The sequence below is a fragment of the Furipterus horrens genome, unplaced genomic scaffold (assembly GCF_987537825.1).
Source record: "Furipterus horrens unplaced genomic scaffold, mFurHor1.1.pri manual_scaffold_8, whole genome shotgun sequence".
Lineage (NCBI taxonomy): Eukaryota > Metazoa > Chordata > Mammalia > Chiroptera > Furipteridae > Furipterus > Furipterus horrens.
In genome coordinates, this window is record NW_028327178.1 from 101,370,185 (window position 1) to 101,514,363 (window position 144,179).

The window sequence follows — 144,179 nt, forward strand, 5'->3', positions numbered from 1 at the left end:
CAGAATCGCTGCCCTGGATGTCACGGCTCAGTCCCCACTCTCTTCAGGTTTTTGCTCACAGCGCCGCTTCCCGGAGAGGCCCTCTGTTATCATGCCACCTCCCTCCCTCCTTTCCCTGCTTAGTTACCTTCAGTGCGTCTGTCCCACCTAGATTGTACTATATGCACATCTGACTGCTTCCCAGTGAGAATGTCCGATGGGGAAGGACAGAGCTGCACCTGTTTTGTTCAGGCAGTGCTGTGTCCCCAGGGCTTGGCTCACACAGTGCTCGGTGGCTTAGTCCCCTGAATGAACCAAAGACTTTGGCCCACCTTCTCCCCGGTGCAGCTCCGTCTCTGGGGCTGCAGTTCTGCACAGGGGCCACCAGGTGGCGATAGTGCCTGATTGCATTCAAGGTCACCCCCAGACCATCCTGCAGGGCCATTGCTAAGAGAAAGGAGCCAGGACCACGGGCAGACCCCGTCGTGCCCTCCCTCTTTTCCTCAGCCGTAGACGCAGAGACATTGGGCATCGGGAAACATTCGACCCAGGCTACGCAGGAAGAGGGCCTCGCAGCCCTGCCCAGATTGTCCGAGTCTTTCCCCTCTGACCCTCCTGTGCAGCCACTTGGGATGAGTCCCCCGAGCCCCCTCTCACAGCTCATGACTCGCACTGGAGCACAGATCTGTCTGTCCTGCCTGTGTGACAATCTGCATGCCCACCAGCTGGGGGCTGTGACAGGCATTGTCCCCTTCCACATTGCGGGGTCACGCTGGACAAGTACCAACATGCATCTACAGCCCCGGCTTTTGGTGACATGAAACAGGACAGAAGTGTGTATCAAACGCTGCCATTTATGAAGAGGAAGGGGGAGAACACGTCCTCTGTGCTGGTGTGTAAATGCAGAGACTCTGCAGGGTGCCCATGAGGGGGACCAGGGTGGCCAGGAGGGACTGAACACGGGGCCCTCCACAGCGGAGGCATATGACTGCACTGCCTAGTGAAACAAAGAGTAAAAGTGAAATGCGACATTTTGAAAGTAACCATTTCTCTTCCACTGATAAGCCACTTCTTCCTCGGATGTCGTTTCTTCTATGGGAAGCTGCAGCAGCGGCCGGAAGGGCCAGAGTACGGTGAGGGGGACACAGCAGTGAACAGTCAATTTGGCTCGGGGCTAAGAGGCTGAGACAGGATGAAAGACACCTGGAGAGTAAGGTGCCAGGCCCAGGGAACAAAGGCCGGCCCGAGATGAGAAAGGGCCTGGCTTGTTGGGGGCTGCAAGATGCCAGTGAGGTAACTGGGCCTCTCCTCCAATGGGGATGGGTCACCTACTCCGTGATCTTGTGGATAAAATGAAGGAATACGGGGAAGGTGCGTGTCTACGCCCCATAAAAGGAAACTACACATTTAACTTTAAAAAATGGCAAACACCCTATCTATCACAAAGAGCAATTAAAAAGGAGTCCAGTGAGACTCTTTCACTAGCTCTGTTGTCTGTTTCTAGAAGGGCCAGCGGGAAGGTCACATGAGGGTGGCAAACAGCCCTTTTTGGTTTGGCTCATGACCAAGAACGAAGGGGAAAGTCACAGCCCATCGTGGGAGCACCTAGGGCCACTGACACAACCAGTACCCTCCCTGCCTTACTTGCTCCTCTAAGCCACACCGGCCTCCTTGCTGTTCATCAAGCCTGTCAAGTTCACATGTGCCCCAGGCCCTTTGCACTTGCCACTCACTGTGTCTCGATGCTCACCCACTTTATCTTTCCAGCCTTCATCCAGGTCCCAGATCAAATGTCCCCTCCCAAGAGAGGCTCCTGCATGCATGGTCCCAGTGAATGACGCCACGTTCCCCCCATGGTCCTGCTCTAAAACATCCCCATCTTGTACTAGACTTTTCAGGGTGAGCACCTCCTAAGTGTCTAATCATCACTTTACACTGGAAACTTAATAGTATGTATCAACTGTAATTGAAAAAATTTATTTTCAAATCAGCACTCGCTGGTCAGCAAACAGCCTGAGGGCCAAAGACAGCCCATTCCCTGCTTTTGTACCGCCTGTGAGCTGTGAATACTGTTTATATAAATGGTTGAAAAAGCAGAATAATAGGGCCCATGAAAATTAAGTGACCAAGGTGTGCCTGGGCAGTGCTGAAGTCACGTGCTGCCCACTGAATGATGAGCTCAGGCCCTCATCTTCCCCAGGGAAAGACAGTTCCCTCCCTTCCTGCTGTTTTCCTGGGACTGACCCAGGGGTTCATATCTGTCAAAAAAAAGTCAAGGGCACGGGACCAGGGCTTCACGTGTAACAGGCCCACCACCTGTGCAGGCGTCCTTGACCTCTCACGGCTCAGCCTCCTGCGTCCGGCCCTGCGAACCTGGCGTGGCCATCCCGACTAAATGGAAAACTGCAAATTCGAGGACGAGCAAGCCATTTTTCCAAAACAGTTTAATTTATAAAAGGTGAAGAATCTGAAAAAACTGAGGGGAGGGAAGGAACCCAAAAGAGCATACCGTGAGAGTCCACTGGCTCAGTCACAAAGAAACACCATCATCAAAAAAGATATTTAAGTTTAATACAAATTTTATACAAAGAAAATGTGAAAAAATACTTCCATATGCTAAAAGCAATTATGCTTCACAAATAAGGCCAGCTAGGCTATTTTTTTTTTTTTTTTGACAACTGCAATTCACAAATGTTCTTTCTCTCCTGTTTTCTTCTAATACTCTTTTTATTTCTTCTCTAATGTGGGTCACTAGCTGGGCACTGTACAGTTCGCATCCTCTTATCAACAACGAAGAGAAAGTAAACCAGACTAAAATGTACAACAAAATGTACTGGAATGATATCGTACAATTAATTTTCGCATATACATACATCACCTTCTGCTTTGTTCAATGATTTTGTTTTACACAACATACAACATGGAACTACAGCTTACGTAGTGTAACAGACAGCATGGCGGGCGTGTCCTCTCACACTGCCTGGGGTTCATGCTTACATAAAAACGTAAAACTCCATCGTATAAATACTACAGACATGCTTCATCCCAGACTCGAATGTCCTCCGCGTGCGGCCTGCCTCCGCGCGCTCGCTTCCGCCAAGCGCAGTCCCTCTTTCCGAGCGCGTGGGAGTGTGTGTAAAGGAACCACAATGTGAAGAAAAGGCTTCTCTGTTTCAGGCCTTGTGGCGCGAAGCGTTCTAGGTTCTTCTCTCCTGCCATTGAGCTGAGAGGGGCTCGTTTCTGTTTCTCTTCTGTAAACAAGGACACTGGGTTTTCCCTTTGAGGAGGAGAGTCACCATTTAAATCCCATAAAATACACTCGCTTCTCCACGTGTCCTTCTGGTCCACAGAGCTTGCACTTGATAACCTAGCAACGCAGGATCTGAAAGGGGCCAACGGCTTGACCTGATGTGCCCACGACAGCACAGAATCTGCCGAAACTCATGATCCCACTGTGCCTCGACCAAACATTTGAAGGGAACCGGCTCCCGTTCCCCTGGGCAAGAGACAGCCCCGGGCCCAGTCCCCAGACCATTGTGTGATAAATGGGCTGACGGCCAATCCCTTCTCCCAACACCAAAACATTTCTTTTGTTGTTGGTTGTTTTTTTTTAATTGCTTTTTTTTTTTTTTTTTATAAGTTAAAGTCAATACAAATATAAAAAGGGGAAGGTACTCTAGGTGCAGTGACATCCACAAATTGTACATTATTTACATCTAAAGCGTAGGTTTCGTGCGGGTCAGACAGTCCTCGGGCAGAGCTAATGCCGCACGTGGTGTAGTGTGGGCGCCCTCCATGGGGAGGTCGAGTCTGAACGGTGAGTCCTCAGGTCCAAAAGCGGCTGTTCTGCCTCACGTTTCTTTGCTGTTTCCTGTCTTCCTGGGGTCTGTTTTCTTTTTCCTCCGAGGGGCGGATGGCTTGTGTCGCAACTTGTCCCTAGTCCCAGAAGGCGTCCAGCCGAGACTCTTTCGGGATGAGGCTCTTCGAACTGGTACTGGTGTTGTGCTCAGAACGCGACGACCCTCGCTTCTCATCGCTGCTGCCCCAGCAGCTGGACTTGCTGCTCCGGGAATGGTCTGGGGAGGAAAAGCAACAGAAGGGGCGCTCAGCACTCCTGCCAGAGTCTCCCACAACCCGACCTGCACCCTGTCCAGCCAGGCAGCCGCTTTCCCTACCCCCGCACGACTCTGATGGGTAGGTGCGGCCCCCCGAGTTCCTGAAATCTGTGGGTCTGAAGAGTCCAGAGGCAGAACAACGTGTTTTCCTTGGGACCTAACGCTCTGTGAGCACTATGCTGACAGAGAATAAAAATGGGAGCGGAAGCCATTTCTGGGCCGGTGCCCAAAACTGAGCATCCTGAAGACATGAATGGCACTGGCAACCCAGGCACTTGTATCCGACCTTGGGCACAAGAAAAAGGCACCAAAATTTGGCATTTGATCTACTTACTCTATTAACAAAATTTCTTTAATCAATGTATAGGCAACTTGGAAAACAGACTTACATCAAACCACACGAAGGAGCAGATTATAAAGGAAGAATATGGACCGGATCGGTCAAGCCCAGCTGGGAACACAGACACACTGGCCCCCAGTAGGGACAATGAGGGTCACCGAAGGATGCAGAAGCAGAATGAGACCTAAGAGAGCTTCAAGGACCACAAGAAGTTCCCAATGGCTGAGTAAGACATGCTGTGAAACTGTCACCACCCAGGGCTGCAACTCACTGGACAAATCACTGCAAGAGACCTAGTAGCAAACCACTCAGATGCCATCATTTCTGAGATCATTTGCCAAGTTCAGACAGACTGGGACAAAAGTTTTTAAAATTTCTTGAGGTGGGGTGACAGTAACTGATTAAAAGAAGTCAACCGTCAAGTTTAGAGACACAATCAAAATGAGTGAGAAAGGGACCATATGTTCGTCTTGCGGGTGACATTGCTTATCACCTGTTTCGTCATGAGCGCTGTTGCTGGCAGATGTAACAGCGAAGAGAATAAGGGTCTCTGAGGGAATGCAGTCCCTCAGGGGGAACTTCTGTCACTCCCATCAGTGGCCAACAGGGGGCAATATGCAGCAGCAGTGGGGTCAAGATATGGCTCTTTCTCTTTTTATTTCCAGTTAGTTTACATTCAATATTAATTGTATTTGTTTCAGATGTATAGCTTAATGGTTAGATAAGCATATACTTTACACAGGATTCCCCCCGGCACCACACACAGTTATTACAACATTACTGACTGTGTATTCCCCGTGACAATCTTGGAACCGCCAATCTGTACTTCTCGAGGGCCGGCTGTACCTTAACAATCCCGAATCTACCCCTTCTTAGCGCTCTGCCCGATCTGTGATACCTGCCCCTTCAGTTCTTCTGGAAGGTCTCTGATGAGTACTGCAGGTGGCCATCACATCAGCACACAAGGGAAAACCCTATGAACGTGCAGTCCAGCCACATCAACCCCACCCCCACCCGCTCTGGTGACAGCAGAGAAGAAAGGGAGCAGGGCTGAGTCCAGCACAGCACCCGTGGGCCCCACCGCCTCACACGACAGCACACAGGACACCGGCTGGTGCAGCCGGTCACCGCAGGGGGAGGACCGGGGTTCGTCTATGAGCCTTTATGAAAAGAGTGAGGACGTCCCCTCGAGAAGCCAAACCACACACTGGTAGTTTCGACGGCCACCAGGGGCCCAGCGAAGAAGAACCGCGAGCCAAAGCGAGACCCGTCACTCAGGAGAACACCCCCGAGGAAGCACACGCACACACAACGGGCCTTCCACGTACTCCCTGGCAGCTTCTGCGAGGCCGCGTCATACTTACACTTCTGGGCAGGGTGGGTGGGGTGCGGCCGGCGGTCTGTGGCAGCTGGGACGCGGGCAGGTTGTTGCTAACTGAGGAGATAGCACAGGCACCCTCAGAGTCCATCAGAGCGCAAACCCGCACACCCCAAGTGCTCACTGTTTCCGGGCGTCAGTGGGCTACTGCTCTTAGAGAGCTGCTTCGTTCACGTCCCCAGGCTCTAACTTGAGGCATTCACGGGGCTCTAAGGCTTTTCAAACACGCATCTGAAACCACAGACAGGATCGCTGGACACCGCATGGCCTCACAGGCGGAAACCAGGGATGGAAGATACAAAAACAGCCCCGTAAGCCACAGATTCTCAAAGTTTTGAAAGCAAAGTCCTCAGAACCGCTGACTGCCAACAGCCTAGCTCGGCCAGGGAAACAGGAAGGTGGGGGCAGCACCCAAGGCGTTCAGATGACTTAGGGTGAGCGGGAACGAATCCACGGCCACGGGCAGACACGGAACGGGGAGGGGGGAGAGGGAGGTGCCTGTGGGAGCCGGGCTGAGGGAGGGGCTCCAGGTGGGCTACTGAGCGAGCCACGTTCTCAGCTACTGCGGGGGGCAGGACTGCAACAAATGCCATCTGAAGCTGGAGATGCAAAACTTAGTGTATGCAAGAGGGGTCGCCATAAAATAACCAGTGACAGTGAAGAGAGCCTTAGAAAATAACTGAAGATACGATCAAGGGGGGAAAAACAGGAAGTCCAGGCAAAAGGAAGACCGCACGAGAACGGAAATGGAATCCCAGCACACAAACGGCCACACATGAGATGGGGTCAGTTTTTCAGACTCAGTCAACAGCCTCCAGCAAGAAGACTCAACTCCGGTTACAGGACAGAATGCGTGTTCTTGACCTTGATGAAGGGAAGTCCTAGGGGAGAAGATGGGACAGGGGCAGGAGCAGTGACGTCATATATGACCCTAACTCTCGTCTCTCAAAGCTAGAAATCAGTGAGCAATTTCCAAAGATCAAGTCCAGAAACAGAGGTACAGGGAAGAACACTATTTACAAACACGGAGGTAAGTACCAGGCGCACTGCACGCAGCGGTGAGACTGGGACCAGGCAATGATTTTCCCCATTTGGTTTTATTTCCTCTAACTATGTGCATGTAATGCTTTATTTGAACCTTTAAATTAAGACACAAGCCACAGGCCCATGCCCACCCCAAGGATGCTCACCCCCCTCCTAACGCTTTCTCCTTTCCAACTACTCTTCCTTTTACCGTCCCAGAGCCAGAAGCCTAGGAAGAGCTCAGAAACCCCAATGTGTCATACAGCCCACTTTCCTCCATGAGATCTCGTCTGCTTGTCACCAATAGCAAGAGCTAGCAGACATTTAAGTTAGGTGTATGAGGAATTCGAAGGGGAATTGTCTACCTTGTTCACCACTAAAGCCCAGGAGTGCTGGTCCCACTCAACAAACTCTGGTGTACCTCAACCCTCTGCAAAAAGCCAGTGCCATGCACCCTCCAGGAATCTATAGTAGAATTGGGGGTCTTTCCCTCTCCTCTCCCTCCCTCCCCTTTCTTGCTACCCCAATCCAGTCAACAGACTCTTGGGGATCGTGTTCTCCCCCCCATCCCAGCTGACACCAAGTCACCAGCCTCTACCAGGGCTTCTTGCCTCCTCTCTCCTACACGTTGCTTCGTTCATGCTTTTATTTTAAACTGCGATAAAAGAGAACCTTCCTTTCCACCCCCCTGGACACCTGTGTGTTTCAGGTGAGAGTTAGCCAACTGTGGCCCAAATCCAGTCCAAGGCCTGTTTTTCCAAACGGCATTCCCCTGGAGCACAGCCTCGCTCACGTGTTTACATACCATCCATGTCTGCTTTCATCCCACAGTGGCAGAGGTGAGCAGTGGCGACACAGCCCGAGTGGCCCCCGAAACTTTACATAGTTACCACGTGGCCCTTCAAAGTCTGCCGACCCCTGGGCTAGGTGGTACCTCCTCCACCTCTGAAATGGAACATGACACAGCTCCCAACCACGCCCCTGTCTACAATCCTGCTTATTAGAGCAAGACGCCATTCACAGGGGCACTGTCACCTTCCCAGGGCCATGCTGATCCCACACCCTCAACAGCGCCCCCTGTCTGCAACTGGGGCCCTTCTCATACCACCTGTGCAATTTTGACACATCCACGCTCTTCCTGCCTATTACTTAGTTCATGGATTTTAAACACATTTTAAACTTGAATAAAACAGAAGCTTTTATATCACCATCCAAAGCGGAAAATCATGAGTACCTGCCCATGCACAGAGGCAACCCTACTAATAAACATAATGAAAAGCAAGTTACAGTCTTAATCTCTTCAGTGGGTATCATGCTGCTCGGGTCTAAAGTCTGCTCTTTGTTAAAAAGAGAAAACTAGAAAATGTCAAAGAAATGCAAAAGATGTCTTAGCACCAAACTGAACCTATTCTCAGATTAAATCAGGAATTGCAGAGGAGGTGGGAAGGCAGTTACATTTTCAATACGTGGCTCAATGGTAGCAATGCCAAGTTCATGTTCTCCCTAAAATCAGCCCGTGCCGTTCCCTCTTCCGAATCCCACTCTCCAGCCCCTTCGGGAGACCTCTAGCCCCACTAACAATGAACATCACTGCTTCCTTTGGGCATTTGATATGCAAAGGTGAAATAAAAATGTTTGAATTATCCAAAGGAAAGAAAGATCTGAAAGCTGAAAAACCTTGCAGCAAGCAGAATTGCCCTCGATGAAGACACCTTCTCTGAACCCTTCTGGAACGGCCCAGACCAGGTGTAGGAGGCACAGGAAAAAGACCCTCTGGGCTAAAGGGAGAACAGCTCAAACCTCCCAGAAGAGAAAAGCCAGCAGTCAGTCTCAAGACGATCTCCCGATACAGCCTCGCAGGTTATTTATGGCCTACGAGGAAAGGTCTTCACAGACAGGTCATCTGCCTAAACTTTTCCTTCCTTTCCCACCATGGGAAGGGGTCGGAGCGTCCAGCACCAAGTTTCCCACGGTTCCATTCACCCCGTCATCCCCCGAGCGAGGGGAGCAGCCCGACCCAGAAGCACACCTTCTACTCCAGCCCAGGTCAGCCACGAACCCCGTCCAGATGACGTTTTATGTGGATCCCCAATAAATAACTACAGCAAGCCCCCCGACAACGTCATTTCCTTCAGCGCCGTGTCATTGAAACGCTGATGAGACGCCACAGGACCTTAACTCTTGTCTGCTATCAGTTAGCCTGGAGTGAAACCGGTTTGGTTAGGTGTCACGTCGCTCACGTTGCAGAACCTACGTTAAGTGAGGGCTTGGTGTGCAGGTCAACCCTGACCAGTTGAGAGAGGTGTCTGAGAGCTGCCTGGCCCAGCCACTCCCTCACCCCCACTGACCCGCCCCGGCACCCCCAAGGATCCCTAAGGATCCACGGTAGTTTGAAAATCCATTAACCCTTCCAGTTCTCTCTGAGAAAATGGCTTCCCCTCTGCCCATGTGGAATGAGAGCACCATTCACCCACCAGGGGGCAACGTACCAGAGCCTTGGTTGGAGCCTAAGAGAATGGAGGAGGGCGTCTCCCTGGAGCCAGAAAGGTCGAGGGTCTAGAAATACAAAGAGAGAGAGATGGACTCAAGGCACTGGGGCCAATGTAGCCCCCAGGGAGCCCAGAGATCCTTGGGGGTGCTCATTTCTGCCCCCAAGGCACCTTCGTGCCCTCTGCCTGGCGTGCGCAGGCGGGGAGGCCCGGTGGGCCGGGTGGCCCTCTACCTATGCTCTCTGTTTCCAGACGGCGGGAGCACAGCACTCAGGCGGCCCCTTCCTCAACCCTGTAGCCTCAGCTTCCAGAACATTCACCATTTCCTCAACTTCCCTCCCTGACCTAGGACTCCTTCAGTTTTGCCATATCCAAAAAGGAAGTGTATCCCTCCAAAATTAAATTAATTCACTTTTATTTCACATTCACCTCTAACTAGACAATAAAATCAAAGGAACTGGACTGATGGGATGATTTATCTTTTTCCCAATACACACTGAAATAAATACAGGAGGATTAAAGATGTAAAAATTATCCATATGCCACCAAAAATCATGCTTATAGAACAACATAGACCACACGCTGGGAAACTAGGAGATGCAACTTTCCCTGTCCAGCACGGAAGCCACTGGTCACCTGAGACGGTGACTATTAAAATCAAGATAAAAATTCAGGTCTCTGGTCACACTAGCCACAGCGCAAGTGCTCCAGCAGACCCATATGCCCAGTGGCTACCATGCTGGACAGAGCAGATACAGAACACACCCAGCGTCACAGAAGGTTCTCCTAGGCAATGCTGGGCTAAAGCTCAAGAGTCGCCAGGGAGCGGCAGTCACATCACACGAATGTCAACGGGGCCTCCATGTTCCTCTGCCCCTGCCCGTGCGCCCACCAGTGAAAAGGCGACCTGCTAAGATTCGTCCCCACCTGCAGTCTGACTGACCCACCTTGAAGACAGATAAATCTAGGTGACTTTCAGGGATGGCAGGCACGGGGACAGGCCCTGAGATTCTGCCTGGCCCAACGGCTCAGTGTCACCGGCCACCGGAGTGCGGATACTCACCGAGCCGCCGTCCTTGCTTTTCTCCGCGGCCGTCTCCTTGTCTTTCGAGGTGCCGGCTGCTTCTGAGGGGGCCGCCTGTGTGCTGGAGGAGGTCCCCTGGGAGGATGACTTGTTTAGTGTTTCTGTGTTCACCTCGGTGTCTGCTTCCTGCTGGGGGGCGGTGGCTGGGGGGGAAGAGGAGAGAAGCCACGTGTTAAGCGAGCGCGGTGGCTTCGGGACCTGCAGGGACCAGAGCTGGGCCGAGGCGGTGCCACGGCGCAGCCAGCGCAGACCCAACCACAGCAGCTGTAAAAGAGGCAGGGAGGGAGCTGAAGGCACTAGTGAGAAGACACCTCCCTGAGGAAGGTGAAAGGACTCAGCTTAAAGATGCCTTTTTCAAAATAACAAAGGGGAAGGTCAGTTTAGAGCGGGAGTCAGCAGACGAATGCCACCTGCTTTTGCAAATAAGAGTTTACGGAAACACAGCCACACCTGCCATTTACTCAGTGTCTGGGGCTGCGCTGGCCCCACAATAGCAGAGCTGAGCGACTGTGACGGACCGCACGCACGGCCCACAAAGCCTCAAGCATTTCCTTCTGCTGCTCCGCACGGCCTTTTATACCTCCGCTTCGAAAAGCTTGCCAATCTGCAGACATACTACCCTGTCCTATTATTTACGTTATTTTTCTTCAAATATATTCTTTTTAAATGGAGAATTTTAATTGTAAGCACATAAAGCTAATGTTATTGGCTACAAATAAAAGCTAGCTATAAAAAATTATTTTTAAAATACTATTCATAAGTTCTAACCGGACAGTGTCTCCTGCTGGCGCCCCCTGGCCTGAGACCTGCTCGTTCTGTGTGAGAAGAGATGACCGGAAGGGATCCGTTCCACATCAGGAAGTTTTTCTTCACATCAGAACTGGGAACCCTTATTATTCAAAACCCTGAGCCCAGGATGACCTAAAAAGCAGGTTTTCTCCACTTCAGGACCATGGACGCACTGGGCCAGAGCGTCCCCCACTGCGGGCCACGGCCCTGAGCCCTGCAGAGCCTTCAGCAGCACCCCTGGCCCCTACCTCCCCGGTGCCAGGAGCACCCCCTCCGTTATAACCGCCACGCACGTCTGCAGCCAGTGCCAATTCCTTGGGGGTCGGGACACAGAAATTGCCCCCAGCTGAGAACCATCGCAACTCACGTGAAACTAAAATCACCAGAATGTCACAATAAGCCCCAAACTGGGAAACAACACAGATTCCAAACACTTGCCCCTCGAGTCTCTGCAACACATGTGGTGTGTGTGTGTGTGTGTGTGTGTGTGTGTGTGTGTGTGTGCTGGTGTGTGTGTGTGTGTGCTGGTGTGTATGTGTGTCAGGCCCCTGGTGGTCCCGTGGTCCCCGCGGCGGCTGGGGCCAGAGATGCCCGCGTGGCACTACCTGACTGGGTGCAGGACTTCATGTGCTCGGGCCAGTGGGCCTGCTGGCAGGGGTAGTCGCAGTAGCTGGTGTTCCAACAGCAGTAGAAAATGGCCTCCTTCTTGCAGTTGGCACACCACTGCTTCTTCTTGGTCTCGTCCACAGCCTGCTGCTTCTCCAGCTCCAGCTGCTTCTTCACCTCGGCAATGAGCCGGTCCCGCTCCTGCTCCAGGCTCTGCCGCATCTCTGCCATGGTCAGCTCTGCCGGGAGGGGGGAGGGGACACTGGCCTCATCACCTGTCCCCAGGCCTGGGCGTGGGGTTGTTCAGACTCCAGCAGATGCGAATCTCAGCTCGGAGATGCCCCGGCTGTGTAACCCCACTCCCACCCCGAGCCCCAACGTCTTCATCTGTAAAATGGGCAGGACAGCAATAGGATCTGTATCTCAATAATGCTAGAGCGGCAATTCTGTGGGAGGCTTTCCAATAACCCCCCCAAAACAGGGCACTAAGCTCACTTTGAATTTTATCAGAGTACAAGCATTTTCTTCTATCGAAGATTTATACAGTACCTACTACATGCACTGTTTGAAGCACTTTATATTAACTCGCTGAATCAATATACTGATCGTATGAGGTACTGTAATACCTTTTCCACAGACAGGAAACTGGGACACCCAGCTAATAATTAGGGCAGAGCTGGGACTGGGACCCAGGCATGCTTTCTCTTTAGTGCAGTTAGTGGTGAGTAAGAAATCTACCAGACAGGGCGCTGCGGCTGAACATTATATTAACAGGACATCGAACTGCTCAGCCGACTGAGACTTCTGATTTTACTTCAGACGACTTAAGTCCATTTGCAATTCATCGGGAAGCAAACTACAAGGCTTCCTCAATTCCTTAAAATGTTCTTTTGAAGTCAAGAAAGGACCTTTCCAAGACAGACCAGTAAGGAAAATTAACCCCTTGGAGAGAAGACAACACTTCTAGCCAGACACCTTTCCTTCGCTCACAACTGCCTTTAACCAGGAGCCTAGACACCGGGGCCGGCTCCGGCCACCCCCCACACACGTGGCTTTCTTCCAAATGTGCAGTCACTGTTTAAAACTGGAGAGACTTTGCATAAAAATGTTAGTTAGCCCCGGCTGCTGTGGCTCAGGGGATTGAGTGCCGGCCTGTGAACCAAAGGGTCCCCAGTTTGATCCCGAGTCAGGGCCCATGCCTGAGCTGTGAGCCAGGTCCCCAGTTAGGGGCGTGGGAGAGGCAACCACACACTGATGTTTCTCTCCCTCTCTCTCTCTCTCTCTGCCCCCCTCCCTCCCCCTTACTCTAAAAATAAATAATTAAAATCTTTAAAAATACATATTGTTTAACTTGACTAGAAAAAAAGCAGCGACATCCAAATAGAACTTCCTGAACAGCAACAAGGCACAGAGTAGAGGGCTCCTCCTTTGGGTGGCTTCCTAAGGATCGGAGTCTGCACGGCGTGATTTCAACATACATCGGGGTGAGCAGCTGGGCACAGCTGGGCGTCCCTCCCCAAGAAACACAGCCTCTGGTGTCCAGCTTTCTGGCTCTGAGGCTGACACTACCCGAGGGTCTGGCACCGGCTCTACCTTTGGGGAAAAAGGCCTTCGACAGCATTTACACAGAATGGAAGGTGAGGCAGCGGTCAATCTAATCCCGGGACCAACAGAGCAGCTTTGTCTACAGTGTGGGGTGCACAGGTGGGGTGCACAGGCAGTGTGCCAGACTTAGTTAAAATACTCAACATTCAACGGTGAAGGGGAAAAGTCCGGACTTGAATCACGGCTCTATGATTTTATACAAGTTCTGTAACATGTCCGTGCCTCTCATTTTTGCCTGAAAACTGGGCTAGGAAAGCCCTTTATTGTCAGAGTTTCGGTAAGAATTAAATTGGTTAATTCATGAAAAGCTACTTAGCACAATTCCTGGCACAAAGTAAAGAGTTTAATCAGCAGGAGCTATTAGTACTGCTGTTACTATTATTTTGCTGCTGATGCCGGTAATTTGCAGAGAAGAAAGGAGGTACAGGGGTACCTCAGTCCTCGTCCTCGATTCAGGCCAGCACTCGTGATGGTGCCAAAACTGACGAGGACCGAGCAAGTGACGTGCGATGAAGCACCTTCTCTGCGGGCGGCAGCGTGACTCCTACAAGTTCTGGCAAATGCGACGAGTCCTGAGCCAGCACCAGGTGCAGACACAGTGTTTTCTCATCAAAATGCCACGAGCACAGGGTCTGACGAGTTCTAAAGCCAACGGGGACCGAGGCAGGGCTGTACTCTAACGCCTGCTTTTATACCTGGTGTCTCCAGGTGGGCTCCCCAGGAGGCTGTGGGCTCCCCGGGAGTGGTACTACCCCTGGCCCACATCCGACTGAATCCACACCTGGGTCTGACTCCAGAGGGGCAGAGAAGGTCACACCCCAAAGCTGGCTCAGGCCAGACCAGGTCACCAGGCCTCACCTAGGTTGTGCTTCATCTCGGAGAGCTCTTGCTGGTGCAGCCACTGAAGCTTCTCTATCTCAATCCTCAGCCTGCGGATCTGTAACGGAAGGGTCGGGGTCAGACTTAAAAGGCAGGGCTGGGCGCCAGTCCCCAAGAAATCCTAGAAGCTCAACTTGTCACTGGCTGCAACAAACTGAAAACCTATGTAAAAAAGTAAATAATGACAGAAAGCGTCCCTAACTTGGTGAAGGAAACAGACAAACAAGTCCAGGAAGCTCAGAGTCCCAAACAAGATGAATCCAAAGAAGCTCACGCTAAGACACATCATAATTAAAATGCAAAAGCTTATAGACAAAGTCAGAATCTTAAAAGCAGCAAGAGGAAAGCAGAGAGTTACCTACAAAGGAGTTCCCATAAGACTATCAGCTGATTTCTCAAAAGAAACTTTGCAGACAAGAAGGGACTGGCAAGAAGTATCCAAAGTGATAAAAAGCAAGGACCTACATCCAAGATTACTCTATCCAGCAAAGCTATCATTTAGAATAGAAGGGCAAAAAAAGAGCTTCCCAGAAAAGAAAAAGGTAAAGGCATTATATGAAATGTTAAAGGGTGTTATTTAAGACAAAGGGAAAAAAAGATAAAAAATATGAACAAGAAAATGGAAATACATATCTGTCAACAACTAAATCTAAAAAACAAAATAAATAAACAAGCAGAACAGAAACAGACTCACAGATACAGAGAACATTTTGTCAGTTACCAGATGGGAGGGGTTTGGGAAAATGGGTGAAAAGGGTGAAAGGGTTAAGAATTACAAGTCGGTTGTTACAGAGCAGTCACGGGATATAAAGCAGAGCATAGGGAATATAATCGATAACATTGTAATAACTATGGATAGGGGCAGATGGGTGCAAGGTTTACTGGGATGAACACTTAGTAAGTTATATAATGTCCGGTGGTCCCTGAAACTAATATAATAATGGGGGTCAATGGTGATTGAAAAATTGAAAACGATTAAATGTTTAAAAAAAGAACGAATAAGAATGAAGTTTCAGGGGGTTTGACGGTGGGGAGGTTTTTCTAAAGCAACATTTTCCCCTTTTGTTGAATGTTCCAGCATAATCAGAAAGAGCGTCGTATTAGCAAAAATATCAAGGCCATTCGCTGATTGCTCGTGGGGCCTCTCATGAGCCCTTGCACTCAATGGGGAGGCCCCCCCCTTCCCAGGACCCCTTCCTGAAGACTCTGCCTCGCCTGAGGGGAGGGCCGGCCCCACCCTGCCAGGCCCTCATTGGCCAGTGGCTTTGCAGGGGACTCCTGCATGTCTCCATCACAGCAGCTGTGGAGGCTCAGTACACAGATTCTTAGACAACAAAGATCGTTTATATTAAAAAGGTCCCATCTACCAGAGAAGATCAAGGAGCCAGTTTTACATGGAGCAGGAAGACCTGGTTTCCAGTTTCACCAGTGGGTTCACTCAGGCTCTGATTTGGGCTGTCTTATGAAAAAGGAACTGATCACACACAGCAGGGTGTATCCCCATAACACACCAGCCTTCTGACTCAGTGAAGAAGCACCCTCCCCAATCAACTGGGTGAGCCTGGCGCCTGAAGCCAGGGCCCTGGAGGGTTACCCAGAGACGCCTCTCTTCCTCATGCAATTCCCACAGCACCCATGAAACACCAGTAGCAAATACTGAGTTAACGTGTCATCTCTGACCTCAGCTATTGTGCTTCCGGTAGTGTTTTTAGAAAGGTCGTTATATATTTCCGTCATCGTTCCTTTTATCGCATCCATCATCTGAAAGATAAAGAGAGGAACAATTCAGGCGGTCACTTCCCCAAGGCTTTTCTAGAGGACCCACCTCTGAACTGTACCTGTATAAAGCAGTGGGTCTCGATTGGGGGCGCATGAGTGGTGGCGGAGGGGTGGGAGGTGGGGCTGCTGCTGGCATCTAGTGGGGAGAACGCAGAGATCCCACACGACCAAGAATTATCCAGTCCAAAACGTCACTGGTGCTGAGGCTGAGAAACCCTGACAGGAACCAGAACAGGGAGCACCCACAGGTTCCCTGCCTCATATCCCCAGAGAAGTTCACAGCCATAAAGCTAGTTTCTACATCCACAGGCTGGACTGAAGGGTCTAAACATGGCCCCAGGTGTGTCTGGGGTGGTCAGCACAGTGGGTTCAAGGGAGAAACTGTTTTGTTGCTATTGCTTTTCAGTTCTTTCCCCTTAAAAAAAAGGGGGGGGGGCAGGGGTTTCACTGCCATTATCATTGGTGTCCCCTACAAGTCACCCATTTACAGTGTACAACCCAATGGCTCTTAGCGTATTCAGAGTCTACTTTCATCACCGCTACCTCATGCTACTCACACCCCCTCTGAGCCTCAGCGTTCCCACACAGAAAACAAGGATAGTAACAGGGCCCCCCTGCAGGGTGTGCACAGGATTAAATGAGAAAACCACGTGCAGACCATGGTTCAGGACCTGCCACAGTGTAGGTGTTCACAAAGAAACACCTGCTCATCTGATTTTTACAGGAAAATAAACCCACAAGAGGAGCATGTCATTATGAAAATGCTGCCAATGCCCAAAACAGGAACCCCAACTTCACCCAAAAATGGGAGGGGGGGGGGGGAGGATTACAATATCTTGCTGAGATCTCCGCTCCCGCTTCTTGGGGAGCCACTCTGGGACGCTGCCAGGGAAAAACTGAGCTTTACGCAACTTTACAATCAGGCGTTCTGCGTGGGCCCCGCTCACCCCACTGCACCATCCACATCAACTTAAAATATGAAAATGAAACCGCTTTCCAGGAGAACTTTAGAAAACGGATGAAATTCAAGACACTCCTAACACCACGGCTGCATTCCAATCTCAAGAAATCATGAATTCGTGGCCCGACTTCCACTCTTACTTCCAAATATAGCCAAGAACTCAACGTTAGTCAAGAGCACCCTTCTGCCCACACACACAGATCTCTGGGTCTCCAGCTCGGGGTCACCTCGGAGACAGGAAAGTTCGTCAGCTCCCAAAATACATCACCGTGCTCATTTTCTTAACTGCGAGGGAGACAGCTATCCAACCGTTCTGCTGTAACAGAAGGTAACAGTAAAAATGGCTGCAGGAGCGGTGAGAGCTGGCTCCGTGGGAACCACAGGCTAGATCCAGACCTGTTTTCTCATCTGTAAGTCGATGGCTTGGGCCAAATCGACAGAAGGTGACACAGGGGTCAACTACAAGCAGAACAAGAGACCTTTCAGGCAATTCCAGGCATCTTCTTAAGTTAGTCATGAAAAAATTACTCCCCTTCCAATTCTCCGGAAATTCTACAGATCGTAAGTCTCAGCTTGGTGCCATCAGGTCTTTAGCACTTTGATAACAATCTCTCCTTTTAAACTAAAGGAGTGGACAAGGAGCAGTTATCTGGTGAGGTTAAATTTAAGTCAATTTAAATAAAATTTAATTTAAATAAAAACATTAAGTCAAAACGAGTTCAGGTGATGAAGGGTTGTAAGACCATTTTGAGGTTGGCCAAAAATAAATGACATTTGAATCTTACTGTCGTGAAGTGTGGGGACGCTGTAACGGTGCGTGCGCTTTATTCAGAAGGGAGACAGACGTACTAACGAGGAGACAATTTTTCCCAAGACTAGGTTCTGATGATCTCTTTAGCCACATCACATCTTACACAGGATGGCTTTAAAAAACCATGTGCCAAGAACCATCAGTTTGGGGACACCGGCACCTGCGGTCAGCAGGCTGCATGAGACTTCGCAAACCCTCTCAAAGCCACTGTCTAGATCCTGGCTGATACCATTCAAATTCCAGCTCCATCATTCCCTGAACTGTGTGACCCTAGATGAGTCGCATGGCCTCGCTGGGCCTCAGTTTTCTCATCTATAAAATGGGGGTGGTACAGTACCTACCTCATCGACTTGTCATTAAGACAGAGCAAGCAACGTGCAAAAAGCGCTTAGAACATCACGTGGCCAGAGTGCAAGCCGAGCAAACCTGAGCTATTGCTAGCATCATCGCAGCAACAGACAGACTCTGAGATGGCTGGCCTGGTGACCTGCCGCTACTGACGGAATACGGTGACGGTGATCACACCACATTACATGGCAGCTTCCATCTTGCTAGCAGGCTTTCCCGCTCACTGGCTTTGACGAGAAGCACGCTGCCATGTTGAGGAGGCCCACAGAGCCCTGAACGAGGGTGGTCTCCAGGCCACAGCCAGCTGGGAACTGGGGCTGAGGAAGTGGATCCCTTCCCTGTCAAATCTTCAGGTGAAGCCCCAACCCTAGGAGACCCCAGGACGGCAGTCAGCCAGAGGCTCTGAAGCCGAGGACCCCGCTGAGCCTGCCCCACAGAAGCTGGGAGGTAAGCGGCCCGTGTCGTTTGAAGCTGCTGTGTTTGGTCATAGTTTGTTATGCAGCAGCGGGTGCCTAACACACCTCGACAGACAGAACATTTTTAAATGACCAACAAAAGCTCACTGGTAAAAAATTATGTGTGTGTATACTCTCTCACCATCCAGAACTAAAAAAGACTATACCTTTCACATAACTCTTGCCCTGGCTGGTGTGGTTCAGTGTATTGAGCTCAGGTCTACAAACCAAAAGGTTGCTGGTTCAATTCTGGGTCAGGGCACATGCCTGGGTTGCAGGCCAGGTCCCCAGTCGGGGGCGTGTGAGAGGCAACTTGATCAGTGCTTCTCTTGCACACTGACATTTCTCTCCTTTTCTTTCTCCATCCCTTCCCCTCTCTCTGAAAATAAATAAATAAAATCTAAAAGGAAGAGGGAGGGATGGAGGGAAGAAGGGAAGAAGGAAAGAAAAAGAAAAAGAAAGAAAGAAAAGAGAAAAAAAAGAAGGAAAAAAATGGGCTCAGGAAACAAGTTACAGAGGAAAAAAAAAGGTTAAAATAAACAAAAAATATATAATAGCAACTTTTTATCACAAATAAGAAACAACTATTCTTAAGTATCTTCACCCATTATAAACTTCAGGTTTACTTATTAGTAACTAACTAGTCATTTACTCACGCTTAAAGAGTAAATTACTATTACCTACTTAGTAACTTACTAGACACTTAGATCATTACTCACTGGCTACTATTAATAGTTACCGAGAACAAGACACCCGAGACGAGAAGTCAGGGAGCAGCCTGTGTCCACTCAGCACCTCTGCATCACCCACCACCTCCTGCGTGCCAGGCCCGTTCAGGCCCGGGCAGCCAAGAGAGCAGACAGAACCCTGTCCTTGGGGAGCTGGCCTTCTGACAGTTACTCTTACTACCGAGTGGTCTACTGAAATGCGTCTGCACACCACTCCATGGCACACTCATGTCACTGAGACCTCCGACTCTCCTGTGCCTGAGTTCAATGAGAGCATCAGAGCACATGGCCAATTGAGAGAAAAAGAATGAACCACAAGTGAACACACAATGGAAAGCCTGCCCACCACGGCTCAACCAAGGACTGTGCCCCAGCGGGTGGGCCAATCGGGGGCGGTGGGCAGGGCGTCCATTCCTCCCCAGTCCATCTTGCTTCCTGGGAACATCTAGGCGCGGACATCAGACCTTGTTAAGTCGCACGTGTAAGCCTCTGTCACTTTGGTTCCACGTGGCTTCTAAAGGCAAAACCAGCCAGCCCCTCAGTCTGTTGTGAACTTGAAGGAACAGAAATGTGTTCCAGCGCTGACAGAGAATCTGTCCTTAATGAGTGACTTGAACTCTGAAGGGTCACTGTGACTCTATGGCCTCCGTCCTCCTGTTAGGTGCCGACTTTAGAATCCAAGCCCTCTCTGAGCGAGCCTCCGTCTAATCCATGTTTCTCTGCTTAGATCCAACTTCAGACCCAAACGGAAGCACTTAGTCTTGGAGCGCCTCCGTAAAAACGCGGTCTTCCCTCCTAACCAGCCCCTAAGACCCATGAGGCCGCTACCGGAATGTTCGTCCTCAGGATGTGGCCCCGGACACCCCGGCAGACACCCGCAGGCACTCACTTTGCTAGTGTACTTGGCAATGTCCGCAGCGACATCGGCCGAGGCGGTGGCGATGGGAAGGTCTGCGTTGACCGAAGACGCGAGGGTGCTCGTGGCCCCCGAGCTGGTGACCAGGGGGGACGACTGAGTGGTGGTCACCAGGGTGATGGTGGAGGTGGACGGGCTCTGTGTGATCTCCTTCTGCTGGACAGCTAGGGAAAAAAAGGGTCCCGGTCACCCCACGGCCACAGGAACGGCCCGTTCCCAACATGAAGCAGTGGGGAGGGAGTGAAACCCAACGGATACCCGTGAGCTTTTCCGCTTTCAAGTGACAGGGACTCTCCTTAACCAAACACTAGCCAGGCGCCTCTGAGCCCTTTCTCGATTAATCCTCAAACTTGGCCTATAAAGGCCTGAACAAATGCTAACATAGCTTCTAACAGCTCAAGGCCACATCCCTAGGATGACCCCAGCCCCCCTTAAAATGCCTGAGAAAACTCAAGGCCCCCAAATCATTGACTGCTCCAGCCGATACCTAAAGATAGGGCACCTGCTCCCAACCTCTGTGGGACAGTAGGAGCCTAACTTCAAAAGTTATCAGTTAGCAAACCCAGACAGGTTTCACGTGGACCGACCGGCCTACCTCCCACTTTTTGTAAATTTTCACTTCCCTGACTACTGAGTTCCCACTGGCCCCCTCCCTACCCCTCTTTCTCCCTTTAAATGCCCAGGCACCTCTGTACAAACCAAAGTGACTTCCGTCCACAATGGACTTTTTACCCTATTGCAATGGCAAATTACTGATTAAAATCTGGCCTTCTCACTTTAACCAGTATCCAGCTGTGTTGATCTGTGACAGACAATGTGGAAACTGAGAACCAACCATACCATCGATGAACCTCGTCTTGCCTAAATTCCCCTGAGGAGGCTGATGGGGCATGAATAAGAAACCTGGGACTATTCGTCCCAATCTCAAAACCCCTTGGTTAGGTTCTGCCCCACCAGCTCTTTAAACAGGGAGATCCATCCAGCTGAGCCCAGCTCTGCCTGTCCAGCCTTCCAGTCTTCCTGCTCCCCGGTCTCTGATGGCTTTTGCTGGGAGGCCCAATGCAAGCTCTGGCTGCCTTTCAACCTCCTGTCCTGATGTTGCTCTTAAGAGTCCTGCTCACGAAGAGCCCACCTTTCAAGGGTCTAGCTGCAGGCTCCCCATGGGATAATATCTATGTCAGTGCTCACAAAGCTGGGCAAACAGGTGCCCATCCAATGAGCATTCAGTTTGTCCCTTTCATCAGCTCCAGATGGAGCCCCCTGCATGGCTGGAGGATATTTTAATCTTGCAACTTCAGCCACTGGTTCCCAAGGCTGGCTCATCTTGTCGACGTGGCTGATCCCTAGTCATTAAGATTGTCTCTGCAATCAATTCCTCACTGTACTCTTTCCAAAATAATGCCAAGAGGTTTGCAGGTGTGCACGGGAAACTTACACAAAGGTATGCACTGCAGCACTGCTTACAACAGGGAAGAACTGGAAGCAACCTAAATGCCCATCGGTAAGGGAACGCCTTCAATAAACTATGGAATACTACGCAGCAGTCAAAAAGGATAAGGAGCTATATGTACTGGTATGGACGGACCTCCAAAACATGCTGATGGGTGAAAAAAAAATGGTACCATTTTTATGTTTTAAAAAAGAAAAAAAGGAAAAAAAAGTAGTATTTTCATGAAGTCATATATATATAAATATATATGCATACATGCATAAAAAAAGTTTTACAGTTAACAGCAAATGCTGAGAAAAGGAAAGGCATAAAATGAAAGATTAGTCCATCAGGACAATAGACTTTTGTGTAAATATCTTGCCCCTTTTCTAAGGAGACGCCGCTCCACGTATTGCTTGTAAAATTTAAAAATATATATATATATATATACAAATAAAAGTAAGAAATCGAGTTGCAAAACAATTTTTAAAAATAATGCCAAGTGGAATGTGTACGGCCTTCAGGATACGGTGGCCAGGAAACGAACGGGAACTGAAAAAAAATAAAACAATGGTTTGGTTTTTTCTTCTGTCGATGTGGCAAAAAGGGCGCGGGTGCCACGGAGAAGAGGGGGCGCGGTACCTTTCACAGCCTGTCTGGTCTGATATCTCGTCCCCTGGGAAGACTGAGGCTGCTGCTGCTGGCTTTGCGGCGGCTGCTGCTGGCGCTGCATCTTCTGCATGTGCCACTTTTGGGAGGACGTTTGAAACTTACTTGATGAGTTCCACACGACCCGCTGCACGGCCGGGGCAGTCTCCTTCGGTAAAAGCGGCCTCTGCTTTTTCACTGGGCTTCCCGTGGCGGCGGCAGCCGGGGCCGTGACCGTGGACGTGGTGCTGGTGGTGGCAGTGACCCCAGCGGTGGGAGTTTGGGAGGACGAGCGCGTGAGGACCGGCGTTTCGGGGGGAGACTGGCTGCCTGCCGTAGTGGACAGTGGTGGAGCTTTAGCTACGACTGAAGCCAACGCATGGGAAAAACAAACAGAAGGTCATTTGACGCGGGTCTGCCTGCAGGGTCTCTATGCCAGCAAGTTCTGCGGGAACCAAGTGGAAGGCCAGGAAGGCCCAAGAAATTCAGTTCCCGAGTGTGCCCCGAGGAGCACATGCTCGCCTCACGCAGCACCTTCTGTTTCAAGAGTGTAGGCCCCCTTTCATGAGGCTGGCTCACGTCTGAGGCCCAAGTCAAGGCCAAGAACCTTGGGGGAAACAGGTGAACCAGACCCAGCCCCTGCCCTCAAGTTGTCCCTCGACTCCTAGATGAGGCGGTGGATGAACAGAATCACACCAAGTGTCTTGTTTTCCCAAGTTAGAGTTGGGTAAGCACTTTGAGAAAGACCCAGCTGAAATTAATCCAGAGATTCAGAGAAACCCTGGGGCTAGATAAAGCAGGTCCATGGAAGACCCAGGTGGCTTCACAGTGGCCAAAGCAGAGAACAACATTCAGTCATTCAGAAACATTAGTATCCTTTTCACCGTTTCTGAGTCCCTCCAGGACAAAGTCTCAGCAAGGGGGAGCCCTGACACCTAACAGTAAAGGCAATTCCGCCCCAAGACCAGGACCTTCCCAACACAACGGTATTTATCTAGAATTGGGGACCATTTTTCTTGGATTGTATTATATTTATTCCTGCCTCATAGATTAGGCGTAGCACACAATACTGCTTTACCTACTGTGCGATGGTCAAGTTTAAGTCCAAAATGGATTTACTGTTTTTTTTTAAAGAGTAGGTTGCTTCAAATAAAAATATTAAGTTAGTAATTATACAAGCAGGACTTGGGAATGGCAAAAATAAATAAGTAGATACCTCGAATGTGAAAAAAGCTGCTTTATGAAGTATGTCTTCTGGGAGGAGCTGGGCTATGAGGGTAAAGGACAGGATCTCAACAGGCAGGGTGAGAACTTGAAGGGGAACAGCGTTAGCCAAGGCATATTGAGGACCAGGGAGCACTGCATGTCGGTACGTGAAGGGAGGCAGTGAGGAGCGGCCGGAAGGCAGGTCAGAGCCAGAAGTACTGAGCACTGAGGGAGGGCTCCGCTGGAAAGGGGTGTCAGTTATCACTGCAGAGGCCCTGGCCGCCGGTGAGGTGAACCTCCTCCCAGAGAGGAGTCCCCGAGGATCACACACAAAACAGGTGCAAGTCAGCGCTCGCCCATTCACGAGGATTCCGCCAGTCTTTGCAGATTTATTTCACCTGGAAAAGCCATGCGCTTGATTCCTCTGGGGAAGATTTTTCAGAGTTTTAGATCACCGAGGAAAGTGAGAAAAGGTAAGCTGACATTTCTAAACTGGGGGGCTTCCTTGGTGGTTATCACATCTGGGCGGCGCTCCAGCTCCTCTGGAGGGGAGAATTCAGCCAAGTTCAAGGGCAAGAGCCCAGGGTGGGGCTGGAAGGGGAGCTCTTCTTGCAGTGAGGAGCCCTAATCCCTTCCCAGGACAATCTGCCAGACACTGGATAGAGCCCCTGCCCCTTCCAGGGACACAGGTTGCCTCCTAAGAGCCCCCACAGGGCAGTTGACCAGTAGGATTTCCAACTTGCAGAAGTACCTTCAATGCCTCCCCGTCTTCTGCCATGTTACCAAAAAATGTATTATTCGTGTTGATTAGCTGATCCCCACCCCCACCCCGCGCAAAGGGCAACCACAAAAAGGTCTTTTTCTCTCTCCGGATTTGTAAAAGCAAACAGCAGGCTTTGCAGATGGACCACAGCTCTGCAAGGATCATGCCTATCCTCAAAGTACTCTTTGGGGATCATCATGTAGACACTAAAATATTTTTAATTTCTAGGGATGCTGATGGTTTATGGAGAGGAAAAAAAATGCTATGGAAAGTTCCATTTGTCCTAGAAATTCAAGAGTGTCTGATCAACCACCTACAGTCCAAGAAAGGGTGAGTTTCTTAAAGGCCAGCACACCACAAGCTGCCCCATTCAATTAATCTGCTTATTCCAGAGTTCGGTCACTGTCTTATACGTAAAAGGGAACGTTTTAAGAGGATAGAAGTTGGTGGTGGTATGGGCATAGCAAAGGTCGCTAAGCGAGCTCCCTTTGCCTCTGTTCTGTGAGCACTAGCTATAAAAGCGGGTTCACTACCTGAAGATTCATATTCTACACATAAGCTGCATTCCTAGCTGCAGGGAAGCTGGAGGTCACCACAGCACATTCCAAAATGCCCCTCACTTAATAAATGTATAAGTAGCAGCACATCGTTGAAAAGATGCTCTCTCCACTGCAGAGTTCAGTGTGAAGTCAATTCTTCAAGACCCAAACCACCATGAGGGGTGATGGATTTAAGGCTGGTTTGGCCCCAACCCCTAGGAATCTGCTCTAACTGAATTATGTTTTAGAATCATCTTCAGCTTAATCCACCACACACTCAGGGTCTCCTGGAGAAATTCCCCTCAGACAGCAAGCAGTGCCAAGGAAGAACTCGACTATTTCATTTAAGTAACTGAATGTTTTTTATTTTTTGGAAAATAAAACATCTTTTGAGGGACTATGTTTCCCTTTTTGCTTTGACTGCTGGGAAGCTCACAGCCAAAAATGGAAGGCCAATTTTGCTGACTCTGAAGACTGAAACAGTATGTGTTTCTGTATATAAACTTTCCCCAAACCTCTCACTATTCGGATTTCGTTTGCCTTTTGTCTCATGATTACATATTCTTGTCAATCTGTTGTAAATCCTTTCTGGAAGAGGAAGGGCCATAAAACCAATCAATCAAAAGATTTGTTCCAGGAAGAGAGAACCAGTATAGAGATATCGTTCATAGGAGCACTGCCATCTGCACCCAAATGGTCCCCCGCAAATGGACCAAATGCTACTCCTTTTATTCTCTGAAATATCCCACAACAGGATCTCATTGTTCAGAGACCATCCATAAATCTAGGAGATGACCCCAGGGCAGCGTTGTGGTCTATCTATTCTTCTGTCACTCCACTGCGCTCTCCCTCCATCACACCATCCAGAAACATTTCACCCTGTTTGGCCAACCTGCAGGATGGAGGTTCTAGAGCAGCTCAGGTTGGCATAACCACAGAGGGAAAGACTCTCAAGGCCCACCCCTGACTTTGCCTTTCAAGCAGCCAGACTAAGAACTCCCCAGGGGCGTAGAATCCCATCTCACTCAAGGGTAGGGTTTGGAAGTTAGCTCCTATCAGAAAGTAGGCATAGTCCAATGTAATCCTGGCGATCGCTTAAGGTGCTCACCAAATGCACAGGATTTACGGCTACTTCTCATTTGTCCTTAGGCAACATTTCTCCTGGACCCTCAATTAATTCTTCATGACCCTCCTGGGCCTGTTAGAATCCCTGCACCACCCACTGGCCAAACCAACTGAAAAATGTGTTGACTGCTTTGTCAACGGGAAGGAGACCCTTCAAATCATTCACACGTCCCTACTGGGGCTTCGGCCACCATGCCGGGCGACGGCAGCCGCTGCTGGGTCAGTCTAGAAGAAAAGCTGAGACCCAGACAGTGGTTCTCACCTGGGGGAGCTTTTGCCTCCCAGGGCACAGCTGGAAATGTCAACACACTTTTGGTGGCCACAACTGCGCAAGTGCTACTGGCACCCGGTGGGGAGAGGCCAGGGATGCTGCCAAACATCCTCCAAGGCACAGGACAACGAATTATCCAGCACGAAATGTCAGTAGTGGCGGTGCTGAAAAACCCTGGAATCAGGTGGCTTCAAGGCAGAAATGGTGAAATATCAATTCGAGTGGGCAGTATGTAATGCACCTTGGATTTCTAGGGCCCCGTAGTAGCACCAACCTAAATGGTCTCGTGTTCTGTGAAGAAAATGCACTTTGAGATGCCTGGGCAGCAATGAGGGGAAGAAAAGGAAGCTAAACTTATCAAGACCTTCGAAGGGAACCCTCGCAACAATTTCAGTCTTGAACGCCTACAGGTTGACAAACATTTTAGAAAAAGAAGTAGACATATGGGGAAGAAGTTGCTTAGGCTAAAAACAAGTTGACTACCAGGAGCAGCTACTAATTTCTAAGAGACTTGATTTTTCTGTGCTCAGAATCAGCCACACTGGGGACTGAGCAGGTAAGAGGTAGGCAGGCCCCGCTGAAGTCCTGGTCCTATCAGATAACCAGCTAAGCGGCCTTCAGCCCATCAAAGCTCCAGGTCACATGGCTTTCGATCATACAAATGCAAGGTGACATGCAAAACCAAAGCAACCAAGCGGAAACCGGGGCGGTCACTTACCCTCCTGCTTGGGAGATGGTTCTTTGGGTTCCTTCTTATTTTTCCGGCCCTCCCGCCCAGAATGGTCTTCTCCTAAATCTATGACAAGTTCGCTCTCTGAGTCGGAGTCCAAGCCCAGATGGACTGTTGGGGAATCCATCTCATCCTTCCCCTTCAGTTTATCCTTGGTGGAAAGAGGCGAGTGTTTGGCTTTCTCCGCAAAGTCCTTCTCGGGCTGAGGACTCGCCTTTTCTTTGCCTGAGCCTGAGTCTGCTTTCTCGCTGGGTGGCGACGGGCTTTTGAGTTCCTCCTTAATCTCCACGGGGTTTGCCAGCTTGGGCTTTTTTTTGGCGGCAGACAGCTCCTTGTCCATCCGACTACCCTCTTTGTCTTCGGCGCCCTCTGGCTCGTTCTTGGGCTTCTGCTCGTCATCACTGATATACTCGCTGTCGCTACTGTCCGACTTCTCGGAATCTTCCGAGTCACTGTGCTCCACGGCCGTGTAAACATCTTCTGAGATTTCATTGATGCCTAAATTCAAAGAGAAAACCCAGCATGTGGCGTAGTCACAAAACAAAGACCAGGACCAAAAACGCAAACATTTGCCATGCCCAATGCTGGAAATGAAAAAAAAAAAAAAACATTTCAAATCGCATCACACTGGCCTGGGGGCGTGAGTGGTGAACTCAAGTTGCCACTGAAGAGAGCTGACAAATGGAACTTGTTTGGGGGGAGGGTCTCAAAGACAACATGGAACCAAACAACATAAAATTTGAATTTATCCAGAGCTAAATCCTTACAATATTGGTAACTGGGATATGGAAAATGGGAGGGATGGAAGGGAACACCAGAGATAAACTATTAAAATGGATCCATTTTACAGAGTAGAAAACAGAGGCCCAAAGCAATCACTTGTCCTAGGACACAAAGAAAACCGAGACAGAGGCAAGGCCAACACCCTGGGCTCCTAACTGACCCCAGTGCTGTTCTCATGCTGCTCTTTGTTCCCAGGGCGCAAAGAAATAAGACCAGGTCTTAAAGCTGAGGTTGCAAACTCACACGCACAAGCCACACGTGACCAGCTGACATATTTCACTTGGGAGGCAATGGCTTGGTCCACAGGGTAGCTTATTGTTTGCTCTTGTTTTTGAATTTGGAACTTGTTGCCCGATTCACAAATCAGGGAATTTCGCATCAATATCAAGATGGAGGGCTTCTGCTGAGAGTCCTGATCTGGCCCCTCTGGGTAATGGCTGGCTGGGGCTGAGAAGCCACTGCCCCCTTCCAGTAGGGAAGCACCATCTCCAGGTGACCCAGAGGCCGCCACACCCTCACTGTCCGCACTGATGGAGAGTGGACGGCCACTGTGTTGGCACTGTTCGTCCACTTCCAATGCAGCCAAGGGGAAAGACACATATTTCCATGTCTCTATCGAAAGGGAAAAAGACAAAGTGACAGGCGTTTCACGTACACACAAACTATTCTGGACAAAGCTCATCTCTAACAGTAGGTCTGTTTAACCCGTTTATGTCCCCAGCTAGCAGCCATGAGTGTCACCAGTCAGCACATGAATAATACTGTATCCTAAAGTTTTTGAAAAAGACAAAAATCCCAATCAGCTCTTTGTATTGTCTTCATTCTAAACCAACGATGCCACAGGTGGGATGTCTGTCCTGACCCAGACACACTGAAGGCAAACTCACAAAAGGACGGAGCCATGAACAGCCCGGGGCCCTAGACACCAGCAGAACCACTGGTGAATGACATCTGCCTCCACCAGGGCTCAGTCAAAAAGAGAAGTCGAAATACAAAAAGCCAGATCTGGTATAATTTCTGAATCTTCAGCCTTATGCTAACTGTAGCTCATAGTCAGACATGAGGAGGATGAGCATGATCACATGACCATCCATGCGCTAGGAAAAGCTCTGGTACTGGAGCCCAAAGGACAGGAATTCAAATCCTGCTCCATTGTTTTTATTAGCTATGTAGCCCTGAACAAGTGACTTACCTCTCTGAGCCTCAGTTTCTTCATCTGCAAAATGGGACTGATAATAGCATCAATTGCCCAGGACAATCTGCTCAGTGCTTACTTAGCCCAGTGCAGGGTGCACCAGAGGCACTCAGTAAATGGAAATATTAAAAGTCTTATTAGCAATAATAATAAATCCAGAAGTTAGACCAACTGCACGGAAGGACCCAAGAGAGATTTAAATGGACTGTAAGACTTCATCCGTGCCACTCAGTGCCCTACCCAGACTCCTCGGACAGCCCAAATGACCCCTTTCTTACCAAAGGCCTGGAGCAACCACTGACACATAAAACTCACCGTGGAGTGGCCTAGTCATCCCCTATTTCTTTATAAATGCCCTCCTGGCTTTATTTACTTATTCAGCCAATATTCCAGAGCATTATTATGTGCACAAGACCAAGTATCTTGAAGAAGGAAAATTCTTATATGGCAACCTCCCTGCCCTCAATGAGCTTTCAGTCTAGATTGGACCACTGTTGCTTCTGAGCAATACAGTATCAAAGGAGTGGGCAGATGGGGAGAGCAGTCAGCGGAGACTTCTTGGAGGAGGTGACACTGAGCTCAGCCTTAGGGATAGGATTCAGGTAGGCAGCACAAATGCAGGCAGCAGGGGGAAAAGGAAGGAAGGCAACAGACACAGAACCAGGGTGGGTCTGTCCGGGAGGCAAGGGGAGGGCCCAGTCCACAGGAGAAGGGTTTGTGCTGGTCACTTGCAGGACATACTTGATCCTCATGTCAAGACACTAACACGTACCGAGAGGGTGTGCAGAGGGCAGATGCAGTAGGACCTTTCTGCTTCTAAAGTGTCTTATAACCTGCACCTCCAGTCTGCCCGCTGCCATCACAAAAGAATAAAGAGCCTGTCTGAACCATTAACTAGCAAATCTGAAACATTCTGCCATGAGTGGAAATATATTTTAATTGAATAAACAACTCTAGGTTCAAAGCAGCCAGGATCCAACTCTGATTTCACCTGGGTGGCATCCCTACAGATGATGACGACGGTGGTGGTGGTGAAGGCAAACCAAAGACATACCCAGCTGTGCTTTGCAGCTCTCTATCGTCTTGTCAAGGTTGAGCTGGAACCTGCTGCGGATCTGCCGCTTGGGAGAGATGAGCGGGACGGGCGCGGACTGCTGCTGGACAGACTCGCTCAGCTCCTTCAGGTCCATCTCGGCTTTGCTCCGATCTGGAAGACACCGTGTTACCTTGTCAGACCAGGCATTGGAGGGACGCACAAACAACTCTCGTGACTTAGCTGCTTCTTGCAAACACACACTGTAGAACATGGGAGGGAAAAACATCTAAAGCATTTCTGCCATTTGCCCCCACATCATCTGCTCAATGGCCTGGGCTGACTTGGAGATAAGAGCCCAGAGAAAACATGTGGCAGGTTTACTCAGTCTACTAAACAACCGCCTGGGTCGCCTTCAGTATTCATAACGCACAATCCCCGCCAGACGGCTCAGCATCATTAGGGAATCTCAAAAGCCAAAGGTCACTATTAGTAATATGCTTCATCTCAATATGAGCAGATACAGTGACACTGAGTCTGGCCAGAGCGTGCTTTGAACTCCAGGTCCAGAACCGCGAGGGCTTGTCTACAAGAGACGCCAAGCCCCTCAGAGGATAACGGGGGCCCCTGGCTCCTCATTTACCATGGAGACTTCATTTTTATTCTTATTCAACCTAGTCTGGAGCTCAAATTAGAAAGGAAGGAAAAACAGAAGAGGCAGACCTCCTCCCAGCAAACCCACAGGACCTCCCTTTGGCTCACAGCATCTGAGGAAAGAAAGGTAAACAGATTCACCCTGGGTATTAAATCTCTCTGTCTTCTCGCTCAGGTAAGAAGAGTCCAAGGTCCCCGCCCTAATCCCGGGCAAGGGCCTCCGCCTGCTGATGATGGCCAAGGTCCTGCCCCTTCCCCCCACCACCGCCAGTTTCTGCCGTGGGCTCTTTATATGACCAACTGAACCAGATTCCATGAATCTGCATTTCTTGAATTCCTTCCCTACTTCCTCACCACCCTCCTCAACTGCCTCCTCTGGGGTCCCAGAAACCTAAGAAGGAGACAAAAGGGGGGCTGCAAAGGCCCAGGAGCAACAAGAGACTCTGCAGGCAGAAGCACCATCTCTCACCCTGCCTGCCAACCTCCAGCATCCCCTCCCACCAACCCCAAGCAGAGAGTGTGGGCACCTGCCTACCCAGACTGATCCCAAAACAACCAGGCAGAAAGCACGTGGCATCGCAAGAAGGACAGAGAAGCTACCTCTGGGCCTGTTTGCGCTCGCTGAGAGCTCACGCCCTGACGTCCCTCCATCTTCCTGCTACGTCCCCAAAGGCCGCCTCCATCCCCCAGGCTGTTCAAGAGGCCCAGGATACAGACAGCAAGCTGGACCCCAAGGGCTCTTCAAAGCCGTCACTGTCCCTTAGATTTTGTTTTCCGACATGACTCACACAGCTTCTCCTTCCCCCAGGAACGGGGCTTGTCCCTACGCTGCACGCCCAGACTCGTTCCTATCAAGTGACCACAGGCAGCTTCCCAAGTACCCCACCCAACGCACTCACAGGTGACCGGAGCAACATATCACTCAGACTTGATTTTAGCACCCAAATGAGGCCTCCACTATGGTAAGATTAAGCAGGGCCTTTTCCCCAAAACACACTCGGGGGGAGGACGGGGGGGTGCTGCCAGGAAGATTCCAGACGTGAGTGTTCCAAGGAAACAGAGAGCATCCTGGTCATTCAAGAAAAGACTCTAAAAAACATATTCCGGTGTGTGTGTGTATACATACATGAGCGTGTGTGTATGCACATGTGTACCTGCACACAAACATGCTGACCAGGGGCTTTTCAGAGAGCCCTCAGCACCAGGACTGAAGACGTTCACAGGTGTGAATGCACAGCCCCTTTGGAGGCAGAAGAATGGCCCAATTTACTGGAGAAGCACCTTATAAAGAGAAGGAGGAGAGGCAAGCAGTGATAAACCAGCAAACAGGAGGAGGCCCAGGCGAACAAAAACCGATCCACTTAAAGACAGTACAAACAGGATTTAGGGGCTTCAGCAGTGAAGCACCAAATGTGACAGCCACAGGAAGAATATAAGGTCTGTCTGGTCATTTTTGCTCTCAGAAATGAGGAGGCGGCCCTGGCCAGGTAGTTCAGCTGGTTAGAGCGCCGTCCCGATACGCCAAGTTGTGGGTTCAGTCCGCAGCCAGGGCACATACAAGAAGCAACCAATGAATATATATAAGAAGTGGAGTAGCAAATCGATGTTCCTTCCTCTCTTTCTTCTTATCTCCATCTCTCTCAAATATATACATATATATGTATATATATACATGTATGTGTGTGTGTGTGTATATATATATATATATATATATATACACACACACATATTTTTTTTTAGTTAATGAGGAAGCATATTGGATTCCAGAGAAAAAAGAAAGCCTTTTCAAGTATAAGTTAGAAAAGAAGTATCTCACCCTGGCTGGTGTGGCTCGGTGGATTGAGCACCAGCCTGTGAACCAAAAGGTCACTGGTTCGATCCCCAGTCAGGGCACATGCCTGGGTTGCAGGCCAGGTCCCTGATTGGGGGCGTGCAAGAGGCAGCCAATCAATGTTTCTTTCCCACATCAATGTTTTTCTCTCTAAAAATAAATAAACAAACAAAAAAAATTTTTTTTAATATCTCTACAGAAATGCTTTCCATGAAGGGGGGTTGGGGACAGGGTTGCTACCCAAGTGATATGTTCATCAATGTCCTCAGTGACATTCATATATGGTTCACAGACTCCATATAGCAGTTACTTAAGAACACAACTGCTATACCCGGGATCAGCAACCTTTTCTGTAAAGGGCTAGAGAGTAAACTAGGCTCTGAGGACCACCCAGGATCGGGTGCAAAAGCGAAAAGAAACAGCATGTAAACAAATGGGTGTGGCTGTGTTCCAATAAAACTTTATTTACAAAAACAGGTGGGGGGGCAGATTTGGGGTGCAGGCTATAAAACCTGTCGACCCCTGTATGAGTCCCAGGGGCTGCTAACCTGGCTGCACACAGAAATTGCCTGTAAAATTTTTATTTTTAACCCTAATGCCTTGGCCCCCATCCCCGGAGACGCTGGATTAACGAGCCAAGGGTAGGGCCTAGCCACTGGCCTTTTAAAAGTTCCCGGGTGACTCTAATGGCAGCTAAGGTGGACAACCCTGTAGTAAACCAACACGAGTGAAGAAAACTCCTCGTGATCGGCCTGAACCCTGGCTTCTCTGTGTGAACAGAACGACTCTTCCAAACCTTAGGGTTCTGAGAAAGAGGCCTACACCTCATAATCAAGAGGAATGGAAAGATGATAAAGCACCTCATTTTACAAAATAAGGCTGCTCGCATCAAGATGCTACTGTCCTGTTTATTCTAACAAGAAACTGCCAAAAGCCAGGGAGCTGGGATCAGGTCCCCAGGAACAGACCTTCAGTTTAGCCAAACACAATTATCTTCCTGAAACTTTCAGCTGCGTCTGACCCCCCTCCTCCACAGGGAGAAGAGGGGGCTGCTGTCTCATGTGGCTCACAGGAGCCTATCAAGACTCTCCCCACCCCTGCCCTTCTATATCAGGAATATCTCCAGAATCCACACGTACTGCCAACATTTTGAACTTTTCAGCTAATATGAAGACAGCTCAGGCTATAAATGGAAACCAAGGATTAAAAAAAAAAAAGCACCCACGCAAGGGAAAGAGGCAGGATCTTACATTTCTGGAAGGAGCATAAATCACAGCAGCCCCTTTAGAGGGCCATGTGGCAGTACCTCTCCAAATGCCAACTGCACACGGCCTCTGACCCGGGGCTCCACTTCTGGGAATTTACCCGATGGCTACACACTCCCATGTGGGCAAAAGGGTCTTTACTGCAGCTGTTTTCAACAGCAAAGAAATGGAAAACAACCTGGAGTCTGTAAATAAGGTCCCTGGATAAATTAGTTCCAGTTCACCTTGAAATGGATTAAAACGCAGCTACTAAAATAAAATAGTGGCAGATCTCTGCATGCTGATACAGACAGCTCATTTAATGAAAAAGGGAACTATCAGTAGAATGCTTTAGCACCAGTGTTGGGGAAGAAAGAACAAAACGGAATATAGATATGAATACGTACATGTTCTTGGTGTTTCTCAATGCACTGTGACGCTTGGGGCTGGATAGGGCTTTGTTGGGGGAGGTGGCAGTGGAGGACTGGGCTGTCTTGTGCACTGCGGGTGTTTAGTAGCAACCCTGGTCTCCACCCACTAGATGCCAGTGGCACCTACATCCCAGTTGTGGCAATAAAAAATGTCTCCAAAGCCCTGGCTGCTGTGGCTCAGTGGATTGAGCGTCGGCCTGCGAGCGAAGTGTCGCTGGTTCGATTCCCAGTCAGGGCACATGACTAGGTTGCACGTCAGGTCCCCAGTTGGAGGCGCCAGTGAGAGGCAACCACACAGTGATGTTTCCCTCCCTCTCTTTCTCCTTTCCCCTCTCTCTAAAAAGTAAATAAATAAATAATGAACAAACAAACAAAATGTCTCCAGACATTGCCCCGTGTCCCCTGGGGGACAAAATCCCCCAGGCTGAGACCCACTGCTTTATATCGAGGAAAGCTCCCCACAGAGACTACAAACACGTGACAGAGGTCACGTGTGAGGAGCAGGCACAGAGGCCGGTGATCAGAGGTGGCAGGTAGCATGGCTTTTCATTACACATCTTTCTATACTTTGAAATTTCTCTTACCATGTGCATTCATTACTTATAAAAACTAAATGAATGTTTTAAAAAGAGAAATATAACTGCTTCTTTTTCAGTTTAAAAAAATCCTTCGTTCAAAAGCTGTTGGCAGACCGTGATAGATGGAATTCCAGGAGCCACAAAACGGCAGCTCCTTCATGGGAACAATATTCAGACACAAGACCCTGGCAGATGCTCTCATATCCATCAAAGCCACCCAGTGATTTTCCTCACTTCATTCACTGCTTTAAAAAAAACAAGCCCTAGCCAGGGTGGTTCAGCTGGCTGGAGCACTGTCCTGTGCACCAAAGTTCCATCTTCTCTCCCTCTCCTCCCTCCTCTTTTCTCTCTCTCTCTTTATCTCTCAGATCAATAAATGTATCTGTTTCCTCAGGTGAGGATTAAAAAAAAAATTAAGACAGCCTCTGGGCTGCGGCCCCTACTCTGCACCCAGGCTCTAGAAGAATGCCTGACCTCCAAGGTCCCGCTTTATGGGGAAGAAGGGCAGACGCCTGCCAGAAGCCAAAAAGCAAGCAGAAGTGCTCCGTTCTGCCCACCTTCCATTGCTCTGTCAGTATCGCGGAGAGGGGAGCAAGGAACATTTTTGTCCCCACCAGGACGGCAGAACTGCGGCTGTGCGTGTTCAGCCCAAAGCAGACACCCACCCTGTGTGACCTGAGAGGAGATGAGAATTCGCAGAGAACCCAAACCGGACTCTAGAAGAAGGAAAGAATTGGGGTCTCCTCCTCTCCCCTCGTCTCCCCAACTCTATATTATTTATGACCTACTCCTAGTCACCGTAGTCACAGAAGGGGCCATGACAATCCTCTAGGGTTCGGCTCCTTGTTTGGAGCTGAGAGAAGAGGCCCAAAACAGCCAACAAGGGGCCAGGGGTCAGCAGCAGGGGAGGGTGGACTCTGCAGAAACTGTCTCCGCGCTCTCGCACCAAAATTAATTATGAGTCGTTTAGTAACCAACGGATGACCCATGGGCTGGTTTTTGTATTTTTGGTTTTATTTATTTGGCCCAAGTAGAGTTTTTTTTTTTGAGGCCAAAATTTTAAAAGTAGGAGAATTCGCCCTGGCTGAGTGGCCCAGTTGGCTGAAGTGTTATCCCATGTACCAGTAGGTTGCAGGTTCAATCCCCGGTCAGGGCACATACTTGGGCTGCAGGTTGGATCCCCAGTTGGTGCACGTACAGGAGGCAACCAACTCATCGATGTCTTTCTCCATCTCTCTCTCTCCCCTTCCTTCCTCTCCCCCCTTTTCCTTTCCTCTCTAAAATCAATAAAACATTAGGGGAAAAGGGGGTGGGTTGGGTGGGGGAGAGAAATTAGGGGAAAAGGGGACAACTGTAATTGAAAAACCAAAATATAAATAAATAAATAAATAAATAAATAAATAAATAAATAAAATTAATAAAACATGTCCTTCGGTGAGGATTAAATAAATAAATAAATAAATAAATATAAAAACTAGGAGAATTCACATAAAAAATCGGGTTTTCTGTTTTTCTTGAAAATTTAGTATCTGATTAGCAAGACAGTTTCCAGGAGTGGGCGCTGCTTCCTTTAGAAAAGCACTTTGCCCTCCCTGTGACCGCCCATTCAGAACCATCACCTGTGACCCGTCCCGCTGGCCAACTTACCCAAGGACACGGGAAAATCAAAGCAGGACCCTGTCTTGAAGCATTTCAGTTCCCGTAACCCAGCTGAGAGCCCAGGCTATAGAGCAACACAGGCCAAACTTCACCGCGAACCGTGTGTGATCCTGGGAGGGTAACCTGACCTCTCCGGGCCCCGGTTTCCACCTCTGTGAAATGGAGCTATTACCTCCCTTGAAGGTGGTTGTATTTTTTTAGGAGCTTTCATTTGTACTGAGCAAAATCCACTTTGGGGGGAATGTGGTTCTAAGTCTTAACACCTGCACAGATTTCTGAAGCCAGCATCACAAACAGAACACAGGACAATTCCATCTGCCACAGAAATCCCTTTGCCGTCTGCAGCCAAACTGTCCCCACCCCCCACCCCCTGGCAATCACTGATCTGTTGGCCATCTCTATAACTCTGCCTTTTCCAATGTAATTTTTAAATTAAATATTTTTTGAGATATAATAATGTCACCATCATCCCTAATGCTGTCTCATTTCTGTCTGCTCAAAGAAGTTACACAGACAATAAACATAATCCAGTCCCATAAAGCATATGCCCTGTCCCAGGGATGCTTGAGAACTATTTAGTGTTTCCCTCCGCTTTCCCATTATTTTTTTTTTTTTTTAGGTTTTATTTATTACTTCTCAAGAGAGGGGAAGGGAGAAAGAGAGGGAGAAAAACATCCATGTGCGAGAGAGATACTGTACATCGATCGGTTGACTCTCGCACGCCTCCAACTGGAGACCTGGCCTGCAGCCCAGGCATGGCCCCGACTGGGAATTGACCGGGCAACCTTTCGGTTCACAGGCCGGCGCTCAACCCACTGAGCCACACCAGCCAGGACCACTTTCCCATTTTTCCATCCATCCATGACTTTTCACTGGTCCCTATCTGATTCACTTTCCGGGAGGTAACAAACTCCAGCCCTAAAATGCACCCAATTCCCAGTGCTTCCGTTCCCACTGACAAACGAGGCACGTGTCCCAGAGCCTGGGAAGAGCTAGCGGAGAGCTTCTGCATGGGAGGGGCCCGGGTTCCGTGGTGGCCACCCCGCAAACACAGTGCAGGAAGAAACCGTGCACTCCCGCCATGGGTCAGGCCAAGCCGAAAGACCACAGGGTCACGAGGACGCCCAACGACCACCTGGCTCAGGGAAGGAGCTATTCCTGCCACGCACGACTGGCAGAGAGGAACCGTGACCGTGAGAACACCTCCACACAGCAGCGCCTTCTGGGGCGTGGAGGCGGGAGGAGGGTGTGAGAAAGCAAACCGCACTGCTGAGGGTGACGGCTATTCCCCAGGGCAGCAAATGGGCCTCCTTCTGTTCCAGGGAGCAGTTCCCGCCGGTCCACCCGAACGGGAGCCCCTAACGCCACGCCCTGGCTGTCTGATCGCACCTGGGCTGCACTGACAGGTGACCCAGGAGGAACAAGGCCCTGCGGCCTCGACAGAGACACAGGCTTGCTCCAACTTGACCACCTTCAGGCTCTGTAATTCTGGGCACCAGAAACCTCCTCTCCAGACCTCAGTTTCCCCATCTGTAAAGGGCACTGCAGGACACGAGGAACCGGGAAGGCGCTGACTGACCACCTCGAGGACAATGCACGTGTACACGGGGTGGCTTTCTTTGTCCCTTGCTCCTTTCAGCCTTCTCTGCTGACGTATCCTAACTCAAGGGTCCCAGGGCCCTTACTCTTCCCATATGCCCCAGACCAGGACCTTAATCTCAGCACTCCTGCCACGGGAGCTGGGCTGGGGGTTGGGGGGCACCGTCCTGGGCAGTGCAGGAGGTGTAACGGCATTCCGCATCTGCAAACACTACCCCACTAAAGGCCAGCGGCAAGCATCACCGCCCTGCCCCCCTCGCCCCAGTGCTGTGAGAACCACAGCTCTAACCCAGCCTTGTGCATAAATCAAGGTTCCCGGAATGACACCTCCTGCCCTGACCTGGCCTCTGGGGCACCCAAACGTACAGAATCTAAAACTGCGCTCTTGGTTCCTATTTCTCCTGCCAGAACCCATCTGTCAACACAGTTACTGGAACAACCCAGTAATTCTCAATGGTGGGGGCCTGTTATATGCCCTGCAGGGCGTTCAATAGCATCCCCGGCTTCTCCCCACTAGACGCCAGCAGCATCCCCGGCTTCTCCCCACTAGACGCCAGCAGCATCCCCCACTCCCAGTAGTGACAACTAGAAATGTCTCCAGACACTTCAAGTGTCTCTTGTGGGGAGGGAGGAACTGCCCGCAGGTGGACAAGGACTGGCCTCCACCCTGTAGCTAAGAGGTCCTCTGAAAATGCTCAGTCAGTTCACATCCTTCCGCTGCTCAAAATGGAGTCCCCAAGGTCCCTGTGCTCTCTGACCTCACCTCTGAACCTCCCCCTAACCACTGGGACACACCACCTGGGCCCCCCTACTACTCTGGTAACACACGCAGTTCATCCTTACCCTAAGGCCTGTAAATTTCTTGTTCCTTCTAGAATATCCTTCCTCCGGGTCTTGGCATGGCTGGCTTTTCCTGTCATGCAACTATCCCCTTAAATGGGCCTTCTCTAACCCTTGCACCCTGTGAACCACTGCCTCTTCTCCCACCCCCGTCCTGCCCATCTCTCTCCTTATCCTATTTATACATTTTACCTTATGGCACGAGGTGTCCTGTTTATCTGCCTTGATTATTCTCTGTCCCTTTCTAGAACCCCAGCTCCCTAAGAGCAAGGCCCTTGTTCACCATACTCTGCTCCATGCCTGAAGCAGTACACAGCACATAATAGATGCTCAATAAAAATTGGGAACCACTATTAAAGGAATCAATAAAATAATAACTTTAAAAAATGAAGTCATCAGCATATCCAATGCCAATGTTTGCTAAAGACTTTGGCCTAAGGGATTGCTTTAAAAAAAAATAGAAGAGAACTGAGGAAACAATATATCAGAATACACTGCACAGAAAAAAGGTAAATACAGATTCATAATACTTGATATAGGTCAAGTATACACATAAAACTTGAAGTATATATTGACATATATGAAAGCTGGGTTACTATGGTCAAGGGCAGGTAAGGTTGTAAACACTGGCCTAAGTGACTTCATGAGAAACAGCTTTGCACGTCATCAAGCCCCAGGAAATCCCGTGTTCCCTTTAGTGATCGCTCTCTGTGTTCACCTACGACACCGTTTAATAGTCTGCTCAAAGAGTTCAGAGTTCAAGAACCACACACAAAAGAGGACATCGCAGCTTGTAAAAATATTCATAGCAGCCACAGAAAGAGACTTCCAAAAATTCCAACTGACCCAGGTTAAGGTTCAGGATGCTTCCAGTGGTGCACATTTTGTCCGTTTTGGTCGTGACCGGCGTGGACGCTTGAGGAGAGAAAGGTTTCGGGCTGCCGGATAAACTCCCTGCTTGTCCCGTCTTCGTGGAGGCCGGGGACGCTGAAAGAGTGCGGCACTTGTTAAAAGACAGGTTTACAAAGAAATCAACAAACACAACTTGCGGGTGTGGGGTGGGGGAAGGCAGAGAAACTGTATCAGGTTGCGAGAGGCACAGACGGGGTGGAGCAGGCAGGGCTGGCCATTTATTCCAAAGCAAAAGGCTTTCGCCTGATGTTAAACCATTAAAGCCACAAAGGAAGGAGGCCTCCCCAGTTATTCTATGAAACACAAAGCTCTAAGACAAATCGGCTAAGCTGCCACTGAAATTAGCTTGGCCCGTTCGGGTGTAAATCTCAAAATAAACAGCGATTAAACCAGCCCCCACCACGGTCCAGATGCAGAGACCAGAGCCAGGCTTACAAATGGCATGTCATCCGTGTGCTGGAGACGCAGGGGCCGGCTCCCACAGCTACTGCACCTGCCAGGGGCCAACTTGACCCCTCTGGAGAGCTTGGGATTCCCATTTCAAAGGTTCTTCAATTCTCAAGGAAGCTAAATTCAGTCCCAGATGGAGTGACGAGATGTTAGTAAATTAGATCCCTTTTACTGTGTTTCATACTTTGATAGGAGGTTGGAGAGTCGTACCCACTCCCAAGGCTTTTATAAATACCTTCGAACTACTGACATCCTGCTCCCTTGACCCTCATCTGCTGGGCGGGGACAGGAAGGACAGAAACCAAACCACTTAAAGTGAGGTAGTTCAGAGGGGCCACCTAGAGCCTCCTAGAGATCCCTTAGATCCTGCCTCTGGATATTATGGGGACTGTCCTGTTACTGAATGTATGACAGGCAACCCAACAGCCAGCTCACCTTGGATGCACACGAAGCATCGGCTGAGGTGATCTGGTGCTTAAGAGAAAGTTGCTGATGGCCAAGACATCAGGCATCAAGATGTCATGGGGACTTCAAAAATGCTCACCTCAGTTTCCTCAGCGGCCAAGCAGGGACGCTCAGAGTGAGGATTCAATCGGATAAACTTGGACACCAGCTTGGTTACTCAATACACACGAGGTAACCTCATGGCAGGTGCCAGGACCGGCCAACCCCGGACTGAATGTAACAGAGCGGGAAAGACTTCCAGATGCAAAGAGTAGTGGACTCAAGCGTGGAATGGAAGCCAGATGGGGCACAGATCGCAGCTCTGCTGCCAACATCCTGTGTGACCTCGGGTAAGTTACCTAATGTCTCCGAATCGCCTTTCCTGGCAACAGCAAAGAGGAATACTCACAACATAGTAACAAAAGGAGGATAAAAGTACCTAACCCTCATCAAGCTGTAACAATCACCTAAATTAATCATCTGAACATAAGTACTATATTATGTCTGCCCTTAGTGTCTGTAGTATCCTTTTCTATCCCCTCATTAACTTCTGGGGCTTTGGTTTCAATCAGCTAAACCAGAGGTTCTCATTCTGGAGTGATTTTTGCCCTCCAGGGCACACAAGGCTATTTCTGCAGACAGTTCTGGTTGTCAGACTAGGGGACAGGGTGTAACTGGCACCTAGTGGGTGGAGACCAGGAATGCTGCTAACATCCTACAGCACACAGGACGGCCTCCTAGAACAAAGAATGCTGTCTGGCCCCAAATGTCCCCGGTGCTGAGTTGATCAGCCCACACGGGGACGAAGCAGCTGGGTCTGTGGAAATGAAGGGAGGAGGTAGGGACGAGATTAGGTAATCCAGTCAAACTGGCGCTTCGCAAGTGCTCAATAAACACTCGAAGTTATTTCAAGAACCAAGCTTTTTTAAAATAGTACATTAAACCAATATTACTGTAAGGATTAATGCATGCCTGGCCCAGCACGCAACCTTCTCTCAATGAGTATTATCACTGGTACGACCCCCTGGGGCTGTAACCTCTAGTACGGTAACAAGCAGAACTGAAGGGCGTGTTACACAAACAAACGTGAATACATGAAGTTAAAGACATTTTAAAAGATTTAAATATTTCCAATAAAAGCTTTAGTGTTAAGATGTTTGGTTTATTTTTTTAATCATTCATTCATTTATGTTCTACCTGCTTCTAAAAGATTTACAGGGGCTGAAGAGACGGGTATAACGAACTCCCCTTGAGGACTACTGACCCAGCTTTTCTAATCATCCTCTGAAACAAACTAACCAGCATGTCTAGCCGAGAGGGTCTTACTGAGCCCACTAGCGAAGCACTGCTGGGGGCCGCAAGTGACTTTAACAACGAAGCCTAATTGTAAAGGGAACAAGAACAAAAAAAATATGGAAAGATACCATCATAAGAGGCCTCAACCAAGTGAGTCCACAGTTCCCTGCTTAACAGATTCAGTTTAAAAGGTAAAAAGGAGCGCACTGGCTGCTGTGGCTCAGTGGACGGAGCGCCAGACTGTGAACAAAGGGTCACCGGTTCGATTCCCAGTCAGGGTACTTGCCTGGGTTGCAGGCCAGGTCCCCAGTTGGGGGCACGTGAGAGGCAACCACACATTGATGCTTCTCTCCCTGTCCGCCCTCCCTTCTCCTATCTCTAAAAATAAATAAATAAATAAATTTTTCTTTTCTTTTTTTTTTTTTTTTTAAGAGACTGGGAGGCAGCCTACCAGAGCCCTGCCCCATTTTTGGTCCTGCAGAGGCTTTCAGCAACATGGTCAAGTCATTATCTTTATAACTCTCTGCGTGCATGTGTAGTGAAGAGAAATAACTGAAACAAGCCTTAAATTTCACAGACATATGCCTCCTTTGTTTCATACATGGGATCAATAAAAAAATTAAGTTTCCATTGTGGAGAACACTTCAGTATGGAGGTTTAAGAAACACGTTTTAAGGTTTTGTTAAGCACCGCGCTTGGGTACGGCAAGAGCAAGGGCGGCGGGAAAGCAGCAGTTTCCCGTGGAGACAGGCCTGGCTCACTCTCCACCCGGCAGCCAAGGGCAGGGCCACCCTCAGAGACGTCGAGAACCAAGGCCCGTGCCCACCCCAAGCGCCACATGCCCCACCCACCCAATCTGGGACAGGCCTGTACCTGCCTTGACATTATCAGTCCACGACACAGCCACTCGCCATGTCATTCAAGGCCACTTCAGCTCCTCCTTTGAAGTCCAGGCTACTTCAGTTCCTCCTGCCTCGATTTAGCCAACTTTTCAGCAAGGCCTCTGAGCACGACTTCCAAAACACACACCCCCCCAGATCTCTCCACTGACCGGCCCCTCCACAGCTGTCACCCTAGTCCAGGCATGCTCAGCGGGGCGATACGGCCCTCCAGGGGCAAACAGGGGTTCTAAGGCAGAGAAATCCACGCAGTGTGCAAACAGAACTACAATTCTTCTAAATTTCACCAAGGTCCCCAGGTATGTACCCAAAGCAACTGAAAACAGGTATTTGAACAAATCCGTGTATACACATGGTCCCAGCAGCACTATCTGTAACGGCCCAAAGGTGGAAACAACCCCGGTGCCCATCAGCAAACCAGTATCTGCAAAATGGAATGTTACTGGTCCATAAACAGGAATGCATGCTGCAATGTGGGACCTTTAAAATCTTTCAAATGGGTACAAAAATACATGTCAACATAGAAAAATGTAAATAAAGAATTCTGTAATCATACGACGCCAGTGAGGTTCAACAGATATGCTCTTAAAAAACTGTTACTCTGGCTTCTCTGTGGCCATCTGGAGAAACATGTAAACTACTAGACTGGCCAAAATGCCTACAACACTGAACATTAGAAAGTTATATATAAACTACATTAAGAAAACAAACTGGTGTATCCATTTCAAACATTCGCCTCCTGGCCAGCGTGGCTCAGTTGGTTGGAGCGTTGCCCTGTAACCTAGGGGTTGGGGGTACGACCCCCTCCCCGGTCCAGGTGCACGCGATCCCAAGTCCAGGAGCATATGGGAAGCAAACAATCAATATTTCTCTCTCACATCGATGTTTCTCTCTCTCCCTTCCTCTCTCTCTAAAAGCACTGAAAGGGTGTCCTTGGGTGAGGATAAAAGGAAAAAAAAAAAATTGCCTTCACACTACTTCATAAAACCAGGTTTCTTCCCCAAGTAATGTCTCCCAAAATTCAGTCATGACCCCAACATGTCATACTCATGTACAATCTATACACTACTGACCATTAGAATTACATGCACTAACATCAAAAGAAGTCAAAGAAACATTGCTAGTTGAAAGAAGTAAAAAGCTTAGCATATAATCCCATTCCATCACACAAAAAAAGGTATTATCAATGTGATTATATACATTAAAAAATCTGAAGGAACAGCCAATTCTTCAGAGCTGTCACCTCTCAGGATAGAATGATGCTATTAACTTTATAATATTACATTTTAAAAGGAATATTTTATGTTCAAAAAAAGGAGACAAAATTAAATGTAAATACTGAAGAGCTTCAAGGATAAATGTGAAGCCATCAGAATTTTGTCAGAGCTAAAATGCAAAAGAATGATACTTTAAATCAATAGTTCTCAATAGGGAATGCAGGAGAGACTGTGTCCTCCAGGGGACACTTGACAATGTCTGGAGACATTCTTGGCTGTCATAATTGTGAACAGGTGTGCTACTAGCCTCTCGTGGGCAGAGGCCAGAGATGCTGCTAAGCACCCCACAGTGCACAGGACAGCCCCATGGCGGAGTTATCCGGCCCCAAATTAACAGTGCCAAGATTGAGAAACCCTGTTTTAAATCACTCTTGACATTTTCAAAAGCAAAAAGACATTGGGAAATGCTTGTTTCAATTAAGCTTTGAAACGAATGCCAATCCTTTTATAAAGCCATAAATCTTGCCCAAAGGAAGAACTAATGGCCTTTGAAGTCACCAATAATTTAATAAGATTTTATACTTTGATGTGCAATTCACAAGTGTGGGCTCAAACACATCATTTATTATCTACATTTACAAAATCCTAGCCTGTGCTAAGTCTTGTTCTGACTACATGAAACATGAGTCTTAGAATTAAATTTTAAAAAGTATCCTTTCCTTCCCTCGCACCCCAACCCTCCAAGGGGGAGAGGGGGGGACAGGGTGAAGGAAGTATTGATTCATGCTAAGTTTCCTCCACTTATAAAACCTTGGAAACAACCTTTGTGTTCAAAGTGCTATCTTACACAAGTCTTGGTGGCAGAACATCACTGAACTGTCTATGATGGGACAGAAATACTGTGTTGAAGGGTTATTTACTAATACAAGGTTAAGTTAAAACAAACAAACAAACAAAAACACTAAACAGTCTACACTGGACATTGCAAAACTGGTGAGCCATGAACCAAGTAGTTCACAGATGCATTTGATGTAACACATAGTTTTTTTTAAAAATTTGAGCCAATGTATACAAGGTATTTAAAAAAATATTTGAGACTTCTCTTGAACAACCAGAAATCTGGCAACACTGAGCACCCATTCCCATGTGGCTACAACCAGGAGCAGGAAAAGGTCCTAGTGTCCTTAGGTAAAAAAGGCATAGCCCATAGCGTCAGGTACTGCTTTGGGAAGTGTTACACACACGCACGCACATGTGTGTACATGTTATCAGTCACAATAAGGAGTGTATTGCTGCTTCAGTTCACCCCAGTCCCCACCACTTCCCAGCCTTACTCCTACCCATACCCGCCTTACCTTCAAATTAATAACGTGACTTATAAACCAATAGGGAGAAAGTCCTAGAAACTAAGGGCTGACAGTGAAAGGTGGTATAATGTGTGGCTTTAGTCTTTGTAAATAACAATTCTTTTACAACAAATACATATTGATTTCACAATAAAAAAGGAGTTTATGAAAACGTTTTCCCAACTCCCTAAGCAGTAGCCCTAAGCGATGAGGCTGAAGGGCCATTAGCTCACAGGGTGGTGACAGCCAGGCCCCAGGGCCCTAATGCATATTAATGACTTAAGCTGGGACCCCACAAGCAAATATTGACAGAGGCATCAATGCTGGCCAGGAGGTCTAGGTAAAGGGGGAATGAGAAAAATCACTGAGCATATAAACCACTCTGACCATTAAGACAATGGGATTCCAGGTCACCACGAGTGAAAGGCTTCTGGCTAAGCAAAGTGCTTCTTGGAAGGCTAAACCCACTTCTAAGGATTATAGACACGATTCTCAGCTCCTCCATCCCCGCATCTCCCAAAAGGAAGGGCTTCTAAACTCTCGTAAAAATGTTATGTAATTGCAATTTTATGTTGCTGGTTACAAATTTCTCATTGCTGTAACTAATATGGCTTTTCTGTTCCTGTGGCAATCTTTTTTTTTTTTTTTTTAACACAGTTTTGGATAAATCAGTCTTGTCTGATTGTGGCAGCATTTCAACAAAAATTCCACGTCTTCCACTAACTGCTACAATCACTGCAAACAGCAGAGGGCAGTAGAGGGCAGTGAAAAGAAAACCGGGTCTAGATTCAGTATGTGGGAGTGGGAACCCCGGCACCTCCCTAACACTCTTCACAGGGACCGCAACTCGCCTTCTGTAAAAAGGGGAGACAGACTCAGTTTCTCTGTCTGTAACAGAAGCTGACAGACTGACCCATGGGCCAAATCTAGTAGACCACCTGTTCTTGTATGACCTGCAAACTAAGAAGGGTATTTATTTTACCTTCTTTAAATGGCTGGGGGGAAAAAAAGTCAAAAGAATTAATAGTTCAAGAAACATACAAAGACTACAATGTTTGCTATCTGGCTCCTAGCAGAAAAGGGAGCAATCTGTAAGAGTAAAACATTTTTGAGTCTTACTGTCTCGTCCTGAACCAACTCATTGGCTGTACATGACTCATGCTTAGCCAGATGACCCAACCACATGCCCCCAAGGGGATTATATTTTGGAAAAGGAACTTTAAAGTCTTATCGGCACCTAAAAAGCTACTCAGACGATGAGGAATTCTGTCAGGACTTCTAATGTCACTTCAACCTCTGTACCTCCCAAGGGAAGAAGGAAGCTCAAGTCAACATATTATGTGTGTTCTTGTATTCATGTAAAATTACATTTCCTGAACTAGGGAGCAGGGGAACCATGGGTGGGTTCATGGGCCCACCTGTGTTGTTATTTTACAAGTTATGTATTCATTTCATGGATTTTAGAAAAAAATACAACACGCAATTTAAACACCAGTTTAGACATTTCACTTATTTAGCTTAGGATGAAGCTACGTGGAGGTTTAATGTTTAAGGATGTTAATAAAACAGGTGGTTCTGGATCATGGCAATGAAAGTTCAGGTGACAGCGACTCCTGGGATGGCTGCCGAGGTTGAAACACGCCCTGCTCAGCAGCGTGCTCTCCCCGGGAACTGCCGGGCTGAGGAGTCTGCGTGGTTACAAACCACGTTCTGGTCAATGGAATCGTGCCATGGAATAGAAGTAAGCTTTTAAGGATTCTGGTCAGGGGCTAGAAGGCGAAGGGAAGTTCTGCTGAAATTGTCAACCCAAGTTCTGTGGTACCCAACTGTGAGGACCGAGGCTCACCTGGCTATGATCAGAACTGGAGAAAGGAACAACAGCCTTTATTTTCAAGAACCAGAAGCCACTGGTACTTAACTCTCTCTGCTCCACCAACAGTCATTTTAGAAACAGCTACAAGCAGTACCTGAAAATAACCAACCAACCAGAACCAAGAAGAAACAACCCAAATGGGTGGGACTGCGTTCACAATGAACTAAGTTCCTATCGTTTTATCTTCTGAGGACTTCCGTGGTCTCTTGAAGAACCGATGCCTGCTCCTTCAAGTTCTTAGTAAAGGGAGGGAGGGAGGGAAGAGGGAGAGACGGAGTCTGCAAGGCTATCCAAGGTCAACGCTTTGGCAGGAAGACTAAGCCCGGCAGTCCAACCTGTACATGTGCTTTATTCATTCTGAAAAAATATTCTGAGATAGTTTGAGCTGACATTTAATCATGGGCGATTTCACATAAAATATTTTAATGTCATAAATGCAAGACTTCCCAGGTCTCTGGAAGAATGTTAAGATCTAAAAACCATGCGTCCACATTCCTGCCTCGGCGACCGTGGGCTGAAGCCCCTGAGATGGGGCATGTGCCCTGGGGTTCACCAGTCCAGTCCCCTCAACAGTCTCCCCCGCACAGAGCCTGAGGGTCAGCTGCCTTTCCCAGCATGCTTAGTGTGGAAGCTTCTCTGGGCCCATGGCTCTCAAAGGTAGAATAACAAAGAACAGACAGTGAAGGCCATGGCTCAAGAAAAATGAGTGGAAACCTATTTCCCTGTGGAAGTTATCGCGTTCTTAAGTACTGAACAATACAACCAAAATACAGCCGGGTAGAAAGCATTCAAAGTCACCGTCCTTTCTGCACACTCAGCCAGCACCCCTCGTGGGCCTCACCTCTCCTCATCCACACAAGGCATTTGACTCGCGGCCACCGTAAGAAATGATAAGAGTCGTCAACATTTTTGCGGCGGTTACTATCCCAGGTACTGTTCTAAGCCCTCTGTGGCCGTGGGTTCATTTCATCCTTCCGAGAACTTCAAGGGCAGCCCTAGTATCGTGATGTCACAGGTGAGGAAACTAAGGCATAAGAGGTTAGGGACCTTGATTCAAGCCACACAGGCAGAGGTGGCAGAGCTGGAATTTGAGACCTGTGTCCTCATTCTTAATTGCTCAGCTGGAGCACATCTCCAAACTGCAGGACGGCCTGTTCAACAAGGTGGCCTTTAAGGAGTGAGACAGCTCTTGGGGGAAGTATTTTTAGTTATCTTGCATGTTTCTCTGATATTTCAGCACTAAATGATGGGAATGCATGGTTTGGACAGAAAAAGAATGTTTCAATTAAAATAAAATTTTTGAGAAAGAAAAAGCTGGTACGGGAACCTGTGGTGATTAATCTAAGAGGCAACTGAGCTGAACTTGGAAGGGTGTCTAGCCATCTCCACCTGCTTCCAGGAATGACCTGCAAAATGGCCCGCAGGAATCCAGCTGCGTTCCTCATTTTAAATTTAAAATCTGCTCCACTGGCGAAAACCCCACAAAGCTCCCTTTGATTCTGTGACGCTGGCCAGCTCGGGTCCGCTGGGTGGGCCACCCACGGAAACCCCACATCCCCAGGGCCTGCTCCCCCCGCCCCTGCCCGGGGCTGACCTGTGCTCTTGTCTAGAAAGTCCATGGACTCCTCGCTGGCGCTGAAGTGGCTCGACATGGCCTTCTTCTCGAGGTCCTGCTCCACGTCGGAGCCCGTGTGCACGGAAGAGTTTGTACTCATGGGGGAGCGGGGCATATCTGACAAGGAGATCCTGCGGCCGGTGCCCCCGCCCAGCATGGGCTTGCTCATCAGGATCTTGGGGGACGCTGTCATGTCGAAGTTGAGCTTGACCTTCTCCTGCTTGTCTATCCTGGCAGCGCCAGCGCTGGGGTTGCTGGGGTCGAGCAGCATTTGGTACTGACTGTTGGGCGTGTAGGGCGTCCTGAACGGAGAGTAATTAAAAACCCCAAACTTCCTGCGGATGTTCTCCACGTACACCTCCATCTCCTGCATTGCACTGTTGAAGATGCTTTTAGTCTTTTTCACAGAAAAAGGAATTTCTTTAGACATGAGGTAGCAATTATTTATCGGAACCCAGGCCCTAGGAGGGCAAAAGAGAAAGACAGGTTAAGTCAACGTTAGTCAATTCCAAAACTTTTATTTTTAACTTTTCTTTTTTAAATATACTTCATGGTGGTAAGAACACGTAACATGAGTTCTACCCTCTGAACCAATGTGTAAGTGTATAACACAGAACTGTTGACTCCGGGCACAAGGCTGGACAGCAGGCAGATAGATCTCTAGAGCAGCGGTCCCCAACTTTTTTGGCACCAGGGATCAGCTCCATGAAGACCAGGGGGGTGAAGGGGGGTGGTTTTGGGATAATTCAACCACATTCCATTCGAGCGCACCTCCTGCTGTGCGGCCCGGTTCCTAACAGGCCTAGCCCAATAGCAGGTAGTGCGGTCCGTGGCCCAGAGGTTCGGGACCCCTGCTCTAGAGTATATTCATCTTGTTTAACCAAAACTTTATACCCATTGGCTAGTAATTTCCCATTTGGCCACCCCTAGCAACCACCATTCCACTCTGATTCAGATTCTGCACATAGAAGGAAGCATGCAGAATCTGTCCTTAGGTGACTGGCTTCTGTCACTTAGCAGAATGTCCTCGAGCTTTCCGCCGAGTGGTGGCACTTTTTAAGGATGAAGAGCATTCCCCTGTGTATACGTACCAATTTCCCTTCTCCATCTATCTGTCGATGGAACCAACATTCCAATTATTTTCAGAATCAGAATTGTTTTTTCCCTTAATGGAAACCAAACTAGCCTAGTATGCTTGCCAAGGTTCTTAAACGCATACTCCATTTATTTTTTTAAATGACTTAGTTTGAACGGTGAATAAATGATCCACTTAACAAACATGTTCTGTCATCAGGACTGAACGTTGAACATGAACTTAGCCAAAACATTAAAAGGCTCAATAGACTCAGTCATTTTAATGCATTAAAAATAATAATAACTCCCCTTTGGCTTTGGGTTGGTAGAGAATAACGAAACAGTCACTGCATCCTGGACCACAGCTCCCAAGAAAAAATTATTCCACAATTTCACTCTTTTGCACTCCAACAATAAAAAGTTTTCTTTTAAAACTGGAGTTCTCCACAGGAGTAGGAGAAAATGTTGGGAAACCATAACCCTGAAAGGAGGAGCGTGCTTTTGAATGTGAAGATAACTCACATGGGAAAATAACGAGAAAACGGCCCCTCCGCCCCCAGGTATGCGCCCTCCACTGCCCGGGCTGCGCCTGTCTTCCCGCCTTCCACGTCCCCCACCTCCGTGTGCCCTGCAGAGGCTCCATGAGAACATGGGCTGCTTTTCTGGAATCAGTGACCCCAGTGACAATAGTCAGGAGATGGGCACACCGCTCCCGTGCTCGGCGGAAGGCAGAGCCAAAACCGCAACATCCAAGATGCAACTCGGTCGCGGTTCATCCCCCAACCTCAAGCCACTTCGCAGCTGGGAACCTGGTGGGAGTGAGCTTCCCAAGGCGGCCTGTGCTACCCGGGACCATAAACTCAAGCCTGGCGTCAAGCTGTGGAAGCCAATGAACTGCGAGGACGAACAAAACCCACGTCCAGCCTACGGCAAGCGCCACCTGTCCTACCCGGGTGCTCTTGTGGAGGAACCTGAGCCCGACTCTTGCAGGCCTTCCAGGGTTTCAATGAGAAACAAAATAGGCGCTTCTCACATTACGTTTTACCCAAATTTTAACGGTCGGCATCTCACTCCTAGTTTTAAAAGAAAAAGCAACCCAGGAGAAATGATGCATGTCCGGGGGGGGGGGAGGGGGCAGTTCAGGGCGCAGGCTGTGTGCACCTCCTGGTGAGGCTAGACTGGGACACAAACTAACACTGAGCACCCCCAAGAGCATCTGCTCCCTCCGAGGGCTGGCCATGAATGCTTCTCGCCCATCCCAATGCGCGGCCGTCTCCCTGCAGCCGGTCAGAACAACCTAGACTCCGGGCATTACATCGGGGTGGGCAGGGGTCTGGGGCGGACAGGGCAGATCTGGGAGCAGTCAGGATCCCCGGGGCTGTCTGCAGACAAGTGACGCCCCTGCCCTGAGCCAGCCTCAGCGCTGTCATTGGGGACAGGGAGGATGAGCTCCAACCTGGGGGGGGTGCCGCGGGGAGCAAAGGCAATGCCCCGGTCCCGGCACCGCCAGGAGTTGCCGAGCCCGGCGGTCGCTGGGACCGCGTTGCCCCCACACTGTTATCTGTATCAGGGCCTTACCTTTTTCTTCCCAGGTTCTTAAGTGCCTTCACTGAAGCTGCTTGGCAAGTGATTTCAGGAAAGTGAGTGTTTCTTTTCCTTTAAGCAGGCCCCGGAAATAGTCAAAGGAAAATTAGATTTGCTTAACAACAGAAAGCTGTGGGGGGGCAATGTCATGAGAGGCCACAGAGTCACACAGCGGAGCAACTGTACATCTTAGCTCTGGGCCTCGGATTTCTTATCAATAAAATGGGGATAAAAGCAGGTTTACAAATGGCCCTGGAAACAGCGCCTGCTGCGCAGTCGGCCCTCAGTTAATGCCAGCTCTGTAGGAATTTAACAGAATATTTTCTATATTCTTACATAATATGGTGTGCATCTATGAAATAAAACCAAAGAAATCAAAATATTTTAAAGGACAGAAGGCATGTGATGAGACTCTTCAGAACATGCCTGGATTTGCACTAAGAGCCTTCCCTGGCTCTAGGATTTATGAACTTGACAATGAGCATGTAATGATCTGTGATATTTCTTATCCTGCTGTCTGGACCTATTTTGCTGACACCTGTCCAGGCTCATGTTTTGGATCTACAACCCCAAAGCAAGCTCCCTGCCAAAGGGACAGCATGTTTCCCCTCTTGCAGCCTCCCTGTGATCCTCCCATCAGGTTCCCGGGTCTGACCCAGAACAGGCTACGGACACACAGGCCCCATTCTGCTTCCAGGACACCTCTGTGGAGGGAGGGACACTCATCCTTTTAGGAGTGGCTTCCCCAATGGCTGTCAGGGACCCCCTGCCCAAGGCCGACTGCAACACTCCTGCAAGGCCACCACATTGTCACTCCATCACTATGAGTGTCGGTAACACCTTGCCCAATGCACTGCCCTCACCCAAAGCAAACGCAACCGCTCAGCACATTCCCTCTGAGGGGACAGAAGACACCAAGGGGCCAAAGAAAACCTTACGGACGTCAGACTGGTGCTGCTGCCTTTCTGACAAATGTAGGGGCCCGCTTTGGGGACAACAGCATCTGGAAACAGCTCACAAAGCTCATGCCCCTAAGCCACCTTCAATAGCTGCCAGGTAGGAGTACGGGGTCCGTGCAGAGCGGCTCAGCTATAAAAGCAGAATCAAAGACTCTAAGGGTGTCCCTGGCTGGTATGACTCAGTGGGTTGAGTGCCAGCCTGTGAACCAAATGAATGAATTTTTAAAAGATTTCCAACAAAAAGGGTCAAAATCAAATAAAGGGGAATATTGTACCTCCTAGCAAACCCACGGTCATCTTGGCTAACTTCCACTTCGCCTCCTGACACTGGACGGCCTGGGCTCCTAGTAAATGATTTTGTACATTACTTTGGAATTCGCTCTTTTCTTTGACTTGCAAGATGACAAGTACAAGTTAACAACGAGAGCAGTCCTTCAGATTCCAGTGCTGTATAAAATTACCAACGGCATGTTCTGTATACTCTGTGGCTGGGGATAATATTTAGCATTACGTCTTTTAAACAGTCTCCCCTACACACTCCCGTATTTTGTCAAACCACTTGGGGAGCCTTCCAAAAGGCTTTGGCCTTATTTAATCAGAACTTCGCTGGCTAAAACGGAGCTACACTGCTCAGGGCCGCTCATCCCGGTCTACCTGCTGTTCTCAAGCACGCGGGGGGCTGTGCTCAAAAGGGAACTGCTAATCGCTGGAATAATTTACTTCGCTGCAAGCGAGGGAAAGGGGAAGGCAGAATGGCTAGAAGAGAGGGCTCACACCTGTCAAAACACCAACCCCTTGTAATTTCCCATTTTAGCTTCAGAGAAAAGGAAGGTAGGGGGGTGCTACCCAGCACCATGATAGGAGGTCCGTTTACTGGCAATCTGGGGAAATGCTTCTGATCCCTGAGAGCATTATTTTGAAACCCAGTTGGCACCGTGGTTTGATTTACTCCAGAAAAAAAAATCTTTTAAAAAAGAACAGCAGCATTTACAACAGCCTTGGACCCTTATTCCAGGGCTGGTTTCACCAACAAAAGCAGGAAAGCAAGATTCTTTCCTCATTTACCTGGAAAAACTGAAGCCCACGCATTACCAGGCTTAACACAGCACAGGACATTTGTAAACTACTGAATACAAGACCACCGGCTGGTGTCGGGACAATCAGCGCAACGGTAGCCATGCCCTGCGCTCCTTCTCGTCCCCACTGCCAGTATCAAAGGTTCGGTGACCGCTACACGTCTGTAGCCCGTTTTTAACTCCCACCTGTCATGTTGTCCAAAGAAACGGGCGTCAACCTGCCCGTCTTTATCCCTCAGAGCTTTTGCAGGCCAGAATGGGAACCCCTTCAGTTTGGCCCAGACCAAGGGATGCGGATTGCTCTAGGAAAAGAAAAACAAAATCCAGAGTCTGTATGTATTTGACAACTAGATACGCACATAAAGCTTGGGGTTTGGGATAAAGCAAAGTAGAGGGGATAGAGGTCACAAACTACAAAGAGTCTCCCCAAGTGATGTTCCCTATGGGGGGCCCGTAGACCGGGGTGAAGATGGGAATGGGGTTCAATGGTGAAACCAGGAACTGAGGCACTGGGCTTGAACCCTGGTTGCGCTGTTTTTACCTGGGTGGCCAGGATTCCCCCCACTTCTGTGCAACCCAGAGACAGGAACACTTACAGCCTCTGTTAAGCTGGAGGATTACATGTACATTGTGTATCTAGATTGTAACAGGGGCAGTATTAGCCACTTTTATTCCTTACGGAGAGCGACTCAAACCCGTAACGATTGAGCCCTGGCTGGTGTGGCTCAGTGGACTGAGCGCTGGCCTGTGAAGCTAAGGGTCACGGGTTTGATTCCTGGCCAGGGCACAGGCCTGGGTTGCGGACCAGGTTCCTGACTGGAGGCATGCGAGAGACAACTGATCATGTATCTCTCGCACATCTATGTTTCTCTCCCTCTCTCCCTTCCCTACTCTAAAAAATAAATGAATAAATAAAATCTGTTTTTAAAAAAAGCCTTCACGGAACAGACATGAACTGTGCTTTCACTCTCAAGTTGACCTGCCCCATCTTGTCCCCCAACACCCACCCCCCACCACCAGCAGCAGCAGCAGCAGGAGCCCGCTCTCTCTCCAGAGAAAACCAGCTTGGAAGATGCAGCCCTACGGGCCAAACAAGGGTGGTTTTCCTCCCCGGACCCCCCACCTCCATATATGGAGAGACCATGGACTTAATCCAAGGAGGCAGAAGGAGGTAGGTCCGAATGTCTAAGAACAGATCTGTAACTGACACATCCGGTTCACACTCACGTCATTATCTGCATTACGCTGGCGAATCCACACTCTCTCTGATGAGCTCCCTTTCCCTCTGAATCCTGCAGTCTGCCCAGGCAATACATCTACTTATCGTGCCACCTCTGACAGGTGAACTCCCAGCCGAAGAGGCTTCTCCTACCTCTGCTACCTTCACTCGGCCATAACTTTTATCAGTAAAACAGATTATTTAAAAACTTCGTCCCTTCATCCAAAGTTCGGCTGAATGAGCCACCTAGAGAAAGCAGTCCTGGGTGGCCAGTCATCCAGGCATAGAGCTCAGAAAAGGAAGGAAAGAAAATCCAACTTACACAAGGCTCACAAAACCAGTTATCACGTTTTTGGCAAGCAGCTAAATAACACTCTGGACATACTTCGATTTCATTCATCTGTAAAGCAAATAACATTAGCTGAACGAAGTCACACAATGCGGAGTTACCTCTCACCAACCCCAACACTTCCACCCGGCCCCGTGCCACCACCCTCTCCCTCTCTGAAACCTGTCTCCCGGCCCCCACTGTGGTTCATTTCACATGCAGACTCAGCAATCAGAGCCACCTTCTACACACACAAATACGATCCTGTCCCTCCCTCATACCAGTGGTTCTCTACCAGGGCAGTTTAACACCTCCAGGAATATCTGGCAACTTGGCATTGTCTGGAGACATTTTTGGTTATCACAGCTCGGGGCTGGGGGAGGGGCCAATTGCGATGGGGACCTATGACATACAGATGTACAGGATAGTCCCCATAACTAGGAATTCTTCAGCCTCAAATGTCAGCAGCGCCAGGACTGAGAAGGTAACAAATAAACCTAAACACTCGATCAGTCCCTTCAAGGCCAAGTGTGATCTGAACTCGCGCACCTGTCTGAGCTCCCCACTGCCTTCCAGCCACTCTGGCCTCCACTTGCCACACTCAGCTTCTATGCATCTCCCCTCACACCATCCAGAGCAGTTAGTTAATACCATGCTGCTTATTTTACTGACAACAATCTGAAAATTCTATTACCCACTATCCCCTTCCCTCTTGAGAAAGCGCATTTCCCTAAAGTATCATCATGACTTAGAACCAAGGGCTATCACAGATCTGAATTCAGACTCCACTATTTTACAGAAGAAAATGACGTCCCAAGAAGTCAAGTACCATGGTCAAGGTCTCACTGCAGCAAAGTGGCAGGGCCAAGATTTGAATCCAGACAGTTGGACTCCAAGCTCATGCACTTCACCACTGCCCTGAAATTGCTACATCTTCCTATCCCACGTGTGACTTACTATCACCTCCTGCATCTCGCAAGGTGCCAAATACACAGCAGGTACTTAATCATTAATTTTATAATTATAATTTGTAATTATAATTGAAAAATGAATGCTGGAATATAATACCTCTTTCTACCCAGTCTACCTCTATTATAAATGTATTGTGTAGAACAAAGGGGGAAGGAACATCAAGTCCAGGACAGCCCTGGCCTTGAACTCCACAAAGCAGCAGTGTGCTGCCAACAGGTGGATTCCAAAATGCCAGACAGACAGTATCTGGGTTCAATAAATTCTACCTCAGGGCACCCCACCAATGAAAGGCCTATGCTTCAGCTCCCAAATCCAGGGAAACAAACAAATGCCCAAGGGGAAAACAACTGAACAACTCACCCACACAGATCTCCAAACCACCAATTAACAGTTATCAAAATTAGCCCACGATCGCTTGTCATCAAAGAGAAGCAACCAAAAACCAAAGTGAGATGCCGCTGTTTTCACTGATCACAGTGACTGAGGGGAAACCATATTACATGTGCTTTTTCCTATTAGAACCGGAAAAAACACAGAAAAACTACCACACTCGTCCATTCCAGGTTGTAGCATAAATGGCTACAGCTTTTCCAAAAGACAATCAGAAAATAAATACCTAATGCTTTGCCATGTTTACCACCTTGGACCTGGTAGGTACATTTCTAACAATTATACTAAAAAAAAATCATCAGAACAGCCAAGAAAAATTCTGTGCTTCTTGTGTGTTTAGTTACCTAGGAAAACACTCAAACTAAGTAGGAAATGTAGTTTAGAAAACTATCTATGTAAATATGTAGAAATGAACATATCCTAAGCTATCTAAATGTTTTCCTTATGAATGAATGAATGAATGAAAGTGCACAGACAGGGTGAAGGCCATTACATCTCAGACTTCTACTCCTACAATGGGGTCTCATAAAGAAAGCCCTCCTCATGCCATGTCTGCCACCAGCCTGTCCCACAACCACTCGACACTCAGGGCCCACGCCCCAAGAGGTCCGAATTATCCACACCATCAAACCTACTGGTATCTGCAAGAGGGACAGACTTCAGGACACCTGGGCTGCTCTCTGACAAAGAGTCAGGATGTTTCTCCAAATAATATCAAAAACCAACCATCTTCTGCAAGAAGACTGAAAAGGACCTGCCTCAATGTCACAGACTGGGGGGAGAAGACACTATGAACTCTAGGCAATGAAGAAAACTCAGGATGTCCAGTATTTGACCATGACGCAAAGCTGAAAAAATAAATGGTCATTTCTATCTCCTTTAGGTCGTGGCTAAGGTAAGGGTGCTCTATAACATAGTGCGGGTCCCCTCCTTGTCACTTTTCCTTTTCCTTGAAGAAAGGATGAACTGTCTGTGCCTCAGCAAATTCTAAAACCACTCTAGCTACCCACTGCGAGATTCTGCACATGAAAATTTCAGCCACCCCAATCCTCCCTCTGGAGGCCACAACTATGGGAAACACATACCTCATGTTCACAGATTTTGATGACTACTTTCGCTATCTGCGTCAATTTGTGATTTCCTAGGGGAATAAGAAAATAAGGTTAATTCAAATGGAAACATGTTAACACCCAGTCCTGGGACTATAATTTCCGCTAACAACCTTTTAACTTGCTTTCCCCCCAGGACAAAGTTTTAAAGGCTGAAAACCTTCTAATACCAGTTCAAATTGTGTGACTTCTCCCATGAATGTCAGCCAGTCTTTGATGCCCTGATGTCATCTTTTCTGAAACTGAGCAGTTTGTGGGGTTTCCCTACAAGTCATGGATTAATATTGGAAAAATGCTTTCACATTTTCAAGGCTCAAGTCAGTGAAGAGGAGGCCTACTCCATCCACTGTGCCAGACTCCAACCCAAGAAGAGTATTGGGGAAAGGAGACATTTAATTAAGTAGCTCTGGTGTCCTCACTGCTTCAAAATACATTTCTTGTTAATGCCTCAAGAAGCCGTAATAGGAAAAAGGTATGAATATTCCCATTTCACTAATGAGTAAGCCAAGGTTCAGATAAGTCATGACTTAGCTAATGAGTTAAAGATGGCCCCAGATCTAACTCTAAATCCTTCACCTTTGCACTAAACCAGAGGACAAGATGGTCAGAAAGCCACGTTTTCTTCAAATGTTACTACTTTATTTTCAGAAGTTGTATATTTGTTGGCAAAAAGATTTCACACACATACATAAACACCTAGATTTCTGGCTTGCCTTGAAAACTCACAAGATCTGAGAACTCTTGTCTCCAGCAAACCATGGCGTGTCCGTCCAGTGGCAGCCCCGCCAGCCCAGGCAAGAGTTCCCTGTGCTCTGCGGTCTCCTGCTCTCCCCAGTCAGTGCCCATCCTGGCTTGTGCTATGTGCTTCTCCAAGCTGTTCTCCTTCACTTGTTTATAGGTTTGAGTTTACAATCTTTATACAAGTTCTCAATGCCTTGATTCTCTTCTCTCCCTGCACCCCAACCCTCCTACTGAGTGAGGTACTAATGCAAAACGTGTGCTTCAAGCAAGCATCTACCCATTTGTACAGCATTCCTTAAACATTACCTGAAAGTCTATGCTAGATCCAAGGATATACAGGGAGCAAGACATGGTGTCTGTCCTTAAAGAACTTACATGCTGGTGAGCAAGTCAACAAATAAAAACAGTACCGTCCAGAAAGTGTAATAAATGCCGCCACAGGGAAGCACAGGTCCTGTGACAGCCGCTAACAATAGCACATGATATGGTCTAGGTCACGAGGACTAAGAAACTGAGACTGAAGCATAAGAAAAAGCCAGCAAGACAAAAAGGTAAAGACTATTCCAGCAGAAGATGAGAGGACTTGAGGGACAAGAGGAGCAAGACCTGGCAGGTCACTGGAAGATCTATTGGCCAGAAAGAAACCAGAGAGGATTGTGGGAGAGAAGCTGGGGCAATTCGGAAAAGTGCCAAGAGGAGATTTTTCTGTCCAGAGACTCAATCCCCTAAATCCACAAACACACAACTGACAAAACTTTATCCAGAATATAAAGTTCTCCTACAACAATAACAAAACATAAAAATCCAATTTTTTAAAGGAGCAAAATATTTTAAAAGGTATTTTACCAAAAGATACACAAATGACTAATAAGCACATAAAAAGATACTCGATGCCATTAGTCACTAGAGAAAAGCAAATTAAAATCACTAAAGCGTACTATTTCACACCTTTAAGAATGGCTAAAAGTAAAAAAACAAACAATCCCAAGTGCTGATAAGAATGGGGTGCACCTAAGACTCATATACATTCCTAGAAGGGGTACACAATGATACAACCACTTTGCAAAACAGTTTGGCAAAAATCCTTATAAAGTCAAATATAAACCTATTCAATGATCTAGAAATACCACCCCGAGGCATTCACCCAAGATAAATGAAAACACATGTGCACACAAAGACTTGGACAAGAATGTTCACAGCAGTTTTTTGTTCATAACAGCCAAGAACTGAAAACAAACACATGTGTCCATTAACAGTCAAGTGAATGGATAAATTGTATGTTGATAAAAAAAAAAAAAGCACTCAGCAATAAAAAGAAACAACGCACACAACGTGGATAAATCCAAAGAATTATTATGCTGCATTAGAACAACCAGATACAAAAGAGTGCAGGGCAATCTCTATGACTGCATTTAAATGAAAGTCTATGCAAAACTAATCTACAGTGACAGAGAACCAAACAGTAGGGCAGATTTACTGGGAAGAGGAAAGTGAGGATATAACAGGATCATGAAAATGTTCTAGATCTTATTTGGGATTGTGATTACACATGTCAAATATATAGAACATATATGTAAAATCTGTGCGTTTTCTTGCATGTCATCACTCCTCCATGACAATAAAGATTTTTTTAAAGGGGCAGGTAGCAGCATCAGAGAGCCACAAGCCAGTTTGGATGTCAGCTCGTAGTTAAAATGCACATAGGCACTGGCCCCTACGCACAAATGTTAATCTATATACACGTATTCTGATGCTGTGCATCCGAATAGGCCCCGAGGCATGAAAAAGAGCCTGGTTTTTATGAACACAGCACACTCTTCTGCAGGCGTCGTCGGTGCCACTCACCCCCATTGTAAATGATGCAGTTGTGCAGAATCCACTTGGCATCGGCCAAGAAGGCTTCTGTGCAGCCGTACATTTTCTTCTTAGCGTTCTGGGGGGAGAAGCCAGAGCGCAATCACCAGTGAGTCTCCACAAGCCACAGCCTGTAGCACCTGCACCCCCATGTGATTTTCTTAGCAGTCATTTGCCAAATTAATTAACGCTTTTACTCATTTCCCAAGATGCGATTCTGGTTGAGATCTATAACTCTATAAAAATGCATTCATTGACTGCACCACACTAACTTGAATTTTCTCATTTCATGACAGCTGTCTTTTATCAAGCAGCTTACTCCAATGAACCGTGACAGTATATGTATTTATATATTTATTGTTATTTGTAAGAGTCTCCCATAAACCTCATAATTAAGAACTCAATAAAGCCATTAATATCATCCCCATTTTACAGACAGGGGGACCAAGACATGGGAATGTTAAGAAATATATCCAAAGTCCCAAAGCTATTAATTTATGAATTCCAACCCTGTCTTTTCTTAATGCCTTTTTTTTTTCTGGAATACCATAAGGTTATGTACAACTTTCCAAAAGAAGGCTGGATTGATTATTTAGGGGTCAGCAGTCCTCATCCATGATTTCTCGACCCAGATGTTGGTGCCAAAAATTTGAAAATCAGCACCAGGGTGTTGTGTACAACCTAAATAGTTACGAGTATAATTTTCAACACCGAGATTTAGCATGAACTCTTAAAGCACCTTCAGGCATTAAAGAGATACCCTTATCAGTAGAATAAACCAAGTTCTGTGAAGCCGTAAATGTATTGCTAATGTCAAGGTTTCCCAGACACTTAATTTTTTCTTCTTCTCTCCTCCTGCTGCTCTCATTAGCACCTCTGGAAGGGAGAGATCCATCAAATCACAAATTCTTAGAAGCTATGACTTTTCAGGTGAAGAACTAGAATCACTAGCTGAAGTAATATTTGGAGCTAATCAGTGGACTTCAACACTCCACTGCAATCCTTGAAAGAATGTCACGGAAGAACTTAGGGGATAAAAGTTCTTCCACCCCAACGAAAACGGTAGAGGAGAAACGTAGAGAAACCATCTAACTTGAGATGGGGCACGAAAAAGGAAGGAGGATCCTGGTGGGCTACAGCGATGAGGTTCTTTGATGGAAGCCAACCTTTTCCAATGTACAAAGGTCCATGGGATGGAAGATGTATTCTGCGTAGTCGGGATGCTGTTCCAACGGAACAGGCTTCTGGAATGCGTCTGTCTATAAAAGGAAAGAGGGATACACAGATACAAACCCATCACTGCTGTGGAAGACCAAGCAGCAATGCCAACAAAGCACTTAAAAAACGCAGACAAATTTTCAGACAATAGGGTTCTAACAGTTTCAAAAGGAATGATCTTGAGGACCTCCCAATCGGTTCCCCTTCTCATTCTACCGAACATCATGGGCCTCCCTGTGGTCTGGTTTTATTTGTTTTCTTTTCAAGATACATGCAAATAACAGGTCCTCTCCTCTTAATACAAAGTGGAGCAACAGGTGTGCAATTGTTCAAATGGAAAATAATACAATAAATAATAATACAAGAATAAACCGTGTCTCGCGTATTCACAACTGTAAACATACTTTTGCCCTGCCCTGTACTAAGATTGACAAAAACAACTCTATGAACTTTGAATGAAGCTGACCTATGCACTGCCAATGCCCATAATCAAAACTGAATGAGGGTGAAATCTGGCTATACCTAGAGATGGAACAGCAGATAAAGTTCCTCTCAGTACCGTCAGATATCTACACATGAGGGCAGAATTGAACAGTGAGATTTTGGTCCTCCTTTGAGAAGCCAAATTACCTTCAACACAGGAACTGTGGAAAAGTTTTTCATCTTGATCCCTTTTCTTAAGCCCTACTTGAATCATATGAAAATGTAAGGCTGGTCCGTTTATGGGTGGTATTTACTTATGAATAAAAATATATAAATAAAGAGATTTAATGAAACACTAAACTATATTCAAAAGCAAGGCATCGGAAAGGGTTACCATTCAGTCCTTGAGCCCTTTTATCCACAATGAGTGTGTGGCCATCATAAGTTTAAACAATGCTACCACAAAATCAGCAACTTTCTGCTCGGAATGAGTTTATAGCAAACAATTTATGTGGGAAATTAACACCCTCTCTCTGATTTTTCTTTTTGGTTTATAATTTCTTAGTGTTGACACGTCTACATGACTCTCCTTTTTGTAAACAGTCCTCAGCAGATGAAATTCTGCCCATGAGAAGAAGGAAGTAATTCCTTGTCACTCAACATACAAAACTCCATAGGTTTTAAAGTTTGTCTTTTTAACCAGAGTGAGGCTATACACTCTTGCTTCTGCTGACAGACATTTTATTAAAGTGACAAACAGGTTCCCAATTTAGCAATACCCAAGTGGCACGCTCTGAATCTTTTCACCACAACATCAAATCTCACTACATAATCTCAAAACTAAAGCTTACTTTGTAAAAGAAATTAAACCACAGTGGCTACTAAATACCCTGAGGTTCTACATTTCTATATATTCATTTGACTCTGAAAGCAAACTCTGAGGAGTTTGCAAAGGGTCACTCCTGGTCCATATGGTGCCCTGTGCCAATCAGAAAAAAAGAGAACTCTATCCTCAAGTCTTTGTAGGAAAAATGTCATAATATAGTAATTATATTGGCATCACATACTGATTATTTTTAGAAGAAAGGTATTTACAGCCATCCTCCTGAAAACTGTCACAGAAAACTAAAGCCTCCATGGTTACGATCAGGCTGGTGCTGGGGGGCGGGGGGACCAACCACGTGAAGGACACCACCTTCCAGCTCAGTGTGGCAGCCTGCTCTCCCTGTTCCTCAGATCTCACTGTGATGCTCAAGGAACCAGCCGAATGCTCACCCTTTAGGGGAACTCTTCCTGGTTCAGCTTTACTTGAAGGTTCTATCATCAGACCTTGATTATAAATAAATTGGGTTGTATACAGCTTTCTCATTGCAATGGGATTTTACTAACTCCCCTGGGAAGGCATAAACTTCCCCTTACCCGATGCGGTACACGGTTTCATACATAACCAATCAATGTTAAATCCCAATCAACTTTCTACTATATGTCATTTCCCAATTAAAGTCCTGAACGCCATCATACCTTATGTTTCATTTATAGATATTTCAATTCGGGCACATAAGAAGCCTATAGAGCCCTGGCTGATGCGACTCAGTGGACTGAGTGCCAGCCTGTGAACCGAAAGGTCGCCGATTAGGTTCCCGGTTAAGGCACATGCCTGGGTTGTGGGCCAGGTTCCCAGTTAGGGGTGTGTGGGAGGCAACCAATCAATGTGACTGATGCACATAATTTCTCTCTCTCTTCCTCCCTTCCCCTCTCTCTAAAAATAAATAAAACCTTTTTGAAAAAGCTTAGTTAAAAAAATTTTTTTAAAGAACCCCTGTAGAGTATGCACAGGTGTCTAAAAAGCTAAAGCTACAGGGAACACGATGTTATCGGAACAGAAGGCCCTACTCCCGTTTCCGCTCACACCCGGAGGAACTTGCTGCTTACCCCTGGCTGTTTCATCTTCTGGATGGCGAACTTGAGCAGGTAGGACAGCTGTTCGATGGTGAGCATCGTCATGGCTTTACTCTGCGTCTCGATGCACTCTGCTACAGTAATCTTCTACGAGTCAAAAAATCACACAGATGTCCAGTTAGGAACACAGTTACTGTCCAAATATTGAGCTCCCTTGCCTCCTGATTTTCTAGTGAGCTTGCACAGAGAAAAGAATTTCCAAATGAGAGACTAGTTGTTTCACTTGCCAAGGCCTCCCATCTACTGACCGAAGACTGGATCAGTGGACGGAAGCGAGAGGCACACCAGTGCATGGATGACCTTCTTAGAAGTGTTTCCGTGCTCGTGAAGATGACAGACTCTGAGAAAGAGGCAGCTAGGCAGGGGCCTGGAAATCGTCGTTATTACGACCTTGGGTTTCAAGAAAGGGATGAGAGGAAAGGCCACTGACGGTTTCAGGGTGATCTCTTCGTATAATGAATCGGGGTTAACCCAACGACATCAATGATGGAAAGAGACCATCTTCATGGTACAAAGAACCCAAGGGATGGGAGTGGACTAAAAGCAAGTATGACTTAAATTCCCTGTCACCGCTGATGTGAACTCACTCAGGACGTTCTGGCCAAGCACACGAGAAGCATAGTCTAGCTGTCTATCTCCATGGGCAATAAATGTCATTTTAGGAGGGAAATTCCCATCAAAGAAGAAACCCAGGGAAATGTCTGAAACCGGATTCTGCTATGTAAATCTGGGTCTACATCCCAGAGCTTCAGAATCCTTAAGTAACGATGACAACAAAAATAGCAACGTCTGATGATACCAGCAAACACACTTTAACCATCTGTGGAGACAGAGCTGAGAAAAGTTTCCTCCAATTAACTTGGATTTCATTTCCATTCTTCCTATTTCCGGATCCTCCAAAAGAAACCTTCAGACGTGTCTGGTTGTCGAGGAAAAGGGCAACGCAAGAGTGGCCCTGGCCCTGAAGCTGAAAACACTAAATGACGCAAGAATCTAACTGCCTGGCCATCAGAGCCTGAAAGGGCTGGTCTTCTCAGCTGACTGCCTACCGACTCACTCGGAGGGAAACTGGGGCTTGAAACCTTAGACAGAGGATGCCTGTTTGTTTGAATTCCTGTTACTTTCCAGGTAACTTATGCATGGCACGAACACCTGGGTGGCATGCTCAACTGTCATGGACCTGCTCTGCCCCACACCCTGAACCCCTTCCCTCCCGGCAGTGCCTGGCTCCCACAACGTAGACCAGAAGGGCCAGGCATGCAGGACTGGTGATCCAATCCTGACCAATGAACCCAAGGGCAAGTCAGCTGGAGGCTGATGGCCAACGTCCTTCTGCTTGATAAAAAGGGATGTGAAGAGAGGACACTCCCATTAGGGGATTTCTGTCTGACCACATGTGAGAAAATCCCCAGCGGCCATCTTGGGGCCACACGGGACACATGGCCTCAATGATGGCATGGAAAGAGTCTGACTCTGGCTCTGAACCAACTCTGGCCTGGCCCTGCCTCGGGGTCTTTCCTGCACATAATGATAAAATGCAATGTTTCAGCCACCTTTCATCAAGGTCTATTATTTGCAGCAAAAGCATCCTCTCTGAGCCACTACCTTTTTTGCAAAATTATTAAATAGTAATTTTAAGGAAGGGAAGGGCTGGTCAAGAAAAAAGGAAACAGATGAAGACCCCAATGTAGACGCAGATGAGGCAGGCGCCGAACAAGAGGGTGTAGCCAACCTCTACACAGCTCTCCTTCTAGAGCAACCCACAGAGAGCCAGAGGCAGAACACCAGCTAAACGTCTTCTTCATCCTCTTGGCAGAATATCTCATTTCTTGTCTTGCATTTCTTATTTTTCTCTTTTTTCCTACATGAAAGTGGTACCACAAACACTGTCCTCTGGCTGGCTTTTTTCCCCACGAATGACATCTGGGAGAACTTTCCGTTTCCCACATAGAAAGCTTCCCACATTTGAGATCTATTTCCAGTATACCTTTGAATCCAACTGACGGTCCAGATGAAAGAATTCTGTAGGTGACATTCTTATTTTCAGCCATTTGAAAAAGCATCATACGGGACGTCGCCAAGAATAGAAGACACCTCAGAAGAGCAGAAACCGTAATGACTGTTTTAATGAAGAGTGTTCAGACTCGGCTGTAAATGAAATACAGCTTTTCCCTCGCGATGCCAGTGTGCTTCTTTCTGCCTGCAGTCCTGAACTTGTAGCCATCTCTGGCTCATACCTTCCTCTTCAAGATTTTCTCAAATCTTAGGAAGGCTGCCTGGATCTCTTCGTATAAAATGGAAACCCACTGGGCCCTCCTCACCCTATTCCTCATCTTCATTTTCTCCAGAACACTCCTTTTCTCACACACTGTCTAGAACTCAATTCATTCTGGTTTCTGTCTTTTCCTCCTGAAAAAGTATGATGCATGCCTCTTTTTATCGACTGCCGATTCCCTAGCACCGAAAAAGCACGCAAGAAATAACTGCGGCTCGTGTGAAAGCATCAGACGGCAACCACACGGAACACGCAGCCAACACCGGTCTGCCCAGCTTGGCTACTGCCGAGGAACCAAGGACGAAGCAGGAGACAACATCCAAGAAGGCGGAAAACAGCATGAGATCGCTTCAAAATATGTAAAGATTCACCGGTTAACGTCTGCAATGTTCCTTACAAAAGACCCAGAGAAGGGTGCCGATCTCAAAGTGATCCAAAGACCCACGAAGAATCAAAAATAATAGTGCAATTGTCTTTTCCAAGAGGCCACACTGCCAATGTTGGTCCAAAAAGGGGGTGACCAGGACAGAGCAGTGGAAGGCAAGCCGTTTCTCTTTTCCCTCTTATCTGGATGATTTGAAGAGTTAAAACTAAAAGGGAGAAAGAGAAAGGAGAAGAAACGAGGCAGATATGCATTCATTCATCAGGAACTAACCTCACATTCAGGACAAAACCAGTCCCCCTCTGGTTCCGATGTCAGTCTCAGACACTTAGCGTGATAAACCCGGGGACAGAGCTCACAGCAAAGGACTTGGCCTTCCCGGTGACAAACCCAGCAGTAGAAATCATTTCGTCCATCCTGCGGTACAACATCAACAGGGTCTGTGGTGAGTGGCTGCTTCATATAGTAAAACGGACCATGTCTTAGTTCTGACTGAAATGTAGGCAAGAAAGACAAGTTTGGTTTCAAAACAAATGTGCATTCTCAAAGGGAATTTGAACAAATACATCAATAACAACAAAAGAAAATCATAGCATTTCATACATTCATTAAAAAGCCCTCTTGGGTTACTCTACTAAACACAGGGTTTACAGATCACCACTACATATTAAGATTTTTTCTTCTATTTTAAGAGAACCTAGATTGAAAAGCTGGTATCTAAGAGCTAATAGGCAGCCCTATAGCAGGATAGCACAATGGCTACAATCAAGGCATACTTGGGTTCAAATTGTAGCTCTAGCAGCTACATTTTAAATACATGGCAAGTCTCTTAACCTCTCAGCTTCAATTTTCTCATCTGTAAAATGGGCGTGATAATATTTAACTTCATAGTTGGGATTAAATGGGATGATACAAGGTATGCATTTAACACAGTGCCCTCAATATTAATGCTGCTGATATAGCTAAGAGCCTAACATACGGTAAGTCTAAATGTACAAAGCCACCAAATAATGTCAATTCACTCTGGGATTCTTTCAACAGCAGGCTTTTGGAGAACAGATCAATTGGACTTAAAAATGCAGAAAGTACTATGAGCCAACAAGAGGCTACCTAAAGCCGTAATTATTTTTTTTAAGTATATTTTATTGATTATGCTGTTACAGTAGTCCCAATTTTTTTCCCTTTGCTCCCCTCTACCCAGTACCCGCCTCCCCTCCAGCAATTGCCCCCCTCCCTTAGTTCATGTCCATGGGTCATGCATAAGTGGGAGGTCCCTATCTACCAGGAGCTACCTACCTACTTAGAGCCAGCAACGGCAGAAAGATGAGAGGGGTGGCCAATTCATGGGAGCCAGGCCTCCTTCTATCCCAAAATATCAGGAGAAATACTCCTTTAATTATGTATTATAGAATCCAGCCACTCTCCAAACACATAAAATCACTCAGAAGAAACTCATTAGGAAAAACGTCAGTCAGAAACCAGTAAGAAATCTTGTTTAGAAAGTACGAGAAAGTCTGCTGGTCAGCATCAAAATGACCCGGTGTAACTGGCCGTGTGACCTTAAAGCTCCTCAACCCACTTGGAGCCTCAATTCCATGGAAAATAGCTTAGCCACAACCACAGTACCTACCTACCTCCCTTTGAATAAACCTCCTTGTATAACAAACTTATTATCCTGTCCTTCACTAAAACATTAGTTTCCTCCATGAAGATCATGCAGATCTCAAACACTGGCAGAGACTGCACAGTCCTTGTAGATACTGTGAATGGCATCTTTTTCTATTATATTTCCTAATAGTTATTGTTGGTACATAGAAATGCTGTTAGTGTTAATACTGTCCTCATGTATGAACAGTTCCAATAGTTTACTAATTAAAAATCGTATCTCTAAGTAACATCAGTGTTGTCTGTCCACCTTGAATGCTTTTATATTATGTATCTTGTTGCCTTGTTTCAACAGCTAGAACCCCCCAGAATAATGGCCAAGACTGCAGGCACCAATGTCTTGTTCCTGGTTTTTATTATGAGGTTTCAATGTTCTCAAAATGCCTGCTCTTTCTACCCCCCTTATTAAGGGGCCTCAGACATGCCTAGCAGATCCGTGTGAACCAACCAATCCTTCTAAGGCTCCTACTTTCATTTGTACTAAGAAAATAACTAAGACTTTCAACAGTCATTACATTATTGTATTGTATTGTATTGTATTGTATTGTATTGTATTGTATTTATTTACTTATTTTGTAGCAAGGGAAGTAGAGGTTTATTAGTTTAAGGAAATGGCACCAAGCCTGGAGACAGAGGTAAACTGGTACTCTAAAACTGCCTCCCCGATAGCCCACACACGGTCAGAACATATACAGGAAGAACTATTCATCGCGGTGATTAATTTAGAAAACAAGAAAGAATCAAAGATCGAGAGAAATGAGGAAAGGCCCAAGAAAGCAGAATAGTCCATCCTGAACGGCTCTGATTAAATTGGCTCCCTGAATTCCCATATGTATTTGAGTCAGTGTCTGAACTTTTCGTGTGTGTTTGTCTATTCACAAACCAGTAACATGTTTTCGTTACTGATTTAATAAATCTTATATGACTACTGTTCCCTAAAAAAAAGTAAATAAAATAAAATAAATTCCATTGACCAGAAAATAAAAATCACAGTGATTAAGGGAGTTGAGGTCCTGGGCTCTACTGACTGGTTGGGGCCAGGATAGGGAGCAGCTGATCATTGTAACAAGTCCTGAGGTCAACCACAGTATCATTCTGTCTGGTTTCATGATGGTGTGGTAGGTAGGGCTGATCCACTTTCATGAATGAGCCTGGGGCAGAAGACGTCTTCAAAGCAAATTCCAAATCTAGGCCTTTTCAGTTTCTCGTTTCTTCTGCAGCAAACAAAAGCACCGCAGGTCGCAGGCGGCCTCGTCACATACAGCCACCACCTAGCCTCCGCTTCCAGAACAACAAGAAGTCTGGGCAGCTGCTAGGTGGGAAGGTCTAGTGCCAAGCCCCAAGCCAGGGGGCACCAAATCCACAGGCAAAAAAGCCCCATGTTAGGCGCCAAAACTGTTAATAGACTAAAGGGGTCCATTTGCCTGCATGCATCAAAGCCCAATAAAATACAAACAGGAGTTTGCAGCAAGGAAAGTAAAAGATTTATTAGTTTCAGAAAGGGCACCAAGCCCAGAGATGCAGATAAGCTATCACTCTACAACCTGGCTCCAGGATTATGTAATTGTTGAGCCAGGCATTTCCCTATTTCACTTCAACGGTTTAGACAGAACATTGACTTTGTTTCCAGAGAATGACATCATGGCTAGGACATAATTCTCATGTTCTGTTTTTCAATATACGTCACACATGCCATCTTCATCCTATCCTCACAGCCACACAGAGGGGCAATACTACTAGTCTTACTTGACAGATGAGGAAACCACGTTTTAAATGTCTCCTCTGGGGGAAAACTACATGAAAAAGGTAAAGGAATTAAGAAGTACAGATTGGAAGCCCTGGCTACTGTGGCTCAGTGGATTGAGTGTCGGCCTGCGAGCCAAGTGTCGCTGGTTCGATTCCCAGTCAGGGCACGTGACTAGGTTGCACATCAGGTCCCCAGTTGGGGGCGTGAGTGAGAGGCAACCACACAGTGACGTTTCTCTCCCTCTCTTTCTCTTTTCCCCTCTCTCTAAAAATAAATAAACAAATAAATAAATTATTCTTAAAAAAAAAAAGTAGTACCGATTGGTAGTTACAAAATAGTGCCAGGGATATACAGTACAGCAGAGGGAATACAATCAATAACAGTGTAATAACGATGCATGGTGCCAGGTGGGTACTTGACATATAGGGGCAACACTGTGTAAAGTATATGATTTTCTAACCACTCCGCTGTCCACCTAAAACTAGCACAAAATAATAATGAATGTAAACTGTGATTGAAAAATTAAAAAAAAAAAAAAAACACCTTATCTGACCCCCACGCCCAGAGCAAGACCTCAAACCTGGGTACCCCAGAATTATCGCTTACCGCGATGCCCCATATGATAATGCTGGATGCAGAAGAGATTCTGATGACTGAATGACCCCCTCAGAGAACATTCTCTGCAGTTCAAAAATAATTTCTGCTTAATGAAAAACACTAGCGGGGGAAAAAAAATCAGAAAATCAGGAAGACACTAGAAATAGAAGATGTGGGGACATGGAAAGATACCGCAACTACAGCAAAGTTTCTCAACTTCAGCGTGAGCGACATTCGAGGCCAGAAAGTTCTGGGGTGGGGGGGCTGTCCTGTGCCCTGTATGTAGGACACGTAGCAGCCCCCCATGCGCAAAACTGTGACAACCCAAAATGTCTCCGGACATTGCCAAATGTCCCTTGGGGGCGGCAAAACTGCCCTCCATTGAGAGGCACTAACGTAGCAGGTCCGCTACCTGCCTAGGAAAATGGTTGTGTGAGTTTCTTTGGGGAATTAGAAGAGGAGGAGAAACTCCTACTGCAAGGTGAACTGTCCATATCGAGCACGCAGGGCCATCTTGAACCTGAGCAGGATCTTCGAGGATGCTTTCTTGGCTTTTGTAAGAGAACCGTAAGCCCCATTTCAGTGCCCGACTTCCTTTCAGTAAGTTAATAATAGGACAGGGAAGACTTGTTAAAATCTAAGCCTAACTGGAAAATTCAAATATGAGAAGTTAACATCCCTACCCGGCAACCAAAGTCACACAGAAGCCAGAGGGCATGCGAGTCTGCCCCATGTCCTTGCCCCCACCCCACACCCAGCTGGGGGAAGGGCGCTCCTGGGAGGATCAAGAGGAGCCGAGTGCCAGGCTAATCCGATCTCTTTCCAGGCGATTCTGTCCTTTCCCGAAGTGGGGACGCGGTGGCTGAGCCCTAGCTCCCCGATAATCTCTTTGTCGATCAGACACCTGCCTTATCTGCTGCTTGTAAATGTTTCCTGCTCCCTCAAAACAATCTGATAACCAATATGGAACATTTAAAACAGGAAAAGCAAATCCTTTCAGGTAAAATGAGTTATGACTTTTCCCCCCACAAGTACCAGGTGTGTTCCCAGCCTGCCAGTAAGGCAAACAGGTTGCAACTTGCGCTGTGACCGGATAATGGCAGGCTCTGGGAACAAATGTTCTCGTTTCCCTGCTTCTCCCACAGGCCGGCTTAACAAAAGAACAGGCAGGCTTATGCACTCGGTTCTGGAACACCTTCGTCCACACCAGGAGCTGGCAAACGTTTTCTACCAAGGGTTCTAGAAATACAGTAACTAGCTGAGGGCTTTGCAGGTCACCTGGTCTCAGTCACAACTTATCAACTCGGCCACCGCAGCCCAAAAGCAACGAAGACAATATGTAAATGAATGACTGTGGCTGTGGGCCAACAAAACTGGACTCACAAAAATGGGCTCTGAATGCTGTAATAGCTATGTACGGTGCCAGGCGGGTAACCGGAACTATGGGGCAGGGGGGCACTTTGTAAAGTATGTGATTATCTAACCGCTATGCTGTATACCTGAAACTAATACAAAAAAAAGTGAGTACAAACTGCAATCTAAAAATTAATTTTTTTTAATTTTAATTAAATTATATTAAATTTAAAAGACAGGCTCCTGGCCCACATCTGGCCCACAGGTTATAGTTTGCAACACCTGGTCTACCTGAGCCAGAGAATGGGTGTTCTGGCTGTTTGGTGAGCACAGGGTACATGTGTGGAGCACGGGAGGGGGGCGCATTCCACAAACTCAAATTCCTGCAGGGGCCACACAGTTAACATAAATAAATAAAAACAGTCCTCGCCCCAGCTTTTGTTCTCTCTCATTGGAATTGGATTAAAGCGTGGGTCTGGCAAAAGACGACAAACTGCCTGGCCCTGGAGTGTGAGGAACAGCCCTGGCACTTGGCCTGGGCCCTGGGAGCCAGCAGGGAGGGGCAGAGCTCCTGCCCACCCTAGGGGAGCACTTCCACTCAGCCCCACTGGCCAAGGCAGCAAGGCGGGCACACATCACGGTGCCACCTGATCTAGGACAATACCAGCAATCCTGCTGTCCCCGGAACTGACTCAACTGCTAATACACTGCCCCTGCCCAGCCAAGGACTTCTGCAAAACACCCTAGTTTTTAAGGCAATCCATGGATCCAACAAAGGAAGTCCCAGACCACCCAGTTATGACATGTATACATCCTGGACTTTACCCTGGCTGGTTTGGCTCAGTGGATTGAGCGTCGGCCTGCGAGCTAAGTGTCGCTGGTTCGATCTTCCAGTCAGGGCACATCAGAGAAGGAAAACCCTGATTCCAAAAAACCTCCGCTGCCTTGCGGCATACCTCTTCAGGGGAAAGGCTAAGGGAGTAAACCCCAACAGAAAATCCGGAGCCGGAGTCCCTAAGGCGGTTTGACGTTGTAGTCAACACCGGCAACTCCTGCGGCGCACCTGAAGCCAAGCTGTATCGACTCCGTCTTTCCCTTGGACCCTTCAGCTGCGAAGAGAGGGGGGGTCTGCTGCATGGGCAACAGCAGACCCTCCATATCACCCTGCCCAGGCTCTGTAGCTTCAGCTTCACTGGAGAGGACACTCCAGCGTCATCGCAAGATGTCGATTCAACACGGGAGGAGACAGATACCGTGTCACTCCCGAGTCGGACTGCACAACCATTCTCGGCGGTGCAGATAGACTCTTAAGAAGCTACACCATCGTCTCTTGAGACGGACGGCTGCCGACGACGACATCCTGGACTCAGAGGTGAAGAGGGGCCCCATGATTTCTTTGCCATATTTGATCAAAGAATACCTAAAGCCATTTTATACAAGCCTGTTAGCAATTATTTCTCAATACTTCGATGAGGGAAGGAGGGAAGAAAAAGAGGAAGGGAGGGAGGAAGGAAGGAAGGAAGGAAGGAAGGAAGGAAGGAAGGAAGGAAGGAAGGAAGGAAGGATGGAAGACCTTCCAAAAAGGACTCTTCAAACTCAAATGATCCAACAACTAAAGATAAGAGTGGTATTTTGCAGTCAAGGTCCTAATGTCACTTGGGGACAAGATATTTCTTGTTTCCCATCTGCTACAAGGAGTTTGGCAACCCAACCCTCCTCCACAAAATGCCAGGGACACCCAGGCCAGTGTGGCTCAGTTAGTTGGAACATTGTCCCATAACCGAAAGGTTGAGGGTTCGATTCCCGGTCAGGGCACACACCTGGACTGCAGGTTCATTTCCCCAGTCTTGGTGCCTACACAATCCCTGTTCCAGGCACATGTGGGAGGTGGCAGATCAATCCTTTTCCCACTCATTGAGGTTTCTCTCTCTCCCTTCCTCTCTCTTTAAAGCAATAGAAAAATGCCATCAAGTGAGGATAAAAAAAAAAAATTTAAAAAAAAAATGCCAGGAGCGTCCTTCCAGGTTTTGAGATATTCCCCAACTGGTCCCAAGAAAAAACACCTACATGTTTTCAAACGTTTCCTAAGGGGTGAAAACACTGGATCAAAAGGCATTAAAAATTAATTATAAACCTTAGAATACTCTTTTCCCTAAAAATAAAGTATGTTTTAAAGCTCTTCTTGAAACTCCCCTAAAAGGATTAAATCCCCAATATATGAAAAGTGGATGAAAATAGGGTCCCAACCGGAAAACTCAACCCACATCTCCACTTGGTAATAAAAGGTCATTACCAAAAATGGAAAAATACAGGATTTTTTTTAATAAGGCCAGAATGGCTTTCTTTATAGAACACTAGAATATAGAACAGAAATTAGAGTGAAGGAAAAAAGGAAGGAGGTAGAGAACACTGATATACAAGGTCTGTCTGGAAAAAGCCCAGCCACTGTTAAGAAAATGGTTTGCGTGACATCGATATAACCTGGCAGCCGCCGAGGACAGGGACTGGAATGCACATGTGTGAACAATGACAACCCCACTGTACTAGTCAGTGGGGCCAGTAGACGCCATTGACTGAGCAGGTGTACTGTGTGGTCATCGCATTCAAAATGACTGAGCAAGTAGAGCAAAGCATCTGCATCAAATTTCGTGTTAAGCTTGACCACTCCAAACTATTTGGGTGACTCAGAAGGCCGCAGCTGTGGGCAGCTGGGGATTGGCAGCTTTATCGCGACAATACACCCTGCTCATGAAGTTTTGGCGAAACATCGCATCACCCAGGTGACCCAGACCCCCTACAGCCCAGATTTGGTGCCCCATGATTTCTGGCTTTTCCCAAAACTAAAATCACCTTTGCAAAGGAAGAGATTTCAGTCCATCAGTGAGATTCAGGAAAATACAATGGGGCAGCTGATGGTGATTGGGAGAACAGTGTGAGGTCCCAAGGTGCTTACTTGGAAGTGGACTGAGGCATCATTGTCCCGCGCACAATTTTCTTGTCTCTTCTTCAATAAATGTATTTTTTCATATTACATGGCTGAAAACCTTGTGGACAGACCTCATATGCCAAAAATCAAAATAACTCAAACACCTAAGAGAGCCAGAGGCAGAAGGAATGAGCAAAACAAGCAGGGTATGACACAGTAGGGAGGGGTGGGGAGTTTAGAAAACCAGAGCACACAAACCCTGTGTCCAAAGGGGCAGGATCTACTCAGCTCCAGCTGTTGCTGGAATTCTCTGAGTTTTATAAGACCCCAGAAATGGAAGTTGTTATCTGAAATCTCATAACCTTCAAATGTTAGTGACTAACAGGAATTATATTATGTTGGTCAAACACAACATTTGTGACCTATGCTTTAGTTTTAATTCCACAATTCTAAAAGAAAGGAAGGACAGGAAAAGGAATAGAAAAGGAAAAGTGTCCTAAAGGGTTTTTTGTTTAAGGATTTAAGTCCCCCTTCGGAAAGCAGACTGTGCATGAGAGAGGTTGCCCATACGATGTAAACTTTATGTGCTACAATGAATCACAGAGTCAAGGATCAGCCATTTCTTCTCCTTCCAGCGAAAACTATTTCGCCTTTGCCAGCTCCTGGCCATTCAGTCCCTACAATCAACCTTATAATGTCCCTAGTCCAAACCCTTATTTTACAAGGTTACTGAAGCTCAGAGATAGGAAACAACAGCCAAGGTCACACAGCCAGTTCCCCGGGTGTGGTGGGGCTAAAAGGAGCCCTCCCTGTCCCCAGGTCTGCCACACTTTCCCTCCGGTCCCATAGTCCTAATAAGCTCTTCTACCAGGACTGCAGATGACGGGTACATAATCATGTGCCTAGTCACCCATGCTCTGCTATTTTCCACATCCTGTGTGTGTGCTGTATTCATAGCCTCCCGCCCTGGGTCCAACTCTGGGGAGAGCTGCCATTGGACAGTGGCCACTCTTCTGAAGATGACAGTCCAAAGGGGAACCAGACAGTCCAGATGGACAAACACATCGATGTGGTCGTGAGGCTTAAGTGTTACAGGAATGGTAATATTAACCCGTGAATGAGGGAGAGAATAATGCATGAACTGTCCAAGCTGATCAGCTTCCAGAAAGAGATGCAAGCCAGTTCTTAAAGGAAAGGTAGGGTCTCACAGTGTGTGTGTGCATGTGTGGCCACGCAGGGAGGAGGCACGAGGAGGGGACACTCTCTGCTTCATGCCTTACAGGTGTGTCTGGTAAGAAAGTGTTTGCCCTGGAAGTCAATGGCGCTAAATTAAGGTTTGGAGATTATCTGTGGCCTTCGTGTTTCTTTCTTAGTTTTTAGTCCCAACAAACATGGCACCTCCTGGTGACAGGCAGGCCTAAGCTCAAAGGCAGCTTCTTACTCGCGCTAAGGCATCGGGAGGCAACTTAACCTCTTTGAACCTCTGTGTTTCTACCTGCAAAATGGAGATGACCACAGCCCTTATTCACAGGGAACATTAACACAGAACCCTGAAAATGGGGGGAAGGGGGAAAAACCTGAAACTAATATACTGCCATATGTCAGCCCTGGATGGGTAGCTCAATTGCTTAGGGCCATGCCAATACACCAAGGTTGCCAGTTTGATCCCCGGTCAGGGCACATACAAGAATCAACCCATGAATGCATCACTAAGGGAAACAACAAATCAATGTCTTCCTCGATCTCTAAAAATCAATAAATTTTTTTTTAAAGTATGCCATATGTCAATTACAACTCAGTAAAAAAAGTTTAAAGATGAACACAGGACAGTGCTTACAACACGACACAGCACGCTGTAAGCACTGCTTTTACTTTTATTATTACCAACACTATTATTAAAGTTTTTCAAATTGCAATCCCCCCAGAAATTCATTTCAGAACTACCAATTTCTTCTGCTCTAATAGGATTAGACCTGCACTGTCCAACACGGTAACTACAGGTAGACACATAAATTTAAATTCCATCAGACATTCGGTTCTTTGGTCACATCTGCCATTTGCAAGTGCTCGATGGCCGCTCCTGGCTTATGACCATCACACCGAACAGCACAGGCCTACGACATTTCTAGAGCTGTTGCTGAATTATTTCACATATAGTTTGTTATTATTATTATTTATGTTGTTTGGCTCAATTCCTCTTAACGACCTAGGAAATCAGTAGTAGGAGTCTCATCCTCACTTCTGTAGATGGGAAAACTAGGCCCAAAGAGGTTAACTTGCCCACAGCCACAGAGAAAAAAAGGAGAGCTGGCATTTCGCTATATAATTTGAGAATGAAAATAGATTAGTGTGCGGAAACGTACCCTCTCACGGTTCTGGGCATTTAACCGCTGCTAGGTCTCTTCCCGCCAAAGCAATAATCTTGTTTTTATTCAACCCCAAATCCCCAGCACCTGCTTCGGCACTCCGGAACACGTGAAATGCATGAATATGGGAGGAATCCCTGCTTAAGTGGTACCAGAACCACAGGTTACCCTGTCTCCTCTGGTGCCAGAAAATGTGGCCTCATGGTCCACACTAAAGCATCTCTCTTTTTTTAATCAGAAATACATCGAGTCTGCATTAGAGCATTTTAAAGCTATAGAAGGTTTCTTTAGCAGGATCCAAGATGGCGAATAATGTTCACATCCAGTTCACTGGCCCTAATTGCCAGGAGCAACAGGTGGGGATGAAGGCTGCCTCTCACCACAGGCCTAAACCCGTTATTTTACAGATGAGAAAACTGAGACCGGAAGGGAGCTTGCCTCAGCCACCCAGACACCTGCAGGCAGAGGGAAGAACCATCTGACCAGGCCCTGGCAGGGAAACCCTCCGCATCCTGAAGCGTGAAACACAAACCCAAGGAAAAGCCCCAAACCCTCGGGCACAGTATCTTCATCTCATCTGGGCCACCGCCCTGTCCCCAGAACAGATCTGAAAACTCGCCAGAAATTCCTACACAGGCCCATCCTGAGCTGCCCTTTTTTGTCCTGTGCCGGTGACAGACAGCGGGAGCTGGAGCAGCGTGCTAAATGCCAAGAGCCAGCTCTTAGAAAAACCCAGAGCTGTGCTTCTCACTACGGCCTTTGCCCCTCAGGTGTGGACCCCATTCCCGGGGGCCCTTTACCTGCTCCTTATTGTTACTGTTCAGTAAGCCGGGCTTCTTTTTCTTTTTAATGGGGCTGGTAGATGTGTCCTGTGGTGAGTGGCCATTGGAGGAGTGCTGAGGGCTGGGAAACTTCCTTTTCTGGGCTGTTCTCTCTGTGGAGCCAGGATCTGAAAGAGACACACAGGACCATGCATTTTAAAGCAGTCGGGGAGGCCCAGGTCCCCCGCAGGGAGGCGCTGTGAGGGGCACCAAGCAGTCTGTCCCCAGTCCCTCCTCCTAAAACACACCCGCCCACCCCCACGTTTAGTTACCTATCTCAGAGGTCCGAAAGTCTTTCTTGGGCCCACGTAACATTTGTATAAGTATTTTTAGTTTGCTGCCAAAATATAAAATTTGGGAGGCTTCACAAAATAACCTCGATTTTTGGCTTCTCTTAAAAAGAACAGATCAGGGCCTTCCAAGGCCTTACGGCCACAGAGCAATCGGAATACCAGCCAGCCATTTCTACGTGAGAAGGTGCCCTCCATTTCACCACAATCCCCATCCTTCCCTGCTGCCCTCTGCTGACAGGGCGATGACCCAGCTACCATGAGCTGTCACACAGGCACGGGCATCATCCTTATCCCAAAGAAATATTTCTTCACCACATCCGTTCCTCTCAGCAAAAAGCAGGAAACCATGTAAGACAGACCAGGAAGGCCATACGTTTAAGAAAACAAAGGCAAGCATACTTCTATGTGGAAGACAACATTTATTCATGTTTATCAGGCAAACAACGTGTAACCAGGCAAAAAGAACATAACCCACCCACCAGAAAGTCCTCGTGGCCCAGCCCACTGAGGGGCATTCTGTTTGCAGCTCTCCTCCAAAGAAATCGACACAATTACAGTCTCACGGATTCTCATCTGTGACATGCCAGCCCCACCTTTATCAATCCACTCTCTTCTATTTTAGTTCTCCCAGAATCTCACTGCAACACAGATACGCTTCTACCACTATCCAATCTTCACCTGCAAGACTCTGAATCCATTCCATGCCCGACAGCTGTCTTGTTAGCTTAGGGATGATACAAGGGCAAGGCCTGGCGTGCCTTCCATGCTGAGAAATGAAAGCTACAGGCACCAGAAGAGGGAAGAGCTACGCGGACAGTACAGGTGATGGGATGGAGCATGGAATCCGGAAAGATGATTATCCCCAAAGATAGCCTGACGCCGTTCCTCCTCCAGTTTTAACTCTCTGGCAAGTCCCAGCAGGCAGGCTGCGCCGTGTGCCACCGTCCTCTGTGTCTGGACAGGAGCCACTGGGGGCAGATTAAGAGGATCCAATATGGCCACATGCAAGGCCTCCTAATGGTTTACTCTGGTCTGCAAGGCAGAGCATGTTGCAGCAGGCTCAGAAAGCAAGACAATGAGCTGCCGTGACAAAACCCAGCCCCACCACGATGGAACTCTCCAGGCTCAGAAGACAGGCTTCAGGGAAATCCAAACCAATGGCCAGGGTCTCTCCCTGAGACTTGGCCCTGAGAGGAAGTGAAACGCTAACTACAGGTTCCTTGAGGGAGAACAGACCCCAGAGTTCAGGGATCATCCCGCACACATCAACACAGAAGCCTGCAGCACCCAAAGGAGTGGCCCAGAGACACACAACAGATAGTAAGGGAGAAACCTCAGTCAAAAGGTGCTGCCTGGCATTGCATGTGCCCCAGGGAAAACTTCCTCAACCTCGCAGGGATCCTCACCCCGCTCCACCATCAAAACTTCACTTTCTGACCCTGGCTGCTGTGGCTCAGTGGATGGAGCGTTGGCCTGTGAACCGAAGGATCTCTGGTTCGATTCCCAGTCAGGGCAATGCCTGGGTTGCAGGCCAGGTCCCCAGTTCGGGGTGCACAAGAAGGAACCACACATTGATGTTTCTCTCCCTCTTTCTCCCTCCCTTCCCTTCTCTCTAAAAATAAATATATTTTTTAAAAAGAAAGGTGTTTTGGGAACTCAGCGGAGATGTGTCCCAGAAGAAACGGCATCCTGAAAGCAACTGGGCAAAGGTTTGGGTTGTGTATGTTTCACTCCACTTGTGGGTAAATTTTGAAGCAAGAAAGTACATGAGGAAAGACAGGCCAGTGGGAAAATTAGGGCGTGGTAGGGAAAAACTGCGCAGTGTGTTTTGATGTTACTCAGTGGAGCGGTCACTGCTGGATTTTGGAAGGGACAGCTCTTCCTCACTGGAAGGATCACCTGGGCACCCTCCCATGCAATGACGTCAGTACTCCCAAACACAGGCAACAGAAGAGCCCCCACATACCTCCCACATACTCCTAGAGCAGCGCTACCGCTGAGCTGGAACACCAGCCCACACGCAGTCAACCCCAGGAACCACAGAGGGCCCCGGTTCCCCCTCGGGCATCCTAAGTTCCCCACCCACCACTAAGATCGACGCTCCCCAATACGTACGTAGCCCCACACTAGCAGCAGGGATTCACCTGGGAGTTTGCTAGAAATGCACAGTCTCAGGCCCCGCCCCAGCTCAACAGAATCAGAAACTCCTGTTCAGGCCCCGGCCATCAGTGCTCTAACAAGCCCTCTGGAGGATTCAGGTGTGCGCTGGTGTGATCGCTCGCGGCGGTGTGTTTGGGGGTAGACTCTGAGTTCTCAGGCCTAGAGAATCCTATTCCACGCTGATGAGCCCATCTCCTCTCCTCCCCACCGCTGCCTGTGGGCTTGGCTCAGGACTGAGGAAACAGAAGTCAAGCAAGAACACAGGCAAGAGAATCAAGACTGCTGAACAGGAGACAACCGCAGGCCGCGGGCTACTTCTCAGGGCCCCGGGGCCACACCTGTAAAATGGGAGGAGAAGAGAGAAAGTAGCCCGATCAAAACTTCCTACCCGGAGCCCATGGTCCCTGTGCCTTGCTTCTGTAGTTGGATGCAATTTCCTGGGAAGAAGGGCCATGCCTACTTCACCTTCAGTAAAGATGGAAAAGGACAGGGCTAGAGGATCTTAAAATCCCTGTTGAACTTTCAAATTCTTTAATCGCATGGGAAATGAGGGGCGGGAGGAATCACTAGAAATGAATACGCTCATAAGCAACTTACAACTAAGGAACCCAACAGAAAACAAAAGAGGAAACTGGGGCTGCCCGCACCTCCAAGAACCCCAACCTTCTTGTCTCAGCAAAACATCAAGACCTCAATTTTGTTCCCGGTTACAAACACACCGACTCCCTCCAGAGTTAACGGGCCTTCGGCAGCTGCATCCAAAGGGGAGAAATTTAATAGGTTCCAAACAACAGGCACGAATATCTATCAACAGCAACCGTTTTCAATGAAGGCTCTTAGGGAGAAAAATTGGGCAATGGAGGCCTTCAGGGGAATGAGACAGCGGGTCAGCATTCTGACAAAAAAGCCTGCCCACTCCAGCAGGGGCCCGGTCTCTGGTGGGTGATACGGGTCTTGCTGTGGTCATGGCAATGAAGCCGCCTGAAGGACCTTTCCCAGAAAGCTGAGTCAAGTATTTTTCCCCTTCTTTAAAGATTTAATTCTGAACGAGGCTGTATTGCTAAACACGTCTGACCTATAAACTTGGACCGATGACAGACAGCCTCTGCAGACTGAATAACCAGTGAAATAAATGGTTCACCGTGGATCTGAAAGCCCTTTCTGTGAGGCAGCAGGATTCCCCCAGCTGGCCCACCAGCAGCGCTCTGCGGTCCACCCCCAGTCCCCCAAATAAGCCTGGTTCTGAAGGAGTTAACGTGGGCGAGGGAGGAAAGCTGCCCGGAGGAAAGGAGGAAAAGGACAGAGCAATGACTCAGGAAAACAGCTTGGCATGGAACAGGAAGCCCAGAAAGTTCCCGTCCTTCTGACAGTTCACTGAAATCTTAATAACATGGGAAGGTCTGTGGGTATTAGGACCCGAGCACATGACGAGATGGTTCCCGAACCGCCGTCTTGTGGGTCCACCAGAAAGAATCCCACACGTCCCTCGGCATAAGAGAAGCCTTACTTCAAGATAACCAGGCTCTTAGCTATCCTGAGCCAGTGTTCTTTTTGTCCTCACCTGAGAATATGCTAATCGATTTGAAAGATAAGAGGAAGGGAGAGGGAAATACCAATTGGTTGCCTCCCTACGCACCCCAACCGGGAATTGAACCTGCCACCTAGGTATGTGCCCTGACCAGGAATTGAACCCGTAGCCTTCTGGTATACAGGATGACACTCCAACCAATTAAGTCACCCGGCCAGGGCTCCTAAGCCCCGATATTAACAGCTAAGATTCTTTTATTGCATACAAAGTACCAGGCAGTGTTCAAAATGCCTTTCACGTCCTGCCCTCTAAGTCCTGCCCAAGATCACATAAGTGGCAAGGCTGGGATTTGAACCCAGGCAGCGTGACGCACAGGCCCATGCATGGCCTCATGGCGGGGAGAGACTTGTCTCAGCACTGTAGCAAGACGACTTCCTAATTCAGGGTCTGTGTTTTAGGACCACACTCTCATTTCACCTTTTTTTTCGATAAGGAGCTCTGGGAACTAACTGGCAGAAAGATGGAAAATCGTATTTGTCACTCACTGATGATGCATGCCAGTCTCTCAAAGGCAGTCCCCAGGAAGCACATCCACCTCCCAATGTTCCAATGGTGGCACCAGAACCTGGCCTTTGCCGCAAAATAGGCTGGGGGTGGGGGGATCGCCACGGTCATCTCCCCTCCCCTGACACTCCTTTCCAATCTCCAGCCAGGCCTCCCAGACAGGCGCTCCCATCGCTACCCACATCCGGAGCCTGAGTCACAGCACTCGCCATTCTCCAGAGTCTAGGAAATGACACACCATTCTCAGGGGCTTGTGTCCTCCAGAGGGAAAGGGCCCCAGCTGAAAGGCCGACAAGGACCAGCCCCGTGGTGTGTTTGGTGGGTGTTAAATTTCCTGAATGAGGTCCCCAGCAAAGCCCCCTGGGGTCTAAACGAAAAGAGACACTCAGTGAACAGGCATCATGAGCCACAGAAATAGGGTGCCCAACCATTGGTTGGCCAGAGACGGACAGATTCAGGCAAACCAGGATGAGCTGGTCACTCTGCATGGAAGCCAGGGGACACATATGCCCAGAGAACAGGTCCAGGTGATAGAGACAGGGTGTCACAGTGGTTGGGAGCCTAGTTCTGCGGCTGCCACGTAACCTCTGTGCCTCCGTTCTTCCATAAGGTGGACATCATAGTACCTTGTGCAGTTACTGAAGACCTGAATGAGTTAATTCACGTGAAGCTCTTAGTGTAAACCTGGCAAAGAGGATGCACTGGATAAAAGGAAGCTACTTTTCAAAACCAACAATCATTCCTCCTCCTCCACCACCACCCCCACCCCACCCCTGTCCAGAAACAGAGCTTGGATCCTCAGCTGCGTATGTTAAATTAATGACGCGGGTTCCATGTTACAGACACGCCAGGCTATCAAGTGGAAACCGGAATCGGCCCAGGAAATGAGCTCTCCGTTTCCACCAGACTGTGAAAAGCCCAGCTTTTCTCAGGCAACAGCGAGGGCAGGGCAGAGGCCTGCGCTGGCCCGGCACCAAGTGCAGCCGCCCGCCCTCACAGCAGCCTGCTGCAAACATGACCACACACTGCTCTCCGAAGCAGCAAAGCAAGAGCATAGTTAATCATTGCAAAGCCATTTCCCAAAGACACAGAGCAGGTACCCAGACAGGTCTCCCTGCCCAGGAATGGTAGGCCCTCTCCAGCCAGTAATTACATCATAATGAAACAAAAGTCCTGAACTTCCTCCAGGCCCAGAACAGAAATGAGAAATCAGCAAAGGATGGGGGCAGGCGTCAGCTGGGCGGGGCGGGGGGGGGGGGGGTTCTTAGAAGAGAATAGAAAGCCCAAGTCATGAGGAACCAAGCAAAAACAACTCTCAAGCTCACACACCGAACACCTCCGAGACACAGATTCTTGAGGACGAGGCCCCAGCCTCCTTCAGAAAGGCTGCTGCTCTCTGGTCTAAACTAGGTCTTTAAAAGGTTCTCCTACCACATGTGAATGTGAACTTCTTGTCCAGATCAGAAAAAGAAGGACTGGAATAGAAATGAGGCCATGGAATTAAGGGTCACTCTCCACTTGGGTAAATGTCAATGTACCGGGAATCCCAGGAACCTTGGAGACAAAGCCAGGCAGGTAACCCTGGGAGGAGGGGCACTTACCTGCCATTGAGAACGCTCTGCTGCTCAGAGGGCCTCGGCTCTCTTTCAAGGAGAACAGAGGCTCACACGCGGTAGACATTCCTGCTTCCGGATCCTCAGTGGCCTCTCCCAGGGGGAGGAGGAAGAAGCGAGGAGGACAGGCTAAGAGTCACCATTTCCCAGGCCAGCCCGGGTCTCGTCCTCAGCAGGTCTCCCGGCCAGGCAAGGACACCCTCGCCTCTCTGCCATCAGGCAGTGTGGGGCAGGGCGCCGTGCCTGTGTGACCCGGGGCTTTCAGCTCTAATTTATCACCCTGGACAGACAGCGGCTCGGCTAAGCTGAAAGTCTTCAGGGCTCTGCACTGAAGGGCCATTTATTTCACCGGATGTGAATACACACAACAACGTGCATTTGTTCTGCTGGCTGGACTGAGAACACCAGAAGGGAGCTGTGGTGTTTTTAGTTTTTTAAGACCTGTTTGTTGTTTCAAGGTATCTTTAGTTCTGGTGTGTCTCTCCTAGAAATGAGAAAACCAATCATCTTCCCACTATTTATACAGCATCAGGGTCTCTCTCTCTCTCTCTCTCTCTCTCTCTCTCTCTCTCTCTCTCTCTCTCTCTTTCTCTCTGTCTCTCTCTGTCTCTGTCTCTCTCTCAATAATGCAGAAATGGTGATTAAAGGCACATTCACATAAGAGAAGTGAACTTCCAAACCCTCCTGCCAGGACAGAAATTGCTTCAATCTACGGGAAAACAGGCTGATTTACAAATGAATTCACTGTTTAGCTCTCAACAACCAGAGGCAATTGCAAGCTAGGCAGCCCGTTCTCCCCCCACCCCCCCTCGGCTGGGATGAGGCCTTCTGGAAAAGAAGGACAACATCTCAACAGGAATTTCCTGACTCAAGAATGCCAAGCTTTTTCAAATTTTGCAAAGAGGGAAGAGGCAGGACCCAACTCCCCACAAGAAGCCATGGCACCCCACCCTCCCACCCACCCACTCCACAGGCCCGGGCCCAGGCCCAAGGCTGCATCCCATGTGTGTACAGCTTTGAGGCCCTAAGACAGGCAAACCACCGCAAAGAAAAATGTGGAATAACCGGTTGCCTTTGGCCTTTGCTTCATAGCTGGATAAGGAGTTTTCACAGGAGGAGCTGGTGCTGGGGACTGAAACCCGTGTGCATTATTTATCCAGGCTGCGGGGGCTGCGGTGGGCTCCTCGCTCCAAGCCAGATCAGGTTCTATACAGCTCAGGTGCTGGTGGGTGGCTTTCAAATTGTAAAGGGGAACTGCAGCCTCAGAGGGCCAATTCAGAAACAAACAAACACAAAAACAGCTTGGCTGGCAGCGGCTGAAGCAGAGAAGTGGGCTGTGAGCTGAAAAGGGACATCGAGAGCCTTCAGGAAGGGGGCAGATGAAGAAAGGGGTGTCACTAACAACCAGGCAATGCCCCCCCTATGTGGTCTGGGTGGGGCTCCGGCCTCTCTAAAAGCCACCTTCATTAATGAAGATCAGAAAATTCTCTAAGACACCAAGGAAGAAGGGACAGGCCCTCTACACTCGCTTGGTCATGTTCCTTTGGGAAAGCAAAGATTTCAGACACACAATGTCACCCAAGTTACACTGGTCAGAAGGATGCTTATCGGCACCCGGATACCAGTGGGCGGATTCTAAAAATGTGTCCTGCAGCCCACAGACCCAGGGGTGCCCAGAAGGACGGTCGGTGTAGCCACTGCGGCCAGCCTCGTGCAAGCTAAAGATGGGAAACAGCTTCAATGTCGTCAACAGGGGACTGGCGGAGATGCAAAAATTCATGATGTAGCCAAAAAATGGAACGGGAATCATGTCTTTAACATCATACACAGAACAAAACCCAAGTGAGAAAAAAGCCAGAAACAGAACCTGGGTTTAAGAAATTGGGGCACCACGGCCTCGGAGTGTTTTGCAAAGGCCCACAGAAACACCCGGGAAACAGGAAACACTGAACTGACTCCTTTTTGGATTCTTGCTGAGCGTAGTCACATATTTAACTACATAAGGTATGTTTAAAAGGCTACGTGGGGAAATGGATGATAATTTTTTTAGTCCTCACCCAAGGATAGACTTATTGATTTTATAGAGGTGGGGGAACATAGATGTGAGAGAGAAACATCAATCGGTTGCCTCCCGTACACGCCTCAACCGATCGAACCTGCAACCTTTTAGTGTCCGGGACGACGCTCCATCTGACGGAGCCACCCAGCCAGGGCATGTCGGGTAATATTTAATATTTATGTAACTCTCGCTATGTGCCAGGCACTGCCCTAGCCAGGGACCACATCAGCGTCCCCAGCACCTGACACACCGGAGGAGCTCAGAACATATCCCCCCGACGTTAATCAGGTGCCCCATTTAAGGGGCTCAGGTGTTTAGAACAGTACAAAGCAGTGGTTCTCAACCAGGTGCCCCAGGAGACCCTTGGCAATGTCTGAAGACATTTTTTAGTTGTCACAACAAGGCAAAGAAAGGGGCTGTCGCTGGCATCTCGTGGGGAAGAGAGGCCAGGGCTGTCTGCTGCGCACGGGATGGCCCCACAGCAAAGAATATCAGGCCCAAACTGTCAACAGAGCCAAGGCTAAGGAACCTTGGTGTCAGGAAACTTCCAGTGAGCTGCCGGGCAGGTCTAACCTTGCGTAAATACACCACCCATGGAGGCATCTGCAACCATTAAGCAGGAAAATGATGCCCGATGTTTCATCTGGCAGCCTGAGTTCAAATTTCAAAGGGGAAAAAAAACAACAATGGGACCAGTCAGTCAACAAATAGTCACTGAGCAACTACTAGACATGTAGGCTACCTGGGGACCTGTCGGGAAGGCCACGGGCCCTATGGGAGGATGGCCAGAAACCAGTAATAGTAATAGCAGCTCCCTTTTGTTGACCGCTTTATCTGTGAGGCACTGTTCTAAACACAAGGATCAATTTACTCCAAAGAGGTCAGCACCAAATATCCCTTTTATTGATAAGAAAGCTGAGGCCGGGGGAAGAACAAGCCCCTGGTTCTGAAGTGGCTAGTATTTACAGAATACAAAATATATTCAATATAGAAATACAGAATAAGAAACTGATTCCAGATGGACAAAAAGCGGAGCACGACAAATACCAGGAATTCTTGAGTACATACATATTGGGGGAGAAGAAACAGCGAGGAAAATGTTTCTCTATTTCCTTCTCAAACTGGGCTGGTGCGATCCACAGATAGTTTTTACTACAACGCTACTGTTTTACGAATCCTCCCCAAAATCCATGAGGTAGAAATGGCATTTTCGGACGCGTCTGTAGGTGCGACTCAGGGAGGCCAAGTTGGCAGGCAGGTCAAAGCAGCTCACCAGGGAGGCCATCCCGGCAGAGTCCCACTCCAAAATCCTTAACTGCACCAGTCACCTGCCTGCCCTGAGGGTTGTAAGTACCACCTTGTAACTCTCCGTCACTAAGGGCATGCCTGGTGTCACTCAATGTCCCACAGCGCTGTTGCTCAGTGTGTGGCCTCTGGAGCCACACCACTAGGTCAGAATCCAAGCCCTGTCCCCTGCCCGCTGTGTGTCTTCTGGCAAGTTACTCAGCCTCTCGGTGCTGCAGTAATTCAGCTGTAACTGTTAAGAACACTCCTAAAAGGGCTGCTAGGACCCAATGAAACAGTGCGCGCACAGGGAAGAGCGTCTGGCTCTAAGCACCAGCAGTTATTACTGATACGATTCCCCTGTCGTGGAAGGAGGAGCCAGGGCAAAGAAAAGAAAGTTACCCAGAAATCTCAAACTAGTTTTCCCAAACCTCTTTGTAGCTCCACCTTGATTTGCATTAGCCTCACTCCTTCCAGCCTGTTGCTGGGAAAGGTTCACTGAAGAGAATCCCCAACTTTCTCAGGCTGACTCGGGTTCTACCAAGCCAGGCCCCAAAGCCCTTTAGGGCTCGGCATTTCCACCCAGATCAAAGCAGCCGGCCCAACCCCACCCTTCCAGATGCAACTGCATCCCCAGGACTCCACCAAAGGCCCTCTCCTCCCTACTCAGAGGAGGCTCACAGAGCCGGGAGGGAGCTGACCTCAGAATCCCAGTCATCTGCAGAATGCACTGAACATGCCAAACCTCGCCGGGTCAGGATGAAAGCAAGTGTCTACGTGGTGCCTGGCACATAGCAAGGGCTCTGCAAAGGGGCTGTTCCTTCCCAACCATCCTCACTCTTGCCTGTTCAGATTCAGTCCAACCTTCACAGCTGCCACCCTGATCCAAGCCCCTCGCCCTTCCGTTGCAGGCAATGGATGGATAAGCAATCCCCTCCTACATAAAACCTACCAGGGGGCTTAGACACCCAGCCTCGTATCAAGACCTACAACACCCCCAGAGATCTAGCCTGCTCACCTTTTCTCCTCTATTCACTCACCCCTAAAAACGAGGGCCCCAAGGCCCCAAACAAGCTAAGCTCATTTGCACTTGCTGGCCCTTCTTCCATCCAGAGTGCTCTGTGCCTAATTTCCCCAGGGGCGGCAACTTCAGCTTTTGGCTCAAATGTCCCCCAACCACCTCAGCCTCCAGCTGCTTGATTTTATTCTATCACCCTGAAATCTTTATTTTTCCATCCCTGCAGTCTTCTCTAGCTGAAAATGTCAGAAAATTGTGGGTTGTTGTTTTTTTTTCTTGCTGATGCACTGGTTTATGTATCTCCTCCAGAATGGGAGCTCCATCTCAGTTTTTCTGCCTTTGCTGGGGCCCAGGGCACATGGCCTGGCTCAGACGTGCCCCTGACGGCACACGCGACAGCTAAATGCGTGAATAACAGCACAGGGTTAATGAAGCTGCGAGGTCTGCGAACAGCGAACAGACCTGACTCACGGGGAACTCCAGTTTTTCTTCCTCAGTCTAAGAATTTCTGGCGGCAAAGCCAGAAGGCAGGAGAGTCCTGAAGTCACAGGGAAAATAGCACAAAGGGCAGCCTCGCCATCTCAGGGCCGGAAAGAAACCAGAGCAGGAAACTCCCTTTCAGCGGGTACTCAGCCATTCTTGTTTCTTGCCTAAAACAGCCCATTTCCCCAAAAGTAGGGGATTAAGTAAGAATTTATGTCCTGAACATGATGGGCCTGAGCAGCTAATAAACACAATTACTGAGAACCAAAGGGGGGGAAACCCATGAGGTTTTCTCAGGCCACCCATTTCCGAGCTTTCTCCATTCTTCCTGGGGAGAGCTATCCTCTTGAGATCATTTAGCTTAAAGAGAGGAATGACTTTCACTAGGGAAAACAATCTGTGCTCCCCACTGGGAGACCGCCCACGGTGATTGATGACCCTTGAACCAAATTTTTTGGTCTTAAGGCTTTGCCCTTTTTCTTATCAGATTCTTTTAAGTCTGAGGATCTCTTCTCAACACCTCGCTTAATCCTTGAGATGCATCTAGATTTTAAAGATTGATATTTGTCCAACAACTTGCCCCAACTAGTAGTATATCTGGTCTCAACTCAAGAAATGACAGCCTGGTTCAAAAGACAATCCCAATTATTATGTGGGGGTAGAAAGTTATTGGAGGATAGTTAAGGAGGTGAAGGTCAGAACTCAGTCAGCCTTATTCAGAAGAGGGGCCTGGTGACAGCTGATGAGATGGTCCAGGGACCAAGAAGGGAAGTAATCGCCAGGATTATCAGTCTGGGAGACCCATTTCTAGCTTCTCTTAAACAAATAAACAACTCAGAAGATCCAGCCACACAGAGCCCCCATTTCCACATGGAACAACCTTCCAGGCTGCCCCCTTCCAATGGAAGGCAAAATTCCCCTTTGCCAGGGTCTCCGTATTCTTAACTTTCAGATAATTAAATCTAACCTTGAAAATATCTTAAGGGCAGAATGAAGTGGAGAAGGTGAGAAAGTAGATAGAGGGGTGAGAGATAACGGATGCTTTGCTAGAATGGCCAAGTTCTAGAAAGTTCAACCCCATCTGGTCTAAGTTTGCTTATATTTCCAGATACACAGAAGGGGGCCAAGTATAGATGAAAACATAGCAAACTGTTAACACGTTACCTGGCATGGGAGGATTTTTAGCTTTTTCTTTGGGTACTTTGGCTTATTGCAAGGAGATACCTTGACTTGATCATTTGAAAAGGAAAACATTTATTGAGCAACTACTATAAAAATCACCAGCCTCGTGTTTGTCAAAGAAGTGATAGAGATCTGGTCCCATATCCGTCCAGGTGAGGAGACAAAGAGGTGAATGAGTGCTACAATAAAGCATTTTGAAGGTGGGGGAGGGCAGGCCTGCACACCGTGGTATTTTCCCTGGGCCACTGCCCAGATGCCAAAGGCCGTCCAGTGAGGCCTCGATAAAAAAAATGCCCACTTGGGAAGACGAGAAGCCAGCCACGTCCTCTCTTTGCAGAGCTTTTCAAAACAGAGCAGGTCCAAGAGGATCGAGCAAAACTCAAGACTCCAACGCAGTCATCATTGACTGAGCTCATTCCACGCTGTGCCCATCCCTGGCTAACCCAGTATTTTCACCTACAGCATCCAGCCCTCACACTAAACCCATTAATGTATTAACGTAAGCAGAGCTTTCTGTAATAGTGGCAGTGTTCTCTCTGTGCTGCCTAATGCTGCAGCCCCTAGCCACACGTGGCTACTGGGCACCTGAACCGTGGCTAGTGAGACTGAGGAAAGAATCTTTGATTTTGAGGAATGACAATTTAGACAGTCTACTTGATTGGACGGTGCAGGTGCGGGAGCTCAATATTTAACACAATGCAGCAAGCCTGGCAAGGGAGCGGGCCTCAGTAGAAGCCTCCGCCCATCCTAAATGCCTCCAGGGCATCATGATTTGATGCCTAGCAACATGCATATGGACTTGCCCTTGATTCCTCCTTTAGCCTAGCCTGGAAATTCGCAGACCTTCAGTATGCATAACAATGTCTGATCAGAGCTGATTAGTGTACTTTCTTGGGGACTTACCAGGGTGATTTTGACTTTGGAAGCTAAAGGACTCCACTGTAGGAGGTGTAAGTGAAGGCTCAGGAAGGGGAGGCCTGGATCCCCAAGGATGTAGAAAAGGTGGAAGGGAAGGCGATCCTCGGGGAGAGCAGTCTGGATCTGCCAAGGTGTGACTGGGCAGGGAGCAGGAGGGACCCTGGCACAGCACAGGACCAATACACGGCCACATGGGAGGGGCAGCAGGTCCTGCAGGGCCACGACCCCGCGCTCTAACAAGCAAGGCCTTAATTCTCCACTCAAGACTGTGGTCTTAGCCACTAGAAATTTAAAGGAGAACAGGACGATCAGACTGCGTTTTGAAAAGAGCCTACTACAAGTGGTATTAATACCTTGGGAAGGAAAGAAATCAGAGGGAAGGGGGCCGTTTCAAAGAGTCCCATATCCCTAGGGAAACAGAAGGACAGGCCACCAATCATTTCTGAGACAGCAAACATCTGAGCTCCAGTAATTATTTCCAGGCACAGATTATGCTGCAAACAAAGCCATCCTCTCTAGCAGAAACGCTTTTACTTCCTTCTCCAGGAAAAAAGTTCTATCTGTCTGAGAGACAAAGTCAAGTCACTCCTGCCTTCATTCAAAATAAATATTTACTGTGCACCAACCAGACCAGGCACAATGGCAGTACCATAAAATGGGCACCGAAGAAAATATAAGATGAGCAAAAACAAATGGCAGGATCCACCCTCATTTGGAGCCTTAGAACCAATGTGGGGGGGGGAGGTTATAAGAAAAGAGTAAAGGATCTTACAGGCATAAGCAAAGGTCTGATGGTCAGAGATGGCTCTTTCCAAGATCAGGAAGATCTGTGTGGCTGGAGCGGAGAGAAAAGGGGGACAAAGAGAGAGGAAGCCGGAGAGGACGCAGGGACCAGCACATGAGGATTTTAGGATTTTGATCTTCATCCTAAAACCAAGGAAAAAAGCACTGAACAGCTGGAAATAAGAGAATAGCCAGGAGAGATGACCTCTCAGCAAGACGGGGAGGGTGGGATGGACAGAGATGGTGAGACCCGCTAACAGACTACCGCAGTTCGACGGTGACAGTGTGAAGGGTGACATTTAGGATGTAATACTCTAGTAAGTGATGCAAAACAGCAAAAAGACAGAATTAAGGATAAGTCGCACATCCCCAGACCTAGCCAACTGGCAGAGTGCTGGGGTACTCATCCTGACGGAGGAGCAGGTGTTTTGGGGGCACCTGGGGGGTGGGGCTAAGATATGATATCAGTACTAGCCGTGTTGAGTCCTAGCCACCCGCGGGGAGGGCAGGTGAGCAGCTGGCCCTCGGCATCATGACTTAGCAAAAATCTAAATTGGAAATTGAAAATGTGTGAGTCATAAAGCCACAGATGTGGGCGAGATCCCCCAGGGAAAAACGTGCAGGGGGAGATGAGGACAGGCCAGGCTTTCGGCAGCCCCAACACTTAAAGGCTGCAGGGAAGAGGAGGGGCCCGAGGAAAGTAAGGAAAACCGGGACCACGGTGGCAAAAAGCCAGAGGAGGAGGAGATGGTTCCCAAGAGAAGAATGACCAGCAATGTCCAACACTCTATTAGATCAAGGTGGAGGGGTACTGAACACCTGCCTGGGAAAACAACATGGAGTCTGCGGGTCGCTCAGCAGTAACTGTGAATAGAGAGGGACTGGGTAGAAGCCACAATGCAACTGGCAGGACAGCAAGAGGTGAGGGACCCAAGGACTGAGTACACACACTTCTAAAAAGTTTGGCTTTAGAGGCTAGAAACAGTAGAACTGCTAAGCGGAAAGACACAGGGTCATGGGAATAAATGTGAGAGAGACTTGAGTGTGCTCAAAAGATGGTGCATTTTTGACTCCGGGTGTTGGGCACATGGTGCAATGATGTATTATAGAATTGTACATTTGAAACCTACATAATTCTATTAATCAAAGTCACCCCAATGAATTTAATATAAATAAATAGGTGTGCATTCCTCAAAAGGTTAAACAGAGTTAACCAATGATGCCCACAATTCCACTCCTAGGTCTAGACCCAGAAAAGGAAAATATACATCCACACAAAAGCTCATACACCAATGTTCACATCAGCATTATTCATAATAGCCAAAAAGTGGAAGCAACTCAAATGTCCATCAACGGATGAATGGATACACAAAATGTGATCTACCCGCCACAGAGCATTATTCAGCCATAAAAAGGAATGGAGTACTCGGATGCACTATAATGTGGGTGAGCCTCGAAAACATTATTCTAAGGGAAAGAAGTCAGACGCACATACTATTTAGTCCACTTATATGAACCGCCCAAAATAAGCATATGCATAGAGAGAGAAAATAGATTAGTGGTTGTCATGGGCCAGAGTAAGAGACCAAGGAGAGGGATTGCTCGTGGGGTTTCTTACTAGGGTGATGAAAATGTTCTAAAATGGAGTTTCATGATGGTTGTACATCTCTACGAACATATTAAAAACCACTCAAGTGTGCACTTTTAAATGGAGCATTGTACACTATAAATTATATCTCAAAAAAGCTTTTTTAAAAAGTCTGTGTAATGCTAGATCTCTAGGTTCCCAGGACAGCTGGGGCAGGTGGAGGGAACACAGGGTGGAGGCAAGTGGGAGTGGGGGGGTGTGAGGCAAGTGCTGGGAGGGCCTGTGACATTGCACCCCGACTGAGACAAGTAGCCTTTCCAAACGTGTTCCCTTCAAGTCATCAGTCAAGGATCTACCTTCACGGGAGCAAAAGGAGGAAACAACTATTTGAAACTCAGGCCAAAAATTGAAAAGTGCCAGGGTCTCTAAAAGGCCTCAGCGGTAGCAGGTTCATCCTCCAGGCATTTAGCTGCAAGAGGACAGCAGCAGCCCCTGCTTTTTAAACGAAGGTTGAAGACAGTCCATTTTAGACCTCAGCGTTCTAGAACAGGAGTCACATAAACATATAACGTGGGGCAAGCTTCACACACGGGGCAAGCACAAGGCTCTACCCAAGTGAACCACGGCTAAACGGCACAGGCGGTGCCGACCGGGCTCCGAGAACAGATGCACAGCGGCTGCTACGCGGGCCAGGAGAAGGTAGAGACTTGGAAAGCCGTTATCTGCCATCTTCGGAGTTCCGGGCATTTCAGACCTTGTTGGGAGAGGAACAATCTGGCAGTGATCTGACTCGCAAATACATTCTTTCCATTGCACAGTACATGGGTGGCGCACTTCTTGGGCTGTAGGAGACGCAGACGAGCCAAAATACAGTTAAAAATACCGATGCTCTTTTTTTTTTTCTTTTAAAGAAAAATTCTCAGCACTTCTTCATCTCACTGACTTAGGAGTGTTTATGGTTATCTTTTCTTAAAGAATTTCCTTGGAAAAGAAATGGCAGAAGGTGTCTAGCTCATCTCCATCCTCATAAACAATCCCTTTGTGAAAACAATCTTCATTTACATACAACAGTGAGAACGAGGCTCCTGTACTAATTAAGGTCTGGGGCTGGTTAGCAAATTGCTATAATTGCATATTCTCCAGCATCCGGTCTCACAAAACATATCCATACCCAGGCACATCTCAGCAAGAACGATACTGTGCAAGATTTTAATATCTTGGGCTTCCGCTGCATCTGTGCATGGTTTCCAAGTGGCTCATTCCCTCGTGCGGGTGACATTACACAGACATTTTGAAAAACGGTTTCGGTTTTGGCAGCCTCGCGTCCGCACACCACCATCGTTACCGCAAAATGCACACATGGCGGCACGAAGACACACACAGCCCAGACACGGAAGCCTCTGTACAGAGACGTGAACTCAAGGGCTCCCTCATTTCTCAGACTTCAAGTCCCTGGCGTGCGAGGGGCTTGTTCCGACTCCTGCACAGGGTGGCCACAGTTCTGCAACAAACTGTGCTGTGACCAGCGTCATGCAGAGAATGCAAACTGACAGCCCCTCGGCCTCTTCCGACCGAGAGATGTGTTCTGTTGGGTTCGTGCGTGATCTTTCAGAAAATGGGCTGCACAGACTGTATTTCTATCAGGGCGTTTTTACAGGGAAACAAAACCCAGCTGGCAACCCCAGGTGAGCCACACTCCTGCTGGTCAGCAATGGAACAGCCGGGAGGCATCGTGCCCCTGGAAGCAGCCCCTCTCCTATTCACCAAGGCCCCAGAAATCCTAGGTGCCAGTCAGGTGCACTGGTCTGCCTGCTGGACCCCGCAGGCACCTGACTTGGAGCCCCTGGGACAGAGCTCATAACCAAGTACAAAGGTTTCAATTCAAAGAGAAAACCTGATCCCAGGTCTCCACGTTGCCACCATCATTCCGAGGCTCAATTGCCTGAACTGTAAGATGGGGCTAAAACCACACCCACATCATCGCATGATTCTGAAACCAGTGAGGTAATTTGCATATAATACCTGGGCTCCAAGTAAGCACTCAGGGGAGTACGAGCAAGGCAAATACACTGGACATCTAGACGGTACTTCCGATGTACGCCTGCGCATCTTCCCGCAGATCATTACTCTCGGACACAAATGTCAACCTGACATCTTGAAAGCTCGGAAGCTTGGTCTCCCGAGAACTAAAATGCTCCGCTAAATGCCAAGGCTGGCACAATGACAATGGCTGGCTTAGAAATTACTCAGTTCCTAAATGAGTATGTGTCGGGGGAAGAGGGTGTACCAACTAAAATTTAGCCCGAGAACCTGCAAGGTCGGATAGACTAGTTATAGTCATGGGATTTGAGAATTTGGAGCCAATTAGTCAGCATTTCTAAGTTTCCCAAATACAGCACAGTTCAGGGCCTGTTCTCTACCTACAAGATGGGAAAAGTGCTGCCAGCTTACCAAAAAGCCTGAATCGTCAACTCATCTTCTTTTTTTTTTTTAAGGCTTTATTCATTTATTTTTAGAGAGAGGAGAAGGGAAGGGAACAGAGAGGGAGAAAAACATCAACGTGACAGAGAAACATGGATTGGTTGCCTCTCATACGCACCCCTGATCAAGGACTGAACCCAAAACCCAGGCATATGCCCTGACCACGCACTGAACCAGTGACCTTGCACTTCCGGGGACGACGCCCAACCAACTGAGCCACACCGGTCAGGGCACCTCACCTTCTTTTAAGGAATTATCTCTGCCCCAATGCAGGCAGTGCCGGAGGGTCTCGGTGTCCAGATACCAGCCCTTCCCTGGCCAAAGGGCAGAGACACAGGACACTGGCCGAGACGCTCCCTGGGGACTTTGCCCTGCCTGAGGAGGCTGTACACAGTTCCATGCCCCAGGGCAGCCCCAGACCTCCAGCACTCCCACGGACCCCATGGGCCACCTGCCCGCCTTCCTTTCCAGGTCACCGGCTTCCCCAGCTCACAACCAAAGAACCCCAGCCGGGACGGTGTCACACAGGGTCTGAAGCAATGAATTTCCCAAACCACAAGGAAAACAGGCTGGAGGATTAAGTGTGTATTCACTGAGCCCACATCACCACACCTCAGACACTGAGATAATTAGGACTGGAAGGGAGATAAGACCTCATCCCATCAGCCTTTGCAAACCTCACATTTGGACCACGATGACTTCAGCTCTCAGAAGCCCAGCAACTCTGTGTATGCAATGTCCTTGCCTGACCCAGGGGCTCCGTCACCAAGGTTCCCTAGACACGGAGGCCGTCCCTGGATGCCTGGGGCTCAGTTCCACACAAAGAAAGCCAGAGAGAAAAGTCTCCCTTCAAACCAGGTGACCTCTTCCCCAGGACAGGGGCTCCAGAAGCCCTGGGGAAAAATCAGTCCAAAACAGCTGCAGACCAGCTTTCTTCAAGTATCTCATAGAGTCCAACAGGACAGGACTCCTGTCCGAGCCCACCTGCCCTATCCAAGTCTTCACTGCCTAGGCATGGCTTCCGTATCTACCTCCACACCCTCTTTCTAGAGGTTGTAAGTGGGGTCAGTTAGTAGAACACAGTAGGCAGGACACCTCCAGGTGACGGGCTTACCAGTATAAACTCCTCCCACATCACACCAGTCCTAATCTTGGCTGACATGCCTGAGCACCCACCATGTCCCGGGCACCATTCTGAGAACTCCGTATGTGTGAGCAAATGTCACCTTCACCAAAACCTTCTACCTTCATCATCCCCGTGTATAAGGGGAAACTGAGTCATGAAAACAACCCAGCTAGGCAGGGCACTAGCCAGAATGGGAACCCAAGGAGCCTGGCTCTAAAAGCCAGGGTTTTCTAAACTTTCAGTCCATCCTGCACCTCGAATGGAAGGAATGGAGTATAGAAATGGGTCAAGGACCTGGGGAGGAAAGAAGCCTACGGCCTAGCAGAGAAGACCATCAACAAACAAATAAGGACTACAAGGTCATGGACAAGGGACATGAAGAAAATCGGAAGTGATTCTGAACAACCTTTTGGAATGCCACAAATGTTCAATTCTCTTGCTCTGGGTTGTGTGGTCCCATTAGTGTACACGCGTTAGAAGTTCATCAAGCTGTACACTGAAAATTTAAAATGTACCAGAAAATAGTAAACAAACGGCAGATCATGGGAGGCTACAGATAAGTAAGGGAAGAAGGCTGGAATGATCCATGTGGTAATGGACCAGAATTGGAGACAAGTACATGAACTCATTCAATTTGATGTAAAGACAGTAATATCTATAGATATGTGTACACAGATGGGTTAGTAACAGGTTTCCTTGCTCTGTCTGCTGAGAGGACCTAGAAGCAGAGACACGTGCATCAGTAGCGATGAGCACACTGAGTGCCCAGATCTTGGTTTCTAATGCTGTTCTCCAATAAATGAAAGCAGGACTCCTTGGGGAAATGACCAATTCTAGGGCTGTGGCAGAAAATATACAAGACGAGCCGAGAGCATCTTGTAGTGGCAGAAAGTAAGAAAGTGTTCAATCAATCAATCAATCAACCAACCTCCAATGATGTCAAAAGGATAGTGAAATGTTCCCAATGGCCAAAGTTAGAATAATTTGAGCAAAAAAGTAAATAAGTAGTATTGGACTATATAACTCAAAGTAGAAAATAACTGAGTCCATGATGATATAAATAAATGATTGAATAAATAAATGTGGGGGAGGGACAAATCTCCCATATAGAAGAATTCCAAATCATTTACACAGATATTCTGGCCTTAAAGAGTAGGGATATAACTCCCCACTCCATGTGAGCTGAGCATTGCTGACTTCCTTCTAAAGAATACAACATGGAAGAGAGAAAACTGACAAATGCTACCTGAACCAGGGGGTCAAGGTCAACGTCATCAGATTATATCACATGTACCCTTGGTACGTGATGAAATGGCACTTCCTCGCCAAAACCCATTATCCCAGTCTACCCCAGTCCAATCATGAGAAAAACAGGAGAAACATTCCAGTTGACACCCTACAAAAATACCCAACAAGTGCTCCTCAAAACTACCAAGGTTATCAAAAACAAAAATCTGAGAAACTGTCAGAGCCAAGATGAGTTGAAGGAGGCATGCTAACTAAATATAATATGGTATCATGGACAGAATCCTGGGACAGAAAAGGGACCTTAGTGGAAAAACTAAGGAAATCTGAACAAAGCATGGACTTCAGTTGGTAATAACATATCTATATCGATTTAATTGTGACAAATAAACCATACTAATATATGATGTCAATAACAGAAGGAAAACTCTGTGTGTGTATGTGTACGAGAAAACTCTGCAATATCTTCACAACTTATCTGGAAACCTAAAATTAGAAGTGTATTATGAAAAGTAACAGAAAAATGACAGAATGGCTCCTTTGTTTGGACTGAGTGGCCACTAAAGGCCTCTCCAAAGAGATGACTGATGTCTGAGATGACTCTGGGAGATGAGAACCAGGCAGCAGGACCCAGGGCACTATGTTCCCAAGAAAGGGCACCGGACACACGGGGCCCAAAGCAGGGAACAGAGGGGAAAGACGCCAGATGGCTCAAGCGGAGTCAGGGAAAGAGGGGGCAGGAGCCAAACAGAATGTCACAGGGTGAACAAGTCAGCCCAGGTAGATAAGACATAGTGACCTCAGACATGAGCCTCAGGGCGCTCACTAGAGGTCAGGGGAAGGAGTTAGCAAAATGGGACAGATCTGATCCATGCTTTTTAGATCACCTTGGCTGATACAGGAGGAGGACTGGAGTGGGGTGGATAAGAAAGAGGGACAATGGTCACCCCAGAGTGGTCACGTTTAGGTTGCCCAGTCACAGGGAGATGCCACCTGGTCAAGAGCTAGGAGTATGTAGGGAAATGAAAGACAACAAGAGGTCTCCACACTTAAGGAGAAGAGAATAGGGTACTCCACACATGGTGGGGAGGGGGACTCCCGCCCCAGGTGACAATCCCTGACTTTGACTCTCTGGGAGAAGTCTCCGCGAGGCTCCAGGAAGAAGCCCCTCCTCGGAGGCACTTACTATACCTGTGAGGCACTACCATTTGGAGCCTCAGTTTCCTCGACTGCAAAATGGGAACACCTCCCTCATAAGGGACTGGAGAATTCCGTAAGAGAAAGCTCCTGGTCCAAGCACAGCCTTCATAAATACTGAGTATTTTTTCTACAAGAGAAGCCCAAGGTGGGAGGAATTTGAGAATCTAACCAATTTCACAACCAGTTTTACAGATAAGAAATCAGAGGCACAGAGAGAGAAGGTGTCCAAGCCCCACGGGAGACTGAGCAGTAAAGGACCCCGATCTCCCAGCGTCCTTCCTCTGGGTTCTGCCTCGACATTCTGACCACAGCGAGGGGGCTGGGCCACACTCCCTCCAGCTGTCTCAGAATAGCCCTTCAGGAAGGTTCTTTCCTTGCTCAAAACTCCCCTGCTGATACCCCGCCATGGGCTGGATGGGGGCTGTGATGAAGCATGAAGGGCCCACCGCCTGGGCCCACCCTCTCAACCTCTCCCCGCAGCCCCCAAAGCACAGACCACCTACATGGGCAGCCTGGCCTTCCCACCAGAGGGGCCTCCTGCCTCCTCTCTGGGCCATGCCAATCCCCCCCGCCCCCCCCCTCGACTTCCCAGGTCACACTCATGACTACCTGACCCCTATCTTTGCCCCAAATGGCAAGCTTATGAAAATCCTCAAAAAGCTCTGTTATTTCAGACACCTTGAGGGCGCCAGTGTCTGCGCCGCTGTCTGGCAGATGGGCATCTCCGGGGCAGAGTCTGTCACATCCCCCCCCCAGCTCTTCCCGCCGTGCCCCTACCCCACAGCACGGGGCTGTGTGCTAAGGCAGGCACTCAGTGCCTCGCCGGAGGATTACAACACCGTGCCGCAGCCATTAAGTTCAGAGATGAGCATTTTCATCAGCCAAAGCTATGAAAAATACTCCAGCACCTCATTTTTAAAAGCACCCTGAAGGCAAGTGAGTAACTGCTTCCCTTTTGGGGAAGCCTCATAAAATCTCACGCAGACCAAAGGAAAAGTACCCATCCTTCAATTAGAAGTTTGAGGCGTCTAATACAGGTTTCTGTCTTAGAAAACATTAACGGTGTTTGCTCTCATTTGCTGGATTTTGTCCTCAATGCAAATACTGGCCCCAGCAGTCCAGAAAGTCCTACATTTCCTTCTACTTCTGGGACTCCCAAGGGCCTGTACTTCCAAGTCAGAAACAGAGCAGCAGCGGGAGCAGGGTTGCTTCCAGAACATACTTTATTTAAATTCTGATTCCTGGGAGTCACCCAGCAGAGAGACAGCCAGCCACCCCTCGTCAAGATATAAAATGTGCTGTCATGAACAATCCCCGGCAGGTCGGTATACCTGCACAGGCACGCAAGGAAAAGCAAAGCAAAAAGAGATTTCCCCGTAAATCAGGTGCATCCTCCTGAGGTTCTCCATCTCAAAACCCCAAGGAGTGTTGCAACCTCGGCTCCCAGAGACACACTTCACTGCACCATAATAAGAAAAAGAAATTCTGGTTTCCTCCTCTGCTCTGGAATAGGTAATAGACAAGATTTTTACTCACCTTTGGAGCGAGTAGAGATATCCATGCCCTCTACCACCTCCTGTTCTGTTTTTATTTCCTCTTCAGCCAAGCTGAAACAGAGCAAATCATGTTCAGGTTTAGGGAGACTGAGAACTTGCCCCACAGGGGTGTCTTTAAAAGTCCTAACCACAAATCCAACTTGAACACAATGCCCCATCCTTCTATAGGGATGGGGGCGGAGGAAGTAGCCCACACTTGATTGCAAACAAAGTGTTAAACCTCCTAAAGGAGTATTTTTAAAACACGAGGTTGTTCTTTTTTTTTTTTTTTTTTTAAATCAAATTACTATTCCAGTTGTCATGTACTGGGGGATGCAGAAAAGCATTTTTTTTTTTTTTTAGACACACAATTACAATCTACCCCCATGGGCCAATGAGAAACCCAGCCCTCCATAAACAAGTTTCTCGTTCTAACGGGGGGTTCAGGTGGGAGGTGGTTTGTCAGGGTATCCAGAGTTCTGATGTCTGAATTCTGTAAGGCAAGCAGCATTTCCCAGACCTCCCTGCCAAATCTTGTAATTTCCCGATGAGGCAGGAACATGAAAAAATGTACAGAATTACAAAGCAGAAAAATCTGCCCAGGCTAGAAGCAAAAGGCCAGGTCTCAAAACATTCAAACCCGCAGCACTGATCCCAGGAATTAGGATCGAGGTCACGACACTCTCCACCCCAGGGGATGTTTCCTCTGGGTAGCAGGCACGGCTTAGAGAAAGCATTCAGCACTCTTTTGAGCTGTGACTAATTACCCCCACCACAAAAGTGGAATGAGGAAGGATTATTTGAAAGAGAGGCTGAGAGCTGGGGGTTGGGGAGACCAGCAGCAAAGCAGGCCCCTGGGCTGGGAAGGTCCACCAGAAATCTCTCCTTTTCGGTCTGGAACTCCTCCCTGAGCAGAGTACAGGCCATTTCCTGTCTTCCCTCCACCCACACACACCTCCTAAGTCAAGCCAGTCAAGTTCTGCTTCAATAGGTGCAAAATGTGAGGTGCTGAACTTCCCCAATGTTCGGGCTGACAGTGAAATGATTAAAATCTTAACAGTTACTCTAATGCAATTCCATCAGACTGTGGTTCAGGGAGATACGGGTGCACCCTCCATCGCTAGGGCTGCAATTTTCCATCTGGAAGACTCAAAGCCAGCACAGGAGGGAGGCTGGGTAGGAGAGAAGGATTAGAATGTCCCTTCTGTATTCCATGGTCTGGGGCTGTCTGGGACAAAAGATGAGTCCCAAAAGGCCTGGTCACGTGGAGGTATGTTTAGGGGAGTTCCACGTTTGTTGGGAAAAGAGGGTTCACAATGGGAACTAGTGAGAAACAGAAGAGAGCTCAGAATTAAATGAGAAGAACTTGGAGGCCTCGAATGTAACTACTCCCAGCAGAGAGAAGAAAGAGAGTTGGGTTTTAAGTCAGAATATTAACACCTTCAGCTCTCTGATACCGGACCCATTAACAATTTCATTTGCACGGCATCAGCAGAGACAGGCTGTGACGCAAATCACCAAAGAAACAACTGACAGGTTGTCACAAGTGGTTTTCATCAGAAGAAAGACGCCTTTTACATTTAAACACATTGCTAACATGCCATAATACAACGGTGATGGTGGAAGGGAATTCTAGCGCTAATAACTTACTCCAATGTAAGATGCACACATTCTCAACTCGGGAACACACATACGAAGGTGGTCCAAAGGGCCACTGGTGATGGTTTCTTGCTTGGGGTGATTGGAAACCAATTTTAACAATAAACCCCCATGCAGCCCTCAGAGGTGGGTGGAGGGTCCGCTTCAAAAGAACAAACAGCCATCTGGATCTTTCTGCCAACTAAAAGTGTTTCCCTCTCTAACATGAAGTAGGCAAAATTCTAAACTTTTGAAACCGATCCCATATTTGGAGTGATGGAGCAAAATGCTAGTCTGGGATCCAATCAAAAATGTCCAGGAGTGAGAGAAACAATTATGCATAACAGAGCCCCCCAAACCCACATGAACGATTTCTGCAGGGATGAAAACATTCAAAGGTATACTGATCAGGGAGGAGGGCTGTATTCAAGAGAACAATGATTTGGCTTGTAACAGCCCAGAAGAGTTGAATACCTCAGGCAGAAAAGCAGCTGAGAGGCTAAGAAAATGCAAACTAGTGATGTGGGGGCTATTTGCTGCTGAGTTTAAGATAATCAATTCTGGAGCAGAAAAGATGGGGAAAAAAAGTTAAGCTGTTCTATCTTTCGAAGTATTACAAGTGGGCACCATAATCACCTAAGTTTAGCAAAAGCACCACCAGCTTTAGCTAAGGATTCAAGTACAATTTCAGAAAGCCATCTTTTTCACAGATCAGCAAGCCACCCGTTCAAAGAGAATCCGTGTATGCATACACATGCACACACACGCAGGCACACAATAAACTGTATTTGACTAAAGGAAATTGCAGTGTCTATGCATTAAAAGGGAAAAAAATTCATTTACAAAAGCAAAGACCAGAATGCAAAATCAGTCATTTTGAAGAGCCACATCTAAAGGGACTTCCTTTTTCCTACACCACTGAACTCAGCTGTGTGTGTGTGTGTGTGTGTGTGTGTGTGTGTGTGTTGGTTTAGTGTTAGGTACTAGCATATTATTAAAGAAGAAACTATGAATATTACATCAGAAGTGGTGGTGAGAAAAGATTTGTTGGACCTGTATGAATGCCCCACAGATCTTGATCAATTTAGGTTAAGAACTGTTCAGTCATTTGGAGAGAGAGAAAAAAAAGTCAAATAACAATCATTGTTAAAAAGAAAAGGCAGCTGCATCTGGAGAGAAGACTTTGAACTCTTGTCTTTAACACATTCAAGTCTTAGTAAATACACAGCATCTTTCCTTCCCTATCTGTTAGCTTCCAGCAACCCCAGAGTATTTAAATTAAAAACAATGGAACAACAAACCCTTGTTTCAAACTGACACTACTTTTCTTTTTCCTTTTAAGGTCCACAGGGGAGGCTGGGGCCCTCACAAGGGAAGGGTAATATTAGCTGAAAATCAAACAGTCCCTCACCCCAGCAGGAAAATTCACCATCAACTAGTATGTATACATTGTTACCCCCCCCCCACCGCCACCACTTTCTGCCACTCACATTTACCTTACTAAGTCACTTGCCCCTGGATTTCACAAACTGACACATTTCACACAATTCAAGAAATAACAGTGCCTGCAAATACAACCAGAACCATGCCATCCCCGTCCAGAATGAATAAAAGATTTCTCCCCCAATGCCTGAGCAGGAAAACCTAAGCTTCGTTCATAACCTGCATGCACTGAAAAAGAGCAATTAAAAGTTGTAGATGAACTGCTGAACCTCCAAGATGTTTTAAGTCTTATGATTATTAATTCTGAGGACTCAAGGCTGGTCCGTAATACCCAGGAATCCCATCCCCTCAACACTCCCAAAAGAGGAAAAAAAAAAAAAAAGATCTTAGTTTTTACAGAAGAATGCCTGGATACACAATGCCCAGATCTTCCTTTTTTCCCCCAAGTGCCCCTACTATCTGACTTTTAACCAAGACTATCTAAACCCATCTAGAATATACAGCCAGCATGCATGAGCCTGGTCCTGGAGCTGGGGATGATCATCCCACAGCAATCCGAGAAGCATGCATCATTCCAAAGGACTTTGCCTTCAGCTTTTTACTTTCATTCAAAACACCAAACTGGTCCAGGCTGCAAGAAATAGTTAAACCCCAAGACACAACACCTTCCTCCTCTAGATCACAAAACAGGCAACATACAAATTTTTTAAAACCATGCTTCCCTAAATCTGCAATTCATTTGTTGTTTTCTTAATTGGGGGGAGGGAGGGAATGGTTGGCAGAGCCGCTTTATAGAAGCACTCACCTAAAACAGGCCGTCATCGGGAGCTAAGCTATTTATGCAGGATTCTTAAAATGGCGTCTGGCAACACTGCCTCATTCCTGGATTGAAGCTAAAATGGTAGCAGTTTGTTCAATAGCTGCAGCTCTCGTTTTTCAGCAACCCTGCTAGTTTCAAAGCCACCTTCCTAAATATCAGAACCAGGAAAAGCCCAACCAGAGGACACCAGCAACCCAACGTTTAGAAGCTTTAAAAAAAAAAAAAAAAAAAGGAAAGAAAAAAAAAACCTGCAATGACAGGGGGAGTTTGTGAAGTCACAGGTTCCAAAGGAAAACCCGTCCCTCTCACATCCTGAGCCTTCTCCAGGAGGCTTGGAGACGAGGCCCCCTGGCCCTCGAATCAGGTGGGTTAGGGCTAGGAAACAGCCAGCCCGTGGCATAAACTGCAGAGAGACAGGTGTCTGCGCAGAGCACAGGAATCTGACAAGGGAGCAGGCTGGGGAGGGGAAGGAAGCCCATTTCCCTTCCTTGGTATATTAAAAACCAGCTTTGCATCCACAGCAAAGAGGAGCGAGGTAAAATTCAGGTGCTTCAAGGACAACAGGCATCTGAAAAGCCAAGGCAAAGGGCTGCACCCCAGTCTGAGGCCAAGGTAACTTCAAAAGGCGGTGGACCTGCCTGAGAACGGCCACCAAATACCCAGCCAGTCCTAAGACACTCAGCATCAAGGAGAGACAATCGGAGAAGTCTGCAGGGACACAACAGTAAAAACATTCGCTCAGCCAATGCCCAGGATACTCACAAATTAGATTTTTGTCCACCCCCCACAGAGCCCTGAAAATTAACAACGGGTTTTGCAAAGCCCGCTTTCAAAGGCCAAACTAATAGGCTCGTAGTGGATAATGTAATTTACTGTTACAGGTCTGAGCATTGGCCTCAGAACCGTGGTGCTGTGAGTGGGGAGTTTCAAGGTGACTGCTTTTTAGCTCCAGGGGAGACGGGAGGGCATGGTGCCCAAGGCTGAGCCAGAGCGAGGACGGGCAGCTGGCTCCTTGCCGGCCGGTAGGTGGGTAATCTTGATGAGGAGGGAGAGCCTCCTCGCCGCACAGCGAGCTGCAGGGCCGAAATGGCTCCCGCCTGCTTGTTTATCTGGAAGGAGCTTGGGGAGGGGGAAGGGCAGCCATAGCTTAGGCAACCTGAAGCCAAGGGTGAATCCTCGCTTTTGCATTTAAGAGCCGCACCAGGGCTTCTAAACAGATTCCCTTCCTAAATCTCCGCGGTGCGGTGGCAAAGGCTCTTGTGCGTCTGTCTTTCTTTTCAGGGTCAGAAGCCCAGATCTAGGGCTTCTCAGCTGACAAATGTTTGCTGCCTCTGTCACTGGAGAGAGAAGGGAAAAGAAGGCAAAAGAAACAAAAAGGGCACACATTTGAAGTGGCTGGACTCAAAAAACCTACCTGTGCCTTCAGGGTGTTTTCTGGGTTACTGTCTCCCCTGGCTTTCATTCAAGATTGACTCATTTTCCCCCTCTCCTATTTTAAGACCTGAAGCAGTTTCCCCACTGTTATCTAGGGAAAGAAAAGGGGAAGGCAAGCCAGAAGGAACGAAGGAAGGAAGGAAAGGAGGGACGGAGGGAGGGAGAGAGAAGGGGGGACTATTGTTTTCATCCCTAATTTATAATCTAAGATGCCCCATTGTTTCTGACTCAAATCTTTGAGCTGATAATTATAAAAGTTAACTGGACAGGGCTCCAACGGGCTAACCGTGTTCACGCACAGCAATTAGAAAAACTCTGTAGAAAGTTTAGTGGGTGATTATCTATAATTAATTCCTAGTTACAGACGGAACACTGACCATTTTCTGGAGCTAATCAACGCAGTCACTCCCCCTCTCCCACGTGAATGCCACTTAATTTCCCAAAGCAGAAAGTGCATCCATCCTGGAGGGGCAGAGAGGAATCAAAAGCTCCAGTGTGTCTGTGTTTGTTCCTTGCAGCTGTGCATCCTCTTTGGGGACTGAGGAGGCAGAAGGAAAAAGGAAAACAGCCCAGTGTTCTGTCCCTCCCTCTGTCATCTGCGAAGTGGCAGAGAGAACATTCTACCTTGATGGCAAAAAGAAAGGGGGTAGGGGAGTGATGCTTTAGGAATGGAATGCAGGAGACTCTTCAGCGTGGTGGATCTGCTTTTCCTAAAAGGAACAAAGATGGTAGAAATTTCCAGAAGGCCCAGTCTCAGTTCAGCCATTGCAATTGTCAGTCTGTAACCTTTCTTCTCAGTCTATTGGTTCAAAAGCTGCAGAGAGGAGCCCCATTGGGCTGCTCGGAGAGCCAGCGCTGCTGTGCAGACCTGGTCCTGCTGCAATGCAGACATTTATCCACCCCTCCCCACCCCCACCCCCACCCCCAAGTGAAACTGGAAAATAATGCTACTTTGAAAGCAATTGACTTTTCACAGACTCATGCTTGGTGGTGGCCACAGTACCCGGGGAAAGTGGCTAGCTTGGTCCAGGGCTGGGAATTTGCTGGGGCTGCACATTTGCAAACAGATCTTGGCTTTGCAAACCTGTGGGAGCCATTTTAATGTGAGCTCTTACAGAACAAATGCCCTGCCCTGACGTTTCCTTCCAGCCCAACAAGCTCACCATTATGCAAACGTTGAAGGCACCAAACCAGGAGTCTTGTGATTAGATATTGCTTCTAGGGAGGCCACCAGAACCTCAGTATGAAATTTCCATTTACAGCCAGGAGATAAGAACAAAGAGAATAGCTGAGTGTCTGAACTTACTTGTGTGGGGCAGGAGCACTGTCCGGTTTTAAGTATAGAAAACATCATTAACTCCCTCCCTGCACTTTTACTCTAAGAAGCTAGCCTTACACAGACTTTTCTTAACTTAGAATTGGTACATTTCTTGTTATTAAATGAGCCTTTTTCCAATTGGTGCTGGACCCTAATATAAAAGGGAAAAAAAAAAAAACATTACTGATTCCATCAAGTTGGCATAACACAGCAATTGAATATATTTCCAGCATTTACAGTCATGCTGGGTTGGTCTCCAGGCTGGAAATTGATGCAATGAACTTCTAGGGAAATTCTGAACCTAACGCTGAACAAGAGTCCACTTTTCCCCCCAACTCTTCAGTTCTAACTGCAGCACCAAGAGATCAGGGGCAATGTAAGAAGTGAGAAATAAATCATAAGTTAAAGGCAAGCGTGCATACAGATGTGTGTGGGTCAGGCTTGGAAAAAGGCCGGCGCTGTTGTGCAGTGCGTCCTGAATCAAATCAAGTTTGCTGGTGGGTAGGATTTTGCACTAAGTGTCAGCATCTTAAAACCTGGGTACTGACACCACCATCCCCACACACACCCACACACCCACATACACACACACACACACACACACACACACACAACCACCACCACCACCACCACCACCACCACCCCACCCCCCATCAGCAGCTCCTGCCCCACCACTTTGCTTAAGGCTCTAAAGACTCTAAGAACAAGCACTTTCCTGCATTTCACAAGCAGATCACCTACCCAGAGTTCTATCTACTATCCAAACCAACCCAAGGAAAGGTCTCCAGGTAAGTCACAATGCACTGCACATGTCTCCCCTGTCTGAGGGTTAACAGGAAGTGTAATCTTCAATCCTAGCTGCAGGTTCTCAGGAAAAACAGTGGATTCAAACAGTCACCTAAAAATCAAGACACTATTAAGAAGCCCTTTTTTGGTTCCTGCTAATGAAAAGCCCTCCATTGCTATAGCCAAGACCCCCTGCCATACACAGAGACCCCCAAATGTTCACCAAACTCTTTGTACATGGTCAGAGGAAATGGATCGCTTTACTTACCCAACATGTTCAAGCAACCGTCTCATTTTTCCACAGTTAAGAAGAGAGAACAGGCTGGCAGATTTGGGACTTGATCAAAAAGGAAATTTTTTTTTAAACAGTTGCATGGGGTCATTAAAAACACACACAACAACACCACAACCCAACAACTGAACAGGGAATGTGTCATGAGCCACAGACATGATTTTATTTCCTCTGCACTATCACACAGAAGGGCAGAGGATGATACAATGTCAAAAAAAAAAAGGGGGGGGGAGGAAGGAAAAAGAAAACAAGGATTAAAAAAACTACATTAGTTCATTGAAAATCATGCAAGAAGAGAGAGCTAAGGGATCCAAAAAGAGTCCTCACAGATTTATTGCAGGATGTTGTCCAACCTCCCCCCCACCCCCACCCCCACCCCCACCCTCACCCCCCATCCCTACTCCCAAAACTTCCTCCAAAGCCTAGAAAACACTTTCAGAAACATTTGCTGGCTGCAGGCTGGCTTGCAGAACACTTTGTATCAACAGAAGTCAGGAAAAAAGGCTGAACAAGGTAGTTTCAAGTGCAGAAACCCTGTAGGGAAAGAAAAGATCATGTAGAGACACCACCACCCACATAGGCCCAGGAGCTGGGCGCTCTCCTCGGCCCTGCCCTGCTGAGGGCTTGGTTCTGTTTAAAAACACGCGTCCTCTCTGGTCAAAACTTCGTCCAGCCTTCCCAGAACCTCTCTGGAGAGGAAAACTTGCCTGCTTTGCTGTCTGCCATGAGCTCTCCTTAGAGAGGAGCCTGCCTGCTCACCTTCCATTTTCTTCCCCCAGCAGGCATGTGACCCAAGAAGACAATAGTGCAGGGGGGGGAAACTGCTGAGAAAGAGAGAGAGAGAGAGAGAGAGAGAGAGGGAGAGAGAGAGAGGGAGAGAGAGCGGAAAGGACAAAAAAAAAAAAAAAAGCTTCTTTTTTGGCATACCAGGATCTAGCTTCATAGCTTCAAACTATTCCAGAAACCCCATGTCCTGGTGGAAGAAAAGGTGTGCCAGACCCTGGCCAGTTTGCAAAATCAAGCTATGGCTCATGGCTCCTTAGCCATGTGACCCAAGAAAGCAAAAAAAAAAAAAAAAAAAAAAAAAAAAAATGCTCTCTAAACAGTTCCAAGTTAACCTAAGTGCTGTGGGGGTGAGTGTGGCACGGCCAGCCACGGAGAGATCACACTGCTCGCCCACAGTGCGGATGTCTCGGAGGGAGGGGGAGAAAAGATGGTTAAAAAGTCGAGCTTACCTCTGTGGATGCATTGTTAACACTGTGTAATGTCAATACTTATAAAACATGGAGGACAGGCTCCTAGTTCTCACAGAAAAAGGGTTTGGCACTTCGGCTTGATGATCTGGCCGCCTAATAAGAGCTCCGCCCCGATTGGCTGGCCCGGCGGCGCGGAGTGTAAGGCGGCCGCGGATTGGCTGAAACACTTCCTGAGCGATTATCTTTGTGAGGCTCGGGTGAGCAAGAGCCATCCTGTGCATAGAAAGAGACAGGCTAAGCTAGGCCTTTTGCAGCGAGCAAAACTTGGGAAAAGGGCCCCCGCACGCACCTCTCCTGCACCCTGGCTGGGCTTCCCAGCTCAGGCAAACCGGCGCAGCCAGCCTGACCTGCTCCAGCCGAGCCTGAGGCCTGGGTGCCCCTGGGAAGAGAGTTTTGGGGGTGAGCTTTAAGGGCTCACCCTCACCTGCCCCCCACAGAAGCGGCTCACTTTGGGTGGGGGGTGGGGGGAACCTCTGGTCTTTTCTAGAACAATCCAGCAGAAGGGTTCCCCCAAGGGAGAGGCGAGTGAAGCTGAGGAGTGGGGAGCCCCAGGAAAGAAGCCAAGGAGGCAGGAGAAAGGGACTGGAGGCAGGCCTCTGTGGAGCTGGGGGCAGACAGGCAGGACAAGCTAACCCCAAAAAATAGCTGCAGAGCAGCTGTGGCTTCTCCAACTACGACTGAGGATTGGGGCTGCTGAGGGGAGGAGGGGAACAGAATGGTCAAGTTTGCATAGTCATTGTCAAAACGCCTGCTGGAAAAGCAGGCCACAGAGCCATTCCCCCCAGCAGAGGGCCCATCCTCGCGCCCCCCTCGACCGGCGCTCCAAGGAGAAACCCAACCGGGCTCCTGCCCCCCTGCCAGGATGCCAAGGGGCGGCCCCCTCTCCGTCCTTACCCTAAGAAAAGCCCAATGCGCTCCTAGCAGGCCACATGCCTAGCTCTACAAACTTCCCTTCCCCTCCCGGCCCCCTCCCCCGCGGCTGAGGCCTGCTAAACCTGTCAGTTAAACAAAAATCTGACTTCCGTCTGAGCCTGCGATGCCTTCAGCTTCCTGCCTATTAACCCTCTCTCGGACTCGGGGCCTGGCTGGGAAAGACTAGGCCCTGGGATCACAGAAAAGGCCTATGGAAAAATACCAGCTGCAGCGTCCCCGGCAGATGCAGAGAGAGAGAGAGAAAGAGAGAGAGAGCCGCTGTCTCTCGCCTTCGCTTCCCAAGGAGGCGGGTACCTTCTGAATCCAGGGCACAGGCAGTGCCTCTCGGTCTGAGGAGCCATTTAAATCCAGAGGGAGAAAGAAAGATGTCAACCTCGGGAGGGAACAAGAACCCCCATTATTAGTCAGGCCTACACCCACTGCTTAGCCCTTCCTGCCACAATTACCCCTGTATGTATGTTCTTGGGGAGCTGGGCCCTTGGTGGGCAGACAAATCCCATGAGCTTTATAAGGATTCTTGCTCAAATTTATTTCCACAGAGAACGGCTTCTTTCCCTTAAGGCAGATGGAACAGCTATTCCACGCACAGCCCTGTGCTTGGCAGCGCCCCCCCCAACTCTGGCACTGCTCCCCAGTAAAATATTAACTAGTTTTTCAGAGCTGCTCATAATTGCACCCAGTTCTGTGGTATTAGGTGGTCTTTGCCTATTCGCTCCCCAAAACTGCTTTTGTAGTTGGTCTGTACCCTGAGAAGAAAACGCAAATCCAAAAGGATCCCCAAATGTCCATGCTTGCTCTCCTTTGTTTCTTAGTTTTGTTTTAAAGACAAGGTGCTTCATTAACAAGATTTTCTTTTTTAAACACCACCACAGAAACTAAATAAACACCATTCTGTAGAGGCTGGCGAAAGCTTTTAGAGGGGAGGCAGCCATATGCCAGGAGGTAAAACTATGACCCAATAAAGTGTCCGGAGCCTCCTCCTCCTCCTAGAAGCAGGACTCTTGGGCTTTCTTGTCCCACACCATTGGTTCCCACAAAGAAAACGGAGTGGCGATGGCCCGCTCTCCCTGCCCCCTGCCCCCCCACATGGACAACAGATGCCCACCGCGTGTACATGAATTCCTCCTGCCGGGAAACCTTCTATCAAACAGGAGCAAGCCAGGAATCCACACACGCTGTACTGCAGGGGCAGGGCCCCAGGCTTTGTGACAAGGGAGGGGATGTTGGTGCTGTTGTCATTGTACTTTAGGCTAAAGAGGCCAAGATGCAGGGAGGGACGCCTCCACCTCCACAGGGCCAGCACTCAGGACAGGGGCCTGGACCTCGCCAGACGGGAAGGGCCTCCTCTTCCTGGGAGTGGAAGCTCAGACAGAGACCAAGTGGGGGGCAAGAGTCAGAGGCCAGGGCTAATCAGACTGTGCTTCCTCCACTACCATCCCATGGGGGATACTGTTTGTCTCTGCGGGCACAGCCTTTGCAGTGGGGGGAGGAGGGACAAGCAAATGTGACTGTGAGTTTGTGATGGATCTTGTGTGAAGCTAATTTCATGACCCAATGAGGAAATGAAATATGTCCCTGGTGCCGCGTGGTGGATTTTAACCCGGGATTAAAGCTTGTTGCATAAGCAGCTGCAGCATCCTCCCCCCCCCCCTTTCTCTCTGATCACTTGATCACTTTAAATGTTTTCTGGGGCAAAGAGCAGGAAGCTGCAGGCTGATTCTGGCAGCTTGGCTCTGTTTGAGGAATGCTGTCGGGATTCGGGTAGGTTTGAGGTTATCTGGAAGAGCATTTGCACTGGGGACAGAGACAAAGGTACGGTGGCAGTTTGAATCCTGGGACAGAGATAGATAGAACAGGAAGCCCCGGGCAGGCCCACCAAGGGCCACTCCTGGGCTTGATGGAATGTGGCTGATAAGAATGTTGCTGGTCTGAATCTAGAGATCATTCAGAGGCCCTTCTCAAACCCTCCCTGCACAGAGTGGTCCCAGCAGCGGCCAAATGCTCACCGTGGGCCGGGGTACTGGGCTTTAACTGGCTGACTTCAGGAGGTAGGGAGCATTGTTACAGACATGGAACTGAGCCCGAAGAGGTGAAGGGAGCTGCCCAAGGTTACAGAGCTGGCAAGTGCTAGAGCTCAGACTACCAACCCAGTTATGACTCCATATCCGCTAAACCCTGTACCTTCACTTGGCTCTAAAGAAAGAAACAAAAAAGAGGTGTGTTTTCTTTAGGAGGTCAACTCCTTTGACAATGAGTTTTAAGTCCCGAATGATGGCACTGGAAGAATTTTAGATCAGACTCAGCCAAGGCCCTGAGAAACCTCTTCTGCCTACAAACCTTCAGCAAGATGTCAAGGGGATTACTTTGCCATCTCTAAAACCAGGCTTTCCTATTCCTCGAAATCAGGGGTTCTCAGGGGTGGTTTTGCCCCCAGGGGATATGTGGGGACTGTCTGTAGATTTGGGGGTTGTCGCAGCTCAGAGGAAATGTGGTACTAGCATCTCGTTGGTGGAGACCAGGGATGCTGCTAAACATCCTACGGTGCCCAGGACAGTCCCCACAACAAGGAATTATGTAACCTAACCATCCCATTATGCCGAGGTAGGGAATCCTTCGCTTAAATGAGAAGGAAGGAAAAAAAAAAAAAATCCAACCATTGTGCCTCTGGATAGAAAAGCCAGCACAGGCCTAAACAAGCAGGTTCCGTGGTAGTATTAATAAGCAATGAGCTAATAAAAATAGATTAAGCCTGTCTCTCTTAATATTCCCAGGGGACAGAGAGAATCGGGGGGACAAAATCAGGCAGCAGGAAGCCAGGCAGGGTCTCAGTGATAAAGCTGGTCTCCAAGGAGAGGAAGAGCTGGCCCCAGCTCCCTTCCCCGGGCACCCTAACTACAGAGGCCCAGCCTCCCTGAAATGGCTCTGCACTCCCGCTGGCCCACAGCCAGGCAAGCAGCAGGAGGAGCAGCCTCGGCAAGCTGCGTCCCGAGATAGCCTGTTGGGCCGCCTATGAAAATAAGCACACTTGGAGTTATCGGCCTCAAGCTAGCAGCAGGCCTTTCGGTCCGTTATGCAAAACGACGGGATTGAGGCAGGGAAGTGTTTTAAATATTTTGTTTTGTTTTGTTCCTTTTTGGCCAATCAGAACCGAGGCCACTGCAGGCACCGGTGACTGAAGCGCTCACCTTCAGAACGGGGAGTCATGTTACAGCCACAAAGAGGCAATGAGGACTCCCCACCTTGAAGAAGAGGTGTCCCCAGGAAGGTTTTTGTTGTTTTCACTTCTTTCTAGGAGGGACTGGGAGGATTAGGCAAATGCAGGGAGAAGGGAAGGGCAAGGGGGGGGATAGTAATAGACTAGGAGGCAGATGGCCGCAGTGTGTGGGGGCGGGGGTGGGGGGAGGAGGATGTAAGCGATGCAGAAACAAAATGAAAATCAAAGATGATTCAGACTTCCACTTTCCTGCTCTTTTATTCCTTAGCAGTTACTATGGAAAGAAGAGCAAACATTTAGTCACTCTGTTTCTCTCTCCCACTAGACCAGGGGCAATGTCTGGAGACATTTCTAGTTGTCACATATCTGGAGGAAGGGTGTGCTACTGGTACCCAGAGGGTAGACCAAGGATGCTGCTAAACACCCAAAATGCAAAGGACGCCCCAGCACCACCCACAACAAAGAACTAGTCAGCACCAAATGTCACTACCGCCAAGGCTGAAAAAACACTGAACTAGACTGAGAGCTTCAACAAGGCAAAGACCTTGTCTGAATTCTTCCCCATTGTGCTCTCAGCCTCTAACGTGCCCCACATGTACCAGAGCTTAGTAACACCTCATCCCCCACACCTGGGCGGTTGCGGCAGGCTCCTGCTTCCGCCCTTGTAAATGCTGGTGCGCGTGCACGCTACAGAAACACACACAGACGCAGCCAGTGAGCCTTTAAAAACAAGTCAGATCGTCTCCCTCCTCCGCACAAAGTCCATCAATAATAGCTCCCACCTCACTCAGAGTAAAAGCCCGAGTGCTCCTGGGACTCGCTCCCCTGCGGCTGCTCTGATCATCCTGTCTGTTCTTTCTGCCCCCTAACTCGGCTTCCTCCCCTCCCTCGCCTAGGCCTTACCCCCTGATCTTGCCTCCCTGCCCCTCCTCCCGGCGGCCGATCTCCCCACTCTCCCAAACCACCTAACAGTAAACCACTTCCCACCTCCAGCCTCACGGGTCTGCATCTTCCTTCCTGCCTTCTCACCTACTTCAGAAGGATTCCCCAGGCCCACGCGCCTTCTCCTCCCTGCTCCCTCTATCAGATGCCTTCCTGCCTCGGCCCTGGCACACACCTGTCACCTTTTCCCTTCCCCACATCAAGTGGCAGCACTGGGCTGTGGTTGAGAGTGTGGCCTCAGACCGCCTGGGTGTGAATCCGGCCACCCCACCTGCCAGCTGGGCAGTCTTGCTTGAGGTACAAAATGCTCTATGCCTTGATTTTCTCATATGTACAATGGGAGCCATGGTAACACCTACCTGGAAACATTGGCTGCACCGGTCCTATCAAGAACACAGCACAGTCAGCACTTTACTTAGTTGCTGTTGTTACTTCCCTCTCCGCTTACTCTTAAAAAAGGTATTTTTTTCTTAATGCTTCCAGCTCAGTTTGCTTCCTCTTTCACCCTCCAACTTTGCAAAGGAGGAAACTGATAAATGCTAATAGCTAACACGTTCCAAGCACTGTGTCAAGTACCGTTCTAAGCAATTTACATGAACTAACCCATTTACCTTCCCAACTCTATGAGGCGGGCATCATCATCAATCCCATTTCCCAGATGAGCAAACTGAGGAAGGAACTATTAATAGTCCCACCCTAAGCAAACATCTTGTCCCGTCTCCTCTGCCTTCAATCTCACCCACACCTTAATGCCTTTCAATGACCTATTTACTCGGAAGTCACCATGCCATCAATAAGAGACGGATTACATAAACACTATCCCACCACATAACAGACTACCATGCAACTGTGAAAAAAAGAATCTGGGGACTCTTACATACTGATGTGGAACAAGCTCTAAGGCCTATCGTTGAGTTAATTAAAAAAAGAACAGTATGTGGAATACAATGCCATTCTTAAAAATAGGCACACCTCGTATGTGCATGTGTGTATCTTTTTCTTAATATGTTTGCTTATATACATAGAATCTCTTGGAAGCACACTTAAGATAGCACCAACAGGCCCTGGCCAGGTAGCTCAGTTGGAACCTGGGCATCATCCCAATACGCCAACGTTGTGGGTTTGATAGTCAAGCCACATACAAGAATCAACAAATGAGTGCATAAATAAGTGGAACAACAAACTGATGATTCTTTCACTCTTCCTCTCTTTCTCTAAAAATCAATATATGGGAGGAAAAAAAAATCACTAATAATGGTTGCATCAAGGGGTACTGGGGATTGGGAGAGGGAAGGAGACTTTGCACCATTACAGTATACCTTTTTATCCCTTTTGAATTTCAAGCATGGGAATGGGTTACTTCTTCAAAAATAAATTAATAAATGTGATATTAGGAAAATTGTGAAAGACTATGAAACAGGCAGGAAAAGGTTAGTGTGTAGCCTGTCTAGCTTCGTCATTGGGGTACCTGCACCCCTCCAGGTTTCTTGAGCTATTTCACAACTCTGTAAATTGTGGAAGATTTACAGTCATGCAAATGACTCCTGTCCATAGAAATGCAAATGTAGTCCCCCGGAATGCACTGGATTATTGTCTTGTGGATATTGATGAGTTTTGCCAGTTTTTGCATCTATTTGTAAATTCCTGTCAGCATTCCTCATATGTGCAGTCCTTTGAACCCACTTGTGTGTGAATCAGTCACAACATCTTACAAGTGTTCTCATTTAGATAAAAGCTCTGATGTGTTCATTTTATGTTTGTATGGAGTTGCTGAAAATACTTTTTGAACAGGGATTTTTTTCATTTTTTTTATTGATTGATTTGAGAGACAGAGAAAGGGGAAAAGAGAGAATCATCACTCTATTGTTCCACTTATTTATGCACTCATTGGTTGATTCTTGTATGTGCCCTGACCAGGAATTGAACCCACAACCTTGGTGTATCGGGATGATACTCTAACCAACTGAGGTACCCGGCCAGGGCTGAACGAGAATTTTTTTTTTTTTTTTAATTAAAGACTTTATTTATTTATTTTTAGAAAAAGGGAAAGGGAGGGAGAAAGAGAGGGAGAGAGACATCAATCGGTTGCCTATCCCACACCCCTAGTTGGGGGACCTGGCCGGCAACCCAAGCATGGGCTCTGACTTGGAATCAAACTGGTGACCTTTCGGTTCACAGGCCAGCGCTCAATCCACTGAGCCAAAGTAGCCAGAGCTGAACAAGGATTTTTTAAAAGAACAAATCATCATTGACCTCCAAGAATCAACTTCTAACAGGCTGGTTAGTATTGGGTCCACTGTTCTTGACCTCTTGCTAACAATTGATTATGGACATTTCTGAATATTCAAAACACCACTTGGCCCAGCGGCTCCAACTCTAGCTGCTCTGCTCTGATCTTGTGGCCATAGTTTTTCTCATCTGGACTCTGGAGCCAGCCTGTTGGAGAAGGGGGTGTCCATTCTAAGCTTCCTCTCTTATTGCCCACGGAACTTGTGCCCCAGTGTCTGAGTCTGTGAAATGGGGATGTGAGAATCATTTAACACAGGCTCAGAGAACCTGCACAAGAAATGTGGAGTGCCCTGGCTGCTGTGGCTCAGTGGATTGAGCGTTGGCCTGAGAACCAAGTGTCACTGGTTCGATTTCCAGTCAGGGCACATGACTAGGTTGCATGTCAGGTCCCCAGTTGGGGGTGAGAGTGAGAGGCAACCACACAGTGATGTTCCCCTCCCTCTCTTTCTCCTTTTCCCTCTCTCTAAAAATAAATAAATAAATAAACAAACAAATAATTTTTTTTTAAAGAAATGTGGGGTGTGTTTTCTCTCTCTGCCACCTGTCCATGCAAAATTCCATCCACTGCCAGAACAGATTCCAAATCCAACTACCCAGGTCCAACTTTCCCCTGAACCCCAGACCTGCGTATATGACCCCTGGGCAAGCATTTCCTTGCTGCTGATACAGACAGTCCGCAGATAATGTCGGGAGCGCCTCCTGTCCCTCAAAGAGCCAGACTTATTGCATGTTGTTTTTGCTTTCAAGGAGCTGAAGGCTCAGCAGAGGAGGTAAGGAACAATTAAACAAATACAGGAGTAAGATGAAATATCAAATTGAGAACAATGCTATGAAGACAAACAAAAGCAGGGTGAAAGGAGGGAGGACTGCTTCAGAGAGGCGGGGGAAGGCTATGACATTGGAGCTGCTCAACATAGAGCCTTCCAAATGGAGGGAACAGCAAATACAAAGGCCCTGAGGCAGGCTTGAACTTGGTAGCTTAGTCTTTCAGAGAGAGAAAAAAACAGGCCACGTATAAAAGAAAAAGAAAAATTAAAAAAAGAGAGAAAGGAAAAATAAAAGGCCAGGTGTAGCCAAAATAGGCCAGTAAATGAAGTGCAGAGGATCTGAGCATGGAGAGTCAGAAACAAGCTCATTATTTCCTTCATCATCTTTCTGTTACTCAGATTCAAAATATTCTAGAATGTTCTTTCTATCCCCTCTTCTTCTATCTAGTGCACACTGTCTCTGAGTCTACCCCAAAAGAGAGTCCCATGGCAAGATAATTAAGAACATGTATGCCCAGGACCCAAGCTACCTGAGACTATGTCTGCCATTACCTAGCAACAGAAAACCAAATAATTTCCAAGACTCTACACCTGGTCTTTCACCTATAAAATAAAAATAGTACTTCCTGTCTCATAAGGTTGCACTACAGAGTCAAAGAATTTAGGATATGAAAACACACAGCCCCCAGCTCTGGTCTGATAGCTCAGTTGGTTAAAGCATCACCCCCAGTACGCCAATGTTGCAGGTTCTATCCCTGGTCAGGACACATACAAGAATCAACCAATGAATGTATAAATAAGTGGAACACCAAATTGATGTCTCTGTCTCTCTTTCTCTCTCTCTTTCTCAAAACAATTAAAAACAAACAAACACAGCCCCTCCTGTGTGACTTCTCCATGTGAGGGACTACTGGGACTGCTCCTTGAGCAAGGCAAACCCAGCTTCTTGACTCTAAACCAGCTCCACTGCAGGGCTCTCACCCCAATCCACGCAATCACCCTTCAACTAGCCGCTCCAAACCTGCTCATCCGAACCCGCGGCGGGTAGCAAGTCTGGGCACTCTGCCCTCCAAATGTATTCTGAACATGGACCCAATTTCTCCCATCAACGTCACCACCCTGGTCACCAACCCTTCTCCCCATCGGTTCCCAATCCTCCATCCTCCTTGACTGTTGAATTACCTGGGGATTCTGCTCCAATTCTGCTAGAGTACATGTTACCCCCAAGGGGATCATATTGGGCAGTCAAGACTATGAATCCTGTTCTAACTGGCCTTGTGCCTCCCCTCCTGCCCTCTTCTGGGCTCTTCAGCCAACAATAGCCACAGGGAGCCTGTTAACAAGATGTCACCTACCTGCTCAAAACCCGTTATGGGTAGCACTAATCACAATATCCGAAAGGTGGAAATATCCCAACTGTCCTTCAACAGATGAACGGATAAACAAAATAGAGCACGAAGCAAAAATAAGTTTACAGTAGTGAGTCTGCGAAACAGAACTTATTCTTGTCTTATTATTTATTAATTATTGTATTATTTTCCACATGAACAACTATAAACCTACTTTTGCTCCCTGTATGATCTAGTCACATGATGGAAGATTACTCAACCATAAAAAGGAATGAAGTACCGATACCCACTACAACATGGATGAACCTGGAAAACATCATGCAAATAAAAGAAGCAAAAAGTCACATATCGTATGATTCTGTTTGTATGAAATAGGCAGACGAGGCAAACCCATAGAGACAGAAAGTAAACGGATCCAGGGAATGGGGATGGGGCAGAGGGAATGAGGAGTGACTGCTTAATGGATTAAGGGTTAAGAGATTTTCCCTTTTGGGGTGATAAAAAGTTCTGGAACTAGTTAGTGGTGGTTGCACAACATTGGGCCTGTACTAAATGCCACTGGATTGTGCACTGTTAAATGGTTAACATGTCATCAAGTGAATTTTATCACCCTTTTTAAAAACCTTCTACAGCCTTCTCATTTTATCCAGGATAAAATCCCAATTCCTTCATATGCCCTCCCCTCAATTCCTACAGATTTCCCTCCGGCTCTCGCCATGTCTCTGCCACCTTGCTGTTTTTCAATGCAACATTTGCTTATTTGTGTCTCTTTTGCCCTTGAAGTTGGTAGGTTATTTGTAGGTACCTGTAGCTTGCTGTTGAACTCCCCTGCTATATTACAGATTCCGCAAGTGCAGATCAGTGTCTTACAGCTCATGCACCCCCTTCAGCAGCATCATTACTATGACAGGAACTCGGAACTCAGTGTTTGTGGAATGACTAAACGATTGCTCGAGCCATGCCTCTGTACCATCCAATCAAAAATCACATTCTTTTATTTCCCTTGTCAAAACCTTTCAATGGCTTCCCATGGTTTTAGTTATTTATTTATTTTAAATATTTTACTTATTTATTTTTAGAGAGAGGGGAAAGGAGGGAGAAAGGGAGAGAAACATCAATGTGTGGTTGCTTCACACATTGCGCCTCCAACTGAGAACCTGGTCTGAAACCCAGACATGTGCCCTGACTGGGAATCGAACCAGTGACGCTTTGGCTCGCAGGCCAGTGCTCAATCCACTGAGCCACACCAGCCGAGGCCATTTTATTTTTTAATTCTTACCCAATGACATTTTTTTTTTTTCATTGCTTTTAGCAAGAGCCGAAGTGAGTGGCGGCGGGGGGGAGAGAAACATTAGTTAGTTGCCTTCTCGTAAACACCCCAATCAGGGATCAAACCTGCAATCTGGGTATGTGCCCTGACCGGGAATCAAACCCACAACCTTTTGGTCTACCAGACGATGCTCCAACTGGTCCAGGTCACTTCCCACGACTTTAAAACCAGAGTCTACAACCTGCAGCCCATGGGCCAAACTCAGCCTACCACCTGTTCATGTCTGGCCTTTGAGCTCAGAATGGTGTTTTATATTTTTAAATGGCTGGGGGGGGTGGGGGGAATCAAACATAAAAATTAGTTGTGGCATGCATGAATTATATGAAATTCCAATTTCAGTGTCCACAGTCAATCTGATGCAGCACAGCCAGGGGCACGCGGTTACTCGTGGTCTATGCTTCAGTGCTACAAGGCAGAGTCGAGTAGCTGTAACTGAGGCCCTAACGGGCCCTCACAGCCTAAAATATTTACTATCTAGTCCTTTACAGAAAACCTTTGCAATCCCCTTTTCAGATGAAAAGCCTGTCCCTCTGACAATGGCCTGCAGAGCCCTCTCCAGGCTGCTCCCTACTCTGCTCTCCTCCCGAATGACTTCCTGTCTGTCCCTCTGTTCTGGCTACTGTCCTCCTTCCTCAGATACTCCTCAGCCTTGGTCCAACCTCAGGTTCGATGCACCTGGAACACCATTTCACACGGTGGTTTTGTCTCATGACTCAGGTCCCATTGCAAATGCCACTCTTCCAAGAGGCCTTTCCTGACCATCCATCTGAGGCCAATTTCCTTACTTTCCTGGGACATCACTGGGTTGTTTCCTTCCTAGGACTTAGCACAACGTATAAGCACCTAATTTTGCTTACTTACCTTCTGTCTGTGTATAAAGGCAGGGACTTTGTGTACCTACCTGTTCACCCCCATTCCTGGAGCCAGAACAGGCCTGAAGCAGAGTAGTTGCTCAATAAATGTTTGTCCAATGAATGGCATTTCCTTCTTATGTAAAGTAGTTTCTGTACAAGATCGCCACTAGATCACCCATGGCCCTAATATGGATTTATCATTTTTGCACAATCTATTAGATTGAATCGTATGAAGTTTCAATTTATATATGAATAAAAGTTGAATAGCAGTCATTTCATCTAGGGCGATATGCAGAAATACAATCAGCTAATTCTCTCCTCCAACTGTTTACTCCAGCCATCTTCACCTACTTTGGGGTCCTCAAAATGTGCCAGTTCTCTCCTGCCAAACTGTTCATGGACCTTTGCACTTGTTCGTTCTGATGCTTCAGACCGAAGACCAAAATGTCACCTACTCCAGGAGGTCCCCGGGATCACATCATGTTACAACCACGGTTTCATTTTCCTCCTCAGCACATAGCACATTGAAAACGAGGTGTTGTATTTGCTTTTCAAGGCAGGAAATTTGTTTTCCTGTACACATTTGTACCCCCAGTGCCTAGAGCAGGTCCGGCATTTGGGAGTCTCCTGATGTTTATTCATTTGAGTGAATATAAATCAAATGACCTTCGGCCCATCCTTTTAAAATAGGTTGCCTCCCTGGCAGGTAGCTCAGTTGGCTAGAGCATCATCCCAATACACTAGGGTTGTAGGTTCGATCTCCAGTCAGGACACATGCAAGAATTAACCAATAAGTGCATCAATAGGTGCAACAAATCGATGTTTCTCTCTCTCTTCCTTGGTCTTCCTTCCTCTCTTCCTCTAAAGTCGATCAATAAATGTAAAACAGGTTGCTTATCACGGCTACAAAAAGATGCTTCCTATGTACTTGTGAAATAACTGCAGTGACATCTGTGGGCTTTCACCCTTTCTGACCAGCCCTGTCTCCATCTCCGTCCTTGTTCCATCAACATGATCTGTAGCTGTAAGCGTGGCCGCACTTCAGAGCCTTACCCAGGCCAGGCAGGCACTGTTCTCCGCACATTCTGCGTGTTAGCTAATTTCATCCTCCCCACAAACTCTATGAACCACCGAGGAGAAAACTGAGGCCCAGAAAAATACAATCATTTACCCATCTGAGAAAGGGTGGCAGTGGTCAGAAAAATGAAGTCAGAGCCCTCCCGACCTCTACAACGCCAAGAACCAAATACTGCGGAGAAAGGGAACCAATACTGACAGGAAACACGCAAAGGTGAGCAGGAGCCCATTCAGCAACAACAAAAACCACACCAAGGCAAAAAGGAAATCCTGGGCACGGGGACATTTGATCAAAACTCAACTTTCAGGCGCTCTCTGGCGACCAAACCTTGCCCCTTCCCAGTATTTCCCTTCCAATTCCTCGAGCCGCAGACCTGGGCGTCACGTCTCCCTCTCCCTCTCCCACGTCCCAAGCCACAGCTCCGTGGGGCGTACCTTCTGGGCGTCTTCCACTGTCGATTGCGGCCGCGGAGCACCATGCTGCAAAGCTGGTGGTGACTTGCTCGGATCCCCATTACCAGTGTCTCTGAGCAGGAAGGAGCAGCTAGCTTCCCACCAGCCCCCAGGCCCGGGTCAACTCCCACCCCCACCCTGAGCGGCCAGAGGGATCTTTTGAAATTTCAATTTGGACCAGGACATCCCCCATCCCCCAACCTCCACCTCGAAAACCCTTCAGAGATTTCCCGTTGTTCTCAGGCCAGTCTCGAATAGCTAACCGAGTCTTCAGGGGGGCTCGCAGGATTCCCTTCAACTTTGGCTCGGGTCTCTGGCTCCAGACCCCAGTTGTCTTGGGAGGCTCTGAACCAGGTTGGCAGAGTTCAAATTCTGCTGCTGCCCTGGACTCACTCTCCGGGCCCGTAAAATGTGCATAGTAACACCTCCCAGAGGGAAGTCGGGATTAAACTAGTTCCTGCAGTAAAGGGGCTTATTTGCAGAGTCTGACACCACTTAGCTATCCCTGTTCTTATCAGATAACTTCTACTCATCCTTCCAAACCCACCACCAAATTAACTTCTTCAGGGTAGCCTTCCTGCACCCACCTCCCAATATATAAGATCCCCTTGCTATACATGCGGAGCCCTCGTGATGTGAATGGTAATCATAATTTAATACTTAATGCATGTTTAATAACTGGGTATAAATTCCTATGATTTCTTGTTTAGTGTGTGTTTCGTCACTTGTGTACCTCCTGGCACGTAGTACGCGCTCAAAAATCACTTGGGGAATGAACAGGGAATGGCTGAAGGAACCAAAACCGAGATGCCTGAACCCCCTCTTTTCAAGTTCAATTAGCAAAGTTGAGTTTTTATCCAGTCTGCAGGAAGACTGAAGCCTGCTAGGGGTAACCAAGTTGCGAAAGGAAGCCAGTCATTTGTTTGGAAAGCACACTGGGAGTGGCCCAAAGGAGCCTCCAGCAGGGGTGGGTCAGAAGCTCCAAGGAGCAGCTTGGGGAGCTGAAGGCCAAAATGCCTGAAGCCGAAGCCCCCGGGCAGAAAAGCGTGGGGGCAGCGTCCTGGGGGCAGGAGGCTGCAGAAATTGCCTGGATTCTAGGCCTTCCCATCTTTGCCCCTTTCAACTGTCCTAAGCTCCCTCACCCCGCCCCACCCCACGCCCCAGCCCCAGAACCAGAGCTCACCCTGACACCTCTTGTGGCAGCTGTTCCCCAGGCCTCCACCAACCAGACATCAGAACCCCTGGGGGGTGGCTAGGTTTCGAAGAAGATAAAAATACAGGATGCCCAGTTCCATTTGAATTTCGGATAAACAATGAATAATTTTTCAGTCTACGTACATCCCGTATTTACTCTGGCACCCCTAACTCCCCAGCCTCATCAAACTCTCCCCAGCAGTGTCTTCTGTTACCTTTCTGCTTGGGAATCCTGAGCCTCCTCGGAAGAGGAGCTCAGCCTCTCTGACCCCTTTTCGCCTCTGGGTGAGGGAGGTAACAGCACCAGCTACTTAGGGTAGGGTAAGGACTCCAAGAAAATTACCTACCCAGTTATTAGTATTTAGTACAGATTCCATAAAGAACAACCACTTGGCCATCCTTCTTCGTTCTCCTCTCTGCCACCTCCTGGGGGCCTCTCCGCAAACCCTTCTGAGTCGCCAGGCACGCTGGACCCATTTTACTGGAGGAAAACTGAGGACCGCTATTTGGTGGCAGGGCCAAGAACTGAGTGTCCAGTCTAGACTCTCATGCTGAAGCTCTTCTTGCATCTAATCAGATGTGAATGTGCAACGAACTGTAAGCTATAGGAGGGCAGGGTTTTTTTGTTTGTTTGTTTGTTTAGAGAGAGAGAGAAAAAAAACAAAAACATCGACTTGTTGTTCCACTTATTTATGCATGCTTTGGTTGATTCCTGTGCTCTTATACATATGTACCTTGACCAGGGATCGAACCCACAACCTTGGTGTATCACAATCATGCTCTGACTAACTGAGCTACCTGGCCAGAGCATGAGGGCAGGTTTTGATGAAGGACTCCTACAGCCCAGCACAGTGTTTCAGTAGGCACTCCATAAATATTTGTGGAATGAGTGAATACAAACCCATTAGAGTCTCCCTGACAAGTGAGACAATTCTCTCTTTCCCCCACCCCTCTGTCTTTCTGGGTGTTGAAACCATGTTTCTCTTCCTGTGCTTGCTCTATAGCCCCAGCTATAGGAAGGTGGGATTAGTTGATGTCAAATTTCTGGCTTTTCTCCCAAAATGAAGCAAAATAACACAATGTAGCATCCGAAGGAAAGAAACCTGACCATGAGGACTCGCAAAGGGCCACACTGGTGGTTTTCTAGCCAGGAAGAAGGGACTTCAAAGAACTTGATTCAACGCAGTTGCATTCAGCCTTCTTAAACACCTACCATACCCTCCCATCTGCTGGAAAAAAGCACCATAATTAGGGGAAATAAACGAATTCCCAGGAGGAAAGGATTTCCTACAGTATTTGACTTGTTGAATCCAACCCAGAGAACCCTTGGCGAATATGGAGCCACCTGATGAACGCACCAATTACCCCTCTTTCCAACGCCCCCAAGGAGTAAACAGCAGCATCCATGGTACCTGCTCTTAATTGCTCCCACCTGAACCTGAAGTCTAACATGAATATCAGGGTCAGACTTAGGGTATTATTTCCTATTTCTCATTTCTATTTTCTTTATTTGGTGGTAAGAATGGGATGGCCTCAGAGGTGGTAAAGGGAGTCTGGGGTTTGAGACCAATTTGATCAGGACCCATACTTTTTATAATTAACCAGAGGTGACCTGCAGGTAATTTTAGATGCTCTGGGTTCTCACCTTGGCACACCTCCCGCCATGGCCTATGCCAGGCTGGTCATAGATCTCTCAACCGACCGGTGGACCTTTCTCCATGGACTTCCTCTAACAACATGCTCATTGGGAAAGATCCTTCAGCTTGGAGGACACTTCTTCAGAGAGGTTTTCCCCGATTGCCTTATCTAAAGGAGACACACCAGCCCTGCCTGGCAAGTCACCTTCTATGACCTCACTCTGTTGTACTGAGCACTGTGACTACCAACAATCTCACTCCATGCTCTTCTTTGTTGACCTGTTGGTCCCTTGGCTCCTTGGTCTCCTGCGACTAGGAAGGCAGGATCATTCTGGATCTCCAGCTCCCAAAGACTGTCAGGCCCACAGTCGGAGCCTGTTAAAAGGATGAATAGTGATAATAACAACAACTCAAGTTAACTGCCTGTTAACTGCGGGCCAGGCCTGCCTCTTAGCGTTTGTTTATATATTAAGTCACTGAATCCTCACAGCGTGTTGAAGTAGGTACCTTGATTATGTCACCTCATACTTGCTGTTCCCTCTGCCTGGAATGCTTGTCCCCCCAGAGATCCACAGGACGCTCTCTTCATTCAGGTCTCTGCTCAAGAGACCTCCCCTGACCCCCATCCCTAAAGCAGCACCCTCTAATTCCTTAGGCCATCGGGGTTGGAATGTGTCCCTGAAAAGATGGAAATGCTTGCCCCCCAGTAGCTCAGAATGTGGCCTTATTTGGAAACAGGGTGTTTTGGAGGTAATCAATTTAAAATAGGGTCATGGGGTGGACCTTCATTTGGACACTGAGACGGACATGTGCAGAGAGAAGATGACGTGAAGAGACACAGGGGGGCCTTGTGACGTCAGAGGGTTGAAGCGAGGCAGCCACAAACCAAGGAATGCCCACGATTGCCGGCAACCACCGGCCGCTGGCAGCAAGGGAGGAGCCATCCCTACGGGCTTCAGGGGAGCGTGTCCCTGCCCACGCCTGGATTCCGGTGAGACGATACATCTCTGCTGTTTAAAGCCACCCAGTTTGCGGGCCTTGGTTACCGCAGCCCTAGGAAAGCAACATACCCGCTTTATTTTTTTTCTTCCTTGCTCCGATCGCCACCTGCCACCGCGTATCTTTATTGGTCTTGTTTACTCCCAGCACCCACACTGGATGCAAGTCTCTCAAGGCCAAGGCCTTGCGTCATGCCTCTGTGAACAAGGCCTGGTGTTTATTTGTTCCTTGAAGAATTATATCTTGTCCTGGCTGGTGTGGCTCAGTGGATTGAGTGCCGGCCTGTGAACCGAAAGGTCTCTGGTTCAATTCCCAGTCAGGGCACATGCCTGGGTTGCGGGCCAGGTCCCCAGCTATGGATGTGCAAGAGGCTAACAATCGATGTATCTCCTGCACATCGATGTTTGTCTCCCTCTCTTTCTCCCTCCCTTCCGCTCTCTCGAAAAGTAAATGAACAAAATCTTAAAAAAAAAACGGAGAATTATATCTTAAGTGCCTCCTATGTGCTGGGTCCTGCTATGAGTGCTGGGGATATACCCTTGAGTGCAACAAACAAAAGTCCATGGTTCTTTGAAGCTTACATTCTAGTAAGAAGAGAGAGATAATTTTTTATTTTAAAAAAATATATTTTATTTATTTATTTTTAGAGAGAGGGGAAAGGAGAGAGAAAGAGAGGGAGAGAAACATCGATTGGCTGCCTCTCCCATGTCCCCAACTGGGGACCTACCCACAACCCAGGCATGTGCCCTGACCGGGAATTGAACCAGCAACCTTTCGGTCCACAGGCCGGCACTCAAACCACTGAGCCACACCAACCAAGAAGGGACAGATAATTTTTTTTTCTAATGGTGATGAGTGTAGTGGGGAGGAAGATGGGTAGTTTGGAGTGGGCAGCTGAGAATCAGGGAGGACAGAGGGTGCGGTAAGGAGGTGACAATCGAGTTGAGACTTGAACAAGATGAGGGAAGAGCCACGCGGATGTCTGGAGGAGCATTTCACGTCGGCAGTGGTTTCTAGGGGACACGCAGCAATTTCTAGAGCTTCAGAGATGCTACTGGCAGCTCTTGGGTAGAGGCCGGGGATGATACTGACCTTCCTACGATGCACAGGACAGGCCCGAGGAACCAAGAATTATCCAGCCCCAACTGTCCGTAGCACGAGGCTGGGAAGCCAGAGCTAGAGGGAAGAGGAAGCGCCCTGCAGACGCTGCTGCTGGAGGAAGAGCAGGAGCCCAGGCGGTTTTGCGCTGCGGGAGGAAATAGTGGTGGGTGAGGTCAGAGGGCGCCAAGGAAGGGAAGCACCGAAGGCCTTGTAGGCCGTAGCAGCAAGGAGCTTGGTTTTTACTCTCAATGAGACAGGAAACCACTTTTCAGGAGTGAGGAGAGACAAAATTGACATGTTCTAAAAGGTTACCGGGCCCTGGCTGGTTTGGCTCAGTGGATTGAGCGCCGGCCTGCGAGCTAAGTGTCGCTGGTTCGATCTTCCAGTCAGGGCACATCAGGGAAGGAAAACTCTGACTCCAAAAAACCTCCGCTGCCTTGCGGCATACCTCTTCAGGGGAAAGGCTAGGGGAGTAAACCCCGACAGAGAATCCGGAGCCGGAGTCCCTAAGGCGGTTTGACGTTGTAGTCAACACCGGCGACTCCTGCGGCGCACCTGAAGCCAAGCTGTATTGACTCCGTCTTTCCCTTGGACCCTTCAGCTGCGAAGAGAGGGGGGGTCTGCTGCATGGGCAACAGCAGACCCTCCATATCACCCTGCCCAGGCTCTGTAGCTTCAGCTTCACTGGAGAGGACACTCCAGCGTCATCACAAGATGTCGATTCAACACGGGAGGAAACAGATACCGTGTCACTCCCAAGTCGGACTGCACAGCCATTCTCGGCGGTGCAGATAGACTCTTAAGAAGCTACACCATCATCTCTCGAGACGGACGGCTGCCGCCGCCGCCGCCGACAAAAAGGTTACCTCTGGCTGTGTGGTTGAAGATAGACTGAAGGGGGCAAGAGCGGAAGTGGGGAGACCAGTGGGGAGGCTGTGGAATATTCCAGGCCTTAGGTGAAGGAGGTTTGGACTTACGGGGGTGCAGAGGAGAGGCTTGGGGGTGACTTCAGGGTTTTTGTCCCGGGCAGCTGGAGGACGAGGTTGGTGCCTGCTGAGATGGGGACAGCAATGAAAGGAGCAGGAGGGGAGGACAGTGGGGAGGTCAAGGGGGCAGCAGTCCAGGCTGGAGGTACAAAAGTGGGAGGCATCGCAGCTAGGTGGGGTTTAAAGCCATAATACAGGGTGAAAACATGGGAACGTGGCATCTAGGGACCAGACTCCGTTCACCCCACTGTGAATGTTTGGCCATGACCATGAACCAGAGATGACAAGACATTCCCAGTGGGTTGGAAAGAACCAGGACAGGGGTGTTCTAGAACCCTAGGGAAGAAAATGTTTGTAGGAGGAAGGAATGATCGCCTCCTCAAATGCTCCTGACCAGTCAAGGTGGACAAGGCCTGAGAACTGACCCCTAGAACTCAGCAATGTGGGGGTCAATGGTAACCAGCACGCAGAAGCACTCGATACCTATCTGCGGGTGGACTGTCTCGGATGACCTCCAAAGATTGTCACCTCAAGCACGTGACAGGAGCAGAGGTAGAGAGACGAGTTCCAGCCCAGCTCAGGCATTTTCTAAGTGTGCGACCTTGGACACGTTCCTGCTTGCCCCAGTTACTCCCAGCATCGTCTGAGTAGATGAGGTCATGAAAAATAAAGAGCCTCTCACCTCGTAAACAGTGAAGTGCCTTCTACGGGCCAGGGATTGTTTCGTAAAGACACCTCCGCTGAAATCAGCTCTCAGGGTCTCTCAGCTTCTGTGGACATTACTCAGCGCAAAAGAGACTGAGATTCTCAACCTTTCAGGAATGGTACATTCTGGTTAGTATGCGGTCCAAAACCCCAAACCATACCACTTCCTGACCAAGGTGCAGTGAACAGATTATATTAATTTCAAAATGATTTTCAATAGGAAATACATGAACATGGTAAAGAATGAAGACATGGGAATTCATCCAGGGAAAATGCTGTCCCTCTCCGACCCTTTCATGTACTTCCCAGGGGCAATTCCTAGTCCCAGAAAGTGCCTGTGCACACAGCACCCAGAGCACCCACAGCATCTCCCTCCTCCTTCTGTGGATACAAGCAGTGACATGCCACCCATGCTTCTCTCTCTGCCCCTTGCTTTTTGAACTCTTCAGTTTGTCTTGGAGAATTGCTTCCTGTCCATCCCTGTCATCCCGAGTCATTCTTTTTAAATGGTTGCAGAGTAAATATCCACCATGCTGCTGGGTCATAATTTATTCAACCATCTCCTATTCGTGGGCATCTGGGTTGTTTCCAGCCTTTGGCTACTGCGAACAATGCAACAATAAATATCCTTATCCATCTGTCTTGGGCCAGGGTTATCCATAGCAAAAATTCCTAGAAGTGGGATTGCTGGGTCAATGGGTCTTGGCACATGTACGCTTTGGTGTCAACATACATATGTAAGAGTCTGTGTGTATTGGAATTTGATATAATTGCCACATGACCAAGGGGCACATTTTTCAGCTGTGGATGACAGAAGGGACATGAAGGCTATTTTTTAGGAGCTTCTTTCTGGGTGTGTTGGGAAAGGGAGAAATTTTGGGTGACAGTCCTCGAGACCTGAGATTGCCGGGTAATCCTGGAGGAAGTCTTGAGTCTGTAGCTGGACACAGTGAAGAAAAGATGTTCATCCTCTGACAGAGCTGGGCTGGGACTGTATTTAACCATTCATTAGCAGGACAGATATTTATCAAACCATACTGTATTAGCCCAGCGTTCAGTCCTTAGGGGGTGCAAAGAGAAATTCCTCAAAAACCTAGAGTCCTGTGGGAAGAGGTGAAGTCAGATCTCGTATGAGAATTAAATTACAAAGCTAGAGAACGATAAGAATGCTAGTGTGCATATCTGCCAATCATTAGGTTTTGACGAGATATTGGGAGAGCAAGGATGTCCAAGCTCACAGGGATAGGTGACATTTGTCCCACTCTCCAAGCGCTGGGCAAAGTAGCGTCATTTCACGTCCGCGCCAGAACAATCCCCTAGGGTTGGAGTGATTGTTGTCTGCACTTAGAGGTGGGGAAACTGAGGCTCAGAGAGGCTCATCCAGAGTCGCCCAGCAAGTAGACAGCAGAATCTGAATATGGATGCTGTTGCCTCGGATACCAAAGCCCACTTGCAATGCGCCGCTCTGTGCCCAGGGAGAGTTTTCTGGACTAGGTCAAGCTTGACCTGGTAGGACAGGCCGACTCAGAAATTCAGAAAAGTACCAGGCGGCCACTGCTGGGAGGAGCCAACAAGTGGTCAGACAGACTCCAGGAGGAGGGATTACTTCCTGCCCAGTGCCTGAGGAGCCACGTGCTACCACGTGGATAGACCTCAAAGACATAACGTAGGAGACAGAAGCCAGACACAGAAGGACGGACCAATGCTGCCGGATCCCACTTACAGGAGGTACCTCGACCAGCAAATTCATACAGACAGGAAGTGGAAGAAGGGTGGCTACCAAGGCCTGCAGGAGGGAGAGGGGGAGTTAATGTTTAATGGGTGAGCTTCCCTCTGGGAAGATGGGGAAGTTCTGGAGCTGGAGGGCACTGATGGTTACACAATGATGTGAATGAAGATACTGGGTGCCCATTAACTATCCACTTGTAGCGTTAAAATGGTACTCTTGTGTTATGTATACTTTATCACAATTTTTAGAAAAAAGCTTGAGTCCCCCTTGCCTCCTCTCTTGCGCGTGTGTGTGTATGAGCACACATGTACAGAACCCGGCAGCAGACCCACAGGCTTGCACCTCGACAGAGCTCTGAGTCCAGCTCCCCCTCGGCCCCTCCCGCTCCCCACGGCGGCCTGAGCTGGGCCAGGGCCCTCTCCCGCCTGCCTCGCTCTGCCCTCTGCTCTGAGCATCGCCTACTGGGCCTCCCCTTGAGCCTGTCTTCACCTACCCATCTACTCCCCAGATTCAATATTTTTACGTGTATTTTATTGATTATGTTGTTACAGTAGTCCCAAATTTTTCCCCCTTTGCTCCCCTCCGCCCAGTACCCCGCTTCCCTCCAGCAATCCCACCCCCCTTATTCATGTCCATGGGTCATGCATGTAAGTTCTTTGGCTTCACCCTTTCCTATACTATTCTTAACTTCCCCCTGTCTATTTTGTACCAACTGCTTATGCTTCTTAATCCCTGCACCATTTCCCCATTTCTCCCCCTTTCCCCTCCCAGCTGATAACCCTCCTAATGATACCCATTCCTATGATTCTGTTCCTATTCTGGTTTGCTGAGTTGGATTTTTTTTCTATTTTTTAGATTCAGTTGTTGATAGTTGTGAGTTTGCTGTCATTCCCAACTTCGATATTATTGTCCCGGAAAAGCCTTCTATGACCACCCAAGGTAGCACCCCTCACCCCTAGGTTTTTTTTTTTTAATTTTAGTTATTGATTTGAGAGAAAGAGAGACACTGATTTGTTGTTCCTCTTATTTATGCATTCCTTGGTTGATTCTTGTACATATGTGTCCTGTCTGGGAATCAAACCTACAACCTTGGTGTATTGGGACAACGTTCTAACCAACTGACCTACCCAGCCAAGGCCTTAGTCTGTGCAGCTAGGTGTGGCCATATGACTGAAGTGCAGCCAACTCTGTCAATGGGCTCAGAAAGGAAGTGACTTGCCCCAGGTCACACAGCCAGAGGCGGCAGAGCTGGCTTTGAGTCCAGGGCCGTCTAGTTTTTCCTGAGCAAGGTAGGAAGGCTTCGTGGTAACCTCCTGGGTAGGAGGCGGTCTCCTGCTTGAACGTATCCAGGGTGGAGTGAGGACGAGGAGATGGCCTGGCACTGACCATACAGACAAATGCAGCACGTTGGAGACGGTGGAGCAAGAACACAGAAGAGACAGCGGTGCCTGAATGATGATGTGGAGCCGAGCTGCCTGTCAGGCAAACTGAAACCAACATCGATCCCTTCCTCCTTCTGTGCTGAACACGTCTGGGAGCCAGCTCCCTGCTCCGGGAAATACCTGCTCCTGGAATATGTGACCGTGAACCAATTGAGAGAGCATACTGATCAAGGCTAGGAAGTTGTCTGTCCCTCCTTACTTCAAGGCCTTTGCTTTGCTGGGCCCATTGTCAAAAGCCATATGTCAAAAGCTGTCTATTCTAACCAGTTCCCTGTCTTGCAAAATCTGTCTTGAAATCACCAGTTTAGGACCCTAAAACCCCCTCAATCCCCTCCCGACTTTCCCCCTCTGAACTACTACGGACTCTCTCAATATGCTTTTTTTTTTTTTAAAGTATATTTTATTGATTATATTGTTACAATAGTTCCAATTTTTTCCCCTTTACTCCCCTCCATCCAGCACCCCCCTCCCCTAGCAATCCCCCCCCAAGTCCGTGCCCATGGTTCGTACATATAAGCTCTTCTGCTTCACCCTTTCATATATCTTCTTCTTTTTTAATAAATAAATTATTGATTAATTATTTTAACAATAAAAAATAACAATCCCTCCCTCTCAGATATTAAGACCCTTTATGATCTTATAAAGGACAATGGGCGAAGGTCTCAAGCCCCTCTAGCTGCTTCAAGCTGGACATGGTCGTCGTCCTACCTACCCTTGGGTCCAGAAATCCCTAATAATAGTGGGGGTGTGGAGGGGAGGGTGGCCTTCCCACATGGGGAAGGATCGTGCAGACTCCAGGTCAGTTGGCTGTCCCCGGACAATGGCGTGATTGGTTTAACAGGCTGGCATCTTTGTTGTATTCTCCTCATTCTTCACCAACCCAGCCACTTAGTTTAGCCAAAGCATTGAGTCTCAGGATCAATATGCTTTTGCTTGAACAACAGGTTTTTCCGGTGACTGCTTTGATGAGTCAAAGCTGACATGGGACTCTCTTTATTTTTTACAGCAATCCAGCTTTATCCTAATAAATCACTCACACGGGCAAGTCCATTCTGATGTCAGCCTATTAAGCATCAATCACTGTAAGATCGCGTGGAACATCCCCTCCTGACATCTCCGTTGGTCCAACCTGGCTAGCTCCCCCTCTGCCACTGGAACAAAACAGCTGTTCCTTTGAGCTCCAGATGAAGCTGTTGTTAAGAGGTCCACTGTATGCAAAACATGCCTCTTTAATTGCTAGGATCGTACTTACTGTAAGGAGTGGACTGGGTGAGCAACTCTTTCTGGTTTGCCCACGGTTGTCCCAATTTTAAAACAGAAAATCTTGCCCTGGCCAGTGTGGCTCAGTTGGTTGTAGCATCATCCTGTACACACTATCTCCCTGGCCCCTCCCCACCTCCCTCTCTCTCTAAACGCAGTAAAAAGTGTCCTCAGGTGAGGTTAAAAAAAAAAAAAAGGAAAATCTCGCATTCCGAGAACCCCTCAGTTTCAGGCAAATGAGATAGTTGGTCACCCTCAAAGACTGCCACCCTGGGAGAGGCACACTGGGACCAAGGCTGGTCCCAGGACCAGTGGGGACAAGAGTCCATGGCTCCCTTCCTCAAGCTCAAGTGGGATGGTGGATGGACTCGGGGACTACATTTTAATGCGGGAAAAAGAGAACATTTCCTGCAGGGTGCACAAGAACGAAACAGGCAACTGGGGTTGCTTCTGGGGACGAGAGCCTGGGTCGGGGGTCGGGGTGACAGGGGACGAGGGAAGACTTCACTACTTACTCTTTTGAACTCCGTGCAAACCCAGTTAAACATGAAATGCTAACACACTTAGGTTTCTTGGCAAAGTGCGCCGACCGACGTATTTGGGGAAATTCAAGGGCCTTAGCATGAGGATCCACTACTTTGCCTCTCAGCCTGCATGTGAGGGCTTGAGTTAATCTGCTTTTCTGACCAGAGGCTCTCGATTTCTGGAGTGTAGAAATCTGCTGGCTCCACAGTCCCTCTGGGGTTCGCATCTAGATGATACTTAGTAAACGAATCCTCTATTTGTTCATTAATTCTGGGGGCAGTAGGGGGCAGACTCGGAAAAATTTGAAAAGTTAACCTCCTCCCAGTGGCAGCACTACAGGCCCACTGTAAATTGCTTCTTAATTCTCTCACCTCCTGGCACACAGTTATGTCTTTATTCATTTGTTCTCCCTTAAGGGGAAGAAAATTCTGTTGCTCTAACAAAATTAGGCTTTGCAACAAACCTGCCTGTGCCCTGCCCCCTCCCTAGTGCTGAGTGGGATCTACTCTAGCGACTTAGAAGGCAGCCTCTGGAAGGGGGGCTGGGATGAGCAGAGGTCAGGGAGGTCCAGAGCCCCACATTTAAGGAGGCGCTTGCCCTCAGATGCCCACACTGTACCAGCACAACCCTGAGCCTGAGTGCCTCCTTAACTGCTGGCTCCTGGATGTCTCCTTGCCCTATCTGGCCGCAGCCCAGCTTTCCAGTCCTCGGCTAAAGAGTCCTGGCCCTGCGACTAAGGAGATGGCCGGGCCCAATGACACTGGACAGCCCAGAGTCTCAGGGTTGTCAGCTATGAGGTGCGCATCTTGATGAGATTAGATGAGATGGTGCTTCTAAAAGGATTTACACACACTGGGCCGGTCCCACTGCAAGTCCTTAAATGTTTGCTGCCCCTTCTTATTCCTTCCCAGGGCCAGGCCCCTGGCCAGGTGCTTCCGGTGGGTTTCTAATGTCCTTCTCACAGTCATGATATAAGCCTGTGTAGCAATTCCTTTTTTTTTTTAAGGTTTATTTATTTTTAATGAGAGAGAGAGAGAGAGAGAGAGATCAATTGGTTGCCTCTTGCGTGTACCCTGACTTGGGATCAAACCTACAACCTAGGTACGTACCCTCATTGGGAATTGAACCAGTGACCTTTCGTTACGTGGAATGACACTCGGACCAACTGACCACACCAGCCAAGGCTGTGTAGCAATTCTGGTTCTACAGATGAGGAAACCAGACTCAGAGTGTAGCAGAGCCAGGTTCCGAATCCCAGTACTTTCTGATCTCGGCATTTTCCGCACTCCCCAAAACGCTGGAGGCTTCATTATAAATAGCAAGATGGTGCTTCCAGTCCAGTGATTTTCAATCCTCACTGGGCATCAGTATCACCTAGGAGTTTTCAAAAGCACAGATGCTTCCAGAAGTTCTGGATTAATTGGTCTGGGGAGAGCACCAGGCACTGATAGTTTTGAAAGAGCCCCAGCTGATTCTAATGTGCAGCCAGGGTTGAGAACCACTGTGTTAGAGCAGTAAAAGCTTTAAACTAGCTCTAAAGAGAACTCAAAGGGGTGTTTCTGAATTTCAGCCACTGAGATACGTGCCTGCGCACACACAGACACACGCACATCAGTTCCAGGTGTAGCTTTACAGTCAGAAAGATTATTTTTTTCCATTCCAAGTTCACTCTGCGAACAACTATGCTTTATGGGAAATCTCTACCTCCCTAAGCTGACTTGAGTGTATATCAGAATCACCTAGAAGGTTTGTTAAACACTGACTGAGGGATCCACTCCAGAGCTGAATCCAAAGGTCGGGTGGAGTTGGAATTTGCATTTCTAGCAAGTTCTCAGGTGCTGGTCCAGGGAAGCACTTGCAGAACCGCCTGCTCTGAGTTGATTACTGTAACTAACAACTGTGACGGGTTTTACCACGTCTGTCCCATTTCAGATCAATTCTTGATGCCTGCACGGTGCACCTCATTGCAGCCTCACAGCAGTGGGGTCCCGATTACTGTCATTATCTTATAGAGGAGATAAGCAAACCTTCCCAATATTAAGTGACTGGTCCAGGGTCACACAGCCAAAAAGTCGTCCAAGTCTGGGTTTGAATGCTGGCTTATCTGAAGACAGGAGAAAACCTGCGCAATCACCTTATTTCTGGGCATCAAAGCAAGCGCCCCCATCCCCTGCAAATCCACATGGCACAACCAAGGCTACTCGCCTCCCTCGCCAACTTCAGTTTCTTGCCTAACAGCCTCCGTTAAACTCCGTGGAGGAACGGCGCCCCCTGGTGGCTGTTTGGAGAGCAGCGTTCCACTCTCTTGGCTGGGTGCTGTGTTCTTTTGAGTCATCAGCATTCTTTAGCCCCATTACTAACATGGAAAATATTATTCAGTCCATTCCATCGTCAGAAAGAACTTAGGGTGTTGAAAGGGGGTGGGGACTTCAGAGCCGAGGAATGTAAAGGAAGGGCGGTGGATCCGGTCCCTGGGGAGCTCAGGACGCTGGGGTAAATGGATAAAGATGGTGAATGCAAGCTGAGAACAATCAGGACTTTGACCTTTTGACCTTCCCATGGACTCCCGCTGAGGAATTTGCAGGACTAAACTTCATAGGATTGTTATAAAAATGCCACGTGTTCTCTGAAAGCCAGTGCCTGCTTCATGATCCGGTCCATTTGTTCATTCATTTATTTATTCAGCAGATTTTTTTTTTCTGAGAGCCTACTATGTGCCAGTACTATTCTAAGTGCTGGGGATACAGAAATAAACAGAACAGCCTGAATCCCCGCCTTATGAATGCCCTCCAGCCCAAGAATGATCAGTGAATGAGTTAGTGAATAAAACACATTTAGAAAAATAAGGAAGGAGGTCTCCAGACCTCACTGAGAAGATGACATTTAAGCCAAAACGTTATGGAAGAGAGGTAAAGAGAGAAGCAGTTGTTTGGGGGAAGAATGTTCCAAAAAGAGTGAATGGTAAGAGCAAAGGCCCTGGGGCACGCATGCTTGGCACATTTGAGGGCTTGGACTAGGTTCTGGATGATAGAGTAGGATGTATATTTTTTAATATCCAGGATCCACTTTCCCTGTCATTCTCATGGATTGATTTTCATTAAATTGACTCGCTTTCAAAAACGTAGTTATTTCAGTCTAATCGAGGTGGATTGAGGAGAGAGCAGGAGGTGAAAAAGGGGAGACAGCAGCCATTAACAAGCCTTGGAGAAATTTTACTAAAAAAAGGGAGCAGAAAAATGGACAGTCCCTGAGGATGACACCAGGTGGGTAAGAAATAGGAAGACTCATGTGCATGTTGACCTTGGATGGCCCCAGGATCTGGGTTCTGGGTACTGCCCTCTTTCTGGATGGCTTGTTCAGTGCCTACATTTTACATGGCACCCTGATGCTGATGACTTCCCCAGTTATATCTCCTGTCCCAAAGCATATCCAAATCGACATAGTATGTCCAGTCATTATCAATGGTCCAAAACAATTCTCTTTTTTAAAAAGTGGCTTTAGCCCTGGCCAGTATGGCTCAGTTGGTGGGGGGTAGTCCGGCAGACCAAAAGGTTGCCAGTTCAATTCCGGGTGAGGGCACATGCCTGGATTGCGGGTTCAGTCCCAGGTTGAGGCGACTGTGAGAGGCAACCGATCCATGCTTTTCTCTCACATAGACGTCTCCCTCCCTCTCTTTCTCTCTCCCTTCCTCTTTCTCTAAAAGCAATGAAAAAATGTCCTCAAGTAAGGATAAAATAATGATAATAATAAAATACAAATACAATAAATGGGCTTTATTAAGCGATTCATGAATCTGGCAGCATCCCATCCAGCAACTAGAAGAGCACTCCCCAAAACGAAATTCTTGACCGCCTCTTGGCCCACCAAAATCTGCCCCTTCCATACGGCTTTAGTAAGGGAGGGTGATCCTGTTCTCTTCCCTCCCACTCCACACCTAGGGGCAGCAAGCCCTGTGGTCACAGGTCCCATCCCTGTCTCCACCACCCCACCATCTCTTCGTCTTCCTGCCTCCACCTGCACCCCAACCGGACTGGAGACTGCACCCACAACCCACGCCCTGATTGCACATTGAACCAGTGACCTTTCACTGGGTGACGCCCAACCAACTGAGCCATGCCGGTCAGGGCTCCTTTGTGTTTCTTAAAAAAAAGATTCCCTTCCAAAGGAATTTTGCCTGAGATACCTTGCTCCAATATTTATTTTCATTTTTTATTTTTAAAATATTTTATTTATTTATTTTTAGAGAGAGGGGAAGGGAGGGAGAAAGAGAGAGAAATATCAATGTCTGGCTGCCTCTCACGCGCCCCCAATTGGGGACCTGGCCTGCAACCCAGGCATGTGCCCCGACTGGGAATCGAACCAGCGACCCTTTAATTCACAGGCCAGCACGCAATCCATTGAGCTACACCAGCCAGGGTTCCTCCAATATTTTTAAGGGCCAACTCCTTCTCATTCTCTGTTCTCAGCTTAAATATCACCTCCTTGAGAGGTCTACCCAATGTCCATTCTGAAGTGGCCTCCCAGCTGGATGCTTTTGTGCCAACAGGGCCTTCCAGCCCATGGGGTACCACAAGCCACAGCCAATCTCTTCTACTCGAGAGCTCAGTCCCTGCCACCACGATCCAGACCTAGCCCCAGACCCTGGCCTTTCAGAAGCCTGGTTTTTAGACATTCCTTTGTGTTAATAAGCTACCCCATAGCCTACCAATACATTCTTTTTTTATTTTTTTTTAACTTAATTTAGCCAGAAGTGGTTTCCATCACTTGTAACTGAAGAACCCTAACAACAACAGTCTCCATTATTGGGGTACCAAGGAAATTCACTGAACTGTACCTGAAAAATTCTTTAAGTCAATAAAATAATAATTATTATCATCATTATAATAACAGTAAATTAATAACATTTACCAAGCACTGGATTAGTATGTAGGTCCTAGAGCTGTACAAAGTCTCAAAGAGGACGGTCAATTAAATGAGATAGATCGTTTCTCTAACAGTCAAGGCTGGGTTGCTTTATGTCATCAGGCTGGGCCCCAGGCTCCATCTAGCTTGTTGCTCGGTATCCTCAACATGTGGTTTTCACCTTAGGGACCAGGGTGGCTGCTTCAGCGCCCACGTGGAAAGAGAGAGGGAAATGCTCTCCCATCTGCTCAGGTCTTGATCCCAGGGGCTGCTTCCAGTCCACTGGCCAGAACTTTGTCATGTGACCACGCCTAATGGCAAGGAAAATGGGAAATTTAATCTTTTTTTAAAAGATTTTATTTATTTATTTTTACCGAGAGGGGAAAAGGAGGGAGAAGGAGCAGGGCTGGAGAAAGACATGGATGGGTTGCCTCTCACAGGCCCCCAGCTGGGAACGTGGCCCACAATCCAGGCACCTGCCCTGACGGGGAATCAAACGGGCCACCTTTCCGTTTGCAGGACAGGACAATGCCCAACCCACTGAGCCACCCCAGTCATGGAGGAAATGTCATTTTTAACTTGTGCTTCTTTGTAGTCACATGGGTGAGGATAACCTGATCCTGATTACTAACAGGGTAGGTACACATTTTGCATTTACAGTCTTGTGTTACGGAGTTCATTCAGTTTCTTTTTTCACTCCATTTTTAAGGTCCTCTCCTGTGTCTGTGAACATTTGGTCCACTTCCCGTAACTGCTTCCTTGTACTCGGTGCGGCTATCATTCACCAGTGTGCTTTCCTGGCAGTGGCTCCCTGCCTCCACGTCCACTCCCACCTCCCTGCCACGCATGCCACCGCAGTGGGCAACATGTGGCCTGCCCCTTGTGGAATGAATGTGCAGTTCTGTGGGCTCTATATCCAGGAGGGGAGATGCCTGCTCATAATGTATGCAGGTGACAAGGACCGCCTGGTTGCTCTCCGGCACAGCTGCTCCCTGCCTTTACTTGCACCAACAACCATGGGGGGTTCTATAGTGCGGGGAAAGGTATTTGAGTCCTCTTTGGGACACCTGTAGATGGCCATCTGTTGCTTTTTCATGGCCACATCCATTCTTCTTTCTTCTGATCACTGTACTGTAGTGTTCTGTGGGAGGAACTACCCCTCCCTTACTCTCAAGCCATGTGATGCGGGTGGCATTGGCCTTGCTCTTACTTCCTGGTTGCACCATGTGAGTGAATACTGGCCAGTCAGCATCTTGCATCTCTCCCTCAATGGCGTGAAAGCACTGTGACTCAAGCTGGGCCAGATGAGGGCCCTTCCAGGGTTTCTACTGGAACTGCTGGGAAAAAGGCTCTCTTCCGCTGGGGGCGGCTAAGCCAGTACATCTAAAGCTGCTGGAGGGTGAAGGCCCTCACAGAAGAAAGCATAGATGAGAAATTAAGGCCAAGTCCTGGGGAACCTCTGGAACCCACCATGCCTGAAGCCAGTTTGCCCTGAAGCTTACAGTTCCAGAAGCCAATACATTCTTTTTCGGCTGAGGCCAATCTGAGTTGGGTTTGGGTTACTCACAGCCAGAAGAATTTAAATAACTTGCAGCTCCTGCCCCACCCATCCTGCTGCCCAGCACACAGCAGGTCACAGGACAGATGTTTGCTGAATGAATGAGTGAGTCCATGTGTGGGAATAAATGAGGGGAGAGAAACATGTGGTGTAGAAATACTCCAATGAGCTCTCCAAAAGGCAAGGCCCATAAGTAAGAAAATGGGTTTTAGGCAATTCTTTTCACTAAATTCAAATTCTAAAGCTAGACAAGAACGCATGCTCATTCCCTGAGGTTCTGCTTTGTTTTGTTTTGTTTTGTCTTTGTTTTTGCTCAGTCAGGTAATCCTCATTAAAAGAGGAAGGTAACTTAAAACCCAGCCACATTCCCCCCGAGAGGGATAGAGACTGGACAAGCAGGCACGTGGCTGTCTCTTCCACAGCTTTCTAGGGATGTTTTCTTTGGTGCTTATTTTTATGAAAAGTGCATTGACATAGGTACCGAGCACCCCGAAGAATAAGCACGTGGGTGCCATCCATCAGACACTGATTTGAACTAAAAATAAAATTTGATTACGTTTTGGCCTTTGAATTTTTTATTCATTAGAAAGTAATCTGTGGATTGGATTTTCCAAATGACCAAAGTTCAAGCAGAACAGAAGGGCATATATGACAGGCCATGTGCTTTCCACCTCTGACTCACACCCCAGTCGCCTTCTCCAGAAGCAGCCACACCCTGCCTAGTAGCTTAGTTGGTTAGAGCATCATCCCTATACACCAAGGTTGTGGGTTCAATCCCTGGTTAGGGGACATACAAGAATCAACCAATGAGTGCATAAATAAGTGGAACAACAAATCTCTCTCTCTCTCTCTCAAAAATCAATAAATTAAATTTTTAAAAAAAGCTAGTTACATTACCAGTTTCCCTTGTCACTTCCCAGAGAGCCTCTGCATATACAAACTCTATCAATCAAGGTTATCAACTGCAAACAACAGAGACCACGCTGGCTAACCTAAACGGCAAGGGGGGTTATTGGAAGCCTGTGGGGAACTTACAGAATCACAAGAAAGATCAAAGCAAGCAGGAAATGAGGGAGGCCAAGCAAGCATGGAAAAGTCTGTCCCGGTGACTATTGCTGCCACCTCCAGACCCGTCGTCAGCAGACACTGTCTCCACCTGAGCACACAGCAGCTGACTCCTGACCACGCTGTGCAGGGTAAATCTAAACTCACCGTACACTTCCCTTTGCTTCACTGGCTCAAGAGCTGAACCTCCTGGGCAGGAACATCTGATTGCCCAGGTCATGTGGCCTCCTGGCCAGGTGGTGGAGAGAAAGGCCTCTTTATTTGTAATTTTGAGAAATCTTGCTAAATTTCCTTCCAACAGATCATTTCAGCCGATGCTTCTAACAGCAGCCCGGAAGAATTTATGTCACAGGTGCCAAAAGAGCATAAAGATTTGGAACCAAGAGCAGGTGACTTTTTGCATGATCTGCAGTACTGGGAAGGAGGTTAAAACATCCAACAGCTGCCAGTGGGGCTGTGCAAATCCTCCCAGAGTCAAGGGTATCTTGATAGTCCTGGGTATGAGCAGGAGAAAGCCGCCTGGATAATACTGCTGTCACTGACTCCCCCCCCCACCCCTCACTGGCACTTCGGAGATCCCTTTGAAGATCAGCCTCCGTGATGGGGGAGGGTCTGATTTGTTTTTATTTCTACTTTTAAGACTTGAATTTCCAATTCATTTAAAGAAAATCCGGGGGGTACCAACTCTCAAGGAGCCCATTCAGATTTGACATCGGGGAATGGGCATTTGAATTGCCAAGCAAAATGAGATCATAACTCTAATTATGGCCCTGGACTGTTGTGTTTAAGTAGCATAAGAAATGAATCACAGAGGAATGTTTGGGGGCTATAAACAGCAGAAAAGTTGATTAAGAGTGGCTTACATATTTTCCCCAAAGGGGAGAGAGCCAGCTGCTCTGTGATCATCTTGGCCTTGTCCTCCTGCACAGGAAGAAGGCTGCCGCAGCTCCGGGCATCACGGCAGAGTTCAAGGCCGGAAGTAGCGGGGGAGGGGCTGGAACCAGTTGTATTTGCCCCTGTTATCAGAAAAGCAAACATATTCCTGGAAATGCAGCAGCACAGTTGGCAACCACAACGGCCAAGAAGCTTTCCAGCTTTGAAAACAGGAGGAAGAAGAGAGTCAGAGGCTGGGAACAGTAGCTGGGCCAGCCAAGTGGCTCTTTCTGCCCTAAGCAACATCAGAACAGCCATAGTGTTTTGGAATATTGACATCTCTCATCCTTCCTTCAGTTCTTGCACCTGAATGGTGGAGACGGCCATTATTTTTCATGTCTGTACACATCCACAGGAGACTTAATAGTAACTCACTGTGTGAGCTAGTAAGGGTTATTAAAATGCATATTCATGAACCAAAATTAGCCAACTCATCGATGCCGGTGTTCTGCCAAGTCCATCTGGCTGCCACTCAGTGCTCGATGGCCATGCCTTTGCACAAACAAGCTGAAATTCCTACAATTTAAGGAAAAGACACTTTGTTATTGGTGTTATCTTGAATTAATTATGCTTCTCAATAGCTGCTTCTATTTCCTGTGTACAAAAAGATATTATACCCTATTGTGAGTTGAATAGTGTCTTCCAAAAAAGTATGTTTAAGTCCTAACTCCTGTACCTGAAATGTGACCTCATTTGGAAACAGGGTCTTTGCAGACGTAATCTGTTAAATTAGAAAGAGGATGTATTAGTTTAGGGTGGGTCCTAATCCAGGGACTGGTATCTGTAGCAGAAAAGAAAACAGACCTTTGTGTACTGTTGGTGAGAATGCAAAATGGTACAGCCATTGTGGAAAACAGTTTGGCCCTTCCTCAAGAAGTTAAAACATACAAAATTATCTTATGATTGAGCAAGTCCACTGTTATTTATGTATTCATTGAGGACAATGCTCTAACCA

At 48.0% G+C, this 144,179-nt stretch overlaps 1 protein-coding gene across 20 annotated transcripts; it reads right to left on the reverse strand.

Annotated features, from left to right (window-relative positions):
• Positions 1-2,406: 2,406 nt before the first annotated feature.
• On the reverse strand, positions 2,407-110,938 carry ZMYND8 (zinc finger MYND-type containing 8). 20 transcript variants are annotated; one of them, XM_090286530.1, is made up of 24 exons: positions 104,880-104,923; positions 100,995-101,065; positions 77,913-78,061; positions 66,732-66,950; positions 63,775-63,888; positions 61,368-61,460; positions 60,193-60,280; positions 57,583-57,638; positions 55,130-55,207; positions 53,775-53,890; positions 51,548-51,625; positions 48,875-49,356; positions 39,690-39,830; positions 30,029-30,181; positions 26,985-27,494; positions 22,357-22,728; positions 20,259-20,449; positions 15,968-16,048; positions 14,267-14,345; positions 11,803-12,042; positions 10,388-10,551; positions 9,325-9,391; positions 5,799-5,869; positions 2,407-4,055 (listed from the first exon to the last, which is right to left on the reverse strand). In XM_090286530.1, exons 1-24 carry the CDS (start codon positions 104,894-104,896, stop codon positions 3,831-3,833), a joined length of 3,855 nt encoding a protein of 1,284 aa, XP_090142656.1. In that variant the 5' UTR covers positions 104,897-104,923; the 3' UTR covers positions 2,407-3,830. The 20 variants fall into 20 exon arrangements, with proteins under 20 accessions (XP_090142656.1, XP_090142638.1, XP_090142639.1 ...); XM_090286512.1 differs by lacking the exons at positions 2,407-4,055; positions 5,799-5,869; positions 9,325-9,391; positions 104,880-104,923 and adding exons at positions 32,478-32,642; positions 109,960-110,193; positions 110,875-110,938 and having other exon boundaries at positions 10,027-10,551; XM_090286513.1 differs by lacking the exons at positions 2,407-4,055; positions 5,799-5,869; positions 9,325-9,391; positions 104,880-104,923 and adding exons at positions 32,478-32,642; positions 109,960-110,193; positions 110,270-110,378 and having other exon boundaries at positions 10,027-10,551.
• Positions 110,939-144,179: the final 33,241 nt, after the last annotated feature.

Coding starts and splice junctions, on each gene's coding strand:
- ZMYND8 (XM_090286530.1), bottom strand. Junction 12,043..14,266: donor CGAGATGAAGCACAACCTAG/GTGAGGCCTGGT, acceptor CCCTCCCGGCAG/AGCTGACCATGGCAGAGATG. Junction 10,552..11,802: donor GAAGTCCTGCACCCAGTCAG/GTAGTGCCACGC, acceptor CTTCCCCCCCAG/CCACCGCCCCCCAGCAGGAA.